This window comes from Scomber scombrus, chromosome 14 (assembly GCF_963691925.1).
Source record: "Scomber scombrus chromosome 14, fScoSco1.1, whole genome shotgun sequence".
Classification (NCBI taxonomy): domain Eukaryota; kingdom Metazoa; phylum Chordata; class Actinopteri; order Scombriformes; family Scombridae; genus Scomber; species Scomber scombrus.
In genome coordinates this window covers 7,686,058-7,830,236 of record NC_084983.1, presented here as the reverse complement: position 1 = coordinate 7,830,236, position 144,179 = coordinate 7,686,058, and the positions used below count along the sequence as shown (strand labels likewise).

The 144,179-nt window shown below is 39.3% G+C and overlaps 9 protein-coding genes across 14 annotated transcripts; 1 reads left to right on the top strand and 8 right to left on the bottom strand.

Moving 5' to 3' along the window:
* Positions 1–10,636: 10,636 nt before the first annotated feature.
* Positions 10,637–14,469, bottom strand: si:dkey-175m17.7 (dual specificity protein phosphatase 10). The gene is made up of 3 exons (XM_062433132.1): positions 12,375–14,469; positions 11,562–11,864; positions 10,637–10,902 (listed from the first exon to the last, which is right to left on the bottom strand). Exons 1-3 carry the CDS (start codon positions 14,467–14,469, stop codon positions 10,637–10,639), a joined length of 2,664 nt encoding a protein of 887 aa, XP_062289116.1.
* Positions 14,470–33,810: 19,341 nt separating this feature from the next.
* slc8a4a (solute carrier family 8 member 4a) lies at positions 33,811–51,300 on the bottom strand. 4 transcript variants are annotated; one of them, XM_062432823.1, is made up of 7 exons: positions 49,957–51,300; positions 49,286–49,794; positions 41,801–41,907; positions 40,948–41,066; positions 37,360–37,459; positions 36,195–36,467; positions 33,811–34,241 (listed from the first exon to the last, which is right to left on the bottom strand). In XM_062432823.1, the coding sequence occupies exons 1-7, from the start codon at positions 51,298–51,300 to the stop codon at positions 33,862–33,864; spliced, it is 2,832 nt and encodes a 943-aa protein (XP_062288807.1). In that variant the 3' UTR covers positions 33,811–33,861. The 4 variants fall into 4 exon arrangements, with proteins under 4 accessions (XP_062288807.1, XP_062288809.1, XP_062288810.1 ...); XM_062432825.1 differs by having other exon boundaries at positions 40,948–41,084; positions 49,957–51,152; XM_062432826.1 differs by having other exon boundaries at positions 40,948–41,063; positions 49,957–51,152.
* A 13,805-nt stretch (positions 51,301–65,105) lies between these two features.
* Positions 65,106–74,719, top strand: cnih2 (cornichon family AMPA receptor auxiliary protein 2). Its single transcript, XM_062432904.1, has 6 exons — positions 65,106–65,186; positions 67,408–67,476; positions 72,499–72,546; positions 74,237–74,349; positions 74,439–74,582; positions 74,692–74,719. The coding sequence occupies exons 1-6, from the start codon at positions 65,106–65,108 to the stop codon at positions 74,717–74,719; spliced, it is 483 nt and encodes a 160-aa protein (XP_062288888.1).
* An 8,985-nt stretch (positions 74,720–83,704) lies between these two features.
* On the bottom strand, positions 83,705–93,691 carry tm7sf2 (transmembrane 7 superfamily member 2). Of its 2 annotated transcripts, XM_062432903.1 has the most exons (11): positions 93,649–93,691; positions 92,124–92,206; positions 90,983–91,179; positions 90,715–90,769; positions 90,091–90,285; positions 88,968–89,071; positions 86,986–87,105; positions 86,663–86,831; positions 86,498–86,578; positions 86,107–86,229; positions 83,705–84,791 (listed from the first exon to the last, which is right to left on the bottom strand). In XM_062432903.1, the coding sequence occupies exons 2-11, from the start codon at positions 92,194–92,196 to the stop codon at positions 84,631–84,633; spliced, it is 1,278 nt and encodes a 425-aa protein (XP_062288887.1). In that variant the 5' UTR covers positions 92,197–92,206; positions 93,649–93,691; the 3' UTR covers positions 83,705–84,630. The 2 variants fall into 2 exon arrangements, with proteins under 2 accessions (XP_062288887.1, XP_062288886.1); XM_062432902.1 differs by lacking the exon at positions 93,649–93,691 and having other exon boundaries at positions 92,124–92,232.
* Positions 93,692–94,071: 380 nt separating this feature from the next.
* On the bottom strand, positions 94,072–100,099 carry vps51 (VPS51 subunit of GARP complex). Its single transcript, XM_062432901.1, has 11 exons — positions 99,701–100,099; positions 98,941–99,070; positions 98,696–98,842; positions 98,384–98,603; positions 97,009–97,924; positions 96,508–96,723; positions 96,327–96,410; positions 96,076–96,210; positions 95,852–95,973; positions 95,293–95,380; positions 94,072–95,196 (listed from the first exon to the last, which is right to left on the bottom strand). The coding sequence occupies exons 1-11, from the start codon at positions 99,866–99,868 to the stop codon at positions 94,936–94,938; spliced, it is 2,487 nt and encodes an 828-aa protein (XP_062288885.1). The 5' UTR covers positions 99,869–100,099; the 3' UTR covers positions 94,072–94,935.
* Positions 100,100–100,461: 362 nt separating this feature from the next.
* Positions 100,462–111,461, bottom strand: frmd8 (FERM domain containing 8). Its single transcript, XM_062433730.1, has 11 exons — positions 111,319–111,461; positions 109,948–110,045; positions 109,640–109,807; positions 109,425–109,526; positions 107,442–107,500; positions 107,168–107,334; positions 105,621–105,836; positions 105,368–105,491; positions 104,780–104,929; positions 103,879–104,107; positions 100,462–103,782 (listed from the first exon to the last, which is right to left on the bottom strand). The coding sequence occupies exons 2-11, from the start codon at positions 110,036–110,038 to the stop codon at positions 103,670–103,672; spliced, it is 1,419 nt and encodes a 472-aa protein (XP_062289714.1). The 5' UTR covers positions 110,039–110,045; positions 111,319–111,461; the 3' UTR covers positions 100,462–103,669.
* Positions 111,462–114,427: 2,966 nt separating this feature from the next.
* rom1a (retinal outer segment membrane protein 1a) lies at positions 114,428–117,853 on the bottom strand. The gene is made up of 4 exons (XM_062433503.1): positions 117,704–117,853; positions 115,313–115,743; positions 114,975–115,221; positions 114,428–114,628 (listed from the first exon to the last, which is right to left on the bottom strand). The coding sequence occupies exons 1-4, from the start codon at positions 117,851–117,853 to the stop codon at positions 114,428–114,430; spliced, it is 1,029 nt and encodes a 342-aa protein (XP_062289487.1).
* A 2,237-nt stretch (positions 117,854–120,090) lies between these two features.
* Positions 120,091–127,191, bottom strand: si:dkey-273o13.3 (LIM domain-containing protein A). The gene is made up of 8 exons (XM_062433599.1): positions 127,061–127,191; positions 125,477–125,720; positions 122,496–125,244; positions 122,152–122,180; positions 121,755–121,916; positions 121,525–121,591; positions 121,200–121,304; positions 120,091–120,993 (listed from the first exon to the last, which is right to left on the bottom strand). The coding sequence occupies exons 2-8, from the start codon at positions 125,677–125,679 to the stop codon at positions 120,157–120,159; spliced, it is 4,152 nt and encodes a 1,383-aa protein (XP_062289583.1). The 5' UTR covers positions 125,680–125,720; positions 127,061–127,191; the 3' UTR covers positions 120,091–120,156.
* A 2,352-nt stretch (positions 127,192–129,543) lies between these two features.
* Positions 129,544–135,294, bottom strand: zfpl1 (zinc finger protein-like 1). Of its 2 annotated transcripts, none has more exons than XM_062433733.1 (8): positions 135,143–135,294; positions 132,554–132,661; positions 132,346–132,457; positions 131,876–132,069; positions 131,621–131,699; positions 131,269–131,460; positions 130,997–131,120; positions 129,544–130,879 (listed from the first exon to the last, which is right to left on the bottom strand). In XM_062433733.1, the coding sequence occupies exons 2-8, from the start codon at positions 132,653–132,655 to the stop codon at positions 130,693–130,695; spliced, it is 990 nt and encodes a 329-aa protein (XP_062289717.1). In that variant the 5' UTR covers positions 132,656–132,661; positions 135,143–135,294; the 3' UTR covers positions 129,544–130,692. The 2 variants fall into 2 exon arrangements, with proteins under 2 accessions (XP_062289717.1, XP_062289718.1); XM_062433734.1 differs by having other exon boundaries at positions 135,156–135,294.
* Between the last annotated feature and the right edge of the window lie 8,885 nt (positions 135,295–144,179).

Genomic DNA, 144,179 nt, shown 5'->3' with positions numbered 1-144,179 from the left:
GAGGAGGAGGCTTCATGTCCATCAAAGAGAGACCTGCTGGCTAAGTAGTCAGTTTAATTGAGAAATGTTTAACTGCCAAAGCAAAATATTGTCTATTAGGGGGAGAAATGTAACATAATTGTAGTGATTTGGTCCCTCTGACTGATATATTATTATATATGACATCATTAGATTATTAATACTGAAGCATCAGTGTTAGAGCAGCATGTTACTATTATAGCTGCTGGAGGTGGAGCTAGTTTCAATTTCTTTATATACAGTTAACTAGTTTAGTCCAGTGGTTCCCAACCTAAGGATCAGGATCCTCCATAGGGTCACCAGATAAATCTGAGGGGTCATGAGATGATTCATGGGAGAGGAAAGGAAAAAAAAACAAAGTTCTGATCCACAAATCTGTTTTCAATGTTTGGACTTTTTTTCTAATATTTGATTTCTGGTGAAATATTGGATAATTTGAACATTTATTGAAATGAAACCATGGGAGAAGTTTAGAGGGGGAAAAAAATCACCATTTGGTGGAGCTGTTAACAACTCATAGACATCTGAAATGTGAGCCTAACTACACACTGCTTTTTTGTTAAATGTAGAAAGAAAGTTACCACTGGTTTCATCTTTAATAATGTGTTATATTCCAGCAAATGGTAATACTCAAATAAAATACAAGTAACTCAAAATTGTACTTACGTTCAGTATTTTATAAATGTACTTAGTTACTTTCCACCACTGATGACTCCACTGAACAAAGGTAACTATAAATATTGTCCTCCCATTGTTTTTCTTTAGGTAATTCATTTATTAATGTATTTTTCACAATTCTGCCATAGGCTACTGAATCAACTGACCGTTTATCAGTTCTAATTAATATCAAGTAATTACTGATTTCTGCCTGGAAATTGTTACTCGTGAAATTCTTTAAAAATGTTATCCGTAACATTTGTGCGTATTAGAAGTGCAGATGAAAGTGCTGTTATATAGGAAACTGGTGAATATATTTCAGCTAATGTAGGGTGGTTATGAAAATGTACTCCACTGTGCTGTGAACATCAAAGAGAAAAGAGTTGCACACACTGTATCTATATTCTTTATTTGAACTCAGTGTTTCGTTTTTTATTACATAGAAATAGTCAGTGTGCCTGTGCCAGTGTTGACAGCCCCGTCAATGCCTGCAGATAAACATTGTGAGTGGACAGCATTGGATTTGAATTGCTGACTGCAGTTTAAGGACTCCATCTGCTGGATGATGAGGAGACATGTGAACCCCAGCTTCTTCTTCTGAGGTAAATGCTAATGAGACTCTGGTAGGAACATGTTTTACAGAAACAGTAGCAAGTAGACAGCACAGTTTACTGAGATGTAAGAAAGGAAATCAAGGATAAAACCCATGTTAATTAAATGCGTCTAAACTTTTATTGGAACAAATCTCAACACACATTCAGAGTTGGAATATCTCACTCAATGTCTTGACAGTGAAATGTCAATAAGGGGTTTTAGCAGGAAGCAAGCTTTCCAGAAATAATGAATAAGAGTCGAATGTAGTTTGGTACCCTTCATAATAACAGGCCTTTTATCCTAGCAGACATTTTGACCTTTCAGAGTAGGAACAACATCGTGTCACATTAACATTTACAACAGCATCACTTCATTTAAGTGTTCCAAACCATATGCATGTCCATGTTGAGGCAGAACATTGTGGATTGAGGAGAATGTTCCAACTGAACTGCATCTTTTTGGGTCCTGGTTCATAACTTAAAATCTCACAATGTATTAGCAGCTGTAAGAGTCTATTGACTTTTATAGCAATGAGTCAAATAAATAAATATAATCATCAATTTTATATAATATATAATTTATATGTCTTTTTCACAGCATGGAGAACAGGTGTAATCAATAACATTAATAACAACTGCATTTCATTATTCAGGTCCAGGTTCTTGCTATCGTGCATGCTGCTTCACTGGTGCACTTAATGAAACAGAGCCATCGTTAATGTTATTTATTGGCTTTATCTGTGCTTTACCTTCTACAATAAAAAATGTCTGCTGTAAAAACGGTCCACTGTGCCCCAAATAATGTGTCCCAGTGAACTGCCTGGAACTGCACAAGAGCAATCAATGGCATTATTAATTGCCTTCTATTTAGGAGTGTAGCCAATAATAATGTTATTAATCACACCTGTGCTTTTAATGCTATGACAAGTCAAATGTTTGCTGTTGCTATTTCTAGAGCCAACTTTGCTTCAATGCAGCCTTTTTATATGGAGTAGTCTTAGCTTTTACATGTGTGCTGTTGTTGTATTGTGCAGATTTTGAGATGACCAGCGGAACCCAAAGACATGGCAGCACCACCAAGACCTCACAGCACCTCAGTCAACCTTGTACATTAACTCTGGTAAGACTGAGGATTTGACACTTTGTTGTTAAACCCTCTTTTTGGGTCACTTTAAAACAGCTGATGTGTTGATAAAATCAAAAATATTTCTGATGCAGTGCCTCTATGTTCCACCACACAATATTTCATATGACACATGGGTTAGTGTGTTAGTATCTCTGCAAAACACACTTAAGTGTTTGTTTCACTTTGTAAAAATAGTCTAATACAATCAGAAAAAGATTAAAATTACATCACGAAACCACACTAACATTAATAATATTACATAAGATATTTACGCTTATGTAGATGTTACTTGCAAAAGGTAAATGCTCTCCAATCTGTACACATATGATGTACAATATGTACCCCTGAATCTGAGTTTTTACATGACAGATGTGAGTGTACATGGAAAATAATTTGAAACTCATGACAAACAACCACGTAATAATTTCAATTTTCTGGTCGGTTTTAAGCCACATTTCATCATGCCTTTTTCAGGCTGATCTGCTGCAATCATTTCTAAACTGTTAGATATGTTTCAGGCAACATATCAAAAGTTTAAATCCACATTTTTAATCAGCCTGGACTTGGCACCATTGCTTGTAATTTGAGGACCAGTTTTAATCCTCATTAACCATTTTTTTTTTGTCCTGGCACAAACTCTGAAAAACAGTGACAGCAGCTACAAACCAGTGCATGACCGCGAGTGCCGTGTCTAAAACACTCACCAGATGGTCCGTGTTCCTGTTTCATCTCTGCAGGTTATGCTTCGTTGTAATTAGTGTGGGTGCAAGACATCCAATAAACTCCTTTAATTATATGATGCCATAATAATATCAAAGTTAAAAATGTAAATAGTGATAAAAGGGTTGCAGATTAAAATGATTTAGTATAAGAAAAGTAAACTTTAAATGTCCTTTCAGAATGTTTTTCAGGAAAGAGCGCAATTTAGAAGATTAAATCTTTTGTATGTAAAATTATCCCTAATGCCACAAATGTTACAATTAATTAACTCATATTTAGCCTACTTAATTACAAATGCTTAATTAAGTAGATCTTAATTACTTCAGTGACACACTGGGGCCTTCAAGACTGGAGACCTCAGAGCTTAGAGACAGCCTGACTCATGTCATTACTCACTGTTTTAGTGTATTAGCCTGTGATGCATATGTCTCATAAAATCAATGGAAGCCAGGATAAGACCCAAAATCCGTTTTGTTATCTGCCTGTATGTAATGCCCTGAGATTATCCTCTCAGACGATCTGCTGTTTCACATAAAACTTGCGTGACCCGGGTGGTCAAAGCATTGTTGACATTTTGCTTTGAATCCATGCAGCAGATACTGCATTTGTCTGCCTCGAGGTTGATGTCAATAAAGATTGAAACAATAATACTAAGAGATTTTCATTTCAACCCATTTGGGCCATTGATTCTCTGATGGCTGGTAGAAACTGAAATGCTGGATGTGTTTCAAGCTCAGCAGCGACAGTGGCTTTATATCGAAGAAGTTAATGCACAATGAATGGAGGCTTTTTAACAGGGCTGCTGCATCTAAATATTCTCATGGGATTCATGCAGTTATTTAACCACAGTGAAACTTCTACTTAAAATGAGCAATGGGTGATAAGCTACAGGCAATCATGCAGCAGTGGCTAACGAGATCTTGTGTGGAGTGCCTGCGCTTTGATTGTCCAGCTGACTGATGATGACAGTTTGTAATTCTTATTCATAAATGCAGTGTAGTCCATACATATTTCACACCAGTGCACCAGACACTATGTTGGAGGTGACAACAGATTTGTTAACAGTTGAGATGCATGTATGTGCCAACAAAGGAAACTATGGAAACACTCAGTATGATGAGTAATATATTAGTAATTGTGATGTCAGTTTTGCTTGTATTCCATAAACACCACCTGTGCTGTTATGCAGCATTATCCTCTTTATAAACTGTATATAAATTTATTTTTAGGTTTGGATGTTACAACATAAGCTAAGAATCCACAGCTAAGCTAGTAGCTCTGTGAAGCTGGACTAGCACTGGACACTAAGTACAGCTGAGGTTTAATGTTTTATTTATGTTTAATTAGTTTTCAGGTATTTGTCCTATAAATTATGGGACAAACAGAACATTTGATATGATAATGGTGCTAGAGAAATGGTCAGGAGATCCCCCAAGTTATTAAAATGTACCCAGAGGGGGACATTAAAATCTGTGCCAAATTTCATGGCAATCCATTTAATAGTTGTAGGTTTTGGACAAATTTGAATCTCATGCTGGCACTAGAGGAAAAGTCAGTTGATCGCCAAAGTCAGTAAGATTCATCCTCTGGGCACCCTGAATATCTACACCACAGTTCATGGAAACCCGCCAGTAGATGAAATATTGCAGTCTGGACCAAATTGGTGGACTGACCCATGTTGCCATGCATATAAAAATGAAACAGGGAAATGTAAGATTACCACTTGTAGGACTGAGATATCAATATGAGATACAAACCTGGTGGTCACAGTTGAATACTGTCAGGGTCGCTCTGCTCAGACCTTTTATTAGCAAGAGTTATTGCCAGGGTGATATTGAGTTTGTTTTAGCCTCTCTCGCTGATTGATCCGCCCCTGGGTGCTCAATCGCACGGCTATGAATCCCAAACCAGCTCTTACGCAATGATGAACAAAGCAGATGTGGTTGATCATCTGAACCATCAATTGCAATTGGCTGTTTGTATCGACGGTAATGTAACCGGTCGATACTTTCCAAATAGACACTCTTGACTTACAGTGAGTTGTTGGTGATCAGTGAGTAGAGCGAGCTTCAGCCTATCACGGTGCGTGGTTTTATTGGATGTTTGACGTTCGCCAAAGCTTTCGATGCACTCGAATCTCAGCAAATTCTGTTCACTGGCGTCTTTCATCATCGATCAAAGGAAGGGTAACAAAAAAAATCACTACAAATGATCATTTCTCAGTTTTTTTTTATTAAAAGAGCCAGTTCAAGTGTCTTTACTAGAAATTAACATGGAGAACAACTTCACAATCCAGCCATCAGGTTTTGTACTGCACTTTAGGATGCTATTATGGTAACATTATCATATTCAGTTATAACCAACAAAAGAGAGGACAAGACCGCAATTAAATCACTTGATGGGAAATCTTTAGTCATGTCACCAACACAGGTACCAGATTAATCAGGTCTGCTGCTAATCAAACATTTAAGAAACGGAAGAGAAAGTACATGTGTTGTCACTCACGTAGAGCAGCCACTGTCCAGAAAGCACTCCTACAAAATGTGATTCATCTTTCCGCACAGCAAAGCCTTGTTTCCCAAACCTCTCAATGCATCCGGTGTGCCTACAGTATGTATTGCACAACTGTTCTGCCTGGACGGGAGTTTGACGTCATGCCAACAAAGTATAGTCACATCCAAACCGATGATCAATGTCCACTCACAACACTTTTCCCGTTATCTGCATCATTGTAACTCCACAGTGTAGAAACAAACAAATCACAGCAGCTGCCAATAGCAGAGTAATGCTTAAACGCAGCTCGACCAAACCACCAATCAACAAGCCTTTGTTCCTCTTTAGGAAAGGCCTGCGTATATTTGAGATAATAATCTTGACACTGGCTGATTTGCAAGCTACAGATGCTCTGCAGGGTATTTCAGTATAACTCCACTGTATTTTTTTGCATATTATTTTGTGCTACAGGATGATTTATAGATGCTTTTTTTATTTTTTATTTTACATCTGAAATCTACTCAAGTATATATTTTGTTGTATAAGAAGGCAAATTAAACATATTGTAAATGCTGTTTTTCACAAAGTTTAACTTCAGGCAGTTTATCTCATAAGCAAACATGAAATGCAAAGAGCCCCTAATGAATGATCTAACTTATGAATGTGAAGGTATAACTGTGCCTGTATTCTTGACACTGTTAGGTATTATTGTCATTCTGTGTTCATTTTATCAGCCAATTCAATTTTAAATGTATTTGACATCACATCATGACATGAAATCAATTACATATAAATAGATATAATTAAATTTAACTAAATTTGATTCTAATTACCAATTAAAACTTCTGCATTTGCAGATTTTAATATAATTGTCATGACAACACTTTGTTACATGTTGCAAAATGTGATACAAAAATGCATCTTGTCAATATTTCAGCTCCAGGATTTAGATATTTTGGCTTTTTAAAATCACCTGTTTCTTATATTTTCAGGAGTGTCAAATATCCCTATTTGGATATTTTTTATTATATAACTAAATGACTAAACAACAAAATTTCTGCTGAAATCAACACTGCTGCAGAAAAAGCATCATCACAGTTTTATATAACCACAGTGAGTAATGAAATGGGCTTTTTAAAAAACACTTTACCCACTTTACCGCTACGTTTTACTCTTTCTTTTTCTCTCTATCATGCTCGTAAAGGAAGACCAGCAGGAACAGCTACACATCCTACAGTTGTGCACACAGTCGCTCTGAGGTTAATACACTGCACCAAGGCAGCACAATGAAGCTCGGATTAAATTGGAACAATGTAAGCAGGGGGGCTTCCAGTTTCAAGCCCACTTTGTATCCGTCACCTTTAGCGATAAATGTGACGTACATATAAAAGTCTTTGTGATATAGCAGCATTGTATTAGTCACAGTGCACCTCAAAGAATTATGAAGAGTATAGTCGGTACATGAAGGTAAAAACATCGTCTAAATACAAGGACCAGTTATTACAATATGAAAATATTACATTTGTTTAAGAGAAACAATCCATTATGAAAAGGAAGAGGGCGTCAGAAGAGCATCACAGGTGAGATAACGTGGGTAGGGGTGAAACAGCACAGCATTACTATGATCATCATACCTGAAGAGTTCTTACCACCATTAGGAAGGAAGGAGGTGATCTGCTTTTTTTTTTTTCTTAAATCATCTCATCATCATTCCTATGAAGTAGTACCATTAATTCAGTATTTGGTAGAGGAAATAACACACTGTTTAAAAATGAGCAATAAAATACAAACAGGAATAGTTCAGTTCCCACAAATAAGCAATGCACGGATATACAATGTTGTCAAAAAGTTATCATACATACAGTAACAACTTTCAAAGGTTTCCTCTTTTCAAGTGCAAAACACAAACAGAAGTTTTTTTTTTTTTTTTACACACACTGACACTTACAGAGACACTGGCCCTTCAGTTCATATGAATTAAGAGAAAATGTTCAGTTTTCTTTCGATGTGTCTCTCAAGTACAAATGTCTGAGGTCAGCATTGACGCAACCGCACAGTAAGTCCATACAGCATGGAGTTAACGAATCTGCTTCAACAGCCATTTTGCATATAAAGTCAGTATAAAAAAAAAAATCAAGGAGTGATAACATCAGGCCCTCTTCAAAGGTTAACACGACACCTACTGTGAGCTGAGCCGGAGAGCCCGGAGGTGTGAACAGCATGTTTGGTTGAAGTCTCTCCGGTCGAAATAAAGGCGAGAGGTAAAAACAGGAGTACGGTATGCTGACCCACGTTTACTGAGGTCTGATAACAGTGAGAGTGTACTACTGCAACGCGAAGCATGGCTGGAGGTCCATATTGTCACTGCAGAGTTGGAAGATGTCATTCTGTTCAAACAGCCTTTCATACAAAACAAAGATTCATGTAAAAAACTGTAAATACACAGATTCATGTGTATACCCAACGTGATGAAGAAATCTGACTGTAGAAAAATATATAGCCTATATCAAAGTCACTTAGCCAGAAAATAAATCCAACAAGCAAAATTCAGAAACTATCATTTTACAAAGTCATATTTATAATGACACTGGAGGACCAAATTACATAAGCTGAAGGCATTTTGGTTTTAGGAACATGATGCAGGGCATTTTTAATCAAACGTTAAAATCTGGAAAAGGGGCAACTGGAATTTGGATAATTTTTATTTAAAAAACAATTTCCAATAGGGCTTTGTTGCGCTTGGATCATGTGAACTCTGAATTCACTTATAAAAGTTTAGAATCATACACACTAGCTTGTACCTTCCCTCCCTGTCTCAACCTGATCAGTTGCCAAATGATCTATAATCAATAAGAGATGTGTGTCAAATCGTTGGACTTTCAGAGTGTCTGCCAGACTGCACAAACATTTTATTTCCTCTGCTTTCAAAGGACTAAGAGAAGGGGGCACGTTTAAAATAATAATAGGAGCAAAAATGACCCCTCTGCCATCAGCCTCGCATTAAGAAACTGAATCTTTCTTTACAGATTTGTCATACCTGACACCATTTTACAATTGATGCTAGCAAAAAATACTATTTTCTCAAATGTTTCAATCTTAAAGTACTGAATACATTAACAGCGTTTTATCAAAAACAGTGTATGGCATCAGTTTAGAAAATGTGCAAAATAATTCTCAATCTTAGTGAACAGATTAGAAAACATCAGTTCTCCACTAATCACTAATTCTTCCCATAAAACCAATGAACTGATATTATATGGAGTGTTAACAGGAAGCTTTCAGAATTTTGCCAATCAAAACTGAATGAACTGCTATTTGTATAACACTTTTACAGTTTTTGTAGCCCCAATTTTAAGAGATTGTGAAAGTACTGCACAACACAGAAGGCCATCTGCACTGATTTATGAGCCACAGCTGCAGTGTTTTGTAACATGAAGATACTTTTCCAATTGTTTCATATCTTCCTTCATATCTATGTGTCCAGTGTGTGCAGATTGGCTGTAAAGGGGCTCTAACTGTAATTCAGGAAGAGTTCACAGTGAGTCACGTAACCACCTCTAATTAAACCAAAGCTTTCTTAATAAAATAATGCATAGTCATGAGGGGCACAGTCAAGAAGTTCAGTAAGGACAGTAAGGCAAAAGAACATAGTAAGGGAGTAACAAAGGGCATCAGCTCAGACGTTACCATCTCTGGCAAAACATTTTTTGACTCCATCACAAAAGTAGTAAGATAACAAAATATAAAGTAGATTTGGCTTAAATAGAATTCAAGATGGTGTAATGTGAGAAACACCACATTTTCCCTTTCAATCAAGATCATAAATCAAAAGCATTTCCAGTTTCTCACAGTGTCTTCACCGTAACACATAACCATGACACACAATGAATATTTTTACTCTACTGTCTGACAAATGATCTCAACCAGAGAGGTTAAGCAGGATGTTAAATGTTGCCTTGTTACTGTTACTGTGTCGTCTCCAATAAATCTTCCATGTGCTCTTTGAATTTTAAGAAATATCAGTCCGTTCATCATAAAAGGACTGTTTCATGCTTAACACCAAACAAGATTTTCTTTACATCATAAAAAATAAATTAAAAAAAATGTATTTCCGTTATGAACTAACCAGAAAATAAATGGTGCACAGTTGGAGAAGGTCTGTTGTTTAAAGCACATTATAACAGCAGCGCAATACCTGCCAAATCACACATCCGCTTAAATTTACTGTAAATCATGCTGTGCATAAAAAATATATCAGAAAGTTCTGTTGTTGTTTCAGCTTGAAAATAAAGCCATCCTAAATCACTTTTATGAGCTGTTTGAGTTAACTTTCCCGGGTTTATGCTACTCGCTTCTGTACTAGGTCTGTGCCGCTCTGTTGCACAGATCCCAAATACGAAGTAACCCACAGACATGATAATAGAAACCAAAAACATGGATTGTGTGACAAATTCTTAACCTTGTGACAGATCAGTGGGTGATAATAGAATACATTTTAGAAATGCATGGCAAGTAAAGTGCATTGCGATAACCTGTGTGTTGCTACATGTGGTGAAAACAGAGTGGTTGTTGTGGATGAAGTACGACATGAACGGTGAATCCTTTCCATGTTCGTGTTGACGTTCCGCATGCGTGTATGATTAATGGCATTAATGACAAAGTCACTGTATTTCTGTGTCTGAGGTTATGAATGTAAACGTTGGGAACAGAAAGGAAGAGGCATCAGAAAAGGAAGAAGTTAGATATCTGAGAGTGATGTTAAATCTATACAAAATATTGGCACATTATCTTATAAACACTTTACTGAATGATGGTCAACTGTTAAAGAGTTACTACTTAAACAAATGAGCCATCCAGTCATTTGTCTCATATTTCACAGTATTAAAAGTGCACTAATTGCCAAACACATCACCGTTTTCCAATTGTAACATTTCTTTTTAAATGTGCTGCTCTCTTTCTTTCACGCTCAATAAAGCCACTTTAATCTCATGTTTTTTAACTTTACACACTCCTGACCACCAGACCTTTCTCACACCTGCGTTTCCACACCGTTTAGTTTAGGCATCAGAATACGAGGAGTCACCCCAGAGTTGAGGTCCCTCTCAAACTCCAAAAGCTGGCCCATGAAGTTTAGATTCGGGGACACCACGGGACGGCGGCTTCGCACATATTTGTAGGCATCTGTCATTGTCATGAGGGTGTGCTTCATAAGATAGGCGATGACAATGGTTGCGGAACGGGACACGCCCGCCTGGCAGTGCACCAACACTCCCTGTCCACTCTGATATGCCTCCTCTGTGGATAAGAACAACAAAACAGATGATGAAGTAAAAACTGGCTTGATGCTGCTTGCTGGCCAGCTGTTAGACTATTATGCTCATCATAGTTGTCATGGTTACTACTATTGTAATTAACAAGTGCCTAGCTCGGCCTGTGAAAGATACACAGAATTATGCTCTTTTACAATGTTCTTAATATTATTCAACATTCCACGAAACTTCAGGGGGTTTCTTTTAAAGTATAAATATACATTAACCAATAATCCTTTTCAACATTTCATTCTACTTACTAACTTTTCGATAAACACAAAACACTAAAAAACTTAAATCTCATCTACCACAGTTTGGGTGGCATTAAGCAGGGACGGGAACTCACTTCATGATGACAGTCACAATAGTCAATGCTGCAGCTTTGAAAGGAAATAAACTAGCTAATGATCACATTGCAAGTCAATGCATTCATTCTCTTTTTTGAGTAAGAATAATCACTAAGAAAAAAATCTAGTTATCAGATACAGTTCATTGACTTCACCCATTGTTAAAGTCTGTCTATTGACACTAATCATCAGTGTTGGGCAAGTTAGTGTATTAATACAAGTTACTAAATATTAAGTTACTGCATATTCTTTATATACACTCGCAAACACAATATAATGTCAGAGATGGGAGTCTCACCAATGAACTCAAAAACCTCCTCAAAGTATTGTCGAAGGTTTTGCTTGCTGTTATCAGTGGCTGGCAGCCTTTTGTAGCGCAGTCCAGAGTTGACATGGTAGAGGGGCAGGTGTGTGGTCACGTTGACCACGTAACCGATGTTGAGGTGTAGCAGCAGGTCCAGGTCCTCGGCGTCTCTCTCGTTCCCCAGAAAAAGGAAGGGCAGGATGGGACTGACCACAGCGTTCTCTGCATCGGGAGTCATCACAGTCTCATCGGATAGAGAGGCCGGCAATGATGAGGAGAGCGGCAGTGAAAGGTGCACTGGGAGAAGACAAGACAGACAAAAAGTGTTGAGAGATGTTTTGTGTACGATGTGAATACTGTTATGCTTTAAACTGTGTTGACAGAGCAAGAAAAAAACACATACATGGTGAAGAAATAACTAAGTAACTGAATCACCAGTGAAAATACTAATTCACAAGTGGATCACATTGGTCTGAAAGCTAGTTAGCAGTATTTTTCATCTATAAATGAAGTCCAGCAATGGCCACTAATCTAAATGGAACTCCAAAGAAGCTATATGTTCTGAAATGTGGATGCATCTGACAAAATACTGAGTTTAGAATCAACAGTGGTCACAAGTTGAAACTAAAGAGGGATTTGATGAATAACTGCAGAACATACTGCAAAAGGGCATTCAGCCTAATATAACTTAGCTTTATGTGACTGATTGCATTGCATATTGAGATAATGTCCTTGAACGTGCTGTGCTCACTATATTTTACCTATACGGTTTATCATTTGCAAAGGTGAAGTGTCAGAAATTCTTACTTCTGCTATTCTCCTCATCTTGCTCTCTGTTCAGCGAGTTCAGGGCCAGGTGAAGCGACTGAGCCGACGGCAGAGAATGCCCTCCCTCTCTGTCTCTCTGCCAGGGTTTGGGTTTGATGAGTGTGGTAGGGGCGGACGGTGGAGGCGAAAAGGACACAGGTGATGGTGGAGAGATGGAACGGGGAGATGGGGAACGAGGATATGCTGTATCTCTTTCATGCTCAGGAGAGTCCCCCATTCCTGCATCTTCGGCTTTATTCAGAAGCCTTTTCAGGGAGTTTCTGCCATCATCATACCCAGATCCTGACCTGTAGCCCATAAAATCGAGCGCAGCCATTTTACCCTGCTGCAGCCGTCTTCGACCAGCGTGGTCCGTTAGCTGAGATTGTGCATAGTCCTGGAGGTTTTGACAGTCCAGGAGGACAAGGCCTGTTCCGTTGCTGCCATTTTGGACCTGGCTTGCACCAGTCTTCCCGACCCCTATGCCCATCCCGGCACAGTGATTCTTTTGGGCTTTAGAATGGGTCATCTTCTTTGCCAATTCTTCAGGCCAGATAGTACGCACGCTGTAGTCATCATCATCGGGTGGGAACATACCCATTGAATGAGGTGCTCCCATGCCCCTTCCTGGAGGTTTGCCTCGGCGAGGGTTGAATGTCACCACGATGGGGTCGCTGCTGCAGTAGCTGCAGGTGGAACTGCCTGTCTGAGAGGCTTTTGGGTTGCAGCCTGTGACACAGCTTTGTATTGCCCGGAGAGGGGCCGAAGAGCACAGAGGGTTACAGGGCAGGCATCCTCCAACCAGTTTCTTACGAAGGATAGCAGGACTCTCAAAGTTTCCAGCCTCACCAGAGCAGGAGGCACAGCGGAGGGGTTTGAACAGGGTTGCTCGGCAATCAGAAGCAGTGCTGTTGGAGGAGGAGGTGTTGGAGGTGGAGGCGGTGGAGAGACACCCACCCATGTCTCTCATACCCATTTCTTTGCCTCCTGTCTTCATAGCGCCGACATTGTGAACACAGGAAAATGAGGTGGAAGAGCTTCCACCACCTCCTTGGCAGCCAGCTGAGTGCCCCTTATACCCTCTGCATCTTACCAGCCTCCAACAGCCACAACTGAGTGGGTGGGTGCAGTCGATGGTGCAGGTATGGTCAGGGCTGGGGAAACCTCCGGCATGAGAGGAGCAGGGGGAAAGGGGTAGACCATGGAGAATGTGAGGACGGTGATCCCTGCTACGGGACGGGCGGGGCTGGTTGAGTTGCTGAAATGAGATTGGGACATGGGTGGGTTGGGGGGGAGGGGATGAGGGATAGTTGGAGTTTAGGATGGCGGCATGGGGTACAGGGACAGAGTTGTGGTGGTAGGACAGATTGTGACTATTATGGCTTTGATGGACAGTTCCCAGTTTGGAATTCTTCTTGTGACCCAAAGAGGGGAATTCCTGGTCGTGTCTGTTAAGAAAACTAGTGTTTTCCTTCTCCTTTTCTCCCCTGAACTTATGCTGCTGCGCCTGGGCGGGGACAAATTGTAGAATGCCTCCAGGGGAAGTCGACAGCTGACTATGGCGACTTCGCTGTGACTTCTGTTCGGCTCCACCTGGCCTCCCTGCAGTTCCAGTTTTTCTCTCACATTGTCCTTGATCAAGCTGTAACGAAGTGCATTTCCCTCTGCCACCTTTTACACTTCCGTTACGTCCTAATGAGTTGCTGTATGCTCCCCGTCCTCCTTTGTCCACACTCACCCTGATATCAATAGTATGTGTGTGGGACGGTAGCCGTGGGCCGAGAGTTACTGTGCCATTGCTGTGGCAGTGGCTAGGGATGTGTCTGACGCCCGCTGGGATAATAGGCTGGTCACCCTTGAATTTCAGTACGCGGGAGGATCTGCGCTTGCATTCCAGAGTCAGAGGTTTACAGGAGGGTGAATAGAAATGGGACTGAGAATGGTGGATATGAGGAGGGTGGGCGACTTGTCCATTGGAGGAGGTTGATATTTGAGAGGAATGCTGTGGGATGGTTTGTGGGGAAGCCTCACACAGGGATATGTTTTTAGGGCGCTGAATGACCACTATGCGCTCGTCAAGAGGGAGGGGAGGCATCTGGGTTTATGCAAAGCTGTCCAATGAAGAGGGAGAGAAAAACAGGAAGAGAGTAGTTAGCAAATTATCGTAATTTCACAAACTGAAAATGTGGGGCCCACTTTACATTCCATCAGTTCAGACACAAACTATTCATGTTGATGCAAAACTAGTCAAACTAGGAACATTGCCTTGCATCTATAAAATATTTAAATAGTACAATAAATACACATAATTGGGAGCACAAAAGTTTGTTCTTTTGATGTGTCATAAATTAATTCATGAAGGAGTATGGTCAATTGTCTGTGAAATGTAAAGTAAAACCCCAAATCTACCACCACAACAACAATAATAGATTGTTATGTTTTGCATATTTTTGTAAGTCACCTCTACGGTGTCTTTTGCATAACAAAACATAGCGAGAACAAAATACAAAACCAAAAATATTACATCTCAGTTTTGCCCATTAACTTGTCACACATAATTCCTTTCATATTTGCTGCAATTGAAAGGAGAATATAAAGGATAATATACCAACTGAGGTGCATGTTTGATTTGAATGGATAACATCGTAGCCAAGAACCAGTCAGTGATTACCTTTACCGAATCCATTTAAATATGCACGTCACACTCTGCTACCTGCTTATACCAGCGCCACGTGCCAGAAAATTAAATGCTCATTTATATTTAGGAGTTTGACATTCAAATATTTCCCCCGTAATACAAATTACCATCAGGGTATAAAATTCAGTACATAAAGGTGTAAGAGTATGTACCTGTTTGCTGTTAGTAGCATATAATCTCAGTTAATCCTGATGTCAGTGACGCTTCTTAAAAGCTCAGTCACAAATGCTGCATCCAATGAACTGCAACAACCTTCATCCCTCTGAGGACTCATCATTCTTAACAAGACACATTCACTGATGTGAAATAATAAACCAAGTCAAGTCATGACTGATGATAAGAACAACAAAATATATAACATAGCTGGATGTGCTCTTCTCTTTAAGAGGTGCACTATATAATGATGCCAAAGTGTTCATTGCTGTCCTTGCACTGCTTTGTCACAGAAAAACAACCCTCCGACTCTCAAAGTTAGCTAATGGCTCAGTGGAGTCTTGGAGCACAGTCACATTAAACTGTTTAATACTGGGGAGCCATGTGATTATCTGAAATGAAACACTTCTTGCCACAAGCCATTTGGCCTGTTCATCCTACCTCTGGTGAAAACAAAATTAACTGAATCCTTTGGGCCACTTATAAATGAGCATTTGTCTGGGCCATGGTATAAACAAGAGGTCACCACATACACAACAATACAACTCAGCTGGAGAGAAAGCTTTCTCACCGTGACACAGCAAAAAGAGATTAATGGACCGTGCCTTATAAATATGAACTTTGTAATAAAATACACATAGAAGAAAGTTTTTGTATCATTAAATCCCCTTTATGATTAATGCTACTATTAACATATTGGTTCAGTTTCTCGTACAGTAAATTCATTATAAAGCTGTTCTCAAACATTCAGATTACATTTTTTCATTGTTAAGGTGAAAATCCACCATCTAATACACACACTGTTAAGTACGATTAATCTGTGCTGTTAATTGCACCCAGAAGTTGTTTAGTTGATGAAGTGCTTTAATTTAGCTTCTTTTTTTAGCCACACCAGTGGCGCATTTATGCAGTTCAGGTGGGAGCATTTTAATATGCTAATAATAGCACTGAGCTCAAACAACAGCTGAGGTTAACAAAGTGCAGACTTCTGTTTGAGGGAGAGCAAGAAAAGTAAAACTCTTTACTGCAGACTTAACAAGTATGAAGTCTGCTTGGTATTCTGGTTTATTGAAGCTTTTTGTATCTCGGCCTTGTGTATGATGGATTCTCCGCTCATGTTTATAAGTTGGTGTTCTCTAGTGTGTCTAGACAGAAGCCTGTGCTTATTGTTTACAGTGGGCTGAAAATCTTATATTTGAAGGGTCAGTTCACATTTCAAAAAGGCATAATCTTTCATGTGCTCCTACTGACCACGCAGGTATTTTCGGTTTCATTTTGAGTGACGCGTCTCTGAGATTTCTGTCAAAACCCTAGATGGAGATGAATGGAATTTTGATTATGGTGCTCATAAATACAAGCTCAACATCTCTACTCAGAAAAAATGGCCTAGTTACTCTGGATAATATAAAGACCCCAATGTCAACAATTTCTATAGGAATTAATTTCTACTGAAGAAATAGTCCCTGGCCGTGTATTCTCCATTGTCTTTTTTAACCTCTTTTTTATTGAGTTGGAGGCAGAATTCTCAGAGGCAGACATCCCAAAACCTGGACAAGTAAAACCCAAACTATCTGCATGGGCACTAGAGCTAAATGGGGTCATATGTTTTTTTGTAACATAGGCAAAGAAACCCTTTAAACTCCTCAAGATGCACCACCAAAAACACATAATTAAACCGTTTTTTCTATGGTGGATTTTCATCTTAAGCCTTTTGAGCCATATTTATAAAGAATCTCTCAGGGAGCGGAAGAGCAAAAAAGTTGAATGGGGGACCAGGAGGAGTAGATACTGTGGACAACACTGGCTGACAGACACAGAGTGGGTACAGAGAAAATACAGGGAGACAGATTTTAACATGACACTGTAAACCACAGACTACAAGGGAAGGAAGCAACATGTCAAAAATAATCTGGGGATGCCTGGAGTCCCAACACAACACAGATACCGACCCACAGAGAACCACGCTCCAGTGTCCCCATGTTTATATCCAGGCACAGAGTCTGGTGATGGTATCCTCATCTTTTTTTTTTTCCTTTTTCAGCCTTGCCTGTGGTGGAGGGGGTGGGGGTTACATTGACCCAGTTTTATCATGGTGGAAGTCACTATCACTCTGATCACTTTTCTCTCACACACTGTAAACTGCAGCTTGGCTAGTGGCCTTTTCACTCACTCATAGTCATAGCTTCAGCAGACAGTAAGAGCCAGAGAGAGAGACATTGAAAATACTCAGACATAGTAATGCAATGATACCTCTTGAATTGTCACTGGTACACAGTTATATGATTTTTAACAGCACGGATAAAATATAATGCACTATTGACTATGGTGAAGCATTATTCTTGAAGCATTAACTCATCTGACAATAAAAATGTCTGCGTTGGAAATTTCACATCACTACATAGTCAAGTATATAAAAGGAAATAATAAAACAAGCATTGAAGTTGTCTGCTTTGTCATTTTATGTGAGATTATTTGATGAGGTTTCAGTCAAATGTTCCGCCAAATCTCCATAATGAATCTAGTGTGGTGGAAAATTTAGTGTGTCAAGGCAATATACAAGGCTCACAAAGTACATGAATACAACAAATGAATGCAAATAGTACAAAGTGGTTGACTTTCTTCTTCAATATTTTCCCTGTTAAAAGGGTTTTCCTTATTAAAAATGAAGGTATAAGGACAGAGGCTGCTGTATTGCTGCAAAGGCTGTTTCCCCCCCCTGAGGCAATTTTGTGATTTGTGATATCGGGTTATACAAATAAAGGTTGACTTGACTTAAATAGGAAGTAGAGCAGAGGCTGCAAAATAATGTCAGATGTGACAGGTCTGTGGGCGCATGAAAGAGCAGTCAGGTATCTGTCAGTGTAGCTGTTTTTTTTTTTTTTTTACTTTGCATTTTCTCTCATATTCATATTTTTAATCGTTACAGACTGAGCATGTCTAATACGTGTGTTTTCCTGTGCAGAGCCTTCTCATCTGCACAGCAGGTTACTGCAATAAGCTAAACTGTAATATCAAGGCACATTTAGAAGAAAAGGAATAATTACTGTGTGTTTGCATCCTGATTCTTTGTGGTCGTGTCAGTCAGAGTGTTCTGGTTTTGCGGGGGACAATTTGGACACTTTGGGACAATTATCCTCAATATCCTGTTATCTTTTTCTTTGGACCTGAGGCAAGACTGCTGCCAGAGGTGGTTAGTGACAGTATTCACCAACAAGAATGATAATGTGAAAGGGTGTGTACATTGTTGATAAGGAGTTTAATTGAATTGTGTTTAATTAACTGTTATTAATTAACTTTTATGAAATGACTCCGATTGGTTAGTCCTAATTAATCTGCCTTTGTAGCACATTAATGGAATCTGATAAGAGGCTGTAAGCTACCTACTGTGCCACCGTACGCTACATGCTTATGCTGCGGTTGTGTGTCCTTTTCAAAATTGAGCCGCCTCCATCTGCTTCCCTTGGAAGTTCCAACCATACAGTACAAAGCTCCTATTGGCATGTTCGATGCTCATCAAATGAGGAAACTGTTGCTCGCACAATAAAAGAAAACAGACTTGTTCTGTCAGTCTGGGATTTGACAGTTTTTCTTTATTGCTTCCTTGTTAATAGCTTCAATTGCCAGATACCAGACGGCCTCTGAGGTGGCAGCCAATCTGACAGCTTGTAAAAAGAACAACAGAGTGCTACTGTAGGGGTAGCAGAGCAGAGAGACAAACGTTAAGTGGCTAATTGCTGACTGAGAAATAGTTTAAAAAAGGAACTCTTCCATCAATTTGAAGGCCAAAATCAATGTTTTATTGGCCTGATGCCATCAGATAATCTGTACTGTTCAACTGTGTGAATGTGTGTAGACTCCTTAACCGATGCGAGGTAGCTCATCCCTTTGCAAGAATCATAGCTTATTACTGAGTGCATAACTGCAGCATATTATATATCAGACAAGTCACATTAGTGTGCAAGATTGCATAATATATCTGCTAGGCATTTATGACTGCTGAGGTTGACAGTAATGTGAATAAGTAAGAGCAACCTACAGAGGAACCAAGGCATAACGGTCTATATAACATTTTTGACAGAGTGAGCTACTTATATTGGACTAAATCAACAAATGACACAGGTTTTATCAACGAACAGAAAGGCAGATGCAAATGTATGCACATGATTATGTGTGTATTAATATTAAAGGAAAAAAGCTCAGGTGTGCTAAGCTTTGTAATCACGTTAGCTGCACATGAAAGTGTAGAGGGATAAAATGCAAACTCACACAGATGAAAAGAAATATATATATAGAAAAAAAAGAAAAAAGAAGAAGAGTGGCACTCAGTTCCAGTTAGCAAGAGCCAGGCCTACAGGGGAGATCATGATGCCCTCCCTAAGCTCACTGCTGCAGCTCCCCACCAGCAGAATGAATATAACAGCTTTACAGTCACGAGCGTGAGCCACAGACACGAGAACGGTACACATTCTAATGTCTTTCCAGATGATTTCACTCTTTCTCACACCTGATCGAAACCTGCAATATCTTACATCGTTTTAATTTAGTTAAATGCGTCCAATCATTCCTTTTCCTCCTCGTAATACCTCTGAATGATGTAATATAATAACTGTTTGAGTCGAGTTGGGAAATCTTTAAGTGGCAAGAAAAGAAAGAGAAACGAGAACGAGAACAAGAACATAACATAACGTGTACTGACGTGTATGAAATGATGAGGCCTCACATACAGAGCAGGAGGACAGTACGAGCTTGTAGTAGAGAGTACACTATCAAGAATAATATATCACTGTGCATCATTTAGGCAGCATGATGTTCTGTACATCTCCGGCTGCAGATGCAGTGCAGTGAATGTTTTTGGGGAGAAACAGTTAAGGGAACTGGTGTTTTTGGAAACAGATGGCTGTCTGACTGTGCAAGATTGATGGCAATCTTTTCATTCCTTCCCTCGGCTCCGGCTTTAGAGTATGCAGCTCCTCCATCAAAAGCACCTGACAGCCAAACACCCACGCAGCCCAGTGGACAATGCAATGAGGTTTGAAATAGGACGAGCCAGAGGGAAAAAAACAAGCAGTAATAAGAGGATGCGCTCATTTGCTGGCTTGTAAAATTGCTCGAGTTAGAGAATCGCTTTTTCTGCTGCATGAAAAAGATCTTCACAGATCACAGTGGCAGCTTCTCAGAATGGTGGATGGCAGGAAATTAGTCATGTGAGTCACTCTTTTTCCAGAGGCTGATGGTCAGGCTGTTTCTGTCCGAGGACAATCCATGTTTCCATATTTTTGCTCATGTTTAGCTTTGGGTTGGCATGAAATGACAGGAGGTGGTCCACTTTCTCTCTTTTTATGGTCATCCACAAACATAACCAAACTGACAGATGGATAGCAAGAGCTGTGGGCACTGGTCACAAAAGAAAAAGATGTTCACAATCATACACATAACCGCATGTGGAGATCAAACAGTCAGATGCTACAGTCCTACATCAAACACAGACTGGGGAGGTTTGCTGCAGAGCTGCTGATGTGACTGAAAATCAATGAACAGGTTCCTGCAGTGAAGAGAGCAGTGTCAATGTGCTTTAACTGTAAGAAAATGTGTTGACTAACTTACACTGTCAGCAAACTGACAGAGGTTAATGACTGATGTGTGTGACAGCTGAATGCTGTTAACTGTGTCTAATGATAAATTAGTAAATTAATACCTCAACTTGTAAATTCTTACAGTTGCACAATGTCATAAATAATCCAGTTCTTCTAAAGTCAACACATGATGCCACACAAAAAAGGAGTAGTTGTGATATTAAAGGAATATTTTGACATTTTCGGACACACTTTATCTGCTTTCTTGCAGAGTGATGATGTGATGAGAGCATCATTACCAGTCTCGGTTTTACAGGCAGTTAAGTGTGTGGCTATTTCTTGGCCTGGAGGAGCAGGCTGCTGGTTACCTGGCAACCTCAGCTTGACGACAAGAGATAGTCCAGCACATAACCTCCTGTAAAACCACAACTGGTTGTTTTTACACTTCAATTTTTAAATAAACGAGAGATGGTCTCTGCTTTATCTCTGTTCATTGTGTGACAGCGCTGCTCAACTGCAAAGCAGCTGGCCAGATGGTAAACAGCCTGTGTGAGCTGCCTTGAGTCAATTTTCTACTCAATAGCAACCTGAACACTTGATTGACAAAGAGGAACTAATAGGAAAATAAATTGAAGTTGCTCCCCTGTGTAATTTCATATGATTTCAGCTTTTTTAATCTTCAGAAACATCAGGAGTTGCATGTGTGCACGGATTGTATCAGACTTCTGACTTTAATGCTGAGACATTAGGACAAATTTAATGATTTACTATACATGCTATCTTAGGAGGAGCAAAAGAGTCTTCTGCTATAAGCAAATGTTGGCCTTATGAATTTATAAGAAAGCCTTTCCTTTCCCTGCACCGATATTGATATCAGAGAACGAGCTAATGCACACATCAGACTTATCAGGCTTATCAAAAATTAAACACTCAAGCTTGATTTGATCAATTTTTAACAAGCCAAACAGCAGATTGGATCACTAAACACTGACAATACCTTTCGGCTGACAACCAAAGCTTTGTAGGTAGTAACATTCCATTCAGACACCAAGTACCAAATTGACAAATCTAGTTCAAGTCCAGTTCTAAGAAATACACAGTATTGTATTGTGATAAAGGTTAACCTTGACACTGGTGTCACAGCAGCATATAGAGTCTCCCATTTAACATCCACCACGGTGAAGTGTTTATTGTGTCTGCAGCAGAATGGGCTGTAGATGGGGGAAGGCAGCAGAGAGTGATGTGCCTCCTGCCCATTGCAAATATAGTATAAATGATAATGAATACTAAAGCACCCTGCACAAATGGCAGACAAGGTGAAAAGCACCTTTAAATGAGTTATTTAACCCCCCACATCTTTAACTTGAGATTTTTATTTACTAACAGCAAGATGCAGTAAGTGGGACAGGTGTGTAAATGTCAAGTATTGAATAATTAATCTGTTATATCCACAGTACCCACAACTGCTCTAAACATATTACAAATTATGCAATATTTTACAATACAAGTCAGGTGTTTGTGTGAAATCACGAAATAACTGAAGAACATTTCATACAACGGAAAACATAGGACCACATGTAGTTACAGATTGAAAATAGAATAAATGTGAGTTGTAATAGAGAATTGCCAGCTTCATAAATGCACAGCGGTGTGGGCATAAGTCATTATGACTCAGACTGTAATCAGGCTTAAGTCACACATCTAATGATGTAAGATTTAGTCAGGACAAAGGAAAATGACTTGCAACTTGAGCTGCATGAGATGACGTGCTTGTGATTCAGATGCCTAAATCAGAGTATTATGTCAACAATGCCATGATAATGTTACAATACTGACACATGAGGATGAGCCTCGTACAGTAGCGTTCATTTGACTAGTCTAAAATCCTGCCCCTCCTGACATTTCATTAACCCTAAATTACTTGGAAAAGACAAATGTGTCTTCGTGTTTACGGCCATTCTGTGTTTTGTGTTTCTTTTTTGTTTCTCTGTCTCATCAGGGCTCACACCACTACAGGCTACTAAGGGGAAGTCAAAATAATTACATCACCTAATCTCCACAGTCAGCGGACAGAAAGTGATGGAAGCAACAGCACAAACTGGCCAATCAGTGGGTGGCGTGATAGGAAACATTCAGCCACTCCTTCTCCCCTCCACTACTGTCCAGACAGGACTGATTTATCACTGAGACAAACACCTGACTCTCTGTAATCCTGAGTGTGTGTTGACCTTGAGCACATCATTTTTATAACACAGCACCATCACATCACAAAGGTAAAATTTCAGTAGGATTATTATGTGAAAAATGTGGTGTGCAGTATTTCCTGGTTATTTTTTTTTTTAGATATACTGCAAAATAACATTTTATTCACAGAGCAAATCAATGCTAATCAGTTGCAGGTAGCACCTTTATCAGCACAATACTTTCTATTAAACCCTATAAAGAAAGTTTTGCCTGCAGCTGTAATGTTATAATAATGAGACAGGAGGAGCTGAACCTCAGTGCAGTTTAATAAAAAAAAAAGCCCCCCCAAAAAAAGAACACTATCCTAAAATAGGATACCAAAAATAGAAACAGACAAAAGCAGCTTGGAGAAATGTTTTGGTTGTTAGGATTTGAGCCCTCTGTCAGATAAAGATAAGAAAAATATGCTTTGAGTATATTTTAAAATCTTTAAAGAGTGATGTCAGTAGGAGTGTTTGGAAAAAAGCACAGTCATGGTTAGTGATTGCATAGCTGACCACTGATCACCATCAAAATGTACTTGGAAGACATGTACCTCCACTGATTATCAGCCCAAACTGTAACTTTCTGATAGACTGGATCTTGTTGTTGAAAAAGACAGACAGCCTTGAAACACGATCCTTCAAAATTCATTGTTGGAGGCAACAACTGAACAAACATGGCGTAATATTACCACCTGACACGGACTGTGTGAGTGTGTTCTGCTGCAGTATCCGATCGATTTTGTTTTCTGTATTTTGATCTGAAGCGGTGCAGGTGTTGCTGCTCGGCCTCACGGGATACACAGGAACCTGCAGGGACTTGTTGAATGAAGCGAGCACAGGTTCATAGATCCACTGGTGTATCCCCCCCCCCCCCCCCAAACCATTGAATCTCCTGCAGGGTTTTAATTGTTTCACTGCAGAAAAGTAAAAACCAAAAAAACATCTCTGACGCTATTCTTTTTGACAACGGCTTGCTCAACCTGAACAAAAAAAAAACGACAAAAAAAACAACAAACAAAAATTCAACAACATCTCCCAGCTGCAGTGTGGTAACAACAGTCTGTTTCTATTTCCCCTCTGGAGTTTTATGTAAGATCATCTTAATATTCTGGAAGAAAGCCTGAAAGTATGAACATGCATGAAAACAACAACGCAGGATCACAGAATCTCCCTCGGCGTCACGGCCGGCCTGCAGCATCAACATTTTGGAGGAACAGAAACTTAATAATATAATTATTATTAATGATGGGAGAAGTGTGAGGTTATGTTTGGAGTATTCAATCTTTCCTGTAGACAAGCTCTGCCATATGGCGACAATAAACCTTCATCACATATTTTTTTAAATATCTTATTTCATATTTTAATGTATTTTAACCTGTAACTGCTCATCTTAAGTAGCATTTTGACCTGGGTTAAGCCTATTTATCTTTTGAATAGATAGTGACAGCCAACAACTTTCATTTTCATATAAAATCTTTTGGCTGATACAATCATGAGATGTGATGAAGTGATATTAAACTAGTTTTAAAATAAAAAATAAAGCCCTTATGAAGAATGCAGATGACACACGGATATTATTAAACAGATGACAAATAGCTTTCTAGTAGTAAATAAAGTTAAACGGATAAATAGAATAGAATTGAATCTGTGCTGTATCCTCAATCACCTTTGCAGTGCTCCTGTTCTTTTAGGAGTAATCAATCATCGGTCAAATCGAATCATGTAGAACTTAAGATCTGATGATACACAGTATCTTTCCCGAAATAACCCAAGTCAATTCAGTTATTGTTGGATTGAAACATTAGACCGATAGGAGGAATGACCACAGATGGTTTTATATGAGGAGGTTTATGAAAGCAACAAGAGCAACTCAATCTACATTCAGGTCAGGAAACTAAAACTATGATCTAAACCCTAAAAAGCAGCTTCAACCCAACTGAGCTGAGTCGTTCTTCTCAGTGGTTTGGGGTGGTTTCTATGACTGATCCTGAAATATTACAGAGCCATACTGATATCAAATCTATTCTTTAATGCAGGTTTAGATTTTAAATCGGTTTGTCCCTGCAATTGCTTGAAAAGCAGCATATTCCTGGAAATACACTGCAGTGACTCTACTGTCCTTGTTTGTCTTCATTTGAACAACACAGGATATCTGAGCTCTCTATACTTAACTTTTGCAGCATTTCTGCCTTTTAAGAAAATGAATCAGTAAGCTTTAACCATGTGTATGTTTGATTTCTATATGGCTCTAGATGTGTAAAAACCTTTTAGGTCTTATTAGTAAGTTACAGATGTGTGTTTCTGGAGGATCTGCATCTAGGGCAGGAAGACTTGACTAACATCACCTTACAGTACATTTCAGCTGGATTTTTACACAACTCACAATGTGACTGACCAGAAATTTGACATTCAATTCAATAAATCATTGTTGCTCCTTCAAATCTGTGCTGTATGTTCATATTTGTCCCTCTCAGCAGCTCTTTATTGCGGCACAGCAAGCAGAAACACAGCAGCTATTAATATTTACATTCCTCTGCATTGTTGTTCATGGGGCTATTCTGCAGGCTGGCAGTGGAAAATCTATTAGTTCCTGTTTACACTGTCGCTAGATGGCGCGCTGCCTAATTTCACTGTATTTTTAATCGCGTCTTCGCTTTGAACCTTTATCATGATGAGAGAATAAAGCTGATGTGGGCGACAGGGCCCGAGCCAGCAGGCCTGCACTCACTGACTGTGTGCGGATAATATCATTAAGGTTAATTTATTACTATAATATTACTACTGTAGTCCTTGGCACTTTCACATAGCTGCAACTATGGGTCTAAATGAATAATGCACGCATGCAGCTTATTATAACAAACACTCATAATTACTGGCATCCTCTGGGCAGCTGTAAATAACACGAGGATGCATTGCTTGCTTTTAAAATGTGGTGTCAATTTGACTGTTGAATGCAAATACACGAGAAGCTTCAATAGATCCAGAAAGCGATCATTCTGTGCTGTAAGCTAAACCTGACCAACACGTAGTGCTGTGACAGCCGCGACACTGAGCAGCAGCACAGGCTGCAGGCCGGCTGGACAAACCGTTATCATAAGTCTACTAAAAAAGAAACATCACTTACATCAGCAGTGGTAGTCCCGTAGTGTATTCATCATTTATGCGCAGCGTAATGATGAATCCTCATGTCTGTGTTGGCCCGAGTAGCACGACCCAATGTGTTGGTATGATCCAGATGTGTAACACCTTCCCTGCCTGCTCGCTTGTTCATGTACTTCAAAAACAAGACAGAAAAAAAAGCAGACGTGATCTAAGTGGAGGAGGCACAGCTCTGCTGGATCTCTAATGCACAGATAAATAAATAAATGTCATCAGAAGTGCTTTGGCCAACTCAGCTGGCGTCACGTCTGAGCGTGTGTCACTCTGGGCTGCGATGCGTGTGTGAGCGGACAGTGACGGGGAGGTGGGCTCTATTGTCTCCACTGTGGATGACATCATCCCAGACCAATGGAGAAACACACGAGATGAAGAGCTCAGGGGCGAGCACGCAGCACGTGCGGGCTGGTGGAGGAGGAGGAGGAGGAGGAAGAGGAAGGGAAAGATGATGCTGGTGATGGTGGTGATGATGATGATGATGATGATGATGATGAAGCTTGCCAGATAATAACTTAGTTTGCGTGTGATGTCATTGAATACAAATGTCTTAAAGTGTGTTAAAGATCAGCTCACTATGAAGCACCAGTAGCACTTAAATTTGATGTAGCTATTTGAGTATTTAAGATTCATACATTTTGTCAATACTGTACTTTTTACTCCACTATACTTCAGAGAGAAATATAGTACTTTTTTTTGTTTTTGTTACTGCACTGCATTTATTCGACAGCTTTAGTTAGTGACGTTTCTTTACAGATTAAGATTTATAAACATTGATATTATACATAATATATCACATGTATGATAACCTCATGTGATACACAGTTATCTATTAAACTACACAATAATATGAAATAATTAATATTGGTACCACCACGACAAACTACTACAGCAAAATGCTACTAACACCATGATTAATATAATACCTAGACAGATAGATAGATTCTCGATGTTATTGTAAATGAGGCTCACCCTCAATGATCTCTCGAGCATAAATATAGGTTTACTACTAGATAGATATATATACTACTTCTTCCTTCACTGTTAAACACTATAGTAAAACATATGTATAACACACTATAGGCCTATAAAAGGAATATGTTCTTTTCATAGTAAATGAAATGTAGTGAAATACATGTGTAAAAGAGAAAGTAAAGTACAAGTATCTGACAACTGTATTTAGGTTTAGTTAAAGATGATGTTATTATAATATTTTCATGATAAAGATTCAATTCCTACATTACTTTTCAAAAATAGCATTACATTTTTTGCCTAATGGTCAGTTTTGTCACACTTGTCTTTAGTTTGAAAGTATTTTTAAATATACAAACATACTAACACCAGTAGCTGTATCTGTGTGTTATTTCTGGCTAAGCTGTCTTGTAAAGAAAAATCCACATTTCTTTCTTCACAAGTAGAGGAGATGATTGACGCGGATGTCATGCTGATCAGGAAATGATCCTCTCATCATGTGAAATCATGAAGTAGAATTGAGCCTCCAGTTCCAGACTAATTTTAGCTGTTAGAGCCATTTTAACTGTCACGGATGCTGTGAAAGGAAGCAAGCAGACACATTCAGCTGTCCCTGGGACTTACACATCCGGATATAATGGAATAAATCGAGCTGAAGGACTGAGATCTGTTTCGTACGTGCTCTGCACTCTAACAGGAGGCACTATTGCTTCACACCTTAGCACCTGGGGACAGATGAAGAGACTCACCGCCCGGTCAGGTGAAATGGGCTCCCTTTTTCACACAGTTCCCCTTTGAGACTCCTCTATAGCTACAGTGAGAATGTTGCCACTCTCTTGTTTCATGACCGACTGATGACCTGCAGGATCTACTCCACACACCCATGGGCCCTCTCTGGATGACCTGCTCCTCCTGTTTTGCTGCAGGAACCGCTGGAGGCAGCCTCCTGTCCTGCTTTTCTGGTGCTTCCCGGCAGAAGCAAGAGTGGCCCCAGCATCTCCACACTGACTAGGCCAAGGTTCAGTTTACACATCACATCAGGGTTTTGCATCATCAGCTGCACTGTACTGTATCAGGCTTACAGACCTGACACAAGCCTTTTTGGATCTAAGACAGAGGGGCATTAACTGTGTAGTCAGCAACAGCCCCTGGAAGGTGGTCTTTCATTGTCAGCTCATTTGCACCCAATCAGGAATCAGTGTTTTACATGTTTCGGTCAAGCTTAGATTGCATATATCTCTTCTGTCCTTCATAAACACCTTTAGTTGCTTTTTTCAGCTTCTTTTTGAGCCACAACTGTGAAACTTTCTTGCCTGTAATCTGCTTTCTGTGCCAGTTTCAATTTACCAAATAACATTTTCATCCTTATTTCAAAGCTCCGTGAAAGATTCACATAGAATCTAACTTGACAAAGACATCATCAACTGTAGCCAAACAGCAATTTGGCACAAACTGAATGCTAATCAGCTGGCACTATGACCACCTGTGCCCACTTGCAACCTTGGAGAAAAGCCCTGGTTGTGGATATCTCAGGCTGGCCGACCCCCACACAAACCTACTTACCTGCTCACCAAATCCTGCTGGTGATTAGAGGAATTACAACTGACCGGTGATAAAACGACAACCTGTCTCACAGCTTCCACACAGAGAAAAAATCACACCTCACCCTTCTTGCATTACTTCAATACATAACATAATACATACTTCAATACCCCCCCCCCCTGCCAACACTGGAGACACTTCACCTGCCATGTCACAGTTCAGGCTCCTTTCCACCTGTGACTGTAATGTGTGACAGTTCAATGAATAAGTTATGGAGATGTCTGCACCTCCTGCACTTGTGTGTAAATGTGATAATGTGAATAATTAACATAGCACATTTGACAGCTGCAGTGTAAATGTGTGTGAGAAGATAGTGAGGCAAATTTTACACCCTGGATTTACTTAATTTGCTTGCTGAAAACATCTGTAAACCTCTTAATGTGTCAAAAAAATTCAACATTGTAGTGACGACTGTAAGCCAAATCCTCGTACCCTTACTATTCATATGTAAAATATCTTTCCAACCAATTATCTATTTGCTGCAGTGACCTTTCATCACCTCAAAAGTTTTATCTCTCGCCGCTCGGTCTTGAACGACAGAGATAATACATGTTCATTGTGAGTGGTTCCCACTTGCATTGTTCTCTTTTCATTTCAGAGCAGCGGGAACAGAAGGACAGTGTTGAATATCAATATGCTTCTCTTAGCTTTCTAAATCTGTTTATGTAGGAAGTTAACTCATAATCTGCAGTTCAAGTAGGAGTCAGTTGCTTCTCCTGTAAGCCTGTTGAAGCAGCAACATTTGCTCTCTATTTAGAACTGAGCCAAATATCTATCAGATATGTGAAAGACAATGTGGGTGAAAACATAGGAAATATGTGCTGCAGGGTCTGTGAGTTGAGATTAGTAAGACTGAAGGAAAACAATGAAGCTTATAGACACAAATAAAAGCCCTGCAGAGCTGAGGGGAGCTGATTCTGTGTGGGTTCATATATATATTCATTCATACACATGGTGATTTGATCCTTTGTTAAAATAAATATATTGATCAGTGCAGCTTTAACCAAACTTTAATCATAAAGGTGGCAGATCAGAAATGAATCTTATTTAACACAGATCGCTGACTGAAAAACAACTGAGATGATCAGTAAATCATCACATTTTTTTTTATCAGCCATTCTCTTCACCTGCTGATTCCTGCCAGAGCATATCCCAGCATGCTTTGTATCCAGCCTCAGCATGTACGCATATTAAGTCCATGTCTCATTTCCCACTCAATACAGCAAAATGTTAGTGCTGGGAAACATGGATGACAAATAATAATCTAATGTGCTAAAAGCCTTGATGAAATGGTTTTTAGAGAATGAATTTTATAAACAGAACAATAATTTAGACTAGCTTTCCAATGCCAATGCCATTAGATTTGAACAAACCATTACACATATGTATTTCATGGAAGAGTATGAGGCATTTTTTGTAGATAATTTATAATGAAATGTCATTCCTGGTTCTGGTTAAATGGCTGTGTGGTGCTGCAGTGCACACTTATGAACTTGTTTTCATGTTGAAATTATTTTGTCAAACATATCAGACCAGTAGCTTCTCAAGACTGATGCCAAAGAAAAAAGAACTGAGGATTCAGGGAACAAGTCGTTCTGCAGAACAAGCTGCTCCCTGCATTTTTATTCAGCATCTTTTATTGAATTCCTCAGACCTTCATGATGTACAGGAGTGACCTTTAATACAAACCCTGCCATAGAGAGTTGCCAGTGAGTGGAACTCATATTTTAGTTTAGAATTCATAACATGACAAATTACTGTTTTGAGTTACTTGAGCAAAACACATGGTCCAAAAAACTCCCGGAAACTCTTGTGCCTACAAGAAATAATGATAATCTTTTACGACAGGCAGGATTCATTTTCCAGCTAATGACTTTGCAATTAGTACATCTTTATACTTGCAATAAAAAAGTCCAATTATCAAGACACTGTAGGGTATAGAGGAAACACCAAAAACATTTTTCTTTTTGACACCTCTTTGAAATTGTCTCTGTAATTTGTTGCTGCTGCTGAGCATCAGGATAAACAATCATCAACATAATGTAGCTGTATCCTCACAAGTTTTCTTTTTGGGGGTCTTTTTTTGGCCTTTACTTGTACAACTTAGATAGTTAGTTGCACAGAGGCTGACAGGAAACAAGGGAGAGAGAGAGAGAGAGAGAGAGAGAGAGAGAGAGAGAGAGAGAGAGAGAGAGAGAGAGAGAGAGAGAGAGAGAGAGAGAGAGATGGGTACGACGTGCAACAAAGGTCTCTTACCAGAGTTAAATCAGGGACATTGTGGGTATATGGCATCAGCTGTAACCACTCGGCTGCGGGGCGCTCCGTCCTCACACTTATAGAATGAAATAAGTAGAACTCAGAGGTCCTTCTCATGAAAGACACACCTCATCAGTTGACTTCCATTTTCACTTTTCTTTAATTTGTTGTGATAGTAATCTCACATGGCAGAGAAAATCATAAACATACTCAGTGTCAGTCACATCTGTCCTGAATTAAGAAAAGACAGATTGAAGTGGAATGGTATTATGTATATTATTGAGTGAGAGTTGGAGCCCAGCTGCCTCAAATTCACAGATGTGACAATCATGCATGCCGACAATTATCATTAGTCATACTAAGTGGCTAATTTCCGTGGTTAAAGCTATCGTTGTTGTTACTGTGCCTCTCTGTGTCTCCCTCTTTCCTCTGTCCTCCCCCTCTTACCCCTCTCTCCTCCCTTCTTTCTCTCTCAACCCAACCGGTCCAGGCAGGAACAGAGAGTTTTTCCTTGTCGCTGTTGCCAGGTGCTGCTCATGGGGTAATGTTGAGTCTCTTTAACCCTCACATACTGTTCATATTCTGATTCATAATAAGTCTACACACCAATTCACATTCATAAATTCCCCATCAGTCATTAATACATTTTATCAATCCTTATTTTATAGTCCAGACCATTTTTTATAGAATATGATGAATACAACATGTATGAATGGTGATTTTTGAGTTTTATTTTGTTTAAAAAATAATAAAAGCAGGTCAAACTTGTTCATTTGCATATATAAAAAAGTGTATCAGTTGCACAAAACTTTAAAAAATGATGTATTTTGTAAACTGTGGGTCACATTAGTAAAAGTCTGGCTAAAATGAATGTGTATATGGTGTTTTTACAGCTCTCAAATGTAAAAATAGGTCAAATTTGACCCTGAATAGCATGTAAGGGTTAAATTAAATTAAAGAGTACAGTCTAGAACTGCTTTATGTGAAAAATGCCTTAAAAGAACATTTGCTGTGATTTGGCATGATATAAATAAAACTGATTTAAATTGAATGTCTGTCTATGAATTTGTTTCTTGCTTCCTTAATCACATTTATACTTTATATTTACATGAGGTGGACAAACATGATTATGATTATAATGCAATCCAATGTAACTGATCTGCAACACTACTGAAGCTTAAAAACATTACATTTAATATTTATTTGGTTTCTATTAAAAACAACATCAGTGTCTTATTTTGACTGAATATGGTGATTTCAAGGCTGGACTTTGTGCAGTCTTTGCACTGGGTTGCAAAAAGTTGTCAGACAGGCTTACAGCTGACATTGTAATTCCTTTGATGTTATTTGAAGAGATAATATTCTGCATCATTTAACCATGTGCTTTGGTGTTTGTATAGAACATCATTCTAAAAAATACCCTTCAATTGTTTCCCATGAAATGCATAATTAAGACAACAAGGCGTCTTACAACATCATAAATCAGCAACATTTATTTCCACTTTTTATACATTAAACGTGCATATCAATAAAACTAAAATTGATCATATAAATACCTCTACTGTAATACTGTTACAATAAATATGGCTCTACATATTCTAGGTTAAATAAAAAACAAACTTCAATATCAACTGCTGTGCGACACAAGGAGACACTGTAATTCTGTACATGTCTTCTCTTTTAGCTCGTGTTTCATCTCAAATGATGGACCCATTTAATGATTGTGCTATGATAAGGACATAACTCTTCTACCAGGCATCTGTAAAGTGGCCCTTCGCTCTAGTCTGTGCTTTTTTCTAAAAGTGAGGTTGTTGAAAAATATTCACAGTGTCAGCGTGACAGATAAGAAAACCAGTATTCCTCTTGTGTCTGAAATCAGACCTTCTGTTTGGGGTTTTATTATTATTTTTGTGTGTGTGTGTGTCATGAGCACCCGTACCATTTGTCGAGAAAAAGAATAAATGACTAGATAGTGCCATGCTTTTCGTCAATTTGTGCTGGAGAGCAGAGGAGTGCGCACACACGCACGCAAAAAACAGAAATGTGCTCAAAAAATGTGTGTTTCACAATTTAAAGCGGGCACTCTTCTCCAGGATGACTTATGGCTCAGTAATGTCAAACATGATACTGATCGAGAAGAAGGGTCCCAGGCAGTGAGAGATTATGATACAGCTGTGATTCACATGTACAGGAACACATCAACACGTCAACAGCCATCTCAAAAATATTACGTACAGTACTTTAAAATAGATTACCAAGAAACTCTTAATCGGATACGTGCAAAAAAAATAAACACACCTACTCTTTCACAAAACTCCCACGCACAATGTTCATCTTTTACATGATATACAATGAATAATTAATGTATAGATTGAGTAATAAATATCCACACACAAATATGTTTTACAACTCACTTTTTGCCTCAGTAATGTCTTTCCTCTCCTTTCGTGTAAGAGTATGATGTCAACCCATGCGCCATCGGTCATTTTCCCTTCTTTAACACCTTTTAAATTCTTAAAAATGTAAAAATGCAAATAGTTGTCCACACAGAGGGAGGACATGAAGCAAAAAGTTGAACGTGTCTGATGCGATTTATGCTAAAAACAATGAAGGAAGGAAGAAAAGAGGTTGAATTTCAGTGGCTAAAGCTATCCTTCACAGCATAGTGTCTGGTAGCAAAGTTCCAAAGTCCAACGATTCAGAGTCAGATCAGATATTGTGCCGTATCAATAATAACTAATGATACAAATAGTTATAAACCTTTGTGAAAATAGACAAAAACTGAGAGAAAACACGTTTCAGTAGACTGTAAAAACAAGGAGAGGAGCTGTGTCTGTGTGTTTCCCTCTGTCTCAGAAGCCAGGTATGTGGCAGTAGGTCTCCAAGGAGGACAACAGGATGTAGAGGAACCAGATGGAGATGAAGAGGAACAAGGTGAGGAGCTTGGCTGTCCGTGGGCCCCCGAGCTCTCCACCCGCCACGCTCGGACGCCGGCGGTAGAGCAGCAACAGCACGCACACCACCGCCATGACGGTGAAGACGGTGACGGAGAAGGCCAGGGAGCCCGGGTTCACCATGAACGGCTTATTCTTGCTCTTCCAGTAAACAGCTGCGATGGTCCACGCCACCCCAATTCCCAGGAACACGTTCACCGCGTTGCTGCCCGTCACGTTTCCGATGGAGGCGTCAGCGTATTGGTCCTGGATGGCGGCCACTTTGCTCGCAAATGTGTCTGTAAGAAAAGAAACAGAAATATGAATCAAGGACACAGTAGACTTTGTCTGAATAAGCTTCTGATGGTGGTCTGATGTCTTTCTAAAGACCCTCAACTCTACCAGTGACTTTGGCACCAAGAACAGATCATTAGTTACATGTTGTATGAACATTACACAACTGTAAAATGTAACTCTTGGGACACACTGGTGCCACTCATTTAAAATAATTTATGTGATATGGTCTAAAAGTTGCTGATGATGATCATTTTCATTTTCACACTTATACAACATTTTTTAACATCTGCAGTTAACTGTAAAAAAGGATTTGGGGTTTAAGTCAGATGGACAAATGCTATCATGCCTAGTGAACTCATTGGCTCTTACAACAAAGTAAAACAAGTTACAACAACTTTACTTGAAAATTCATGAAAATCCATTCAACAAACTCAAGAAAATAAGTCAGTGTTGGACTGTTTTCCCACAATGCATCTGTGTAGATTAGCGCTATTATAGAGTTACACATGGTGACACCATGGCTGAGTTTAGGTATAATGATGTTCATGAGTTTTCTCGACTATTATCACCTCTGGTCAATGGTGGAAGTGCATCCTTATGCATAACAAAAAACTACCAGAAAGGAATATAACATTCCAACTCGTGCGTCCTGTTAAGACTGATGCATCTGAATGTACCAAACTTTGGCACCTTCTTATTTGACGTGAATCAATATTGCAGACATAGGTCGGCCGGTAACACTAAAAGTACCAACCTCAGTACCCAACCCTACTGTCAACTTCTGTAAACTTTGGTGACTTGATAATATAACATTTCATGTTGAGTTAACTTTATTCGAATTTGTAAGAACTTGATAATATAAGTTCAACTAACGTTATTTTTTGTTCTAATTAATCTTCTGAAGTTTAAACTATTTGACACATTAAGTTCAGTTAACAGAAAATATGTTATATCAACACATTTCTTTGAGTATAATAAACTTTACACCTTTTGTTGACACAACTTAACTCAGTCAAAGCAACAACATGACTTGACTGAGTTAAGTTGAGTCTTTATTTTAATTTTTTACAGTGTTGCACTTCCCAACGCATGTAAACTCTGATGTTTAAAATCAGTGCAGTTCCCCAACAAATGCAGAAAGTAAAGCTGAAACAAAAAAAATAGTAGGAAAATATTTTGATAATGAACTGTTTCACTTTCAAAGCAACATCATGAAACATTTGCTGCTTCCAGCTTCTTACATGTGAGTATGTTCTGCTTTCCTCTGCTTTAGATCATTATAAATGAGTATTTTGGGATTTGGGGCTGCTGATCAGGCAAAACAAACAATGTGAACACATTCATTTGGGCTTTGGGAAATTGTGAAGGGCGTTATCTGGGGAGTTTTGACTTTTTGACAATTAATGAATAGAGGAAACAGTTGGCAGATTAATTTATAATGAAAAAATAATTAGTTGCAGCCCTTGTAAAAAGAAAGCAGTGTCTTAGAATGTCCCTACCCAATAAAATGAAGTGATAGCCTCAGCTAATACTGCCACTACATGATAAGGATACTGTCATTTCCTGATAATTGCCTGCTGGCTAATTTATGCAGGGCAATTTCCAGCATAACTACACTGCCCACTTAAAGTAGACTGTGTGGTGGCTTACTTTAGTCAAACCTGTCAAAACCTAATTTTCATACTCTTTGTAAAGTCTCATTTGTGCTTCTGTGTGGCACTGATTCAGACATAGTAAGATGGGAATACAATTATGCAGCACAATTAGGCAGAGAATAACAACTGAAACCCTGTTTTTCTTTTGTTTACAGCTTGTTAATACTCGAGACAAGGACTCTGGAGGGCTCAGACAGAACAGAGGCAGAGGTTACACAAGTCTCCCCAAGCAGCTGCTCGCAAACCTCAGAGGAAACCCCTGGACAAGTCCACTGTTCAGAGCTGATACCAGACACCCACCTGGAACAGAGGTGCCGAGGGCCACGAACACCACGGCGGTGACCGAGTCTTTGAGTCCGATGGTGCAGCCGAAATGAGAGGCCAGGTCTCCGGTCACGGCTGTCAGAACGCCGATCAGGGAAATGGACACAAAGAAGCAGGCCCAGCCGTTCCAGTACTCAGTGGGTGGGACAAAAGCGAAAAGGACTTTCCAGAAAACCGTTAGGAAGTGCATGATGTAATCAAAGCAGGACGGCAAGCGTTCTTCGCCACTCTCTTCCTCATCATCATCACCTGGCAAAGACAGAGAAGAGTTGCATGAAGGCCTGATTTAATCCTTCGTTTGGGTGAGTTAGATATTAAATATTTTTTTCAAGTGCTGGTTCGAAAAGCTGGTGAAACAGTAAGTTCCAGTTTCATGCTTTAATAGAACTTGGAGAACATTTCTGACAGCAAAATGGAGCCAAGACTAGACTCCAAAATACCCCTCACCACCTTTAAGCCATTTGACGAATGTGTGGGAGCTAAGCTTTTCAAATCATTATCTTAAACCTATAAATAAAGCTATGACTCAGTGATTATATATATATATATAGCCAGTAAGTGTACTTTCTATTTTTAAACACACTCAGCATACAAACTTATGTGACCTCAACCACAGAGAAAGAGAGAAAATGAGAGAAGAGAGCACATTAACAAAATGACACATCTCTGGAGTGCAAGCTAGCTTTTAGCACAAATGTTTTGAGCATGTGTGCAGATCTAAAAGGTTCAGAAAGCCCAATGAATTGCTTTTTTTGAAAGGGCAAAAATAAAAAGGGTTCACCATACCACATACATCAACATGAATTCTTCAGAGCCTTTAATTGTTCAGGCAGAATGGGACGGTTTAGTTTTTACAGTGGGCCACAGGAGGAATTCACTGTCATGCATTTTTAATAAACTGTCAGGATTAAAATGATGCCGCAAATAAGCATAGAATTGCAAAAATGTTTAAAGTCTTCCATTCATTATCTGTTCAATTGGGCTTTTATAATCCCACAATGACATGATTTTGTTCTAAAAAAGCTGCACTGAGGCTGGTGGAAAGCAGCTGGTGGGCCGGATCCAGCCTGCGGGCTCAGTCTTCCCCAGGTCCGATCTCAGAGGGATGAACAGATGAGACATCTCGGGACGCCCTACTCACCTGCGCTGACAGTGACGGCACTGACAAACTGCTCTCTCCAGCTGCTGCTCCCCACCACCAGAGCCAAGTTTGTCTTTTTGATCAGCTTGTCCACGGTGCTCTGCGGACGGCCACAAACACAAAGAAAACAAAAGTTAAATGACAAGAAGTTTCTGGACATACTTCTGTTCACAGATACAAGATATACAGCATCAATACAATCGAAACAGTCATTCAGGCGAGGGACACTGATGAATTAAGGTGCTATTAAGTGTGACTCTCCTCCCACTGTGGTGCACAGTGAGTCACCAAAACAGATGCAGGGGTGCAGAAAGCCATACTGTCCCTCAGGGCCCTCAAAAAAGGCATTTTGCCAGCATTAATCAGCTTTACACTAGAGCAGAAAATACAGCTCTTTTGTATCAGCACATGAAACTGGAGCCTTAAGTGTCAGTGTCATATCATGATATGGCTTAAAATCCAAAATCCTGGGAAAACAAATCTGATGATGTCACAGTGATGTCAGGATACAGTGTTTTTAGAGTTTAGATTCAGTGTATTAAGTACTGTAAGTAAATTAAGTATTTCATTTTTAATTATTCTTAAGTCTGTCTCAAGTCTTCCAACTTTATGAGAGTGAAATAATAAATGAATTGAATATCCTTTAAAGGCAACATTAAGGTTAAACGACACAATTTTCTAAACTTATTTCAATGTTCCAGCTGAGTGAAATGATGAGTAAATGCCTATATCAGCAGGGCCATTAGTTTCATGCTCATCAGTAATAATTTATTAGCTATGTGTGCTTAGATTAAACATTAATCTGCTGCCATTACATCCAAAATATTGTGACATAACTGATGTAAAGATGGGTGAAAAAAAAATCAATGTTTTATTTTGTCACTTTCACCAAGCTCTAATTTAATTGCAGTCATGCAATTTGGGGTTGCTGATATTTACAGGTTTTAAATTCACTCCCATTTTACAGTCATTTTACGACATCTGGTTTTATGGTAAATTCTTAAGATCCAGTGATAATTTTAATAATCTACACACACCGCCCAGTCCAAACAATGTTTTTATCCAACGGTTTGCTGAGTTATTATCTTATTTTATATCAAATTATGAAAATATTCTTCTTTTAGGTGAATTTAACATGTCCTTCTCAGATTTTTCTCACTGATTTTAATGAATACTTACTGGAATTGTTTAACATCACTCAGGCAATAAGGGAACCCACACCTTTAATTATGCAGGGAGGTCTCGGCCCAATAAGGGAACCCACACCTTTAATTATGCAGGGAGGTCTCGGCCCTGACAATGTTGAGACTAATGATATCTGTGTCTGATCACAAAGCAGCTTTATTAAGTGTGGTTTTATCCCAACTACATATTAATCGCAGCGCAGTACACCTATCAGATAGAATGTTTTTTATTCTGTGTCTGCTGGTTTTCTGAGCTTTTTACTGCTGCTTCTTCCTCTTCATTCAATCCACCTTTTAACACAAAGGAACTGGTCTCTCTTTGTAATCACACTTGTAAGACTGTTCTGGATCTCGTTGGCCCCAACAAACAGAGAGAGTCAGACAGAACATGGCAGTCCTACATCCACTAAGGAGTTAAGGAGAGACTGTAGGAGAAAGGAATAAAAATGGGAAAAAACATGTGGAAAGAAGAAGAATCATCAAAAAGGCAGATAAAGAAGCAAGAGCACCCTTATCCTCTAATTTAATTTGAGCACATTACTCTTACCTCAGAATTTTATTCAAGGTAACTCAAGGTTTATTCATCATCACCCCCCCCCCACCCCATTTTGAACCTGTATCATTGTCCTTTTTTATCTGAAATCATATCCTATATGAAATTAACAAGTGCAGCTGTGATATTATTCCCACTAAATGTCTAAAAGATGTTACTGACAATGGGGTCCTGTATTTTATTGACTAGTAGTAGCACCCAAGCAAAATTATTGTTATATCTACTTTTAAACATATTGTGGTCCACCTTCTTTTACAAAAACCTAACCTTAATCCCTCTGTTCTTAATCATTTTAGGCCAATTTCTAAACTTCCATTTTCATCAAACGTTTTAGAAAAGGGCTTTTAACCAATCTGTTAACTTTTATGTGTCATAACATCTTTGAGAAGTTTCATTCACGCTTTACAAAGCACATAAATTGACCTCATTTTAGCAGCACAGTTTTAATTCTTAGACCAAAGCTGTTGACTCTGTAGATCAATGACATCAGGGCATCAAGGACACTACACTCTTTTAGAAAGAATCTACTCAGTCATCCTAGGTGATTATTTGTCTTCTACGACTTACATTACCTGTGTTGTACCACAAGGTTCAATTCAAGTCTATTGTCTTTTTTTGGTTTAGTTTTGCCTTCATTGGATAGTGGACAGTGAAGAGACAGACAGGAAACAAGGGGAGAGGGAGATGGCTACGAAACACAACAATGGTCCTTCACTAGAATCAAACCAGGGACGTTGCACTTCTGTTGCCTCTGCATTAACCATTCCGCCACAAGGGTGCTCCGCAGTTAAATTTTCTATCTCCATACTTCCATTTGGCCAAATCATTCAATGTTGCCATGTCTCTTTTCATGGCTACGCAGACGACACACAGATGTACCTTCCTCTGAGACCCGGTGACCCAATAAGCCTAGCTGCTGTAGTAGATTGTCTCAGTGATGTAATCTGTTGGATGCAACAAAATTTTCTTCAACTCATTAACTCAAAATCAGAAATGGCCTTTATTCTTTGTCTGCTAATGTAAAGTCTGCTGCCAGAAATGTGGGCGTATTATATGATTCAGATTTATTCTTTGAACCACAGATCAAAACAAGTTGTTCAGTCTTGCTTCCTTATCTTCAGAATTTAACCAGTGCTTTCACACAGTGACCAGGGAATAGTTATTCACGCCCTAATCTTCTCAAGACTAGACTCCTGCAACTCTTTCCTTTCTTGCATAAACCAAAAGTCCCTCTCTCACCTTCAGCTAGCTCAGAAAGCAGCATCTCGGCTTCCTCCTGGTTTTAACAGACGACCTCACCCCAATCCTGGTTTCTCTCCACTGGCTCCCTGTTCAATTTAGAATCACTTTTAACGGATCACTTTTAAAGCATGTCTGGATTTGGTCCCAAGCTAGAAATGTTAACCCCATATGAGCCAGTAAAGCCTCAGCTCAGGACCCCTCGATTTTGGAATGACCTGCGTGGTCTGCAGAATCAGTGATTGTCTTTTCTCTATTGTGTTTTTGCTTCTTTTGTCATAGTTTTTTGCCTTTTTGTGAGTATCTTGCTTTCACTATCTGTCAAAGCACTTTGTAAACTCTATTTTTAAAGGTGCTATTTAAATAAATGTATTATATTATTATTTTTATTATTATTTATTGAACAAACAATTTAATGAAAGGAAAGCTACTTCAGGATGTAGAAAGGACTACTGTGATGTTTATTCAGTAGGAAGACAGCAGGTAAATCATGTGAGAACAAACAAAATTCTGGTGTTAATCAGCTCTCTTAAACTTGTGAGAAGTTCCAAAACATCACCAGTGTGATGACTGAGGTGGTCCTAATTTAAAAAGCAGCTTATTGCGAATTACCTTGAACTCATAGGACTCCTCGATGACCACCTCCAGCTTGGTATGCTCTCCCAGACAGGGACAGCCCATCTTTGACACGTCTTCAGGTCCCACCGCTGTCTTGTTATCATTGGTGTCTCCTGCGGCAAACGGAAAAGCTTGTAAACTGTCAGCCAGCGTTCCCTACATGAGCTTAGGTAGGCTTGTTACGGAATAAGATACAGTATAAAAGATTAATGAAGCCCAGTTTTCCTTGTCTACTGCTGGCACAAGATATAAGCACATTCGCCAGTGACATTGGAAGTTGTGTTGGAACATTTGCTGATAACACGACACATGAATTATACTTCCAAGCACTGTCTGATTCATCCACAACGTTTTTCATGAAACTGTCAGTGCTGTGACAATGTTGGCTTAATTATTTGAAAGATTATGTGATTAAATGTAATTTTAAAAACCTGGCAAACTAAATTAACAACTGTTCATGACATAAATACAATGAATGCCAATTTCAAAATGAATTAACTTACTGCTTTTGTGCAACTGTTTAAGTTATGTGTAGAAATGTGGAAATTATGATTAACTTTTTAAGTCCTTATCCCTTTTAGCTCCAACCCTGACCTAAGTTCTGTAGCACAAATTACTTTAAAGGTTAAGAATTAAACTTTTAGCCCTCCAGCATAAAGCCTGGCCATGAAGTGCACCACGGGGAAATAAAGACATCACACCAAAGAATTCAGAGTAATTTGTGCCAGTCGAAATGAACTGTTGTCACCTAAGAAATGTAATCAAATATGAAGTGAAATGTATTAGATTTGAAATAATGAAGAAAACCTTTCTCCAGCTGAATATGACTGCTGTAGCTGTAACTCACCGTGTCTCTGTCCCACCTCCAGCAGAACTGGCTCCTCCAGCACAATCGTGAAAATCTTGTTCTTCTCGTACTCTTCGTCATCGATGACCTTCACATTTAACATCTTCCTAAAAGTACAGGGGTCAAGGAGAGATGAGAGGTGGATGAGTTCATTAATTTGCATCATTCAGGAAATAACAACAGCTGGGTTAGGGTTAGCCCTAACTGTTTTTTCCCCTTCATTAACCCCTTCCAACATGAGTTAATCTGCGGTTGTTTTGGCTCAGTGCAGTGTGTACTAGTTGAACAAATCCCATCAAAAAATAGCAACCACTAAAAGCAGTTTATAATGTTAAGCCCAGCTTTTGTACACATTCGAATAAAAACAGTGAAGCCAAGAGATAGACTGCCTACACAGTGAATCATGAAGCAGAGCTGTTAGATAAGAAGATGGCAGCACAAGATTTTAACAAATGAATAAATATATCTTGTAGTGCAGAACATCATGTACAAAATAAAAAATAATAGAAGTCACATTTTAAAAAAACACTTTTTCCCCATCACCCCACAAGAGGGCGGACTCCTTCAACGCCAGTATATTCCATTAGTGCACAAGAGATATAACAGTAATATAGTGAGATAGCGCACACCCCTCCCACACACTAAGTGCATGTAATGGGAAATATAATTGTTATCTTGTTCTCTGTGGAAATTAAATACTGTCTATGTAGGAGTCCGTGCATGTTAAAAAATACTCTTAAGACCTTCTGAAAAACACAGTTTGTACTGTTAAATGTTAGTGCTACGGAAACATGTGAAGCTGTGGTGTCAAACTGTGACCGACATATTTTCCTCAGCCCGCTTCATTCTCCTACACTGTCACAGTGAGTCTTTCTCTCCCTCCATCTCCCTAATGATATGTGGGTGGCTGTCTATTTCTGTCTACACATATACGCTCAGGATTCGACAACACGCAGGAAGAGCTTTTGCTCACAGAAGAAAAGAAGTTTATTTTAAACATGAATGATATGTCATCGGCTGTCTAATGTCAGGGAGAGTCATGCCAGTGGGAGCAGGGGGAGTTATAGTATAGCCTAGAGTCATTGCATTGGAAACGAAAAGGGTTTATTTTTTAAACAAGCGGGTATTTCAAGTGCATTTTGTGTAGGAACAAGGTAGGTTCACTTTGAAGCATCATGGAATGACCTTTTAAAATATGATAGTTCAGCTGATATGGACCATATTCATGCAGCAGCCATTTTGGTGTTACATCACACTTGGTTCATGTTCATTTCGATGCTGTGGCGCATCAAGATTGTAGATCCAATAAAATACAAACTAGAAATGAAAGGCTGTCAAAAAGCAACAGGGAAACAGATTCAGATGCAGCATTAAGCCTGATTAGCTGGCAATTTAAATTTCATCCTAATCCTCATTTGCACTTATTTCAGGCAAAACGTGGGTAATTAACAAAATTACTTGCAATTCCAAATTAGACTGAGGTGTGATTTGTTTTTAGAAATAATCTTACAAAGTAAATTGTTACTTATTACTTTAAATGCTACATTTTGAAGTATTTCAAAAGGTCTCCTTGATTTTTCTACAGGAGCAACCAATGAGTAACTGTACTGAAAATGTAAAAACATATAAAAGTAGGCCTACCTGAATAAATACAGAAATGTATACAGTCCTATAGAGTTTCTAGCATCAATCAATCAAGGATCAATAATCAATTAAATTAGGATTTTGTATAAATTACAATAAAAAAGGCTAAAACAGAAATCTGACCCTACTACAACGTCCACTGAGGCTCATGGATGATGTGCTATAAAGCAACTTAATTAAAACTGAATGAAAAATTAACCAATGATCATGATATACCCCAGTGATGCTCTTTATAAATGTGACTTCCATGTTTATGAGGTGATATTACTTCTTAATACTCCAGCGTCTCTGATTTCACAACTTATTTGTCTCGAGGTCTGACTTTGTAAGACTCTCAAAAACTATTTAGTAGCTATTTAACTCATAAATTAGTTAAATGAATGGTTTGAAATTTGTGGGAAACATGCTTATTATCCTTAAATATGAAGATCGTATGCTAAATATGAATCTATAGCAAGCAGTGATCTAGTTAAGCGTAGCATAAATGCTGGAAGAGGGAGGAAACAGCTTGTCTGACTCTGTCTATAGGTAAGAAATATGCCTAAAGCTCACTAATGAACAAGTTAAAAGTTGTTTGTTTTATTCGTACATTAAAAGATATGTTTAAAAAAGTTGTTGTTTTCACAGTTACATGCTGGAACTATTTCCCAAAATTTTAAACTATTCCTTCAAAAATTGGTGATAAATTCAAGAGGTGTGTGTAGTTATTTTTAACACCTCTCCCTGCATGCAAGTTTGTATCAGACTCACTGAAAGCATCACCAGCTTTTCCGTCTTGAGCTCCGTATCTCTGCAGGTCGGTATAAACTCTTCAGGCGCAGCTGAATCCTATCAAGACTGTAAATCCCTCACTTACTGAATGTCACATCTCACTGTATATCAGCCATCTCTGTTCACCTGTCAGCTCCCATGGATAGTTTCTGAGAAGCCACAGTGGGTAACCTACCCTGTTATTGTATCTGTCACACACAAACATGGAGGACAGCTCTGGTATTGTCCGACCTCTTAAGATTGATATCTGTTCCCCTGAAGCAACCACAGTCTTCACTGTAAGTGTGTAATTCACTACAGACTGCAGTTTTCCTCTTTACAAGTTCCAATAAAACCACCAAAAGAGCTTTATTCTCTTTCATTCTTGACTCTTGTTCTATTTCATGTAAAAGTAAAAAGTGTTGTTTACAGATGTTTCTTCATCTGTAAATGAAATAGCCATATTAACCTGTATTAACCTGTATTAACGTATTCAAATTCAGGCTGAGTAAAAAGAAAGCTGTGGCCCCGAGGTTGGGTGATATGCTGCCTCAGTAGTTGACACTGTCACCTCTAGAAGATTGACCAGGCAGCTGTGATATTTACAGTGCTTTTGGACCTTTTTTATTTTATTTGGAGGTTCCCTCTCCTCCACATTCTGCGTTGTTTTTTGGTAAGGATGCACCAGTTTCTTCCCACAGTCAAAATAAATTTACAGTCAACCCTGAGGACTGGAGACTCCAAACTGCCTACAGGTATGAGTATGAGAGATTTTATGCCTCTACTGCATGTTCACCCAGGGAGTGTCTCTCTGCCCTCAACTCTCTGCATGCTGGGAGAGGCTCCAGCCCCCCTGAGACACTGACAAAAATGAAGTGAGTAGAGAAAATGAGTGAATGCTTAAATATATGAAAGTATGTCAAATGCCTGCGAATGAGCTAGGCACTAACATTCGGTTTAAGAGCCATATAGATAAAACCAGTTTGTGTATCTGCCATGCTGAAGGGTTCTTGAGCAAGATACTGAATCAAGATAGTGGATTTCTCCCAGTTCCAGAGACGTCACTGTAGCAGAGTACAGGCAGGGTGCAGCAGCACAGTGAAGAAATGTCTTGTCTCCACTCTAATGGGGATTATGCACAGGATATTTATGTGGAAACAATGGCTTTTTGACAGTAATAGTGATATATGACCCTACTGCTGATAACTTATACTGGCAAATATTGCATGGCAAAATAACAGAGAGGGCTACCCTAATGACAACTGAGCTAATTAGCACAGGAGGAAGCCAGAGCGATAATGAGAAATTCACCATATAACACACAACAACACTAAGAATCTACAGCCACATTAGCGGCTCTGTGCATGGCTGCTCAATCGCTGGGAGGTGCCTGCATGACAAAATTCCATTACATCCATTAAATTTTAGTTTACATTGAACAGATTTCAGTCACTTTCAAGTTAGATATACTGGAGCTGGAGAAAAATCCCAGTTTTCCAGTTTTATTCATGACTTGGAGGTTTCCGTGAATGCTATTTACAAGTCAGAAAAATTGTAATTACGGTAATGTAGCCACAGCACTGTTTGGAGCTAAATGCTAACATCAGCATGCTAACATGGTTCCAGTGTCAATGCCAGTTTGCAACTATCATGTTCACCATGTTCACCATCTTAGTTTAGTATGTTAGCATGCTAAAATTAGCTAGTTAGCACTAACAGAACATATGTATGGCTGATAGGAATGTTTTTTAGTTTTAATGGTCATAAACAAAGGAATGAGACAATTTTGATCTGATGATAGCACTAGAACAAAAAATTTAAAGTGAATGTCTGTACATTTCATGGTGATCTACCCCAACTTTTAATTTAGATCATCAAAGTCAGGAGGATGCGTCGTCTCAGAACTATGAAGGTCTGTACCACATTTTGTGTCAATCTAGTTGATGTTGAGATTATTCACAGGATAGGAAAAGACTTTGATCTGCTGATGGCGCTAAAGGGAAATGTGAGGGGATCATTAAAGTGAGTAGGCTTCATCCTCTGGGGACAATGAATGTCTGTACAAAATGGAAATCACCCAATTGTTGAGACATTTCACTACGGTGGTGGACTGACGTTGCTATCCCTAGTGCTATGCTGCTATCAATATCAGGGGCAACAATTAGATTTTATAAATTTCTGTGAGCACAGACGACATTTGAGAATGAATATTGTTATATTAGTACTATTAAAATGGAGCACCTTCACTTCTACTTTGATGAGTCTTCAGTGGAGGCGTGCGTTTCAGAAAAGGTTTTAACCGTTCTGAATGCGTTAACGTTACCCGACCCTGATTCTGATGCTCTTCTTTTATTCATGTTTGTCAAGTTCAACACGTTATTGATCCTGATTACATTAAAAGTGAGAAATAAAAAAAATACCAGGGTATTGATTTCCCTTTTCAGAAGTGAACCCTTACATCGCTTTCATCTTAGCTTATATAACTGCCCCCGTTATCCACTTGAGCCTCAACTAGTGTATAGTGCCACACATTTTGAGGCGCCAACAAAAACAGATACAAGAGAAAGCTACACACAAGCATCAAAGGGGCTGTGCAGATCTTCCTCTAATCCATACCCATAATGTAAAATGGTTTCTCTATGTCAGCCTGTTTATTTTGGCTCAGAGGTTTGTGTCTGTACATCATCATCTATTTACTGCAGTGCAGAATTTAGATGGTAAATTATTATTTAACTGCACGTCTTGATGTTAAACCGTTCCTTCTGGAGCCATGTCAAAAGCTTGAAAACTTGGCTTCCTGCTCTTTTGCTCCTCTGCATGCTGAAACACCGAACTCGACAGACAGATGTACACAGACACAAAGACACATAAAACCAGAGACACTATAAGAAACACACACACACACACACAGACAAAGAGCTGCCTGGGGGCCGCCTGCCTGGTGTCAGCTCTTTGTCCTCAACGCCCAGGGAAACACTTGGGTAAGAGAAGCCAGTCCTGTTTGAAGGATGAACTTTGGCAGCCAGCTCAGCAGTCAGGAGCCGCATATACATTTAAAACAGAGCATGCGAAAGCTCGTCTGCTCGGAGACAAAAATAAACGCACACATGCATTCGCACACACAAATAAACAAGCAGAAATGCTTTAAGATGACAACGCAAACACACAGTAATGAGGTATCTATTGACCGAACTCTCCAAATTAAACAACCTCATAAAATTTTCAGTCTTGTAGAAAGTCTGTGGCCCTTAAAAATCTGTTCAGCTGTAGAACTTTGATTAATACATTTCATCTTACAAAGCAGTGTGGCAAATATAGAGGAGTGCTCCTTTCCTGCAATAGAACGTCTTTCTCTAACACTCAGAAAACTAAGCTACTGTGACTCAACCCAACCGGACTTTGCAATTCTGACTCAAGAACAGAGTCAAACCTTTTTTTCCTCTGTTCAGAGTACTCCCACATTCCCCTTTTATCCCTTGCTTGCTATTCCAAGGAACATAGGTGCAGTTGAGCACAGCTTTGTCATTTCCCGTTGTGTTTGGGTTTTCCTTTTCATTGTGTTTTTTTTTTTTCTGGTAACAAACCGCCCTGCTCTGCTGGAGTCCCTCCTCTCCTGCTGCACGGAGACTGTCGAGGAAGGCATGACTCCAGATAATATAAAGTGTGCAGATGCTTGTGTCTCTGTCAGCTTGCTACAATCTGATGAACAGAGTCTTGGCACAGTGGGTGAGGTTTTTTATCTAATGTTCAGTCTCCATTTCAATGCAGATACTAGCTGCCTGCCTCCCATCTCACACAGTGTTACACACTATTGTCTCATTAACTGCAGCTTCTGTTGCTGTCTGCGATGTGTTGAGAACTTTTGGGACTCTTTTAACCCTTCTTAAATCTCTCTCTAATTGCTTTGGATGCTCAAAAAGCTTTTTTTTTTAGTTCCCCTTTGGAGCAACATTTTGTTTGAAGTGGATTGAGCACACAGACACACACACAAATTTACACCCTTAAAGAATACACACAGACAAATGTGCAAAAAAAAAAGCAAAGCAAACACGCAGATATGTGCACAAGAAAACTGACAAATATATTCAAATCTCACCTGCACTGCGAGGCACAAAAAAGACGGAATAGGAAGATCTGTGTTCTCTTTGACACCATGTATTCACCTGCCTCTCCTCCCACTCAGCCGACCTACACAGTACACCTACACGCAGGCCCTGAAATCCTCCTCTCACAGACATTTTCATTTGACACATTTTATTCCACACCTTTGTTTTAATTGTGTTGCTCTTGTTGCTTTGGCGTGCTGTAAATCATTTTTTGATGAGTCTGAAGCAGATGAGGGCATTTTCTTTGTCAATCAAAAAAAAAACATAAAAACCACTACTGTGGATAATTGCCAGGTTCTTTGCTCACATCACATCATAAAACAAAGACAAGAAAATGTTCAGCGCTATCAAAGTATACTACTCGCTCAGCTAAAACCTTCTACACAAGCGTGGAAGGGAAACGCTGGAAAAACATCCTACTCTCACCCTTTCTCCCTGCTTCTTTTTATGTGCCTCTCTACTGGTGCATCCATGAATCCTTTTCTTAAATTTATCACACATGCTAATCACATACACCTGTTTCACTTTCTTGATGCTGTGTAAAGTCACCTGTCTGATTTTATTTTATTTTTTCTTTCTTTTCTGCAGTGGCTTTTTCATTCCTCTGCATTACAATGAGCTCCTGTATAACCTCCACAGAAATCCCAAAAGGGCTGCATGTACATTCTGCATTCATTCATAGAAAGATTGCCTCTTCTCCTTCTCCTTCTCTTACTCCTCCTTCTTTACATCAACCACAGTGTTTCATTATCTTCCTCACAATTATATCCCTTTCTCCTCCCACGTCATCCCTTTGAAAGATCTAAACTTCTCAGATTGAACGTATCTATGACTCATAAAAATAGTCCTTTTATCCTTTACCAGAATAGGAAGCCTACAGTAATCTAGCAGGACTGTTTAACATACCAGTGCGTGGGCTGTAATGTTTCTTCAAGTCATGAGAAGAAACAACAAGATGTCACATCAAAGCTGATTTTTCACTCACATGGTCTCATCGTTCTGAAACTCCAGCTTTCCTGACACTTCCTCGTAGTCCTCTCCGGCCTTTGCGGTACCCTCGACGGTGTGGTAAGGCACCGCCACCTTCCCCCTCGCCCCGGACGTCCGATGAACCTTCACCTGCATGTTTCCGACGCTCTCGCTGACCCTCATGGAGTTATTCTCAAACGTGAAAATGCCAGCGTGGTCGTCGTCGTAGATGGTAACCGTGGCGGTGTGAGCGCTACCCAGGGCTGCCTTTGGGGAGATGTGGCCCACCGTGCTGTTGCTGGAGGTGATAGAGCTTGGTTCCAGGATGGAGACCTCAGCTCGGTGCACTATACGTGGGTTATTGAGGCGCACATAGAAGTGCTCGTCCTCTTCAAAAATGTCATCATCAATAACGCCAACAGTGAATTCTTTTGTGGTCTCACCAGGTTTGAAGACCAACGTGCCCTCAGCAAACTCATAGTCTGAGCCAGCATTGGCAGTTCCATCTTCTGTACGGTAGTCTACCTGTGTGGCACAGAGAAAGAAAGAAGCTTTATTAAATATTTAGTTACTTGAGTTATAATAAAATGTTCAATTATTGATACTTTTTATGCCCCAAGCTGTTAAAGTTGATTTTAAATCAACCTTGATCATTTACAATATTTCTATCATTACTTAGCTTCTTACCTTCACAGTGCAGCCACTTTCTCCTCCATGCCGGCTCACCGAGAGCTTTAAGGAGCCACAGTTCTCGAAACACTGGTAGTGAGAGGTTTCAAACTGCAGGTAGATGGTGTTGGGATCCTCCTCTTGTCCACTGGCCTCATGACAGCTCACCACCTTCCTAGCTTGGTCAGCGGCGTGCTTTTTCAGAATGTTACCAGCTCCGATCATCATGCGTGTGGCTTGAATGCGATAGAAGGCCCGGCTCTTCTGTTGCTGGACCAGCACTTGGTAGTTGGCCATTTCAATCAGCTGCTCCATGTCCTTATCTGGGTGCCTCTGTTTTAAATCTTTCAGAGTGCGAGCCATATCCCGACGGGCCTCTTCCTCTTGGTCTTGCTCGGCACTCATCCCTCCACCTTCCTCCACCCCTTCCAGCATTCCGTCCAGTGCCTCTTTGGGATGAGTGTGGGAGTTTACACCCTGGCCGTCCATCTCCAAGTCCATCTTGGTAAACATTGCATCTCCCTCTGACTCAATGATAATGCCTCGGGTCTTGTCAGCTCGATAACGCTTATGGACGTACTTGTAGAAGAGCAGGCGTCGGTCTGCAATCCAGGCTTGCAGCACACAGAGAGGAAAGAAGAGAAAGGTGAGGACTGCCTCCCAAAGTTCCACCTCTCCAGGGGAGAACACAGACAGGATGAGATACAGCCAGATGTAGGCAAAAATGCTCCAGGCTGCAGTGACAAAAAACACCCGCAGGTGCTTTATCTTGCGGGTTTCATTCTCCGGCACCACATAGACACAGATAGCGATGATAATGAACATGTTGAACGCAGCGCTGCCCACAATGGTGCTGGGTCCCAGAGATCCAGCCTCGAAATTATGGCCGATCACTTCGATGACAGACAGTAGGATCTCTGGTGCTGATGATCCAAGCGCCATCAGGGTCAGATTGGACACCGTTTCGTTCCAGATGCGCACAGTAGTCGTGGTGGTCTCACCGTTGGGCTTCTTAATGGTGATCTCCTTTTCCTGAGAGGTGATGACCTCAATGGAAGACATGAAGCGGTCTGCGATGATGGACATGCCCAGGAACATGTATATCAGAGCTGCAAAGTAAACAATGGCGCGTGCCACCTTGTCACCCACCGCAGGGTTTTGGGGATTCCACATGGGCAGCACCACGCCATCAGAGCAGTTATCTTCACTGGAGCAGTTGCCTGGTGTGCTGTCAGCATCTTCATGGCTGGCACTGCCCAGGGAGAGATGAGTGACTCCTGGTAGCAGAACCAGCAGGATAGAGATGAACATACAAGGGGTAAAAGATGGAGTGCAGTTCAGTATGCGCTTGTGCAGTAACATGGCGGCACTGCTTCTTCTTCTTCTCTGATGTTCAATCCACGTTGCATGTGGAGGTTTATACAAACCTTTGGGAGAAAAGAAGAAAAATAAATTGCACTTGCACTGTGTGGAGGATGAGATATTCACTCTCACTGCATCAGTCAGATGTTCATCATTTAGAGTGCTATTCCTGAAATAACCTCTATAAGGAAAGGCTTGACATCACAAAAGTGCTCACAGTCATGCTCTTTTCTATGCAAATGACGTGGGATCCAACAGTTTGGTTGGTCCGACTTTCGAAAACCAGAAATATTGGCACCTACTAATGGTTGAGTCATTGGTATTGAACTACCCTGTCAAACTCCCACACATGTAATGTGGTCATTTTGAGCTAAGCAGCTGTAAAAGAAAAAAAAAAAAGAAAAAAAGTAGCCCTTTGCACCTGTAGTATTGAGGGAAAAACTGACTCAGTCCACCATGTACTGTCAAGTTAGATGGGATTCCAAAAATAATTTTCTCTAACATGAGTCTGACAAGAAGGGAGCAGTTTTTCTTTAACAGCCGCAGGCCCTGTTTCCCCAAAGCATTTTAAAGCTGAGATTATTGTAGTCCCACTGTAAGTCTATGAACTAAATCATCTTAGCCTTCAGGTGCTTTTGGGAAATGGGATGCAGAACTATAGATTTAAGATTATCTACAGGAGAAAAAAAACAATCCTTGTCTTTCATGGAGGTGCCTCTCAACACTATGATACATACATAGCCCCTTTTCATTTTGAGTAAGCCATTTAAACTAAGTCAGGGAACAGCCCAGAACAATTTCACAGAGGTTTTCTTGGCAGCAGCATGGCCATCTCTACAGCTTGGGTGAACAATTCAGAGTACAAGACCAATGCTATCCATAAGATTAACATCTGCATCAATGTGAACAGAGAGAGAGAGAGAGAGAGAGCAGAAAGAAACATCAAGGTATGTGTCATCTGATGCTTCTTAATTAAAATTTTAAGACCCATCTCAAAAAATAGGTTGCCTACCTACAGCAGAGGAGATTTGACAATGCTTTAAGTACGGCGCATGCTCTCATTGACATGCAGCAGAGAAAACCTGCCATCTCCACTCTGACCTGCATAGCAGGAGTGCATGTTTTCCATCAGAGCTACATTTCAGGGTGAAGCAGTGAAGCATAAATGCAGGAATTAAGCTGTTACCTCACAAACAAATGAGTAAATGATTGGACTTATTCACCAGCAACAGATTTATACAACAATGCATCGCAGCCAGCTCATCAGGTTCAGTGAAACGTCAGCAAGATCAGCACCATGGACAGTGACTCCAGTACCAAGCAGACAGGACCAGTGATGAAGGAAACATGTGATCCTCTTCCCAGTTTTCAAAGAACGTTTCATCCATGTTCTCCACTCTCAGAAATTCCTGTTACTGAGAGGTTGGAGATTTAGCTTTGAGATGAATCATCATCCCATAACATAGTAGCCAAGAGTAAAAAACTGTGTACTTCATATGATGTTGGGAATTAAATACCTACTCCACAGCACTAACATGTTGTGTCATTGATTTGTTAATATAATATAATATAATATAATATGATATCATATGATATAATATAATATAATATAATATAATATAATATAATATAATATAATATAATATAATATAATATAATATAATATATAGTTAGTTTATAGTCTTCTGGCAAACAGTCCTGCACAAATTTTGAGTGGGTGACGTTTCTATGGTAAAAGCGAGCCCACCAACTGGTGGGAAAGCAGGAATAAAGCATGTTCTTTTGACAATACTACAGAGACAAAAGGCATCTACATCTTTTTCTTGTGGTGTCATAAATTGTTCAGTGACAAGCATTCCTCACTAAAAACACAAGATAGTAACAAGCTCACAGGGTTCAGTAACTTACTATTAGAGACGCTCCCTTGTTTTCCCTGAAGATTACACGTTTTTTCAGTCAATAGGCTGAAAGGTTTTCACCTAACTTTGATCATTTGCAAATCTCGCCAAAGATATTGGAATTGCTCCAAGGATGCAAACTGAAACCCCCCAGTACAGCCTGTAAATACAGTCCTCTACTATCAAAACTGCTGAGATTGATCTATTTCTGATATGATAACTTCAGCAACACTTATTCATCAACTATTTACAACCCAACTAGATGCCACTTTTACATATTACCTTCAGTTATTCCAAAGTTATCCAAACCTATTAAAAAAAAATTAACACTTTTAACCCAAATAAAACTGTGATGATTTAATCATTAAACATGCTCCTGTTTTGTAAGCAGAGGTCTCAGGTTGGCAAGTAAACACTTTCACATCATGAGTCACACTTTGATGCCAGCGCTCGCTTTGTGAAAGAGGCGTTTTTTTCCCCAAATGGTAGCTGTCTCAATTTGTAAGGAGCCTCCTCATAAGTGATATTTCTACTATCATGGGAATGAGAAGTCATAAAATTAAGAAACAGAAGGAAAACAAAGCGGGAAAAATTAGTTAACAAAAAGGGGAAAAGACTGTGAGCAGAAAACATGCATTCTTTTGAGACCTCAACAGACTGAAAACCTTAACAAAGATGACAAGTAATATTGGTTTGCTTACAGTTTGATTTCCTATTTTTAATATTCTAATAAACTGTATTACTCACCTGGTTCAGATGTCAGTGAGTCAGCTCAGTGTGGAACTTGTGGCCTCAGGAGATAAACTTATCTTTCATATCACTCTGTAGAGGGAAAGGTCATCTTCAATTAACAAACTGTAAAGAAAGCTTCATAATCACCATGAAAACCAGCACACATTAGAGAGTTTAAAAAAGCGTATTAAAAGCCAGAGATATGTGGGCCAGTATAGCAACTGAAGTAAAAATAAACATAAAAGATCACTCTTCCAGGCTAAAAACAATTAAAAATGTTAAGTTATAAATGGGTTCTGAAACAACTAGATTATTGCACATCACAGATGCAGAGAAAAAAAAGCCGATTATCTCCTCAGTAGACTGTGCATGAGGGACACATAGACTGGTCCATTTGGTGCGCACAGCAGTCCCACAGATACTCACAGAAAGCCCTGAATCTCAGCTGGACCCTGGTCTCAGCGTGCCCACCCTGCCATTCACCCAGCAGGCTGGTGTAATGCTGTTGTCTTGTTGCGCTGGTGTCTTGGAAATGACGCGTAGCTTTCCACGGTGCTTCTTCGCTATTTTTCTCCCCCCCCCTGACAGGTACCCTACCTCAGCAAACTTAACACATTAGTTCCTCTCATTAAAAAATCCCCTTGTTCCACCGCGGCCTCACCTTCTGCAAACCTAAATAATGTTGTTAAAAAAGCGTAGTGCGTTTCCAGCTTTATCCTCTCCAGGCTACGTGCGATTGTTGATGCGTAAAATAATAAATTAAATTACTGACTCTGTCCTCCTTCGTCCGGCTTGTATCAGTCAGAAATTCTTCAAAACTGTCAATTTATAAAAGGCTTTAAGGGTGTTTTTATCCGAAAAATACACTGAGTGAAAAAAACAACAATCCCTTTCTTTTTTCTGTCTGCGTTGGATAACGCAAAGAAACCAAACAGGACTGCACATGAGAGTAGGCGTGAATGAATGGTGAAGGATTAAGAGGACGCAAACCACACATTACACGGATCAGGACAAGATGGATATCAAGCAGAGGGATGGTGGCAGACAAGAAAGAGGAGTGTGGTGTTATGCAAATGGAAGTCTGGTCTTACTCTTGCGGTGGGCAGCATTGGCACAAGAAACGATGAGCGAGAAGCAAAAGCAGTAACACTGCAGAAACAGGGGAGGAGACGTTCAGAAACAGCGCTACACGCACGGCTGGTCCTCCTGACTGCGCATCAGGAGTCCAGGATGAATGACCATTTCACTCCACAATAATTCCCCCCTCCTCATAATTTGCTCATTATCACTCATTATATGAGATAACCAGCCGTAGGACAAAGGCGTAAGAAGACCTGAGATTTGCTTTGAGATTCAGTAATCCCAGATGTTGTTGCCTGGTCTGCTGTGGGTTGGTGGTTTGATTTTTGTTCTAGTCTGGATCGTTAAAGGCAGAGATGAAGTAGAGAAAACACAGCTTAAATAGAGTTTACCCTGAAATAAATCTGCTATGTAAAGCTATGGTACTATAAAACTGGTAGAAGTTAGGCAGACTAGCTATTATTGGAGAGAAAAACATAAACTAAACTTAAGCAAGAAAAAGAGGAAGAGAAAAAGAAACTAAAAGTCTATGGAGTAGTCATAGTGGCCTCATCCATGTTACTCATTACACACCAACAAATAATATCAAGACTGGTGAGAAATCGAGGAAAAACTTTACCACTAGTGGGGTAAAATGAGATGTAGTTTGGCCTTAGGGTGGTGCCAGAGTAAAAAAACACAGAATTCACACATAGCAATTAGTCAAGTCGTCATGGTGGGTAATACCCAGCTTGTGAAAACACTTACATGATGTCTTCTGTGCCACTAGAGGAGGGGAATATCCTGATAATGACATCAGGGTTGTCTTGAGTCTGGTCTGTCATATGTTTGACAGAAAATTGATGTTTAAAAAAACTGGGAGTTTGAAAGATGTTGGTATTTAACAGGCAGGTATGGTGTAATGAAATATGCACTTGAGCTGCATGATGAGAATTATATGATCCAGTTTTTTTTTTTAGTTTGGTTGCTAGTTGTAAAATTTCAAATCTATCTCTTGTGAGTTCTTCAACTTTATGGAACAACAATTCTAACTTGCTGGAGTTTTGTGTGTATTTAATCCATATCGATCAATATATCAATATTAATCTAAAGCTAAATCTCCATCAACTGTATGTAGAGTAATGCTAACATACAGGTAGTGTGTTTACATCTGCATATTCATACTCTGTTTACAGTCATCTCAAACAACAGCTGAAGGGGAAGAGGGTTTTGGTTTCAGAGGTATACAGTCATTAATTGAAGTGTTGGACAAGTGGAAATTTTTACTCGCCAGTTGAAGACCAATATAATTGCAGTCCATCCTCTGAGGCCCATGAGTGTTTATATCCAAAAGCATCCGGTAGTTGTTGACTCTTGAAGTGTTGAATCATTGGCTGACAGAAGAACATCTCCACATCTCCCCTAGAGCCCTACTGCTAGCAAAGCTTGAAAATAAAGCTTTCATTTGAAAAAAAAAAAAATCATTTTGTTTTTATTGGTGGATGATTGCCTGTAATAATCTTGAATTCGAGGCTGCAGACTCCACATGGAGTGTTGATAACAAAAAATCTTGGGGAGAAATAAAAGAGATTAGACTGAGATCTGGAGAGCAGAGAGCACCGCATCGGGAGAAACACCACAAACACCATGAGCAGGAGCACATAGAAGCTCCTGTTCCTGTAGAGAAGACTCAGTTAAAAACATGCTGAAACCTATGGAAAGGATTGCACCATTACCTGTGGGGAGTTGTTCATTCCAGCAGTCCTGTGCTCTGCAGCCTCTGGTTTATAAAATAATAAGGTCACTGTTGACTTTCTTAAAGAAATCCTAACCTCCCATATGTGATGTAAAAAGGTTAAAAGACTACAGATATGTCATACATTGAAATAAACTTAGAGAGGCACATATTCAAACACAGATTAAAATTATTATATTATTAAATACATGTATGAATATGAATACATCAATATGATCTTTTAATTGATCTACTGCAATCCACTTACCCTTTCTGTTATCATCTTAGTAGGATGTAGTTGTGAAATACTAAATAACACCACTGTAGCTGGTTTATTAATTCACTGTAAAGGAGAGTCAGATGGTGATATATCTTCCTATCTTGTGTAAGAGAAGAGGAAGTGCTGCTCAGTCAAACCCGTGATACTGATGCAAAGGTTTCTTTGTCGAGTCCTTCCACACATGCTCATATCCACATTATCACATCCTCCAATGTGCTCAAATTAGCAGAAGTGTCTGTCACAGGCCAGTCAGCTCGAATAATATCACCATCCATCCTACATATTTCAAACAGTGTCATTCAGCACCATGGACAGCACTTCAGACCTTGTTTAACCCTGGATAAAGGCAGGCAAAATACAAAGAATGATTTATAAATGATAATAAACAGAATCATTAATGGAAACCACATTTATAATATACATTATTTAAAGAGCCTATAAATATCGGCTATTTGTGTATGGTTGGTAGTGTGTTGTGCATGTGTTTGACTGTTATCACATGACCAATTAGCCTGTCACTAAAAAATTCCTGATGGCATTATTAGTGAGAATAATTTTTTTTCGAGTTGGATCATGTGGGAGATTTTCTATGTTTTAGTGACAGTATGAGTGTGGGAAAATGTGGATGTCAATTTTTATGATATAATATCTGAGAAAGTCATGTTGTTGCAATTTCTAGTTGCAACAACATTGCAAACACATTTGGACTCCTGCAAAATTGATGTAAGATGTTAAGATGTTAATGGAAAAATCCCTCAAGAAATTTGTCTCGACAACCTCTCTCTTTTTGGGGTATCTGTCAGTTTTTCATTTTTAATAAGTATCTCTTCTTAAGTCCTAATACTAGTTAATGTCACTATCTTTGGAATGCCAGATTTTGTGTGATTGTGTCTTTACATGCATGTGTTTCTGTCTTTCAGCTACTTTACCTGGATTCAAAGCCCTCCATCAGCAGTTGTCCTGCTTTTACCTGCTTGGCCTTTATGGAAGAAGACAATGCATAAAGAATGTTAGAGAAAGAAGCCAGAAATCTAAGTGTGCATATTAGGATGGCAACAGGTGTTTGAAAAACCAGGACTGAAGGACATGTTCTTCTACAAATTTCTAAAGGGTGTAAATGTGCTGTTCTTAACCCTGAGAGAGGAAGAAAATTGTCAAAATTCTTCATATAACTTAAAAAAAAAAAAAAAAGTGAATATGGATTTTCTCTATCTCTTTCTGTTGACATCAGAAACAGTTTCAGCTATTCATCTCTTGATTATTACATTTTTTACTTGGTCCTTTCATGGTGTGACAGAAGGTAAAGTACTGACAAGAGATTGTGCTTTAAATCATGTTCACAGTGTTGGTCTATCTCAGATAGGTGCTAAATGTATTCATTAAAACACACACATTGTTATAATATTCATGATATCTCAAGTGGTGCAGTGTTTAAAAGTCTGCTGTGTGCTCATGTTTCCTGATTGCTTATAGGTTTTTGTTCCAGCTGAGTTAATACACACAGTTTTGTTTTAAAAAGTTGGCCAATGAATTCAATCTGAATCCTCAAGTCATATTTGTTTACATTTATTTAAATCAGCAAAGAGTGATACCGTGTGCAGAAGGACAAACAGCTCACTTTTATAAAAACATGGAAACTATGTCGAGGGCTATTTGAACTGCACTTAAAGGCCACAAGCCATTTTATTTCTGGTTTGAGGCTGAAAAGCAACCTTAGTAAATTTGTTTTTGTTGCTACGGCAACTATTCTGCAGTGTATCTGTGGATGCTAAGGACATTTTTATGGTTGTGGTCCTGCTGAGCCATTTTTTGGCAGACATATAACTTTATTTTGGCTTGTGTTAAATTAGTTTTTTAAAAAAAGGTGTCATGTTCAGTGAACTATTGCTGTTTTGTGGGATTTGATTTACCCTTTATGTGTTCTGTCCTGTCATTGTAGCATCATTCAGTCACAGCTGCCTGTTAACTATCAACATCATGGTCAATAAAAGCTGCTGTGGTGATAAACACTCCACTAATTGTGGCATTCTTGCTACTTCTTTGACACAATAAAGCAAAAGGGCGTCATCTGCATACCTGATAAGTAAGCTGTTTATTTCATCAGGCGTTCATACAGAATGAACAGCGGTTAGAGAATGCATCATAATCCTGTTGTATCACATTACATGGCTGTCAGGATGTAATGTATTCTGTTGGACTAGAAGCTCCAGGAGATTATCCAACAGCTTCTTAACAACAACAATATAAAGCTGTTTGGTATTGTAAACTTGTCAGTGAGGTGCTATAAACAGAAATTTACACATTAGGCGTTAATGCCTCCATGCTACACTGCTTCTTGTGGGTGCTCTTGTTGGATTTCTAAAAAATGTCATTGTTAAAATAATCAATAAACTTTTGAGGAATACATGTTATTTAGGTCCAAAGGCCAACAGGTCAGGAAACATCAAATTGATCACAATTTGTTTCTCACCCTTCTGCACCCTTGTGATGGTCTTAATAATTAGTCATTGCTGTAACATGCCTCTAAAAGCTGTTCACTGCACTGGCTCAGCTGTGACCAGGCTGTGCTTTAATTCCCACTGAGGCAATATGACTGCAGTTAATGAGTTATCAATTCAGCTTGCAACCATCACACAACTGCTGTGGATCTTGAAAACTAGGCGCAGATTGAAAGGCTTGAACAGTAGATTTCTCACTATTTATCCACTGAATTAACACTGAATATGTTTTCTCTCCATGAGTTATCACGGATGCCTCGAAGGCCCACATGAACATCAAATAAAACCGCAGGAGGAATCTCAAATTCTGCTTTAGAAATGAGTCATTTGCAAATCGATACTGCTGTTAGACACCTATTATGTGACCATCTGTTGCTGCCCCTGCCTTCAGTATGTTGCCATCTTGTGGACAATTTAAAATCTGCCAGTCTTCATTTGCACTATCACACTAATTATGAAAATGCTTTGAAATTTGAACCACAACTAAATGAATTGCAGTGTCAGTCTTCATTGCGTTAGTCCACATCCAGGAGACTGATGTAATTATTGTCCTTGAAGATATGAAAGGTTTAGTAAAAAAAAAATATTTTAATATTACTTGCAGCACTTTCTGCAGTAAAATATGACTGTGCATATGAGCTTTTTGATATGTTTTTGTCTCACTAGAATGTTTTCAGTGATGCACTCTAGACTAATTTATCATGACTTAGAGATCGGAGCAGCATAATTGGCTGAAAGCCTGTGAAGCTGTGAAACTGTGGCCAGTGGTGTTTACTAGCGTCATGTCACACTACATCATTGCATTTCCATTAATCAGTTACATTTTCTGTCGCCTGTAGTTACCAGCTGCTTTAAATAGAATAAAAACACAAAATAAGTCATAGTAATGGTTCATTTTTAAAGTAATCACAGTAATTACTACCACTGAAATATGAACACAGAGTGTATACTTCTACTGATTGATTGAACTATAAACATGCAAACTGGTAATATACTGACATCAGCCCACATTGCAACATCTGCAGTACCTACCTAAAGTGTTTCAGATTTTAATGCATGAATTTTCATGTCATGTCTGTGTAATGTGTTGAAATACATCAGGAACTGTAGTGACTTATTATCACCACTAGTGGGAAGCCTAAAGCAGGCAATAAGACAACGGCAAGCCTGCACAGACTGTGGTGATATATCATCTCCCCAGATTTCAACAAGAGGTTTGATTATTGTTGTTGTTGTTTTTTTTTGCTTGTTCATTTATCATTATGATGATACATGAATACAACCTGCTGAAATTCAAATAACAAAACAAGTGGGGCTACATATTTTTTTACAGGCACGTAAATAATTCAGTGGAAAAGCTTTTTTCATCCAAAGCATGTCTCACAGTGATCAAAGCAGTCATCATAAGACCACAGATTGTGGACGATCCTTTGCTCTCCCAGTAACAGTGGCTCAGTCAAAGATTGTCAAAGCCAAGGTCAAATTTGACAATAACTTGCTGAATTCTCATACAGTAAGCTGTAAAATGAAATGCTATAGTTTTACAGTAATTGTGTAAGTATATATAACATATAACATGGCAGAAGATTAAGTGACAGTTTTAATGTGTTCATGTTGAGCACCAGAAGATTAACCTTAATGAGCTTCTCCTGGTGGTTTTGGTTCAGACACCATCGTGTGGTGTTTATGATTTCTGAACAACTGGCTCAAGATGGCGTCAAAACCTCTCAGCCAAGATCTGACAGCCCTCTGCACCTGGGGAATACAACTAGAATACACATGAAGAGTGAGGACCCTCTCCTTAGGATCCACCACCGAAACACAGAAGAGATTGATTACGCTCAGTAAACCAAGTAACTGATTGGCACATCATGCTTCATGTATCCCTGTAGATTACTCCAACCTAATGATGTGTTTCTTGTGAACTGTTGTTGGTTTTCTGGTTTAAAAACCCAAATCACTTTAAGAATAATACAAGTAATTAACATTAAAAAATAACATCTGCAGGGAATCCCCCAAACACTGACAACACACTAAAATAGAGTAGCAAGCTAAACCATTAGATGGCTAACACACTAACCCACATTACTGAAAACCACTCATTTACTTCTCTGAGCTATAACCCAGATTTTGGCATTCTTCACCCCATATTTACATGAGAAGCCCTCAGACATGTACCGTTATGTACAAACCTGATAATCAGACTGAAATGCCATTTCATGTCAGTGATTCAGTCCCTATGGAAATATGTAACTGGAGATAAGCAATTCTGTTGAGTTCAGACTGATGCATGTCATTTTAGGGGGAAACATGCAGCATAAAAATCTTATTTTAATGTATTTAAATCAGTTTGTAGAGATTTTGTTTTTGCTCTGAATTTTTCCTTAATCTTATAGGAAACGTCTGAAGTCATAATTACCTCAAGTCAGACATGATGAGTCTATTAAAAACAGCCAAGACAAATGGTTAGATGACAGGCTAGATTGAGCAGATGCCTAATTAGACAAAAGTCTAAGGAAGTTGATATAACCTCATTTCTTAGTTCTTAGTCAAATGACTAATCTGACTAATCATTCGATGCAGGAGCAGCTGATACCCTGTCAAATTCCCATAGGACAACGTCAGGAAAAAAAGGGGGGAAAACAATAAAAACCTTACCAAATTATTTATTAAAACAATAATCAATTATTTTTTTCAACAATTGATCACATGACCATTGTTCTGCTTTTACAGCTTTGAGGAGTTGTATAATCTTTCAGCTCATAGTTTGGATTTTCTGGTTAACATTGTTGTTTTGATAATAATAAGTTCTCATAATAGTATATTTGACTCTGTTAAACTGACTGCTTCCTACTCAGCAGCACCAAACCGCAGAAGTTAATGCTGGTGAACATAATGGCTCAGACTTATTATTTGTGAATTATTGCATGCATATTATTATATACAGTAAAATGAAGCTCTTACAGATACATTTTGCTCCATTGTCAACAGCTAGTTGTCTAACAAATTGTTCTATTGTTCCAGAGGAGGCTGAGCTATGCAGGGGCTGACAAGATGTAGAGGTGGTCTGTTTCCAGTCTCCCACAATGCACTGATCAATGCTTCTCCCCATCTGGATCCATTACATCATCACATCGCCCCCAGTCCTGACACAGTACAGACCTACAGTACAGTGCCATTTAACAGAGCAGCAGAGTAGCTAAAAATCGCTTTCATAAATACTGTTTGTATTTTTGTGAAGCAGTCGATCCAGAAAGATTTTGACATTTATTGAAAAGAAACAAAAAACTTAAGGAATCAGTTGGAAGCATCAAAAGAGATAAACAGAGAATCAACTGGATGCTTTTAATAAAAGATCAGCTCTGTTCATTAGATGGCAGCAGTGATTTCTAAAAAAAATTTAAAAAAGTGATATACTGATGTTAGAGGGGGAAAAAGAACAAAATGAGATGTTGAGTGAAAAGTGAATAGAGCAGGGAATTAAAAGAAATGACAGGGGATTAAGAGCAACAGCCTCTAAGAAACAGACTTAATTTCATGAGATGAGGGCAGACTGAAGGCTTTAGTGAAAGGGAATGATAGAAAGAGAGATAGAGATAGAGAGAGAGAGAGAGAGAGAGAGAGAGAGAGAGAGAGAGAGAGAGAGAGAGAGAGAGAGAGAGAGAGAGAGAGAGAGAGAGAGAGAGAGAGAGAGAGAGAGAAAGAGCGAGAGAGAGAGAGAGAGAAAGAGAGAGAGAGAAAGTGAGAGAGAAAGAGAAAGAGAGAGAGAGAGAAAGAGAAAGAGAGAGAGATGGAGACAAAAGGAAACACATTTGCAGCCTGCCCTGCCCCCCCATCAATCTCTGGGGAACAAGGGATTATGGAAATGTATAAATGCAAGAGAGGGGGAGACTGACAGATAGAGAGAGAGTGAGAGAGGGAGAGAGGGAGAGAGCAAATAAGAGAGGGAGGGAGACAGAGCGACGCTATTGGCTGACCGTTATAACATCAAGCGTGATAGAAATATTTCTCTCGCAGTCTAAGAAATAGAGGAAGACACAGACAGAGACAGTAGACTCAGGAAATACATTAAGGTCTGTTTTCAACCTCTCTGGAAGACATCAGAAAGAAAAGGAGACTTTAGAAAGAAAGATAAAAGGGAAATGACGGAATAGTGAGACAATAGAAAGGTGGACTAATTAACTTATGACTCCTGAGGGATGTGGAGATTTTTGCTGAGGAACAAGAGTGATTTCAAAATCAGAATAAATGCGTGTCAACATGTAGATGTTCTGCAGGTTTCTGGTTCAGATTTCCTCAGCGCTCCTTTTTTCCCCCCAGAGTTGAGTCATTTAACCTGCACGTCAAGCTTAAGACAAATCTAAATGTTTATTTTTGTTGTTTTTGTTGTTGTATTTTGAGAAATCTGAGGGATGCGTCTCAGAGAAAGATGCAGAGCAGAGAATTCTGACATGGTGCCGACCCAAATTGACAAAGACGAGGAAAGAGTGGACTGTTCAGTGGCAGACACGTCTCCAACCAGACACAGGTATTCTCTACTCGATATTAAGATCAGTAAATATGTTGATCCATGCTAACTGAAACTGTCATCAATATTGTACTATCTCCTCTCTCTGTAAGTCTACTTGGATGCGTGATATTGCGTTGTAATGTTAAATAGTGATTTAATTTGCAGCCTTACTCCAATATTTGCTGATTTATACTTGTCTTATTTCATTGCTAAATTAACAGTGGCATCCAGTAATTTGCATAGTCAGAACATAACTGTCTAATGTTCAGAGCAATACCGTGCCAATGATCAGATTTATGTGGCTCTAGTAATAAAATAAAGTAATACACCAAGAGACTGCCTGTGTAAACAATAACTCACAGCTAATCTGCCAACTGTGGTTGTTTACAGATGGGTTAAATATGATTTAGAAATATGCGTCATGAAAGGTGTTCTTGATTTAGAGCAACAGATGAAGTGAAAGCCATACGACAAACTCCTAAACTATCAAAAGCCATAACCATCTCTGACAATAATCCTCACTGTTATTAAAAAGACAGTTTTAAAGCTGTGCTTAGTATCGACAGGAATCCTGTGCTTGTGCTGTCAGCGTGTCAGTCAGACACTTTGTCGGTTTGCGTTGCTGTGAGGGAGAAAAAAAAATGTGTAGGCTCGTTCTAAAGTACAGGGAGGAGGAAGAGGAGACAGACATTTTGCCTGTCAGAGACTGAAAAGAAGAGCATTAGGCCAACTGTGGCTGTGAACAGACTTACAGAATAAGTGCTTCCTAAATCAGAAAGAAGGAGGGCTCATCAGGTAGTCTTGCTGTCAGACACACAAAAAGAGACAAAAACGAGCATGAGTGGAAGCATAGCTCAAGCTGATAATTGATTGTTAGTAAAACTGAGTGCTTTACCTGCCTGGACGATACAGACTCAGCTGGCATCGGGAGAGGAGGAGGGGGGGCGTGGGGGGGCGTGGGGGGGCCCTGAGAGAACAGACAAAAATCTCCACGAAAGAGGGAGAAGGAGCAATAGCCAGAGAGAGATAGAGAAAGGGGAATTTCCCTTTCTCTCTCTCGACCCATCTCGACTTCAGGCTGGCTGGAACAGCCATGGCATTCACCTTTGCGGCCTTCTGCTACATGCTGACATTGGTGCTGTGCGCCGCTCTCATCTTCTTCGTCATATGGCAGGTGAGTGGCACTGTACACACTGCAGCCGTGGCACACACTGAAACTAAAATGGGCACACATAGAGCCTGCAAACATCCCACACAGGCAGACAAACACATCCACCTACACACAGTTGTACAACACTGACAGGAACACAGCACACACACCTGGCTCAGGTCCTCTAGAGGCATTCACACATATAAATGTGTCATCTGGATCTCACTGTATATATTAACTAAAGAACATATATGTGACTGTCTGACACTTCAAATAGCCTCTTTAAAGCCACCAGATGACACTTTTTATTTATTACTTTGATTAAAACAGCTAGCTGTGAAGACATAATTAGTCAAATAAGATTGAGGAGATGCATACGCCTGAACACACAGGGTGGTCAGGTATGTGTGTGTGTGTGTGTGTGTGTGTTTTTTCATCTATGTCCACACAGTGACTTTAATTGACCTGGTGCTTTATTGCTGGTATAATTCACTGAAGCTTGTCTGACCGCACACTCGACAAAAAGGCAGCTGTCTCCATCCGTCCACATGAACGAATGCTGACAATAAACAATTCCACAACCGAGGTGTTCAGACCTCAGCAAACTACATGTAATGAGTACAGGGAGGTGGGAAAACACAGTGATCATAAATCTCACCAGCAGACTGTTGTGAATCTGTCCGCCTGCAGCATTTTGGGTGGAATTTGCACAGATATCGCTGGAGACCGGTACGCTCGGTTTTCTGCTTACACAAGTGGAAACTCAACAAACACTAAAGCTTTTATCTCTCACCTTTAACATTGGATACATGGAGGCAGGAATAATGTGGAATACACAGCACATCATTATGAATATAAGACTTGAAATGACTAACGTACCAATTGACTAAGTGGGTGAGACTGCATATGAGTCAGTCAGCGTGTCTGTGTGTGAAAGAGACGGGGAGAAGCGGGTGTCTGGCTCAGCACTCCAACATGTGATGGAAACGCTTATCAATCTATGATTTTGCTCACCCCTTCCCCCAGCCTGCCTACCCACGGGTAGAGCACCCCGATTCTATGCAGCTCTCCACCAATCAGATCGTTTGTTCACTGCTTTAGTAACCATGGAGCCCGCTGAGGGGCTCACCATGTCGCCATGGAAACTGCATCTGTTTACAACAGAGCTAAGTGTGAAAGAAGACGAGGCGAGCCGTATAGACTCGTGTGGGGAAATTACCATCAGGACTGTTTCTATTTCAAACGTACTCTGTTTTCATGTGATCAGTCAGATGCTGATGCTCACTTATCTGCAAATAACGTCTGCTTTTTATTGATTTCCAATGAGCATTCACGATGAGGCTTTTCTATTTAAAAGCTGAACTGATGATAAGCACAGCAGGTGGCCTTTACACCACAAATGATTAGTAACCTTATAGAGCTATCAATTAGCAAGATGGTGAGAGAAAATGATCACTCACACTCAGTCACAGTGCCATCAGTGTGTCCTAACAGACCAATGACATTTGTTTTCCACATGATTTCCTAAAAAAGTCAAAAGAAGCTCAATTATAAGATTTTATACAGATTAATGGATTAGAACAGTCTTTGTTTGTATCCCCAGTATATCCTCTCAAGCTCAACCAATTTATCAAACGTGCATATGACAAACATTTTTTTAGACTTTGAATGTGCACTGATTATTTATGCTGTCTGAAAAATATTCGAATTGCTAAAAAATGTGTACCTTTGATAGTTCTTTATATTTTCTCTGTCTCTCTTGTTTCTGAATTTTATTATCAGGCTTAACAATTTCAGAAGAGATGAAATTTGATGATAATGAAATGAAATCAGAATTCTTTAGCATACATTTTAGCTTCTCAAATAGCGAGAAACCACATTATGTCACATGGCACAAACACAACAAGAACTCACATAGGTTATAAAGGGAACAATCCATGTTGCAAGTAATTATACATGTTCACATTCACCATTCACAGTAATCACCATGTGTGTTCAGGCAAAGTGAACAATGAGGCTGCAGCTGGACAGGATGTAGCAGGTGTCCAGTAAACTGTTTTAAGTTGCCACCCCATGAAATAAATGACAGCATGAGTAAGCACTATAAGCTCAGACTTGTGACAATATGTACACACATATATATAGATACATACAATAAATACATTACATGCCGTATACAATATGTGCATTCATTGCTACTCTCAAGCTACCTTAAAAACAAACTTACATGTGTGTTATTTTTCAGATCATCGCATTTGATGAGCTTCGCACAGACTTCAAAAACCCCATTGATCAGAGCAATCCCACCAGAGCGGTAAGATCCCTGCTGATTCACTTCTTTCAAGAATGATCAAAACCTCGTGCGCACACAGAGAAACCCCCTCTTTTCAGCTTCACCATTTAACCATCTACAAAGAGAAAGACCGAAAAAATTGAAGGTTACTCTTCATAACAGCTGCATATGACCCTAAGTGTATCAATCAATATTACACATTGCCAATATAGTGTTTATAAAATTCTCATGAACAGTCTTAAAATGAAAATGAATCACAATAAATGATGCATGTAATCATTCATAAGGCAAACATCATTTTATGGAAATATTTTTGAAGTGTAACCTTTTAAATATTTCTATTAGCTACATTTAGTCAATCCATTCATTTATAAACATCAAATATTTATATTTCTTTGAAAGAAATTCCTACTAATCCAGGCTTGCAGGTGATTGCAACAGTAGCGCCCGGTGCAGTGTTTGCCTTGAACACTCATTTGCATGCAGAATGAAGCAATCAACCTTCTACAAAGACGTCATTGGCTCATAAAATTAAACAGATTGATGCAAATGAAGCTGCTGTTTATACAATAAGACACTGAACTGTCGCCTCAGAAAAAACTTCACATGCAAGATTTTGCCTCGAGAAGGATAAACTTGTTCATTTAAGTCAACACTAAAAGAGGAAATAGTAATTGAGTAATTAAGTGCACATTTTTTTCCTTTCACTCCTGCACTGGTGTGTATATACGTATATTTTCTCTTAGTCTTTTAAAGAAATATAATAACATGAGTCGATGAGTGTGCCGTTCCTCAATTGGCATATTAACAGCAGCTGTCACAAGTAAGCTAATGTTCCAGAGATTATGTGGATCTGCATCTTAACTGTAAAGTGGGAGAGATGAGGAGTGGGAGAGGAAACTGTGAAAATAGAGTGTGGGAGTGTGTGGAGGTGCGCCAGCTTCACACAATAAAAGCAACACCTGTAAAATATAATTAATTTGAATACAGTAGTTCTGGGATAAATACTACTGTGAATGTTCAGTGTTCAAGTGTTATTTCTTTCCTGTCCAACAAGGATGGAGAGTTGGTTTAACATTTATCTGACAGTATAACAGATATTGAACATGACAAGCTTCACGGCAGCAGTATTTGTATCAAGGCTATTGGATTGGACTGCGTTACATTGTGCAGGTGTTTTTCTACTATAAATGACAGCCAACAATATGTTCATCAACCTTACTCTGAAATGATGTCAAGCATGTCAGATGTGCTCAGAGATAGCATGTTCTGCCCGGATGTGAAGCTGCCAGCTTCACACAAAATCAATAAACTGCACAAACACAAAAAAGATCTAACATGGCAACAGCCTCAGAAAATAAACAACAATTATTTCTACTGTTAGCAGAGAGCAATGTGTGTGCACTCAACTGCCATCATCTACAAAAAAAAAGACAAAGGCAGTAAATATTTGTCAATGAGAGAGTAATTACAGAAGGACAAAATGGAAGAGACTAAACATGTGTTTCCAAATCAAGTTTGTGCATACAGAGATTAATCACAGGTAAGTCCCTAAGGGAGACACGCGACACTGCATGAAACACTGTGATTGATTGGAGGTGACTGAAATGTAAAAGCATTTCTTCTTCAAAGCTCCTTAAAAGATGAATCACCCCATAGAGAAATATCTCAAGTGGCAGCTGTAGTATCACTCTCCCTGTGAAATAACAAATGATAAAAATCATACTTTTGACATTCCTTTCACTTCAAGCCTTCTTTAATGTCAGTGGCTTTAAAAATGATAAGGCTGTTTGCCAGTAAAGCCAACTGCTTTATTCTTTCCTGCTACTTCATTTGAAAATGATTGATTAGATCTCTTGTTTCCATTTTTTATTAAGCTACATGCTTGACAACTGTTCCCTGCATTTGTTTCTATTCTCTATCTGTGTTATATATTGTGAAATGTCTCTGCTGCCTTAATGTCTTCAGTCACATTTCCCTTGTTAGAGGCATTAAAAATTCAGAGTGAATTGAATGACCTGACTCATATTAAGGCACCTCTGGGTGGCTGAAGATGATTAAATCCAAGCAGAATTACAGCAGGGAAAAGTGCTTTTACAAACCATATAATGTAGCTCAGCAGGCAGGTCCAGAGCTGTTTACATTTTAAAGCAGAATGTGGTGTGCAAAGCAAGCAAAAAGGAGACAACGACATAGACCAAACTAACAACTGCAAATAAACAGTGAGGTTTGAGAGCCAGTGTCTTGTTTTGGAGGCTGGATGCTGTATATTCAGGGCAAAGTCCATTTTCAGGTCACCAGGGGAGTTAGAATCTGTTCTCAGATTCACAAATGCTCAAAGGTGCAGCCTGTGGCTTCAGCTAAAGGGAACAGAGATTACAGGGGCCTCAACACTGGGCTATCTTGTCCTGACAGATTGCTCAGTATATAATAAAATAAGTAGTAAAATAAGTAAGTCCACTGGACTTTATGGGTAATACTCTCCTCCCATCACACACATTCATTATCTCCCACTGAAATTTAAATGCACGTAGTCACCCAATCAGGGCGTGCTTACTGATTATGTGTCTCACACAGTATAAGGCAGTGTTTCGCTGACGTTCTCATCTTGAAACCACTTCAACAGACAGTGTGGGAGCAGCAGGGTCCATGGGTAGAGGGCTCCGGCTGTGCCTATAGAACTAGGGTTACAATATGGTAACTTTTGTTCTATCTCACACAGGCTCCACTCTCTGCTGGACTCTAGGGGTACAGTAGGCCTCACTGAGCCCAGCCAGCTATCGGTTAGTCGCAGCGGAGCAGTAGTTAGCCCAACCCAGCCCAGTAACATCAACATGAAAATGGACGATGTCGGGCTTATGTCCTCAACACTCACAAGACTGAATAAACCTGTTGGCCCTGCTACACCACAGTGAGAAGGTCCTTATCTGCCTCCCTGTAGGCTTAGGAGATGCACTCAAAAAGCTAGCTAGGCCCTTCTTGGATGGGGTTTTACAAGCCACTTCTTCTCCATGGCAAATGAACAGCTGTTCAGTGCACCAAATATGGGCAATGCGTTCAACCCTATGGGTGGGGGACAAAATTCCTCTGACAGAATAGTTTTTTAACCTAAATTAACTCCTTATATTTTTGGGAACAGGGGTTTGGTCTGAGAGTAGTACCACTGTGGTCAACACAAAGCAGCAGGCAGCTGGAGTGAACTGACAGGGCAAACAGCTCACTCACTCTCTAGCTGAAGTCAGCACAAGTAGCAAAGATGTCTTGACTGACAACGCCTGCAGAGGGAAGTGCAGCAGAGGCTCATAGGTATCACTCACTAGGGCCTTGGGCATCAATGGTAGTTTGCACTGTTAGGCAGAGACACACATCACCGTGGTAACATAACCTTCTATAAGAAATGTTTCACAAGGTGATTTGGTTTGTAGCAATCATGATGGATCCTGCTCTCACCACCCGGATGGTCTGCACCTCCTGTGGGGACGGTCCAGCCTTAATCAACCTGTCCCTCTCAGGAGCCAAGTCTGGAGAGGTTAGATAGATAGATAGATAGATAGATAGATAGATATACTTTATTGATCCCAAGCTGGGAAATTACTATTAAGAGATGGACTGACATACTAGACGTTGAACACACTTCCCAGGTACTCCGCCTGTTGGTGTGGATGGGGAGCTCTCTTTTTCCAGTTGATTGCAAAACCTAACTAGTTTAGACTGTTTGGAAAATGGCCCATTCTCTGGCCCATTGAGGTCATCTAAGTAGACAAAGACTCTCCAGTTCAGCAGTGTTGCAGACACAGACGAGAACTGCTAGGACAGTCCCAGTTAAGGCATCCGGCAGCAGTGGCAGTAGCGCACTGGATGGTGCAGGGGATTAATCATCGATGTGGAGATCAACCTCAAGCTCCTGGTTATCATTGTCGCAGCAGAGCGTGACATGACACAGCTGTAAATGATCCCACCATTGCCGGTGTTGAAACAGTAGAAGTTCTCAGCAGTAAATGTAGGGTGGTGGCTGTATCATACCACTCTCTGCGTGGTCCCGACCAAGGCAAGGCAGAACAGATTTCTGTCTGCAACGGCAATGAAGCCAGGCAGGAACGAGCTTGCTGGAGCAGTGACTACATCCATGAGGAAGTAAGATCAGAGAGCAGATTCATCGTTCCTGAAGGAAGAAGGATGAGAGCTTTAGGGAAGCGCTGCCTTATAAACTGTGTGAGACACGTAATTGGTAGGCATGTCCCAATTGGCCAGCTACTACATGCACATTTTTGTGAGTGATTTCATGCGTGTGATTGGAGGACAGTATTACCTACAGAGTCCAGTAGCAACTATTTGTGTATTTGCCCTCTTTCTCCAAGTGAGGTGACTGAAAACAATTGATCTCGATGAATGAACTGCAGCAAATCCATAGCATTCGCCTTGCTAGTTAATCAGTGGACATCCAAATAAAGCAGCAGCATAGGAGGCCACTGGTGGTTGAATAGTGGATGCAGAATGGATGGCTTTTATTTCCAGAACAGATAACTGAGCCTTCTCTCATGGCTCACAAGAGACTCAAACTGTTATACAAGACATACCTAACATGAGGTATTTTCTACTTTAAATGTGGCTGCTGCTTTATACTAATGTGCTGTCTCAATCAGGTTATGATTAAATGTGTCCTGCTGGTATTTTTAACAACACAATGTGTGATAAAATAAAAAAAGGTTAGGAAATCTGAATCTAAAACCTGTCAGTCAATCATTCATTCATTACTGTTACTAGGTAAGTCTGTTTTTCTGGGTTAATACTGTATACCAGTTGAGGTGTATGGCATGTAACATAGGAAGAATCAAATATGTTGTAAAAATGTTATCTATAATATGTATTTAAGGAGGAATTTTTCTATCTGAAAGTATGCTTTTTTTCGGACTCCATTAATGTGTGTCAACAAAATCTTTCTTTTGCTTTCAGATTTATTTTTTATTTATAGGCATAGAAAGTAAATAGGATTAAGAAATACAAAGAAATGACAATCAGACTTTTTTTGTGTTCACTTCACAGAGGGAAAGGATTCTCAATATCGAAAGAATCTGCAACCTGCTTCGCAGAGTGAGTAATAATTTTTTTTCACCTGCTGCTGGTGGATGACTAAAGCAGAGGGGCTTCAGACAACCATGACCATTTGTCTCTCTAACCATTGTGAGGACCATGACGCACACTGATTCATTTCACATGTAGCCAATCCCCACAAGCCTCCATCACTGCTCAGCAGACACACAGCGATGGAGTACACTGACCCTGTCAAGTAGGTTTTATGCGTGCTATCATATTTCTTTTTCACATTTCAAGGCTTTCAGCAAAAAAAAAAACCCTCAGTGTTCCTGAAGTCCGACATTCTGTGGAGGACTTCTTGACCACGTACAAAAAAAGTCACTCTAGGTTTACCTGTATATAGCCACTGATTTGCTGATGTTTGCTATTGATTTGTCATTTGATTTATTGATTAGTTATTTTCTACAGTGGTGCACTGTAAGTAACTGAAGTACCACTAATACATACCCTCTCCATCACCATAACACTGAAGAAGAAATCCGATGATACACATTTGTTCAATATCTTTGCCGTAGTGCAAATATTATAGAGACGTGAGTATGCTCACAAACGTGGAGCATGATACAGTTTTCAAATCACTTCTTTTAAATAGAAAGGTGAACAATCTAGCCTCATAATCAGACTGTATTATACTTTTATTTTCACTCCACCAATCATTCAGAGATCGTGTTCATGCCAGCACAAAACCAAAGGGTTATTTTGCCCTGACCAATCAGTGGTGACATACCTGTTAGCCCACACAGAAGCCGTGGTAACGGTTGCTTAGGGCAGTTAAAGGTTGTCATGTCAAACAAAGAAATATGGCAGTTTAAGAGTTGTTATTTCTCTACAGAAGACATACTGTACTGTAGAAAAGGAGATTTCCATTTCTTTTTTTCGATTTTAAAGCAGGTCTAGGTGCTGTATAAATACTGTGAAAGTATCAAAATGCTCAGTCCACAGAGAAATGTACACATCATGTACTGATAAACCTTACCTTTAAAGGAGCCATATGGATGCCTGTGTGTGATATCACAACCATACGCTCAGCGTTTCCTCTACCATTGCCAACCCCCCCCCCCTCCTGTAATTAACAAAATATGTTTATTTATGTTCTTTACCTCATTTATATGCACTTGTTTCATTCCAGCGCAGTGTGAGAGTCTCTATTGTATTTTACTGTGCATTTATGGTCATGCTAGTTTCAAAAGGAGTTTTTGCTATAATTACAGTACTTATAACTACAATCAACTACATTATAGTGTGTTATTAACTGTTTATGAACTGCTAATGAATGCTGCACAAGGAGACTTAAAGTAAAGGGTTACTGAATCCCAAAAAATCTGAGATGTGTGGAGTTATTCAGAGGTCTGAAGGCAAGCTTTCATCAATCAACAACCTTAACAAGCTATTTCATTACTACATCAACTTCTACAACCAATCTCATCAGTTGATATTAAACTATATTTGCACTGTACCAGCAGTGAGCCATGAGTAACATTAACACCTTCTGTGTGGAAGTATTTGCCTTGCTGTACGATTAGTACAGAAAGGTGTTTGTCAGTGTTTGTCACAACATGCAACTCATGAGTGTTTCAGTGTTTTCCGAAGACTTGTAGCATTGTGATTACTTAATAGTTTCAGTTGTTGTGTCCAATAATATGCAGACGTACAATATAACCTGACTCCCTCTGTCTGTTCTGGTTAGTTGGTGGTACCAGAGTACTCTATCCATGGGCTCTTCTGTCTGATGTTCATGTGTGCTGGAGAGTGGGTCACACTTGGCCTAAATATCCCGCTGCTCTTCTACCATCTGTGGAGGTACAGTACGCAGCGTCCCAGGGCAGATGTCTGACAAGCCTATGTTGGTCTGGTGGATGTATGTGAGCTAAACGTCTCTGCTTTTTCAGGTTTTTCCACCGGCCAGCCGACGGGTCAGAGGTCATGTACGATCCTGTCAGTGTGATGAACGCCGACATTCTCAACTATTGTCAGAAGGAGTCCTGGTGTAAGCTGGGCTTTTATCTGCTGTCTTTCTTCTATTATCTCTACAGGTGAGTTTAAATTTACAATACCGTCAGTGTGGTATGAAAAAAAAGGCATCACACTCACTGTTCTGTCTCTATTTTTTCATCTGCGGACACGGTCTATTTCCTGCTGAAGTATGGTCTACGCCTTGGTGAGCTTCTAACAGACAGGGGACCTGGAGAGAGAGAGAAAAAAAGGAAATATATAAAAAGACCCAGAGGATTGAATGGAGACATCAGTTCCTTTCTCTCTCCATGTATCCTTCCCATCACTGGCTTTGGTTTTCAACAGTTTAACATTGGGACAAAACAAGAAGACCAATCTGAGTGATAATGTGAATGTAAAGGTGTTGCCTCCACTCGATTATATCACTTTATCCCAGATACTGCTGTCGGACAGCTGGACAATGTTTTGAAGGATTCAAATGAAACAGAAACGGAGGACGCAGCTGGTGTTTGTGTTGCCTTTGACCCATTACAAGATTTAACAATATTTCTGAAGGGCTGGAGTTATCCCATGCTGCTCTTATTGATCCTGTCCCTCAAGTCACTGTGATTCTCCCAACACTTAGGGACTGGAAAACTAAACAGTACGTCTGTATTCTTTGAGTTTGAAAATGTATTTAAAGTAGGATTGTTTTGGCATTGCGTTTAAGATAATGGACACTTTTAATATCAAACCACTTTTTTGATTGTGTTACAGTACATACAAATGTAAGAAACAGGTCCAGGAGAACTGAAAAACACTGTATGGCAGGGAAATAACAGATTGGTGTGTGCACAGACACTTTTAATAAGGATGGAGATGAAGCGTAAACCAACGTGTCATTTCCTCGATGCCAGCCTCTGCTGAAAGTCAAATTATACTGTAAGAAAAACAAGACATTAATCATTTGACTTCAATGGTCAGTGCTTGTCATGTGTGAGCATTCAAAATAAGTATGTCCATAGCTGTAAGGACGCATTATATGCTACATGCTAGGTTCATGCTCTCCAAAGAGCTTTGTGTTCAGACATATAACGACAAAAGTTAATATCTGAAAAACATTGTGCCAAATCAGAAAGTCAATTAGACGTGAAAACAGAATAATGAGGTTAGAAAGTGCCTGCAGTGTCTTCACCTACATGCTAAGACACTGTCAGGCTGTGTCTTTAGTTTCGGTTTTGATTTTGGCACAATGATTTTTTCCTGAAAAAAAGAAAAAAAAACCTTTGTTCTGCTGTATTTTTTAGTGTGCAGGGAGCACCATATTCCTATTTCCAGTGAAATTTACTCTTACTCATCTGCATCTATACTATAGTCATTTTAGCACAGTAACATTTCTCTGATCCGAGGTAGAATATAGAAATCTTATGTACAAAAAGCAATTAAAAACAAGCAAACTAGCAATGTAATACGATTCATGAGACATATCGATGCAGTGTTATTCGGTGTATGTCATAACAGTGAGTGGGACACAGGTGGCAAATGAGACAATAGCGATTCTATGATGATGTTTCAGTCATTTCAGAAGTGTAAAGACAGTGAAGTCATACCAATACGTCTTCAATCATACAGTATCAGATGGTACAGACACGGGACATTAATGTTGCTACGATGACCAAGACTTGTAATCTGCACAGTATTTGCTCATCTGGTGCTGCCTTTGCTATGTGTTCATCAGTTTGATCTATTTGTAGATATGTGACGGTTCAAATGTGTGATTTAAACATCAGTAGAAAAACAGAAACTTGGGGGCCTGAGAACAAACTGTGGTGTTTGTCTTACACTGGTTTCCACTTGTTGTAAATGGTGGTGATGACATGTCTGTTATAATTACTAAGACAGAGTTGAATACTGCAGCCTACTGAAGCGATTTATAATCATGTTAAATAATTTACAATGAAAATTCACACCTCATTATAAGTCTACATGAAGTTACATTCACAATCTCTCACACTTTGGCCCACACATCATTCTGCAATGGTTTTTTTGTATGTTATAATATGTGAATGTTAGAATTATTATAGCATAATATGAAACTTAGAAAAGTAGAAGTACATACTATAAAACTGATTCTAATTGAAAACCAATACCGGGATAAAAAAAAAAATAAGGCAGGTCACATTCTATAATTTTCTTATTGTCAACGGGTCCAACTTCCTGTCTGTAGCACTCAGCCACAAGCATAGTCACTATTACTGAAAGCATACATATTTGAAAATAGGTCACAAATACATTGTTTCATTTAAAAAGGGGTCAGTTGGTTCATAAAACAGCTTGACAATGTAGTTTTAATCAACGCTTTTCAAACTAGAGTATACTAGAGTAAAGTAGTCTCGGGGACTACTTTCAGCAGTGGATTAATACAAATTACATTAGTGAGTATTTACAGCAGCAGCATGCGGTATGTGGGATTGACTAAAAATAAACTGCAGTGCCCATGTTCATTGTAATGAGGGAACATGTCATCATGTGCAACAGTGTGGCTCACTGACATGTTTTAATAGGTTTTGAACAACAGTGGAGCTCTATCAGGCCTTCACTACACAACATTTGTTAGTAAGATACCTTCATTGTTTTTTTTTGTTTTTTCATGGGATTCGTTGACAAAAAGAAAAATACTGATTATCTACAGATTTATCATTTGAAACAGCTGTTCTTTGGTAATCCAAAACTGAAGATGGAATTATTCTTCTCTCGTCTGTATTGACATGCTACACATTTCAGGAAGCTTTCTTCTTATTGAATTAAAATGTCACATAATAGCATCATTTCAGAACATTTTCAATTCCAAAGGAACATTTTGTCATTAAAACGCAGCCACAACAATAGTGGTTCTGTATCAAAGTATTGAACCACATCCACATGTGACAGAAGGCTCTTGATGGCTGCTTAAATACAATCAAATACTAAAAGCTGTGTGACAGAGCTTCGGTATGCACTCATGAACCCACACACCCACATACACACATAAACACCTCTCGTGCCAATCACAATCTGTTTTATGTCAGTGGCAGCAACACCAACTGCTTGTGTGATTTGAAATTTCAAACGTTTTGCAACATTATCTCAACTAAAGCAACTTTAATAGTCTGTCAGTGTTCTTTAAGTGGGCTCTGATGGCAAGACATAAAGAAGACAGTACATGTTGTGCCAAATGAAAGTAGTACCCCACGGAAGTAATCGCAGGAAACTGAGACCTCAAAACTCTACCAACAATATGAGTGTGTTAAGTCTGGACAATCACTGCTAAAGCACAGGAGCACGAGGAAAAGAGGAGAAATACAGCTCATTTGAATGTCATTATGTAGTTGCTCTGAACGAAGCATTTTAGAAAATTGTATTAAAGTATATCTATTTGTATCTGTCTTTTATACATTTATCATCAATGTACGCTATGGTAAATTTGGTGGATTACTTTATATTTATTAGGTTATACTATGATGTACAGTTCATAAACAGCAGTTCACATGTATTCTAATAAAACAGTAATGCCAAAATGATCCAAGTTTATTATTGTCTTTTGAGGGTCAGTATTTTGTCCATCTGTGCACAGTTTTGCAGACTTGGATACTCAGCCAGCAACAGTGATGCACTACAGGAGGAAAATATAACTTTGAGGATGATGAGAAGACTTTATAAGCGAGGATACTGAGTGGTGCATTAGACGAATAGGAGACAAACTACCACATCGAAAGCTGTTGAAAAACAGCTGCATTTCGAGTGGTTTCAGAGAAATCCACAGAAGCTCTTAAAAGGCATGAAAATAACTGAATTCTATGTAAATGCCTCGCTGATGTTAAAAGAGCTTCTCCTGGAGAGGCGGCACGGCAAGGATGATGGCTTTTCATTAACGTCCGTGCCTCCAGAATACTAATATATCAAATTATAGTGCGCTGGATGCCTATTAGATTGCATAACAAAAGTAAGTTGGAAGAGTTCATCTCCACAGCGAGAGATCACTGATGGAAATATCACTGCAGGTATATTAACATTTGAAATTCAGTGACTATTTTATGGCAGGAACATTTTTACTCGCTTATTTTGACAGGAAAAAAAAAAAGAGCCGAAAATGCTGAGTGTGTCTCAAAGCTGGCTCCGGGACTCATTTGTAGGGTCTGTAAGGTTTGCCAGGTTATCCCTTGGATAAATAATGATTCAGACAGAAATCAGAGCAACAACGATGCTTCAAGCTGGCGTGTTCCCTCTGTTTGAAAAGGACATATTATTCCCTGCTGTCACCATGGAAACACAATTGTATTAGAGATTCCTGTTGACTCACTCTGAGGCTCTCACTCAAAACACAGAAAAATCCAATTCGAGTTGAATCTACAGTTTACATGCCTGGCAGCGCTGCTTTTTCTGCATAATAAATTTTTTATTAAGGCCAGCACATACAGTACTGTCAGTTTCATGTATGTAGTCATGACAATCGCAACCCTGATGCCTCTACACATGACATCTGCTTATCTCAGGATATGGACACACACCCAAATGCTCGCTCAGTCGCAACACATGCATCTGTTTCTCACAGTGTCTCATCCCACGGTTCACACTGCTTCACACTCATCATCCTGGGCTCTTCCCTTTTCAGCACCCTCCACCACGATAATTGTCTCAACTCCTTTCCCCTTTCTCCTACGTCTGTGCTCTCAGAGAGATGTTGCCATGGAAACTGGCTACAACTGATGGGCTTGAAACGTCAAGATTGGCATACACAATTGGCCAGTGAGCACACCAGTATAGGTGCATGCACACGCACACAAGCACGCACACCTACACACACAAACACACACACACACACACACACACATACACACACACACACACACACACACACACACACACACACACACACACACACACACACACACACACACACACACACACACACACACACACACACACACACACACACACAAAGGACACACATTTTGCTAATTCATTATTATGCAAGGCACTCCATGATGTTGAATAATTATTCTGGCTGTGCAGACATGCATAGGGAAACCATAATGATATATATTAAAGCAATGCAGTTGATACATTAACATATAATCAAAGTTTCAAGTTTAATTTCACTGGCAGAAAAGAGACTTGAGTGACTTAGAAGAAAAAGCACAGCAAGAAGTCAAAATTGATTAAAATTAAATTTTTTTAAGGAAAAAGGAGGAAAAGGGAAAACAAACTATAATTGCTTGACCTGTTTGTTCTGCATCTTCATAGCCTGCTGAACAGAGTGAATTGTATTTGATTACTCTATGAATAGACTCTCCATGTCTGTGACAATTTTCATTTTAAGATTGAGAAAGAAAAGAATTAAAATGAACCTTGTTATTTACAAATTAACTCTAGTCATTCAATCAATTTTGTTTCATTGACAGACTGTTCTGCCATTCCTAAATTGAGAATTGAGATATAGTGTTGTGCCTGTTTTCATCCAAAGAATGAAAAAGGAGGAGAAAAAAATGAATTTTTTTCTTAATCGTAGCAATTTATGTCCAAGAATGTGTCAAACTTGTTCACACTTATGCTTTTGTTTGGACTGCAGATCGTCTGTCCAGACAGAGACTTGAGCATGACTCACCCTGACTGTCAGCTGTTGTCTCATTTATAAAAATATCCATCGCTTTCATCTGTAGTTAAATACCGAGTTCATTATCAAATCATGGCCTTATTTATAAAAATAATGACATTTCATATGTCAGTCATGCAGCATGTTCCCACATGGCTGAGAATAAAAGAAAAAAATGTTGACCATGATAATGTGTTTTTGCTCAAAAATAAATCAATATTGTCATCAGTGTTGTTGCTGTTTTTGACTACTGCTGTGTGGCTGATACACAGTCAAATTCCTGAGGCACTTTTAAGCTTCATTTATAGAAGGAATATTATTCAGCTGTAATGGTCCTTTTAGTCAGACAGGTCTGCCTACAATGGATTTTAAAATTAATTTTTTAAGATCAAATCAAAGTATATTCTTTATGAATGAGGCCCCAGAGGCTTTTATATCTGGGGTTTCTGCTCCTTTTGCTCAGAGTAATGATCATGATGGTGTCTAATTTTACTCCTGATGAGAGGCTGCAGTAATACACACATCATAATGCTGGTGAGGCCACTGAACAATCTCCTAACTCTCTCTATGAATATGCATAGCAAAAACAACTTTTCTCTGATTTCTATAGCATCACAATCCTACTGTCAAACAGACACGTTCGACAGATTCTGATTTCAGCACTTTATAGACAATAAAGAGCAGTGTGAGTCTGTGCTGTCAGAAATATTGAGATATTGGTGTTTTTGGCAAAAATTCTCAGAGTTCAGGACTGTATGTTTGGAAATATTGCAGTCATCTGTCATTATTATCATAATTTCTACACATACACTTGTACACACATATCTACAGTATTCTTATATAACTTAATAAGCTTATATATTAATTCGACATAAATCCAGTCACCATGCAGAAACCCATCACTGCAAATCCAAGCATGTATCTAATTAGCACTTTGTGTATGGAAAAACAACACAAAATAGCTTGAATGCTGTGTGGGCGAAGCCAGAGGCCAACTGTAATGTAAATGGGCTTAGAAGGTGAAAACCAAGGAGTGCATCAGCAAAGTGCTCTGTCATCTCTATGTGAGAGAAATATCATCTGCGGTATTTATGCAGGGGGATTCATACTGGAAAATGGAAAATGTGATCATTTTTAGACAAAATTGCAATGCCTTTTAATAAAATAGGGCTCTAAATATGAACCAAGTCACTGGCCATAATAACAGACCACCGGGGAAGATTAACTTCGGACTCAGCAGTTATTCAAAAAAACGTTCCTCAAGTGATCAGTGAATCAGTCAGTCTGCTCTGATGCAAAGCTTCAAGAAGGATCTGCTGCTTTCATGCTGATTGAGGCCATTTGTCAATAGCCTCTGCCTGCGTTTACTTGCACAAGTGGACTCCCGTGTACTTTTTGTTCCTTCAGAGTAATTTGGAGCAGAGTGTATTCAAAGCCGAAGCCTGACAGACGTACAAAAAGCCCAGAGGCTTGGCAAACGTCTGCTATTACGGCCTGTACACTGGCAAGAAAATCCATTTAAACAGGATGATGATAACAGTTTGGAAAAGGTTATAAAGAAGGGAGGCAGATATTAGCTGCCATCTTCACAGGCTTGTGTCGTCTTATAGCTGGTTCTTCAGCTGTCTCAAATGTTCATACAAAAGAACATCTGTACATACATTGCATCCGGAAAGTATTTATGCCCCTTCACTTCCCCCACATTTTGTTATGTTACAGCTTTATTCCAAAATGGATTAAATTCCTTTTTTTTCTCATCAATCTTCACACAATACCCCATAACGACAAAGCGAAAAAGGTTTTTTAGAAATGTTTACAAATGTATTAAAAATAAAAAAAACTGAAATATCGCATGTACATAAGTATTAATACCCTTTGCTATGACACTCAAAATTGAGCTCAGGTGCATCCTGTTTCTACAACTTGATCGGAGTCCACCAGTAGTAAACCCACCCAGCCAAACTGAGCCATCAGGGGAGAAGGGCCTTGGTCAGGGGGGCGGATTCAGTAAGTTATTATACAAAAGCCTTGAAGTGAATACAACTTGATGAAGTGCATAATACTCAGTGTTTAGTCATCTCGGTGGTTATTTTTTTGAGACTGCACTTTGTCACATTTTTTAGGAAATTGCTGTTAGTGTTTCAGTCAGTGTTTGTTCAGTCAGGGTCAACATGAGAACACTGTTCCTCACCACTTTCATCTGTCTGGAACACGTTATATCATCCAGATTTTTCTTCACCACAGTGCAAAACTTCACAGTTTGTGACTGTTGCAGCAGCAATTAAGGCCAGCAACTAATGTTCTTATCAATTACAAAAGCAGCTACATAAGTGAGTCATGTAAAGTTTGAATAGAAATTAGCAGTATGTGTCAACAAAGGTCTGACGGTTTCCATTTTAGACAGCCAGTTTTCAAGGGAATGTAAGGCAGCTCACAGAGGAACAAAGAGACCAGCATTTGCATCAGTTGCAAACATACTATTATCAGGACAGGAAGGAAATCTGAGGGCCTTGGTCAGGGAGGTGACCAAGAACCCGATGGTCACTCTAACAGAGATCCAGCGCTCCTCTGTGGAGATGGGAGAACCTTCAAGAAGAACAACCATCTTTGCAGCACTCCACTAATCAGGCCTTTATGGTAGAGTGGCCAGACGGAAACCTCTACTCAGTAAAAGGCATATGACAGCCCGCTTAGAGTTTGCCAGAAGGCACCTGAAGGACTCTCAGACCATGAGAAACAAGATTCTCTGGTCTGATGAAAAAGATTGAACTCTTTGGCCTGAATGCCAAGCGTCATGTCTGGAGAAAACCAGGCACCTCTCATGACCTGGCTAATACCATCCCTACGGTGAAGCATGGTGGTGGCAGCATCATGCTGTGGGGATGTTTTTCAGCGGCAGGAACTGGGAGACTACTCAGGATCAAGGGAAAAATGAACGGAGCAAGTACAGAGAGATCTTTGATGAAAATCTGCTCCAGAGTCTCAGAATATCAGACTGGGGCGAAGGTTTACCTTCAAACAGGGCAACGACCCTAAGCACACAGCCAGAGCCCAGACTTGAACCTGATTGAACATCTCTGGAAAGACCTGAAAATAGCTGTGCAGTGACGCTCCCCATCTAACCTGACAGAGCTTGAGAGGATTTGTAGAAAAGAATGGGAGAAATACCCCAAATACAGGTGTGCCTAGCTTGTAGCTTCATTCCCAAGAAGACTTGAGGCTGTAATCGCTGCCAAGGCTGCCTCAACATAGTACTGAGTAAAGGGTGTGAATACTTATGTACATGGGATATTTCAGTTTTTTATTGTTAATAAATTTGCAAAAATTTCTAAAAAAAACATTTTTGCTTTGTCATTGTGGGGTATTGTGTGTAGATTGATGAGAAAAAAAAAGGAATTGAATCCATTTTGGAATAAGGCTGTAACATAACAAAATGTGGAGAAAGTGAAGGGGTGTGAATACTTTCCAGATGCACTGTACGTAATGATATTAGAGATCACCCATATTAACATAATATTGGTTTTGTATTCCTAAAAATATTCAGAGGTTCAAAATACTGTCTAATAGGCGTGATTAAGATGCATGATCAAGTGTTGTTCGCTGTTTTGTGTTTTATTTCAGCTGTATTTCATATTTCATACACTTAACAATAAAGAAGACACTGTAAAAAACATGATAAAAATGATGGGACCGAGTTTTTTGATTGAAGGCACTGATTTTTACATGGGATTACATTGTATTTGTTGAACTTATACTTTTTGCATTAAAATGATCTGTTTTTTCCAAGAACTTATCTCATTTTTATGAGAAAAGAATCTCAAAGTTGGCATATTTTTTCTGGTATACAGCTTGGGAGCGTATTGTTGCCACCATGACAAAGAAAACTTTGTTCAATTTCTTGTTATAATAAGAAACTTTTCTCGTTTTAACACAATCCTTTTCATGTTGAAATAAGATAGTTTCATGTTTCTTGTTATTACTGCTAGATACTGAATCATTCCGTTTTAGAAAGATTCTTGTCTTGTAATAACAACATAATTATCTTAATGCAAACCTCATTATTTCACAAGAATGAACATTTTAAAAGAAATTCTTGTTAAAACATGATACGTTGGTAAGTTATAACAAGCTTTGTATAATATGTGTTTAAAAGAAGAAAAAAATCCACTCAGTGCCTAACCATCAGCAATATGCTGCTATACTTTCACCTTTTATGGTGGAATGTTTTAGAAGTAACTTGTATAATGCACACTGACTTATATCATATTCCTGTGAGGTTTCAAGTTCAAAATGCATTGATTTAGCCTAAATCTGAGTAGTGATTCATCAAATATAATTTTGTAACTGAACAGCAGCCTTACGAATTAAGCTGGTTTAAATTGTGAGCTCCCTGCAGATTCCCAGTAGCAGCACTGAGGTTCATATAATATAATAATGGATTTATGGATTTCAAGTTATTGCTACGTTCATGTGAACTCAAAGACACCACAAGGGTTGAATCCACTTTTGTTTCCTTTTCAATATATATAAGGGAAGATCCTGTAGGGCACACGTCGACAGTAGGTGTCCCACGCTAGTCCGTATTTGGCCCTACACTGTTTCTCATCGCGGGCCTCTCGGTGAATCAGCAAGACGGTGAAATATACGACATAGAAATAAGGCAGCAGATGTGAGAATCCTGCAGAGAAGAAAAAGCACAAACAGACTGTAAGGATAAGGTAACAAGGATGCATTATGAAATATAAAACATTCATTGATGTCATGAATTTTAAACTGGATCAAAACAGAGACAAACACCTTTTTCATTTATACTATAGACAATGTTTCTGACGTAAAACACATTTCAAACAAGCTGTAATCAAGTGCAAATATCCCATTTTATTCTCCATCTGTATAGAGCTGGATTCAGTAAGTTGTTAATCAAAAGCCTTGAAGTGAATACCACTTGATGAAGTGCGTAATACTCAGTGTTTAGTCATCTCGGTGGTTATTTTTTTGAGACTGCACTTTGTCACATTTTTGAATAAATGACTTTGTGTTTCAGTCAGTGTTTGTTATGTCAGGGTCAACATGAGAACACTGTTCCTCACCACTTTCATCTGTCTGGAACACGTTATATCATCCAGTTTTTTCTTCACCACAGTGCAAAACTTCACAGTTTGTGACTGTTACAGCAGCAATTAAGGCCAGCAACTAATGTACTTATCAATTACAAAAGCAGCTACATAAGTGAGTCATGTAAAGTTTGAATAGAAATGAGCAGTATGTGTCAGCCCTAACAAAGGTCTGACAGATTCCATTTTAAACAGCCAGTGTTCAAGGGAATGTAAGGCAGCTTACAGAGGAACAAAGAGACCAGCCTTTGCATCAGTTGCAAACATACAATTATCAGGACAGGAAGGAAATCTGATAGAAATCATAATGTCTAATGCTTGGTCTCAAACTCTATTTGGTACAAACCAAAACATCTCCATAGCACAGAGTATCAAAAACTGTCAATTATTAAAAGCATCTTGGTGCCATAACAGCAGACAGCTAAGAGCTAGTTAGCCCGGATAGCTAGCTAGCTTATTTCCAAAACCCTGCCAACTTAAAGCCTTAAAAACTTGCCTATTTCGATGAATCAACACATTTGAAAGTCTCAACCAAAACTGAAAAGGCTTTATTGGTATTTACTGCAGGTCTACAGCACTGTATGATAAATTGTTTCTGTTATATTGTCCACCCACTTTACAGATGGGGAATAGCGACAAAGGAGGATCAACTTCTTGATTTATGTTGGACTGCACGCACAGTAAAGTGATAATACTGTATATTTTAGATCAAAATGGGAAGAATTGCTTGAAATGTGTTTTACAAAATAGAATTAAAAACACCAACGTATCTATTATAATTTATAAATATATTCATCACAGTTTCTAATGAAGACTTTCTGTGATTGTGTTACGTTGGTGTGGCCTGCATGTAAAACTGTGTGTTTTAAGCAGTCTCACCACAGGGCAGGGACCACGCCAGGGCCATGAGGAGGTCACCGAGGTAATTAGGATGACGAACGAGACCCCACCAGCCGGACACCAGCAAACGCTTCCCTGTTGCTGTGGCGATGGTCTCCAGTCCTGTAACGAGTTGTGAAGAACATAGAGTCAAATTTGCATATCACTACAGAAACGAGCTAATTATCATTCAACTCCCTGTCTCCCTCTATTGGGACAGCGGTCTGCGATTCGTGATCTTATTCTACAATCCATCTGAGACCAAAATGAAAAATGAATTTTCTTGGTCTTAACATACTGTAAGTGTTGCTGAGATACGTTATAAGAAATATGATGTGAAAGAAGTGAGTGTATTTGTCTTGATTTTCAGAGGAAAAAATGAATTACTGACGTGCAACACTTGGATGCGTTGGGTCTCGTCTGAACTGGTTCTTCTGTGAGTTGGATTTTCTGAAGATGTAATATCCAATACCTGATGGCAAAGAGAACATCATCATCTTTAAGCACGAAACACGACATACAACAGCGTAATGGAAGAGAGTCGACATGTGATTACCGTTCAGTGTTATTATAGCTGCGGCTCCGAGTGAACTGAGAGCCTGTGGGTGCACGACCAGAAAAGCTGCCTGCAGGCCGTATGTGAAGGGAACCCAGGCCAGGTCTCCAAAGACCAGCATGAAGCCAAAACCATCATGCACGATGTCCATGGTTGTCAGAACAGCCTCCTGTTATTGCAGAACGGTTAATAAAAAGAAGATAAAAATGCACGTTTGTACAATAATAAACTTTATAACTTTCAGCACGTTCAAAACAAATTTACAAAAATGCTCTTAATTAATTATATTCTAATTTGTATATCAGACTCTGTTGAGCCCTCACCTCATTCCACAGAGCGTCTGCCACATACAGCAGCTGGAAACAGTTGACCAGTATCATGGCGAGGGAGGGGGATCCTCGCAGCTCCACCTCTTTCATCATCATGCCGAGGTTTATGACCACCTGAGAGAGAAACAGATGAAGAGAATACTGATGAACTGATTATCACGGGTAAGGCACAGTTTGCCCCCCGCACTGTGCTAACTTATCCTATGGTTGATTTATTTAGAACTACAGGTGTGAGCTGTTTAAATCAACACCAAAACTAACTCCTCAGTGGTTTCATTAGTTCTACAGACAATCCCCTTTAATGTTACCATTAACTTCAACATTTTCTGTTAAAAGTAAACTATATTAGCTTTCACAGGCCAAAATTGTTTTTTTTAAATAAAGATCACTTCCTCATATATTTATAACTTGCAGTGACTTCCCCTATTATCCCTGTCATATTGACCCACTCAGTCATATTCACACACCATGAGGGAAAATGCCTTCATTAATAAAAGAGGGAGAGTTTCATTGTTGGCTCACTGATAGTAAGAAATGCAATAGCAATAAATCTATTGTGTGTTATTATAGCTGCCAGGTGATCGAGTGCACTAATTGAATGTTACAGTCAATGTAAAATAAATACTGAGAAGCACGGAGACTGACAGAGAATAACCTAACACTATATGTATCATGACATGACATCTCAGTGTTGTTGGGCAGCTTGTGACATCCTTGAGTAAAGTTGTTTTTTTTATTACATAATTTCCCCCCCAATTTAGACTTTTTATATAGTCTGCAGACATTATATAAAACACATGCATAACTGTAAATGTATAGAAGATCATTATTTCATATTCTATTGATAATCAGGCCTGTTACTCTAACTGTGCTGTTGAATCCAATGAATTTGATTTATATCCAACAAACCCCATCTGGAGATTTTAATCACAATTTTCAAGCAATCCATTAAATATCACAGGAGCCTTAGTTGTTCAAATGTTAAATATTTGGGACATTAGTACCAACTATAAGATGTTGTCAAATACTTTCAACATTTGACAGGAAAGAAAAATCTCCCACACACTGTCTGAAGCCAGTTAGCAGGAGCTTTTTCTGTCTTCTCCTACGCACCTGGCCTTAAAACATTCAGATGTGCAAAGATTTCACTGTTTATACTGCAAATACAGAAAGCAAAATACGTATACTATATATAATAAAAGGACTCATTACATCAATATTTTCCAGCATGACTCAATCTTTTTACTGGTTTATGTTGTTTATTTGTGAAGTGGACATATAGAGAAGCTTGTTGGAATTTTAGCACTTCTCATTTGTAATTCTCACCGGGATTTCTACATTTTATCTAATTTGGCTTGATGACTCAGACACAGATGAAGATGTGCAGCCTCGTTTTCCAGCAAATCCCTCAATGTGTCAGGTCATCAGCAGGAGAGAAGTTTCTGACGCTGACTGTATCAAACTGAGTTAAACAACATCGCCATCTGTTGGCCTCGTCTGGTTCTCAAACTGAAATCACCATTACTGTTAATGAATGCATTCAGTATGTATCTTAAAAGTAGCAAAGCAGGCTTAAAAATAAAGTGTTTTGGGTTTAAGCAGTCCATGTTTGTGTTTAAATAAACATTTAAACAGAATGGCTGTAAAAGTAATTGCAAATATGGAAAATGGAAATTACATCTTCATTTAATTAAGTCACTCTTTTCTTTGGTCCTTTGAAGATATGCCTTGAATTAAATTCTATTATTTCACTGCATTATTTCCTCTTTGTATGTGAAAATGTCAGATAGGATTCAATATATTTCCCCAAAAGTCAAATATAATTAAGTTGGAGGAAATTTAATGAATCCAAGTCATTTGTATTTACCATTTAATATAAATCTGCTCTAGGCAGTTGATAAATGACATATTCCCAGATTTTAATTTTTGGAAACCTGTGAACAGAAACAATCAGCAGAACCTGCAGGTCAACTCACCCAGCCAATCAGACCCGGTCTGAGCTCACAGAAATATTTCAGGTCAAAGTTTCCGATCCGAGGGTTCAGCTCCCGCCCGATGAAGAAGTCATACAGAGGATTTCCTGAACAAAACAGAGGAATAATATATTTTGTTATATATTTTTTTAAACCTACAGGAGGATTTGACATATAATTCCCTCCTTTCCATGTCAGCGGGTATAATTTATAAATAAAAAGTGAATGAACATCAGATCTTTACAGGTGGTCTGACTTTGTGGTGACTTCATCAACAATTTGTTATAATTAACTAGCAATCTGTTAATTAGCAATTAGCTGAAACCTATTTGTAGCCTAATGCTGTTTACATGTAGTGGCTTAATTAAATCCAGTCTGATACAATCACATTGTTACAACAGACCAGACAGCAGAGATTTTGTCATATCATAAGAGGAAAAGCATGGCTGTAATGAATAACATTAACTGGTGAACACTCTGTCAATGGTTTAGCTTACTGGGATACTTCAATAGAAAGAAGCCAATGCTATCAGTATAAGCTCCAGCTGTGTTTTTCTGGCTATGACAAGTGAAAATATCTGCTGTGAAAAAAAGTCCATATCGATCTGTGAGTTACTGGGTGTTACTGAGGTGAGGTGTTTTCTGTGTTCACATCCCGCTCTTCTCTTTTCTTTTCATTGTTAACAGAATCGATTTTATGTTAACTGAATTGCCAGGATGAGGTTCTTTATTTGGTTTTATAACATGGCACTCCAACAACGTTGCTGTCGCCTTGCTCATTTTTATCAGCCAGCAGGTAGTGAATCATAATGCTGGATGCTCTCAGGTCTCTGCCTCTATAAGCAGCGAAGCACAGCAGAGCTGGTGTAGCAGGGTCAGCTTACTTGAAAGCGAGTGTTCACTCTCTGCCTGATGCCTACAGGCTCCTGTAACGCTTGGCCGTTAGATAATGAAAAAATGTTCCTGCTCTCAAACTCAACTGTAGCTTCTCACCTCAGTTTTTGCGAGCTACTCAAAGGAATACCAAAGTCCTCCACCAAACAACAAAACCGACCCACAAAGGCACAGCACATCACTAGTGGATGTCGGATGGTTTCTTTCTTTATTGATGAAACTCCACGCTCACCTGTGTTGCCCCCCAAAGCGAGAGCGTGATGGGGAGCCCAAAAAGAGCGGACGTAGAGGTAGACGGAGAGAAGGAATGAGACTCCTATTGCACACACCGCCAGAGGCAACAGCAGCTCAAACAGATACCCCAGAGGAGCCCCGAGCATCAGTAACAACAGCAGCAACACACCGCTGATGCACAGGCCATGAAAACCTAAGGGACGGAAACAAACAAAACTAAATGTTGTAGCTGGGGGGGGGCTAGTGGCTAGTGGCTAGTATAAAAAAAAAAGTAAAAGTTGGAAGAGGAGGAAAGTACATTTGATTGTGTAACATAAGTAAACTTTAGCTTGTGAACTTTAGCTAGAGATTAAAATAAAAGATACACAGTGAAACAGGATTTTTGGATCCTTCCTTAAAATAAAATATCACAGCAGGTGAATATTACTGCTGTGAAGAATTAACAATGTGAACATTTGCACTCAAAACTTAAAAACACTTCAAACTAAAACATACTGTAGCTGTGAAATATTGCAGCTTATCCTTACAAATATCCTAATGCTCACAGTATAAACACATGCAGATTAAACTTTAACTCTAATGTTTTTGATGATCAGTACCATAAATGCAAATGCAACAATACCATTAATGGGATACTTGAGACGCTTTCCATCCCTCAGCACTAATCCTTCAGACACCTGCAGGTTAAAACACTTATATTAAATCTGAACAGAACACATCCATCAAGTCCTTGTCCAACTTTTTAAAGCACTACTATGTAACGTTTGAGAGAAAAGAAAATTAAACATTTACTTTAAAACACAGCAGATGATGCTATGGTTTGTAATTAACATCAAGGTTTATTTGATTGGTGCCACCAAAGTTGAGCCAGAATAATAAACGTGTCATACCTTTCCTAATGGCAGCAGGTAGAGGCAGGCGTGCAGACTCATCCAGCCCACCAGGAGCACAGGGGCCAGAGAGTCCCACAACTGGTTAGTGGAGGGGAGAGGAGGGGGAAACTGGAGCAGGCTGGCCTCAGGGGATCGACTCACAGAGATCAGGAAAAGCACCGTTAACGGAAGAAGGATGGGAATGCATATTGCACCTGAGAGACAAATACGGACAAAAGTGAGACGCTGCACTTGAGTACCCAGCTGAACTGGCAGCATAACAGCCCGGTGCACTGAAGATATAAAAAGAAGTGAAGCAGGGGAAAACTTCAAGATGGATCACATTTGAGTGAGACGACCAGTATCTGATGTAACAGGTTAATATTGCAACTATATATTAACTATAAGTAATCAAGCAACTCAAGAAAATGCATGACAGCAAAATAATAGCTTTCACTAGGGGAGCAACAAAACTCATGGTTCATTTCAGTGTTGTCAGATATGCAGTCTGTGGAGAGCTTAACTATCGTCTTCAAAGCATCATTTTACTTTAATAATAACTGGAAAGCTGATTGGATTTGATATTCAGTGCTCTCTCTGACATATTCACACACTTTGTTCTCTCATTTCATTTCATTTCATGTCTATAATGACAAATCTGACTTGCAAGCTTGTGATGATTCTCAATTAGAGCTGTAACGAGCAATCTTCTGCTGCTGAGTTCATACAGTGAAGCTTCCAATCTTCACCGCAGTGAGTTTTTTTATTATCTTATTATGTTTATTGAAGCAGCTGTTTTACAATCAACCAAAGATAACTACCAGATTTGAGCAATTTCATAAAAAAACTAATATCACAAACAGTAAATTTGTTTTAATGTTGATATTTAAAGTGTTGTAAGTTGACTGCAAACTTCATTACATTTCATAAAATCAGCTTTTATTCATATATGCAACTATTCTGCACCTATGAACAAGTGATACGTGGCAAAAGCACATTAATACTCAGCTTCATTAATACATTTATGTGTATGATGTGATTTGTGGTTTTGTAAAGCAGGAAAATGTCTACGATAAAAAGGCAGTGGAAGCGTGGTGATGCTGACAGAAGCAGATAATCGTATGTTGGCACCCGTGCAAGATGCTCTGCTGTGACTCACCCAGGGATCCTCCGAATTCCCTCTCTGTGTCATGTGAGGATCTGTGTTTGAGTGCTTGACTGTTTGGCCCCATTATTGGTCTCCTGTAAAAACATGAACATAGATACATTTCAGTTAGACAACGGAAGAACAGATAAAAAGCAATAATCAGATTGTAATGTCAATTAGTATCTTATGATAAGAGTAATACAGTAAGAGAGAGGAAGCCTTCTGATGATGATGGACCTATAGACCCTAAAAAAATGACACAGCTGTTTTTCTGAAGATGCTACAATAATGTTCAGTATATTCCACAGTTAAGTTAAAGTCAATTAACCTCTGAATGTTGTATACTGACACACAGTGTTCCTCTTTAAACTGGTCATACATGATGTGAGTATAACATTGACTTCGGCTCAGTGCATAGTGGCAGTGGTGGTACTGTACATATAATAAGTACAACTCTAATGTAGTTGTATTTGAGTCGCAATGTATGCTACTTTGCACTTCTACTAAGAGGGACTTTTTGCTCCACTACATTTATTCTATAGATACCAGTCACTTCAATTTCACATACAAAACATGCGATTAATATGATGCTTTATTATTGATTAGAGGCCATTAATATCCACACAAATGTTTTCAATTACTGTGCCTGATTAGACTGCAGTTGTGCTAAGTTATACAGGGATTTGCGTGAGGTTTCTAAACTCAATGTAATGATAAGAATGATAAAGGTTTATCTTGCACACAACAAAGCTAAGAGGAGCAGTCAAGCCCAGTGAGTACATTCACAGCACATGTAGGGCTGGACTATGGGTGTGCAGTGCAGCATCTGACCACTACACAGGATGTTACATTGTTTAAGACAGCTTCACTACAATGCTGCCAAACTTTTAATCAGCAATAATAATAATCAACTACTGTCAAACATTTAACTCTGGCAGGAATCTTTTTTTATTATTATTATTATTTTTTTTTTTTAAACTTTTGATACTTTAAATACATTTGCTGGTTATATGTATACTATTTTACTTCAGTACACTTTTGACAGGTGATGTTTACTTGTAACAGTATTTAAAATGATGGCATTTCTGCTTTTTCTCAAATAGAGGATCTGAGCATATCTTCAATGGCCATCTCTCTCACAGCCTTCTGTCTATTTATAATATTATGTGTGAAGGTAAATTTCAGACTGTAAGCATCATTAAAGGCAGATTAGGAGACCATAATGAAGATGCTTTCAAAATAACAAGGAAACCAATAATACTCTGTGGTAAATACAGTTGATTTCAAAAGAATGTTAATGAATTACACAATTAACTAGACAGTTGTGTTTACTATTGTTGTATAATTGCAATTGCTGTTACAAAACATGAAGAGACAGTGCAGTCCCTGTAGAGACAAAGACCGTTCAGTATTACAGTCATTTCACCTGATGATGCTAAAACTACCTGAACGCCAGACTAACCCAGATCTGTGCAGAAAGTACAGTGCATGTTAAAGCTAAAAAAAAACAGTTAGTATTACAGAAAGTGTGTCTTACCGCTGTGGAGCATGGAGGTGAAGACAGGACTGTGAACCTGCGCGTCCATTCAACAGCCTGCAAATAGAAACGCCCCCGAACCACGTTTTTCAGCACCTCAGCCAATCAGAGTCCTCTGCAGTCATCAGAAGAGGGTGGAGAGAAGAGGCTTCAGCCAATCAGATGAGCTTGTCAGGTGGCGACAGTCAGCTGTACACTACAATGGGGGAACGTCCGGCAGATGTTGTGAAATACGCCTTGAATTACCTTGTTACGGTTAGTTTATCGGAGTTAAAATCCTTCCAAAAACCTGTCAACATCGAAGCTGCGAGTGCACAAAAGAGTGAAATTACATCGTTGTTACTTATTTATTATTTATTTTCCCAACATGAGACTCTTGGTTTTTTGTAAAAGAAAGGACACACCCCTTTTGATTCACGCATTCATACTTTTATTGTAGACATACACATTTAAATCATTCCTACACATACTTTTCATCTGTTCAACATATGCGCAGAAAACAGAGAATCAATTAAGATTAAAGGCAAGATATACTGTAAGTCTCCTGTAGTGTTAGAAATAGATTACATAATCACATGACATTCAGATAGCAGTTTATTTAGCAAATTGATTCATTAATAAATGAGATTTTCAGGACACTCACCAATAATTCTTCTTTCAATTATATCTAGTATTCACTTTAAACACATTTCCTTTTAGGGGAAATGTACTAAAAAGAGTTTAGTACATGTATCTTTGTAGATAGATGAGTTTCTTCTTGCTTTTGACACATTTTATTGTCTTCTGAAGGGTCTGTGATACAATCCACAAGGAGTTCAGAGGATAAACAATGATTTCAGAGGATGAGCTATAATATTAAACCTAGTAGTAGAGGCTCATGTGCAGTTTGTATGGAGAGTACCTGGAATGTAATGCAGATCTGCCTCTAATTCACTCAGTCTGAACAAAACAGTCGAGCTTTTCTATTGTTTTTAGTGTCAGAGGAGTTTAGTTTTTACAGTAGTAAAAGTGCTATCACACTGCCTCACATTGTAATGATTGGGGTGTAGCTGACAGGATTATTGAGATCTCGAACAATGTTTTTACAGTATAATTTTAGACCATGTAGATAGATTCTCAAGCACAATCATTTAAAGAATTTGAATCAATAAATATAATGAATAATAGTAATTGAGTAACAGAACGATTCCAGTGTTTGATCAACTGTTATACAGTATGCTGTAATTCTGTCTTCTTTGTGACAAGGTGTTTTGAGCGGACTATCTGGCTGAGCTGCACTTTGAACCTTTAACCTCGTTCACAGATGACTTCGATCACACTCTGTTCCATCGGGGCGGGATCCAGGCAGCGGTGGGCGGAGCTCCCCACTATCTCATCCAGCAAGAAGTGCACAAGGTTCTCATCTGAGACGAACCGCCACAGGTACATCTGCAGGTAGTGGCAGTCAACCTGGATCTGCTGCAGCCCGTAACGGCCGAAGGTGCGCAGTCGCACACACTCCAGGAACGTCTTTAAGCTGATTTTGATGATTCCTGTCATAACGGAGACCTGGGACAGTAGAGCGGTGTGTGTGTGAGAGTTAGAGAGATGTTTTTTCACTGAAGACTGTGCAGAGTTAACAGCATAATGAAGATTTACACTCACCTTGTTGAACTCCACTGAGCTGAAGATGTCAATCCGCTCAGAAAACAGCTTGTGTATGTTGCTCAGTAGATTAGTATCCATGGGAGCACTGCAGGCAGACAGGGGAGAGATCACTCAGCTACATGTGCAATTATAACAATGACCTCATTCTTTTGATTAAAGACAGCTCAGTAACAACCCCCCCCCCCCCCCCTGCAATGAAAGTGAAGGGGTGAATACATATGAGCAGTGATTAAAGTGTAGGTCATTGCTTTACTCTGGCATTTTCAAAATAACTGAATAATGACATAAAAAGGAGTGAAACTGGTGGGTGTGTTGAGTGTAGTGATGGATGTTTGCTTTACATTTGGGATTTACTTCTTGAGACATGGTTTAGATTGACATATTTTCCATCTTAAATTATGCATCTTACACATCAGAGAAATGACAGTCTTACTAAATTGAGTCAGAGTCAGACACATGCAAACATCTGATATTTTGCGAATACATTTCAATATGGTCAATAAACTAAACTAAAGCTGCAAGAGGACTGCACTGTGTCTATTAGCAGTTACAGTACCTTGGCGTGTAGCTTGCAGCGTAGCGGGTCTGCTGCCTCGAGCTGCTGTAGACAGAGAACGTCCTTTTACTGGAGTCGCTGCTGTGTGCTTTCCTCACACCTTCTTCATACAAAAGACCCACCTACAGCAGAGCAGAGGGTTAATCAGATGATTAACGATTAATGATGGCAAGCGGAATGACTTCTGATGCTGATGACAATATTGTGATTTTATAAAGTATCACCTGCACATCAATGGAGGTGGTGTCCTCTACTACTCTCTTCATCACAGCACGGACGTTTCGTGGCTCAATGGTGTTGACCCAGTCTCGTGTTTCCACGCTTTTTCTCAGCATCTGGGAGATAATCAGGCCCTGAACCTGCAAATTAAACAATAAAATAAAGTGATTAGTGTGAAAAGGTTAGCTGTAGAGGTGTTTTTACTACAGTGATGGTGCTGCGACTCCCCAGGAGGAGTCGTTACTGTGAAATCTACCTTGACGTAATGGTTCAGTAGTTTCTGTGCTGCCTCCCTGGCTTCTGCACATAAAGTTGTGACCGGTGTTACGGGGCTGTGGTGCTAAGAGAGTACAAAAAGAAGGAGTCAGTGAAGCAGGCTACATTATGGGATAAAGTGTGTTCACTTTAAAAGGTGTCTAGGGGGACAAGCAATTCACCTGCACGAGGAACTGTTCATCTGTGAGAGTGAGAATGTAGGAGATAGTAGAGGTTTCGTAGTCCAAGCAGAGGCGAGACAGCAGCAACAGCAGGGCCGGAGGAGTGGAACCTCCCCTGTCTCCGGCGCTCTCACAAAACTGGCGAGAAGACTGGCAGATAAACTTTATAAAGCTCACCACCAGGCTCTCACGTACACCCTGGCTGCAGAATTCACCCTATGAGGAGGAGACAGAGACAGCTTGTCACTCCCACTGTGCAGACACACAACAGAAGGTTGTAATTACTGTTAGGATGTCTCAAATTAACGGAATATTTCATCCCAATTAAAAGAAACTCTGGACTGCCAAACACACACACACACATATAGCTCCACCACATTCTTCTTTCAAATGTTAGAAAAACACTACATCACATCACCATCTAATTTCTCCAAACACACTGCAACAGCATGGAGCAGAGTAGAAAATGACATTAAACAGGGCAAATATACAGCTATTCACCTTGAAGTAAGGCTTGTTGGAGAATGTAATGTCCTTAGCTGTGAAGAGATGCACTGATGCCAACACTGACTTAATCTGATTGAGAATAGAGGCAGACAGGGAGGAGAGCAGCTCTGGGAGGCTGTTCGGAGCATCTCTGGCGGACGTCGACCCCCCTAAATGAGCCCCGCCTCCTGCCATGGAAGCGCCAGCCACGGAGAGCCGTGGCGTCGCCAGGGCCTGCCTCACGTCTGTCAAGCTGTCCATGTAGAAGCTCTGCAGAGCAGAGAGATACTGCTTGACTCGCTCTGTCGCTGCACGCACCACAATCTCAGTCCCTTGGTTTGGCACAGCAGAGCCCGGCATCAGTTTGGCCACGGCTTGGAGCCTGCGGTGGAAGCGGTCCAGAGCGCGGACCAAGAGGGAGTTATCTCCAACCCCTTTCTCCTCTTGTATCCTCCGCTCCACAAGCGAGAAATACCGTGCAGCCAAATCTTCCACGAAAACGTTCAGCTTTCCATTCGCCATCTGGGGAATATTTTTGGATGCTAGCTCGCCTGTCTGAGCATGGTTGATAAAAAGTTCTTGGTAAGATGCGATTACTAAACATAAGCTGCTGACAAATTCGTTGCAGCCTCTGTCAATGAATTCCAGGATGTCAGTGTTTGAGGTGGGAGACGACAGAGTGCTTGTTTTAGGGGAGCTATCAGTCGGAGATCCAGCAGCTGCAGTAGGTGACGGCTTGTATGCGGCAGCGTCCTTCACGGCTGGAGCACACGGGTACGGTCTTATCTCAGCTTCCAGGCCCTTCAGGTCCAACTCAAGTCGAGATCGTGCATGGCTCAGGAATTTATCACAGAGCTCTTCTGCCGGCTCATCCAGCTGTAGCAGCAGCTCCACACACTCTGATAAATCTTTGGCGCTGGACCCGCCATCCCTACGAGCACAAGAAAACAGGAGGGAATAGTTGATTTTCAGGACATAAAGCTCTCTATTTAAAATTTAAATTGTAAAATTTAAATTGTAAAATTTAAATTGTAAAATTCAAACTGTAAAAATGTTTTTGTGCAGGACAATATCCAATGATGACTGAACCAATGCAAATGATTTCTCAATCAACTTTCTAGCTTAGCTGAGCATGATGAACCCAAAAGTGAGTCAAAACATCAGCTCATCTTTATTATGACATAATAATGAATTTAGGGTAAAATAATGGCAAGAGCCTGAAAAAACAAAATGTTCTTGTTAGCTATCAGTTTGTAATTATTTAAATTAATCTTTATGGCTGTGGTTCTGGGTGCACTCCTGTCAATCGCATTTCTTTATACAGTCAATGTGACTCTTCTGTCACTCACAGCAGCATCTCTAGTCTGAGTCTAGGTTGAGGTATTCCCACCTGAACTTCTGTCGAAGCTCCTGCGCCAGCTTATCCATGATGGCGTGACAGTCATCCTGGATCCCCTTGAAGGAGGGCAGGTGACTGTACTGCTGTAGCACACAGCGGGCACGGCGGTGAGAGCTCACTGCCTGAGCATAGGCCTGCATCTCTAGACACTTATTCAATCTTGCAGGCAGCTCAAACAGAAACTGCAGCTTCCTTAACAGCGTGTGAACCCCTGGAGTGAAACATGACAAAAGGTGAAGATAAGAATCATTATTTGCTCCACAACTGGCTTAACAAAGTAAATGGACATGTTTAAAGTCTCACCTGAGAGTTTTGTAATCTGTGTGTGCTGGTCTTGAAGAGTACCACTGATACTAGCACTGAACTCAGTGATTGCCGCCATGTTAGCAGACAGACAATCCATTTCATCCTCCATCTTTTTGAAATCATTCTTCATCTTTCTTATGGTGTCTGGAAAAAGATGAAAGGATGGTGTAACTATACAAGTATGCACAATTCAACAAAAGCTGAGATTTCAACAGTTATTTGACAGTGAGTCGTTCCCTCACCTGTAGCGGATATGAACTTGTTGTAGTTTTCATACACCAGCGTCTGCATGTCACTGTCCAAAGACCGGATCTGCTTGACCATGCACGTCTCCTGGTCCATCAACTCTGCAAGAGAGCACTCTCTTCTAAGCTGCATTTGGACACAAACACACAGTGGTCAGAGGCACACTTAAATCAGGGGATGTAAACTGTAAAATATTCCTTATTCATAAACATGCTGTTCCCTCAAGTGTGGAAACCATGAGTAAGCATAGTTATTTTACTGAATTCCAATTATAGCACATGTCTGAAAACAACAGAAACTACTTCAGCCAAACCAGTGTTAAATAAACCACTTATGATTGACTATCATTATCACATTGTCAATACCAGTAAATGTGTGTTTTCTGTGTGCAATATGTGTTTGACATTTTTAGTTACTGTGTGTTCAGGTGATTTGCTGTATAATGTGGTGAATTGCTTTGTCACTGAATTATTTGCCATTTCTTTGCCATTAAATATCAGATGAAGTAGCACTGGTTCAGTTGTGCATTACTTTGAAATGAAAACTGAATTATTCCCCCACTTATTTTAGGGTGGATTCAGTTTGTCATCACTATCAACTACCTGGTGGCGACTGACATATGACAACACTTGCCTTTCATTCATTGCGTACCACATTTAAACAGCCAGCAGCTTTATTAACACTGAAAGCAGACCCCATTATGATAAAGTGAGGTGTATGACAGTGTAAACATGACATGACAGCAGGGGTCGTCACCTTATTGAGATAGTGCTCCGGCTCAAAATGCGGGCCGTTGATGTCGCAGGGATCCAGGGACTCCGGCTGCTCCGGGGTTTTTCCTTCTTCGTTCAGCCCATAGTAGAGCTTCAACATGCCGTGCACCCTACGTCTCCTATCGGGACCGCCGTCCGTCTCGCTGTCCATACTGAACTGCGGCAAGCTGGGAAGTGTACAAACAAAATGACGCTAAACAAAACGATGACGGGTGTGCCAACTCACAACCACCACCTGAAAACCTGAATGTTAACTTCTAGCTGCAGTGTAACAGCTCAGTGTCCACATAGCTTAGCTGTCTGCTCTAAATAACAAAGGTTTTTAGAGAAATTCATTTGAAAATGTCATTTTTCCGCAAACACAAGCAGTTAGCTTGAAGACGTTGCAGTTTCCGGGTTTGTAGCCTATCCGTTGTTACGTCGTCAACGAAGTGTAGTCCAGAGAAACCGACGCTCGCTTCTGGGTGTTGTAGTTCTAGTCATAATTCCCGAAAGTGCACTACTGCGCATGTCACAGTATTTATTAAACAGAATTTGTAGTGTGACATTAAAATGATAAAATAAAAATAAAAAACACAAATAAAATCTGTTACTTTCCAAATTCTGTGCTTTATAAAAACAAGACCAATATCATATGCTAGAGAGGAACCAAGAAAAGGATATGCATGAAGAACAAAAAAAAAGACAAATCACAGAAAGAAAAACTAAAGGGAAACAGACTTCATCTTCAGAGAGAGAGGAAAATCATTTTATTGGTCTAAGATTCAAAATCTGACAAAGTCAACATATTGCATCATGGACAATAGTGTAACACTGGAATTTGAAAATGATTAGTAATTATGTAAAGAGAATAAAATGCCAATTCCAGTAGAGTTTGGTACAGCCAGTATAGCCACTTGGTTGGAGTTTTTAGGGGCATGTAAAACAATTTCACATGAGGAATTAAAAAGAAAGTGTGTAAATAAACATCAACAGTGTTACCCTGCACAGCATACATAACATTTTAAAAATGACACAGGAGGTGTAGCCAGTGAGTTGTTGCTTTTATTGTAAAATCAAACTACAGTTGTCAGTATCAGTTATTTGCAGACTGGGAATATTACTGTCGTGATGAAAAGCATGTTTATCTGTTATTTGAAATAGGTGAATTTATGAATAGTAATTTTCTTTTTGTGAATATTAATCAGAAATCTCAGCCTCCTTTAAGTATTTTTGATTAATGAAGGAAAGTCTGTTTTTAAGAAAATGTATGTAAATTAACAAAAAGATAAAACTTTTCTTAGTACATAATCAGAGCCAGACTTTCTCTACATAAATGGGTTACTGCATCTCACTAAACAACAGGTCAAAATGTATATATATAAAAAAAGTATTGTGTCAATAAAATCACACACGTGTTAGTTAAAAATGAGCATGGCTTCAGTACACTTAGGCTGTATGAAGTGCAGTTGTATTAAAAAAACACTTATTAAGAGATATTCTCTGAGAAACAAGCGCACATTTTATGTTTATTTACAAAAAAAAAAAAAGCATGTCAGATATATTTAATGAAGGCAGATCTGGCTGATCACTGCACTGAGATAACACACTGTTCAACAGCAGCCAAGTGTCATTATTCAGTATATCAATATACTCACATCGGCTAAGAAAAGGTGAAATGCACTGCCTAGTTGAAAATATGGGAAAAACATTACAAAACACAACTTTTTAAATCATAGCAATACCACAAATTGCCCGTTCCTTGTTTCCAAGCACCAAACCAACTGTTCAGATGCCAACTTAGTACAAACAAAAAGGCACTTTATGCTTCTGCAAAGTGACTGCTTGAGAAGAAAACGCATTAAATGACCTATTACTTCATTCTTGTGTACAAACACTCACACAAGTATATGAAAATGGAAATAAAAATATTCTCTCATAAAAGCTAACAATACAAAAAAATCTGCAGATGTAAAGGATTTATAAACAGTATTAGTATTAATAGTGCAATATCACATGATGTGTCGGAATGCCTATTCTACAATGTGACATGCATAGTGTAAGTTACGTACGGTCGCTGACACACATACACACAAGTCAGAGCGTAGAAAAGTAAAAGCATTCTGCAGGTTGCATGCTCAGGAGGATCTGGAAGAGTGCTCGATGCCTCCACATATTAATGAGGACTCACGTTCAAGTGGAAGGCAGTGTTATTAAGATGTATTCCTTCTCTGATGGCCTTTAGTGAGGTGAGCTTGTTTGTTAAATGTATAATCTGCCTGTATCAGCGTGAGGCTGTGGTTCAGAGAGACACCTGCAGGGCTCTGCCATGTTGGCGGAGAACTAAAAATCTGTCATTCAGGTAGCATACTGTGTTGCAGCATGTTATAGGCTTGCTTTGGTGTGCAGACAGGGACTTCGACAGCAAAGTCAAAAGTTGGTCGGTTTGTCTGAGCCGCAGGCACAGAAAATATTTTTATACAAAGATTGTGTTCCCCCGGTCTGCTATCAGTTAATGTGATTGTGTTTGCAAGGAAAACAACTTGTCGTTACCATTAGACGTGCAGGTTGCAGTTTTTAAAAGCTGTCATGACTCAACAGGTTTAAGTAGAGCTGATAATGGAAACAGGAAGTTTTTCTTTTTAGCATTTCACATATCACAAGTTGCACAAAGACATTGTTGTATTAGTTTTTGTTAACCAGGCCTGACTGAGCAAGTGATAGTCAAGTCAAGACCTGTGCTTGAATGTCACAGGTACTTATAGCACCGATCTGAGGTTAACTTGTGCACAACTGGTTGGGCAACAACTGTATAAAAATACAGTGACAGGAATAACAGCCCACTACTGTACTTTCAGTTGTTTAGGACAAGATAATATATTAGATAGATTATTATTATTATTTTTTTTTTTTAACTTATTATATGCTTTAGGTCATGTTTGCCTCCAATTTTATACTTTTATTGGAGACGATTCCTTTTTTTGCACCCCGGTGAGGATATGATATTGTGAATAAGTCATTTTCTAGTGGATGCTGTATGTTTGTTTTATCCAGTTATTTTACATATTTAGACTATTTTCTGTTCTGCTTTTACAAATAAAATTCATTGCAAAAGTTCTTCCCAGAACCAACTGCAAATGCCAACAAATATTAAATACATGTACTTACAAAAAACTTCCACAACACAGCCGGTGTGCTCCCATACGGACTCTTCCTGATCGCTGACACCAGACCAGTAAACGTTTCTACCAGTACTTGTCTAAAGTGGCTTCAGTGACCCTGTTGACTGTCATGAGTACAAGGCACTGGCAGTTTGACAAAAAGCAGAATAGTGGGAACCCACTTTTAGATCGTCCCCTGAAAGTGTTTGTCATGCTGACTGTCTGTGGAGGAGGAGTTGTTATAGTTAGTACACTTTTTATACTGTACCAGGTTGTATTGCAACGTTCTTGATGTTCCTCCCCCACTCAGAGTTATGTATAAAGTAAAAAGAGGTAATGCAGTGGTTACACTCAGATGAGGTTGAACTTTTTTGAGTGATAATGGCATTAAACGCTGCTCGAGAGGGCCGCAGAAAGGTCAGAAAAGGTCATGAGCTATACAGTCGTCGATTGAAGTCAAAGTCTGAGTATTTCTCTAAGGCTTGTCTCAGACAGATTCAGGCTTCTGTAAACATTTGCCTGCAGAGGTTCATCATATGATGCTTCAGAGAATGCTTTTTTTTTTTTTTTTTTACTTCAGTTTAACCTTGGAAGCATAGATCACTTTGTTTTTCACATTGCTCTAAATATACACAACTTCAAAAAGATAAATATTGTCACTCACACTTAGATCCCTCGCTTGGTCCTTTTGCATGTTCATATATTGTCAGTTAAAATGTCTCAAGCTCGTGTAAAGTCTTTTTTTTTAAATCTCAGTGTAAAATGTTCAGGTTTGGTCTGTGAGAAGTACTGGGCAGAGCTGATCAGTGAGTTTAACCCTGCTCTAGACTCTCTGTCACCTGCACGGCAGAGTACGAGGGTGCTGTTGCCTGTCGGTTGAAGAAGGACGCGGCTCTTTTCGGCTTCAAGCGTTTGATTTCTTTTCCTGAAAGACAAAAAAAATGGATGCAATTTATAGATGTAGCTCATTTTTCTATCTACTACACAAATTATAAGAGGGCCTGATCACCATTAGACTCACCGTTGTCCACATAGCTGATAGTGTTGAGTGAATGGACCCGACTGCACACGACGCTGCTTTGCCTGCGCAGCATCCCGCGTCGTCCTCCGCGTCCGTTTTTGTTGCTGCCATCTTGGCCGCCGGGCTGTTGCGATAGACCGGCCTCTCTGTCCGATTCAGCTGAAGCTCCTCCCTCGGACGCAGACTTCAGCTCCACGCAGAACTCAATGAAGCCGCTCATCAGCTCGGCCTGACCGACAAAAAAATATGACAGAGTCTAACAATCTGAGGGAAAGTATGATTCTGATTCTTGGAAGCATACATAATAAACAGCAGTCATTTACTTTTCGCTGGCGTATACCGCAGGCATATAAAGGTCACATTGCCAGCCTTGGATTAAGGCCTTGTGTGATTATGTGTTACTACGCTTATGTAACATCTCTTCACCATCTGGTGGCTGAGACAGTCTTTTTTTAATCCAACAAACATTCAGCAAGGATGATGGGTGCTTTAAACTATCTGAAATCTTTGCAGTTTGAGCACTCTTTCAAATGTTATGCTCCACTGGCTAGAAATGGGCACAGCAAAGCAAAACACCAGGTGCAGTGAGTGAGAGAAATAGCTGCATATCCTCTCTACTTGTTGAAAACATTTGAACAGAAATACACATAAGACGAGACGACTACATCTGTCGCCATCTCCGGTGGCTAGACATACATAAATAGATGTTCAAATGGTGCAGTTGTCAACTAAGAAAAGGAGCAACAACAAAAAAAGCATTTCTGTATTTTCCTAAAGTCCAACACACGAAACGAAAAAAAAAACATCACACATGACATCTTAAAATATAGTTCTTAAAATTGCTTGGCTTCATATTAGATGTTCTGTTAATGTAATTGAATTTGAACAAACATTTCCTCACTTGTTTTGAGTAGATTTTTAGCAACTTGTTGACAGGAGTGCCGTCCTCCTCTCCATCAAACTCCAGCCACAGAATGTGAGAGTCGCCCTCCTCCTCGGGGTAGCTGTGGTCCCAGGAAAGCTCGCTGAAACGCAGGCCCAGCAGCACGTGCTACAAAGAGAAAGAGTTGGAGAAAGGAAATCAGGAATCTTCATGAAGAGAGACGAAAACTGACAACTAGGTTCTAGAGCAGCAACTACCCCGAGGCTGTTCATGCACTAAATTCTTAAATCATTGATGTACTGCCTGCTTTTTCCTGCCTGTGGCACAATATAAGGAAATGTATACAATGGTAAGCACTATAGCTGATTGTGGTACTGATAGCTTTCCCATGGGATTTTTGTTTTAATTATTTATTATCATTACTATTACTTAAATTGCTTTTACTAAGGAGATCACTGTATGTGAGCGAGATTCCTGTTCTGTGTGAGCTCACCAGATAAAATTTATATCAACTACTTGATAGGAACCTTACTGCATTAAAGGGAGAAACATATTGCTGTGTTGGTGTTTCACAAAGCTGTCAACCAAACAGGATCCAGTGCTCACCTTCTCTTTGACATCCATCACATAAACTCCCTCTAGACAGATGCCAACACTGACAGCTTTACGTTTTACCCGCTGGAGGAGTCCTTGCACTGGTTTGTCGATCTCTCCAAAGAAGAAACCACACCTGTTTGTACAGTTAACGTAGAGTGGAAACATTAATAAATGGGATTTCAGGTATATTATTTGTCATTGCCTTTTTCTTAAATCAAACTTTTGTGGCTGAGTATGAATGGTTATTTAAACAAAACCTTACCCGTAATAAGGCAGAGTGTGACATGTGTTGAGGTACTGGTGTAGGAGCTGTGTGGTCTCGGGAGGCTCTCCGGCAGATGTGCTGATCTTTCTGTACTCCTCCAGGAGGTTCTGCTCCAGTCCTGCCTGACGGCTCGACTTTCCTCTCAGGGTGGAGAACAAACCTCCGCTCCCCATGGCAACATGTGCAGGCAGAAAAGAAGACAGCTTCTTCTCTCTGTGGAAAAGCAGAAGTTTGTACTCAAATTAAAATACTATGAAATAATAGCACAGCATGTCACAACAACTGAGAAGTTACAGATGAATTCATTGCATCTTATCTATGCAAACCTGGGTGAGATCATATTCAATTCATTTGTTAAAAGTTGAATATATATTTTCCCTTTCCCCGGTTGCTTCTTCTATTAACAGGATGCTATAGTGACATATTACATTAAAGCTACATGTTTTTTTTGTTCTACTATGTGGTTTGGAAAATGTTAGTCCACTGCATTAATACACAGTGTGTCCGAACTTATGACTGGTGCTTTACATATCCTAACTTTTTTCCCCCCTGACTTTAATCACTCACATCATCAAATTAAAAAAATCTGGGACAGCTTCTGTTTTTCAGCATCCTAAGACTTGAACTGCCTCCGAGTCTCAAATATAATCTGTAGCCAGTAATAATATTGACGCAAAGAACTTTCCCATCAATGGATATCAAGATTATCAAGCTTTCAGCCCAATCACCTCATATCTTGAGTAACAGGATTTGATTTGGCTGTATTTAGGTTAAAGTAAACATCATGCAATTCATGTGTAAAGGATAAACTAAGTATGCTCTCATCTCCTGTCCTCTGGAACATAATGTTCATGTGGAAAAATAAAGAAATCAAGAGGTGATTTCTGAACTTATAGGATGGATTCATAGTCTTTGTTTTGAAACTGTGCAGATCTTTAAACGTCTACTTCAGTTTAATAATGATCAAACACCCATTAAAAGAAGCTGCATATTTCTATTAACTTTAACTCTAGTTAACAGTAACAGTATTTACACTCCTTTATTGTTTCAGTATATCATGTTCTTATCTTTAACCACAATCAAGTCTAAAAGCCTTTACAGATAAAAAAAGAAAAACGCTCCAATCAGCATTCTTTCACTCGCCACTTACAAATCAACACATTGAGAAACACAGCTGTTGAACAATACGAGCATTAAAAACAATCAAAGCCTCCTCAAACACAAGAAGCGCTGTTGACCTTTTTTCATAATGCCTGTGGATTTTCATCAAATTGAACGTTGTTGTCGCTGATTGTGCCGAAGCACTTGAAGCCTCTTAATCTACCATCTGCCCTTTAGCGTGTGTGGGTTGAGGGACGAGAGCTTGGTAGCACATTAAACTGCAGCGAGGCGTCCTCTCGCCATTTGACAAAATTATCATCAGCAGTGCCGTGACATTTTCTAAAAACGCCAGACTTTAACAGAGTCAACTGTGAGCGCCACAAACTATTAATTTAAGGCAGAAAGAACAGAGTGGAGTCTTTTAACAAACCTGTCTAACTTACTTTATAATAGCGGTTAATTTTTCATTGTCGAGACCGGTACCCTCGTCAAGAGCAAGACATAAGGCTCCGAGACTTGTCCAGTGTTCGGGATCGCAAGGGTATCGACCTGTCAGGATGTTGTTCCGGGCCTCCTCGTACAGAAGTCTCAGCACTCCGTCATCTTCTATCTGCTCAGGGGTGAGACAGCAACATGAATTATCCAATCCAAAATCTTCATGATTCACTCACATCAATGGTTAATTCATGTTTTTGCAGAGAATAAAGGTCAAAGTACCTGCAGCTCTTTAGATTTAGGGTAAAACACATTCCGACGGTACTGGAGACATGGTTCATCTGAGGGGAAAGACAATAAGTGCATTTACATTAGGTGTCTGTATTTTAAGTGGAGAAGTGAGGGTAGATGTGGCATCTACCTCCCAAGCCTCCCTCCAACCCACTCTGCTGCAGCTCATAGTCAGACGACCTTCTGACTCCAGAAAAAACACATAACAGCATGTAACCCATTATGCAATAACATTTGTCAAATTTTTTCATTTTTATAAGTGTTAAGCTGTCACTGCTCTGTTTTTTTTTTTTTCAGTGCACTTTGTGACACTGTCACCGGTTCTTTGACATCACTGAACTTAAAAGCACCCATCACAGCACTAACAAACAAGCGTAAACACCAGAATTCGAGACCTGAGACTTAATTTACAATTTATTAAAACTGTGTTACACTTCAGCAGAAGATCATTATAGGAGCCAATTCTGACAAGGCGATAACCAAAAGGTTGAACTTTTGTGTCATCTCAGTTCTTTGTTCTCCCTGTTTGTGAGACCCATTAAAACACTTGCACATTGTGTCAGAGTTGCTGTAAGCTTTGATTGCGATGGCAAAAGAATAGTAAATATGATTATAGTAAATAATAACCATCCATTTCTCATAATAACAAAATGTGATCAAAGTTGTAATGCTGAGGCTGTTATATAACAGGCTGTTAAATATGTTATAAATGCTAATGTTGGTAATGGTTCATATGCCTACTAATACATAACGCATGACATGTTAGGCTTATATATCTTAACACATTATAGAAACAAGACTCATGTAAAGTGCTACACTCTTAATCTCAGATGAACTAATAACTTTACATTTTAGAAAAAATCCTGATGATTTAATAAGATCACATCTGTATGATAGGCCAGTACTTCCTTTTAAACATACAACACAGCCATTGTACATAATGTTTGATAACATTCGGGTCTTTACATTTAATCAGCATTTTCAACATATAGTTGTGATCATTGTTACACATTGATTACTGGGGTTCTCCAATTATCTCTCACTCTAGAAGTGCTTCAAGATAATACTTGTATAATGTGAAAGATTTAAGGGTAAAAATAAACTAATGTCAGCAACTTCCAGTAACTGCAGTGCAACTGTAATCTCTTCTCCGTTCTCTTTCTGAGTTCTTTCTCGTAATGCAGTTTGATTTTCTACAAGTTAAGCCTTTTATTTGTCTGTTAAGCCACAGTTGTTTATTGCTAACATTATACAAACTACCTCAATCTGCTTTTATTTATTCCAAACAAACCTGGCAGTGTCATTATGTTTTGTTTACGGCAGCTAAGCGACTAAACCCCAATAATTTATGAGTAAACCACAAATCAGGAGGGAATAGCTGGAGAAGAACAAACAGGATGTGCTCATCATACAAAGACACTCACTGTGTTTGGACATGAGAAACCGAGAGAAAAACGACTTAAGGCAGGAAATCAGAGAACAGATTTACATGCACTGAAATAACCTTGTGATAAAACTCATATTTACATGCAGCTAGTCAGTCGTCACATTTTATCACTCCCCAGCAAACTACCTTAAGTTGTAGTTACAAAAGCTGGTATATCTTAATTTATTAGTGGATATGTGATTTTTGTGATTGAATGTTGTCTTTTTAAACAGGCACTGCAGAGCCTAATTTGAAGTTTTTGTAAGCAATTTTTACAAGTTATCCACTCTTCCGCTGCTTCACTTCACTTTCACTTCATCATTTCAGTTTCACTCCTACTCTGCCTTTGGACTTACGGAAAATCACCACAAGGAATGATCTTTCTTTTCATCTCTTTGCAATGCAATGGCAGCCACCATTTCCCTGTCTCTAGAATTTATGGTTAAAGAAACCAGGCCTCATTCATTAAGTCAGGATACTATGACAAGCTGACGATAATGCAGTTACGTATGTACAGTAAACAAACCGTCATACAGACAAAAACTCACCTTGTGAAATGTCTTCCTCTGAGGCCAAAGTAAAGCGATATAGCAAGTCCTGCCACTGCCGGCACAGTTTGTATGGTTGATGCTTTGCTTTTAACTGCAGCTCTGAGGAATAAGCAGGAGGCAAATGTCATACAGTGAGATGTATCTGTAGAATTGAACCAAATGAAGAGTCAGAGCATTGATGAGTGAAACTGAGGGGGATTAAAGGTTTTTACCGAGCAGTGGAGAAGTCAACCAGAAGGCAAAAACATCCTGTGCAGACTCGGGAATATGGATAGTCTCACGAACAATGCGGCCCAACTCCTGCACAGGGACACTGCCAAGACCTTCTACAGTCAAGTGTACTGCGGTTTCACCAAACAGGTATATGAGCACATCTTGAGCTGTATGTTAAACAAATATAAAAAAAATTACAAAGACAAATAAGCCGCAGTGAAACATCTCACAGAAATTCAAACACAGCACAAACAAGGAATTTTAATTATATCCTCCACAAGTTGTATCAGTATTTCCTGCATCGTACCACGTGAGAGGGTTGCAGAGGAGGCAACACTTCCTCTTTGTGAGAGATCATCTGACGAATCTGGAGGAAAACTGCACTCATCTCCTTCCATCTCTAATCTGAAACAGAATGACCAAAACAGTCCAGTCATATCAGTCAAAATCGAAGCTCATAGATTGTAGACGTCACACAGACGAAAATTCACAAATTTAGATTTATCCGGTGTGCAGCTTAAAGCGGGAGATCCACAAATGCATGCTAACATGGCCAGCACGTCTGCAGCTCCCTCCTCTGTAGCCATGCAGCATGCATTACCAATGCCTGCTAACCTTCATAGGCTGATGTGAGACACAGAGCCTGGACAGATTCCTTTAATCTACAGGCGTGGTTAGAAACATACAGGAATGTGATCCCAGAACCTTCCCAATTCTTCATAATCTAAGTTATCCATGTATTCAACAGGGTGATAAAGTGAACAGTGTGTGCTCATACTAATAGTTATACTCGCATTGGTCTCATTAACTTTCAAATAAAGACCGTGTTACTGCTTCAAGGATAGCTAGACTGATAATAGCAATGTCTTCTTCTTTTAGTAAGCAGGTCATGTTTTAATAAACAAGTCCGCTATACACTCAGATCATAATTTCATATCTCTCCTTTTCATTAGTTATGACCATGTAGAGCTTCTCTTTTTTTAAACTTAAAAACAAATACAAGTATAAAATGTATTTTCACTTTTTTTTTGACATACAATCACAAAATATCTTTATGGAACACATTTTAACTCACTACTCTGTCATGATTGATTTCTCACCTTTCCTCACATTGACCAGACATGTCAGTGAACTCACCCTTTATTCTATAATCACTGTAAACAAATCAGAAGTGCTGTGGACCTCACCCTGCTGAACTGGAAATGATCGTTTCGGTCTCAGCATGTCACTGTTATTCAGCCCCATGTATGTGGAGTGTAAAAAGGGCTTCGAGCATGAATAGAAATAGCGTAACTACAGATGAATAGTGTTAGTAAATAAAGAGGTATGACGGCAGCATCCGAGGCCCTGGGACGAGGGGCTAGCTAGCTCCCTAAGAGTAATTAGACTGTCCTGAACATACCCAAACAAACCCAAACAACGGAACGGTGAAATATCCCTCTAAAGTACTAAACACTATTTATTTACAGTAGCTAAAAGGCAAGGGACGCTCTAAGCTAGTCATAGCCACAGCAAATGTTACTAAATGATACTTTTAAGGTTATCTGTCAGACTTTCTACATTTCATCATCAGTTGCGGTCACTTAGCGGTAACTGGTTAGCTTAGGAGAGTTTTGTTGTCCCAACAGTTTTATAAGACTGCAAACGAAGGAACAAAATGTCTGTGTTGTCCACCTACCGCTCACTTCTGATGAATGTCCCTCCAGACGCTACTTATAGTCTGTCTGGATGGAAACCTGCAGTTTTTTGTAACTATAGCTAATCTAATGTTGGCCGTTATGTTCCAGCTGGCTAGCCAGGTGTCTAAAACTAGCTTTCCGGGCAGCTGCAACAGTTTCAGACTGTGAGTGATTGGCGGACGATTAGCTCATTCTGAACCGCTCTTTACTGGGCGTGACAGCCACTCTGGGAGGTCTGAAAAACACGTAACTGAAGTGTTTATGAATTAGCTATATATACGAAGAAGTCGGTAAAACAGCAAAGAGCTAATTAACCGGTGTCAGTTGGGAGATAATTTGAAATGACAGGCTATATACAATTTGAACGGGTTTTACACGGTACGCGTTCAAAAAGGCTCGATCTCGAGAATGAGTCGAAAAAATGGTTCCGATGTTAGAGAGCGCGCTGTCACCTCCCCACGTGATCTATACGTCACTGCAGCTGTACAGACGCAGCCGGTAGATTAAATTGTTGTTTATTTGTTGTTAGATGCAGCTCAAATAGCACCATAAGTACACCCTCTGTCTCTGTCCACATTTGTCGGAGATATTTGTTGGGAAGCAGTTTTCTATTGACACATAATTATATATATAATATCCTGCTCCAAAGTACTGTTTTGGTCAATTTGGCATATAATGCGCTTACTTGATCATGCAGTGCTAAACTCTGCAAAACAAACAAAAAAAGTATATGCAAAGGTTCAATTATAACAAGGATTATTGGATTAATGACGTTCACTTACATGTCCCTTTACTGATATAATGTTGACACAAAGTCTCCTAAGTAACTAGAACCCCCCCCCCCCCCCACACACACACACACACACAGTGGAACTAACCTGGCTAGAGTGACAGCAGAGTACCCATATGTTCTCATACTGTAACAATAAAAGAATGGCTGGGGCATTTTGTGCTGGTTTCAAATTCATAACAATTAATATTCAAATTAGTTTAAAATAAATCATTTTAACCTATGTGATACTGTGAACCCAGATTTTGGGTTGTATTTCAACAACAAAAAAGAAAATAAATATAAACACAACCCAAAATCTGGGTTAAATTACTTATTCTAACCTAATTTGAACTTTGTTATATTTATATGAAGCACATTAAAGTTAAACAGTGTTTTATTTTTAGAATTTGAATATAAAATTGTAAATAAACAGCGTCCTCTTTCCACAATGTAGGCTATAGGCTGCTTAGCATTAATCCTTATTACACTATAAACTTAACTCCATTGAGTCATGCACACATTCTACATGTGGTGTTCAAAGCCAGTGGACTAAATGTGGTTTGGTCCTCCAGGTGGACAGAAATACCACCAACTAAACACACTAAACTTCATAAAAGTAACATTTATTGCATGGGTGATGTACCAGATGTAATTACAATTGATTGGGGTTGATGCCGTTGCTTCTTTTGTGATAAAACTTTGTTTTACACACAGTATCTTTCACGTTAATCATTTTGTGTTATTATACTATTCCATACAGTGTTTGACAGGACTGTTTGTAATCTGCCATAAATATTACATATTGGCCCTGTTTGAAACATCCTTTAAAAGAAAAACAGCTTTGATTGACTTGTCAATATGATCATATGACATGATGGAAATATTGGACATCTACTGGTGAGAAAAAACATTACACCTTCATAATAAGGCAACATACACACTAGAGAAGCACAATTATTCAGATCTACAGCCTGGAGCATTTGTAATAACAATACACAAATCGCCTCTAACATCCTTATTAATGATTCTACATCTAAATATCGAATTAAATATTTGTCAGAGGAGGTCTTCCCCTGAAAATCACTCAAGACACAGTTATGTTTTAAAATCTTTTTAATAAAGCTATACATATGGGTTGATATTACAAATGGGTTCAAAGGATGAATTATTTGAGGAAATTTAAAGGGAAAATGCAATAATTTTCCCTCTTATTTTTTTGTTTTTTTTGTTTAAGTTAAACAGAACATTAAAGGCCCAATGAGCCTCCAGAACACAGACTGTGCACCGCATGTCTCTATTTGAAAAGTTGTATCTCAATTTGATCAATTACATTCTTTTCCCAGTATCATATTTTTCTTATAAGCAGAACAAGCCTTTGCATAGTTCATACTGGATCTCATATTCACCTGACACAGGTGTCTAAATGCAAGGGCAGCAGGTTGAGTATTAACAAATGGGATTAGCAGCTTTAGCAAAGGTGACACAACAGAGGACGCACTTGATGGCTTTCACTGCATTACTGACATCGATTAATCAGTCTTCTTAATCCTGTTCCTTTCACTGACAGGGGAGAGAAGAGGCAGGGTTTCAAAGTAGCAACTTGGAGCAGTTATGTTATGGAGTGTGACCTATGATGTGTTATGTATAATATCTGCATTTGCTTTGATTATATTAGAAAACGAAGCAATAAGTGACACCACTCCATAAGGCAATTACTTACTTCAATCTTTAATAATTCATCTTTTAAATTCTGTCATAGTCCTGTTGTACAGCAGAGCATTGTGCCTCATGTCTCTCTACAGTCAGCTTTACATCCTTTGTATAAGATCAAAAAAAAAAAAAAAAAAAAGTACATTGCCTCACAAATTTTTTACTCAGTGATTGGTGATTGTTTTATTGATTGTGACACAGACAAGAATCATGAAAATGCAATTAGCAGTGTACATCACATTCAAAAGCAATGATTTTTTTTGTGTTTGTGGGACTGTAATCAAATATGACAATAAAGGGTTTATCATTCATTTACAATGAAATTGAAATGAAGAAAAACATAAAAAATAAACGTGTTCAGTTACTTCAAGGAACGACAAGACAGCAGAAATAATCATTTTCAATAACATCTGTGGGTATATTTGGAGGCGGTTTAGGGTGTCAGTTGAGCATTTGGAATTTGAATGATATACATTTACTTTATGGTCTTTGGACGATAAAAAATACTATCCCTAAATCCATGAAACTCTTAGAAAATTGTGATTTATCTTCTGTTTTTAGTTTTACATGATTGTTCATTAGTTGCCTTCTCTGTGTTATTTACAGGTGTGCACATCATTGCTGTTTTAGGCTGGGGTTGTTTCACCACCCTCTTCCACCTGGTTCGTCAGCAGGAGGAACTTCAGCACAGGGTCTAAGTACTCCATGATGGTCTCTTTAATTCCTTTCTCCAGCAAGTACCCCTCTGTCTCGATCTCCGTATTTTCGTTGCCTTCCACAGCCTCCATGGAGGTCTGCAGTAACCGCAAGCTCACCAGCACAGAGCTCTGTGAAGAAGGAGGTAGAGGAAGTAGGTGTTAGATGTAGAGCAGCTTTAATCACAGAGCATCATGAAGGACTACAAAAGGAAGTGGTTATTGATGGATATTGCTCAAATTCTGTACATCAGATGCTCCAAAGAAGGGGAGATCAGACAATATTCCCTCTTTGTTTAGTCAGGATTCTCATTCTCAACTGCAAGAATGCATTTTTACCTTTGCATTTAACTTTGCGTGACTTCCCAAAAAAGCTGATGTCTTGCTTTTACCAGCTTCCAAATTTTAAAGCTCACCTTTGCACCATCAACTCTGCCTGAAATCATAATAGAAGCACTGTAAATCTTTCATAGTATACCTGTAGGAGGAAGACTGACAGTACTCCAGCCCCAATGGTGTTCATCAGGCCCATGTAGTAGTTGACAAGGGCCTCTCTGCAGCCTCGGAGGTGGATGTTGAGCTCCTCGGTCTGGTATTGGTAGTTGTAGTGAGCTGAGTTGTTGGTGAGCTGATACTGGATGCATGGTCGTGGAGAACTGGGGTTGCAGCAACTGAATGGGACTCCATCTAGCAAGTAACGGCCATCCACGTTGCTCTTGATGCGGCTAAAGAAACAAATGAAAGATTGTTTTTTCATAAATATTCACAGATGTCAAACCCACTCTACTACATCCTGTTACATTGCCCACAACTTACTCTTTCACTTCCTTAGAGCTGAAATCAAGGTAGCGGTTGCTGATCCACTGGACCTCAAACCAGTCCCTGTGGTCGTTGTTTCCACAGCACTGAAACTCCATTTGCAGACGATCGATATTCTGCTTCTGGAAGCAACGGCCAGGGGTGTCTGTGTCCTTGTAGTAGCGGATGCCATTCTTCAGCCCACCCTTCAGAGATCTCTCCAGACTGCCCTTCATTGCAAAGCTCATGATGACGGATAGCAGCATGAGGACAGTGAAGAAACAAGAGCAAGCAAAGTAGGGCTTCAAGAAGGACTTCCAGCAAGGAAATTTCGCAGCATCCAGGGCATCCTGACTGATCCTTGACGCAAAGTAGTTGATACCCAAGGAGGCCAGACCAACAAGCATGAGGGTATTGGGCACAATATGTATGTCAGAGTTTTCCATTACCTGCAAGTCACACAGTAATGCATCATCAATCTTCATCAATCTTTATTTGTATAGCGCCAAATCACAACAAAGTCATCTCAAGGCACTTTACACATAGAGCAGATAAAAAATGCATATATATATTTTTAAATGATGCATAATCGTTCAACTAATGTATAAAATACACTTACTAAGGTAATATATCTGAAATTACCTGATTTTTTAAAATTCATATATTAAACATCAGTTCTACCAGGTTTTTTTAACTTAAATTTTTACCCACTGATGGTGAGTCATTTTAGATGCACAGCTGTTAATTATAATATGTATTGTGTGCCATTTCATATACAACCCAAAATGATTCAGTCTGACTTTATAATCTTGAATTTTAAATTAAAACTCTGTGGGTTGGAATGATGCCTGGCCACACAACATGTGTAGTGATGAACCCTGGTCAAACTTTTAATACAGGGAAGATGTCCTGCATGTATGTATAATAACGTTCTACATTAGCATGACATTCAGAAACAACCATGAATAATTATGCCTGCGTCAGTTCAATCAGCATTGAGCAGCTCAGCGGAAGCAGCTCAGCCTCAGCTTGGTCAAGGACACCTACTGTGACTGCAGTTTTATGTTATTCACTCACTATGTCCAAATTACCCCAGCAGTATTTATTCCCATCTTTCAGTTCTTAAATCTAAACTGCCAAATGTGATAATGTTGAATCAGGATGCATCCCTGTGAATGTATTAAGTATGTATTATGTATTGACATGTATTGGTTTCTTGGTTTCAATAATTGCACTTGTTAAAACTATAACATGAATTGATGGAAATATGTTCAGCAGAGTAGGAGACCTCCACACAAAGTGAAACCTGAAGTTCTTTAGGAATATGTTGATGTTGACCTTCAAACAATGCAGAGGAACTAAGGAGCTTTTTATTGCCTTTTGTTAAGGGTGTAAATGTATACACATACTTTCACATAATGTGACAATCATTACATGAAATTACATTGAAACATTCCAGTTTTTAAATTATTGGATTAAAATCAGTGGTGGAAACTACAATGCAGAATAGATAATAGTATGACACGGTAGCATTTATATGTTTCTGTAATTAATTAATTTATTGTTATATATAATTTTCTCTTCTTTTTTTTTTACCTGTTTATAATGCTTTTATTAAAACTATTTACACTTTTTTGCAGCCACTAAGTAGTCCTCCAGCTGTCACAAGATAAAATATTTATATTAAGAGGATCACATGACCACAAATGAATAATTTTTTAAAAAAATACTAGAAATACTGAAAAATGCAGCGATAGTTTCACAAAGATGATGTTTTTGAGTTTGCAAATGATTATATGTGCACACTATGTAATTGTGGGAATTAAATACATCCACATTAGTTACAGTCTGTGTAATAGGTTTGTTAATAATGCAAAGGTGTGATGACAACCTTTAAATATGGGGATTAAGGTGATTAAGTCTGCAGATAGAGCGCGGTTTATCGAATGATGAGTCAGGACCCAAAGTGGGTCGCAGGTGTGTTTAGCTGTCTGTCTTCACATAACAAGGACATTTGTTTGACAATAGGAAATTGAATTTCTCTTTGCAAGACACATTTCTGTTTTCACATTTTCTTGTTTTCATCCAAAATGACCAAGTGCCAAAGAAAGTACAATTGGCGCAAATTACGTTTGTCAAGTGTTCATTGTGATATTAGTGTAAATCAGTACAGCAATGTGTAATCAACTCATTCACAGCCATAGTACAACTCCCAAATATCCTGTCTACAGTTGGGTATACTCATATATAGCTTCAGTTACACAGAGAAGTACCATTACATCTCACTCATTTTTGAAAATTAAAACTATATGTAATTACAATATTCAATCAGTAAAAAAGTAAGAAACAGCAACGTTTTGGAAGTGTACTCAGCTTCAAAGTTGTAGCATATAAGACTTAAGACAGTACCTCTTGCCTCTTGCGGAGCTCTGTCTTGAGGATGCACCCCAGGGTGAAGGTGGTAGCCCCAGCGACTGCGGCGGTCCAGGAGAGGAGCCACAGTCCCTGGGCTAACTTCACCCTTTTTTCGAAGGGAAACTTCATCTTCATCAACACCATGGTTGCAGCGTGGGGATCCGAGTCTTACCGGGGGAATAGGGGAAGGAGAGCGATGTGGCAACGAGGGACGATGCTGTTCTTTGTCTGAGAGAAAGGAGGAGAGTTAAGAGGCAGTACTCTAAAGGCACAGAGATGAAGATGACAAAACTGTAATTCAACACTGCGTCTGAAAAATGAACTGTTAGCAACAGAACATGCAAAATAAAAAGTAACAATAGCAATGTAAGAACAAACTTTTATCCAAAAATGAAAAGGTTAAGAGGTTAGTGCAAAATCGTCTGAGAAGAAAGTTTTAAAGTTTCACATCTCAACTGGTGCGTCTTCAATTCAACAGATGTAAGTGCATCAAAATTCACCTTATTTGTCTCTCCAAAAAGTGGTAAAAAAAGGTCCAGATATCTCCTGCGACCACTGTGTACCGTCCAGGGTGCCACACAGTGGATTTGGCACAGTGGATTTGGCAAACCTGGATGCTGGGAGCGTCTTACCTCTAATGCTTACCTATCCTATTAAACTGCTCTGTGAATCCAGGCCATTGTCTGCTCAGCACCCATCACACATACAGAGGGACGTGGATGACAAACTAAATTGAACCTGACAGGGAGAAGTCATTAACTGGGTAACACAGATCCTTATGACACAACTTCAAGCATGCCACATAGACTTGAATACATTTGAGATGAAAAGAAAATGACACTTGAGACTAAAAAAACACTTTATTTATTTTCTATTTCAGCCAAAGAAAACATTGAGGTCTGAGGTAATTGAAATAAATTCACATTGATGGAATGTTTCATTTAAGCCGAAGGAGAAAGGACTATGTAGCTCCAGAGTATGTGTTGATTATATTAAATACCCATGAGGAATTCAGAGGGATAGATAAAACTCTCTCTTTGGAGCCCATGTGCTGATCATAAGGTTGGAACTTTGCAAAAGTTGAGGTAGTTAGGCAAAATCAAGATAGCAGCCAGAGGAGGGTACTAGCTCATCTTTTTATAAACGCCCAACCAGTATATCCAGGCCAGCGTCACAGTGGTAACAAGGCAGCTTCTTCTGTTCCTCAAGGGCATGTCCTGGATCTGACCCAGGGTCACTGGCCCTCACTGTGAAGGAGCTCCAGCCTTACAGCATGGACTGTCACAATAGATAGACAATAGAATTATCATCTTCATGACAATGTCAAATGTATAAAAACTGAAAATGTATAAACTTCATAAATGTAGAGTTTATAGCAGAGCTGTTTTTCAGATTGCAAGGGTATACCTAATAAAGAGGCCAGTAAGTGTACATACACCTAGATAGATAGGTGGAGTTTAACAAGAGAAGGTTATCAGAAATACATCAGAAAGTATTGTAGTATCTTTGTTTTATTAGATCTTATTACATGTTAGATGGACAGAGTTACATGGATGACATTTACACTAGCTTGTGAAATGTATATATTTGCAAGCATGTCTTTTGACAGGTTCATAATTGTAAACAGAGGAAACAGTTTTGCACACAGGCAGGAAAATACCTTTGGATAAACACATATTTAGAGCTATTACAGAACTGTATCTGTGAGTAAACATTATTATACCTAAATCTATGTTTTACAGCAGGAAAACTGATCTACTTAACATTTGCAGTATATAGCTTTAAATAGTCAACAATGCATAACTGTGGCTAACCACACAAAAGAATATACAACTTATATGAATACATAATGTTTCATGCAATGAAATAAAATAAATAAGCCAATAAATAAGTAGATTTGTTCCTATTCAGTGAGATAGAGCAGGGAAAGAAATGCCTATGTGTGTATCTATACAACTGAAATAAACATTTACATTTTATCATGTTATGACTAAATCTAAGCTGCATGTTTCAAGGTACAGAAAAATACAGTGTAAGATTAAATACATAATACCTCTACATAATATATGATCTATTTTTTTTTATTTTTTTTATTTTTTTACAGATTTAGCTAAAACTGCAAGTGTGTGTGTGTGTGTGTGTGTGTGTGTGTGTGTGTGTGTGTGTGTGTGTGTGTGTGTGTGTGTGTGTGTGTGTGTGTGTGTGTGTGTGTGTGTGTGTCTGTGTGTGTGTGTCTGTGTGTGTGTGTTGAATAAATATAAATTAAGTATATTTGAGTGTATATCTTTATTGAACTAATGGGGGAGCACAATATGGTGTCTGACTATCAAAGCAAATCCAGTAAGTCTCACTCTTTAAATTCAAAGGTTCATTGAACTTTCCCTCATAAATTACAACAAAAGTGGATCACGCATTCAAACACAGTGAGCAGTGCACTCTTGTTACTGTCACAGCTTTGTCCGTTCACCCTTCAACACCTCATCTGGAATCCCTCCGGTCCAGCCATGCACCTCAGCCCTGCCCTGCCCCTTTCCCTCACTGGGCTGCGTCTCACGTATGAAATGGTTAAGCATCCGCTCAGCTGACTGCAGGCTTGCCAGACTGCTATCTGCATCTGAGAGACTCATAATAACTGCATCCCTGTCGTTGCTTGTTCTCCAGTGATGAATGATCTCATTATCTGAATCTTCGATAGCTTCAACACCTGGGTGGTGGAGGTCCATCATGGCCTCTGTGCCTCTTAGCTCCTTCTGCCTGTGATGGCATGCCAGAGGGATTTCCTCCAGGCTAGCTGACCGGATCAGCATGGCAGAACCAAGGTTTGGACTTGTTGTGATCCTGTATGCACCCTCACCTGTCATGTGATCAGGCAGATTCTTGAAGCCAGAAGGAAAAGCACTGGACTGGGCAACTGGCAAAATCTCTTTGTGGATGGTGAACTGAAGATGAGGTATCTGCATCGGGCATGGGGAAGGGCGTCTGACAATTTCCTCGCCCCCTGACTCACTGTCTTTGTCCAAGTCTCCTTCCTGGTGTCTCCATGCTTGACCTCTGTTTGATCCTGTCAGTATAAATCGTGGGGTATCTTCTCCCATCTCTGACCAGTCAGATTCCTCCTCCTCTGGCACTGACCCCAGAGATTGCTCCTGCCCGGCAGCTTTGACCTTTCCATAGTTAAGGCTGTCCATGAACTGAGCCGGAGGGGGAGCGATGGGGAGAATCATCTGATTAATGGCATCATCTGAGTGAAAATGGTGGTCTGTTTTGTGCAGCACTGATGTTACCTACAGTAAGTAGAAGTTAAGTGTGCAAATTGGTCAATTTGTTGATTAAATATTTCAAAGTCAAAGAATTAAGAGGATGTTTTGTATGAAAGAACATATTAATGCTATATGTGCACTAACCATTTCACACAGGCTTATCAATATCTCAATTCTCAAGAATATTGTGTAGTCACTGCCTGTCTCTCAGATGAGTATAAAAATCTTACATTGTATGTTTCCACACTGTTGGCAAATTTTGCATCAGTGAGCTGCTCCGTCAGTGCTGAAATACGAAAGTTCAACCTCTCACGCTCTCCTTCCAAACTCTGAGTCTGACACAGAAAGTACAGGAAGCACAGATAAACCTTTAGTAAGTGAGGGACTTAAGTCATGTTCAATCAAATTTTATAATTATGTCGAATTAATAAGTAGAAAAAGGCTTCAACATGTGTTAAAACCTGTTTTTTATGTAACAATACTTGACTAATAATTTAATAATTTATATTTTTGTAGCTTGTGCACAAGAAAAAAAACAAATACTTGCAATCTCACCACTGAGTGAAGCTTTTGCTCAAGAAGATTATTGGTTTGTTGTGCGGAGGAGCAGTTGTCATGCAGTCTAAAATAAGACAGTGAAGAAATTATTGACTTTAACAATAGTCATACTGTAAAAGTCATACTGTATTTGCAATAGTATGAGATGAAGTAATATTTGCTATATTTGAAACTTTGCAGATCATCACATGCCACTATCATCTTCAGTCTAAAATGTCATTCTTCACCTTTTAAACCTCTCTGTAAGGGTACTGAGCTCCACACGTGTCCTCTGAAGCTCTGCCTCCAAAACCTTTTGGCTGCTCATGAATTCCTCTCCTAAACACTCCATCCTAACTGCTGTCTTCAGCAAACTTTGGTGCAGACCTTCATTCTGCCCCTGGAAAACCCTAAACAAGACAAAAGAAAAATAAACTGATTGAGAAAATATATATGAGCTTTTGATGCATATTTATTGAATGAGACATTTTATATTACTCTCATTCTTATGTGTGTAAAATTATGCATTTTTGTGTTTCCTATGATATTCCTGTGTAACCAGTTAATCTACGCATCGTTGTTATGCTTGTCACTTGGACTGCAACTTTTACTAGTTAAAAAAAATAATAATAACATTATACTTACATCATTCTACCCAGCTCATGCGTCTTTTCCTGTATTGAAGAAAAGAAAATTACTTTGACAAGAAAAATTACATTCAGTAATACCACTACAAACAACATGTCAATTTGATTACTATTTGGGTGTGATAACTAATCTACTGCTCTGTAATAGCTAAGCTAGTGTCCACAGTGACATGCACACTGGGGCCGAAATCAATAGGAAAGCAAATGAGTGGAACATTATTGCATAACCTGTAAATAAGCATGTACAACACACTATTGACTTGCCAATAATTTGTTAATTAACAGATTGTTATAGGGGATTTTAATGAGTATGGGTGTAGTGTTAACCCCATAATGCCATACTTTATGTAATGATGAGTCAGTGAAGCTTGTGTGTTCCTTGTCTTGACTGGAGGAGCTGCTTGTATTCCTGGGTGAATCTGGGTTGCTAGGAAGAGACTCTAGATTCCTGCATAGAGGCAGACTGTCAGCAGAGTCCCTCCTTAAATGAGTGTGGTGGTCATCATCATCAAGGTCATTTTTTTTAGAGTGAATTGTACTATAGTGATCTCCATGGTGATGCTGATGGTCTGGACTAGGATGGTCTCCGTGGTGATGCTGATGGCCTGAACTGTGGTGGTCTCCATGGTGGTGATGATGGCCTTGACTGTGGTGGTCTCCATGGTGGTGATGATGGCCTGGACTGTGATGGTCTCCATGGTGATGCTGATGGCCTGGACTGTGGTGGTCTCCATGATGATGCTTATGGCCTGGACTGTGGTGTTCTCCATGGTGATGCTGATGAGCTTCGCTATGGTGGTCTCCGTGGTTATGGTGATGGCCTGAACTGTGGTGGTCTCCATGATGATGCTGATGGCCTTGACTGTGGTGGTCTCCATGGTGATGCTGATGAGCCTCACTATGGTGGTCTCCATGGTGATGGTGATGAGCCTCACTATGGTGGTCTACATGGTGAGCCTCATTATGGTGGTCTCCATGGTGATGCTGGTGGCCTGGACTGTGGTGTTCTTCCTGCTGATGCTGATGAGCATCACTATGGTGGCCTTCATGGTGATGCTGATGGCCTGGACTGTGGTGTTCTTCATGGTGATGCTGATGAGCATCACTATGGTGGCCTTCATGGTGATGCTGATGGCCTGGTCTGTTGTGGTCTCCATGGTGATGTTGATGAGCCTCACTATGGTGGTCTCCATGGTCATGCTGGTGGGCCTCACTATGGTGGTCTCCATGGTGATGCTGGTGGCCTGGACTGTGGTGGTCTCCATGGTGATGCTGGTGAGCCTCACTATGTTGGTCATCATGGTGATGCTGGTGACCTGGACTGTGGTGGTCTCCATGGGGATGCTGATGGCCAGAGTTGTGATGTTGAGCATGGCCATGGTGGTCTCCATGGTGATGGTGATTTGTTGGGTTGTGGTGATCTTCGTCGTCATTGCTTGGATTGTGGTGTCCATGGTGACGTGGTGTAGTAGGGCGTTCAGTGTTTGGGTGTTTGCTATGGTGGTGGTGTCTTGAACTATGATGGTCTCCATGGTGATGTGTTGGACTGTGGTGACCTTCATGATCATGATGAGCTGGGTTGTGGGGATCTCTATGCTGAGGAACATGGCCATGGTGGTCTCCATGGTGGTGATGATGATGAGCATGGCCATGGTGGTCATCATGGTGGTGGTGATGAACAGGGCCATGATGGTCTCGATGGTGATGATGATGAGTTGTACTATTGTGTTCTCCATGGTCATGAGTTGGGCTTTCTCCATGATGATGGTCTCCATAGTGATGGTGACGGGATGTATTGTGGTGGTCTTTGTGGGGATGAGAAGTGTTGTGGTGCTCACCATGGTCATAAGTGGGGCTATGGTCATCTTTATGATGAAAGACAGGACTGTGGTGGTGTCTGTGGTGATGGTGACGACTTGTGTTGTGGTGGTCTTTGTGGTGATGGTGATAACTTGGGCTGTTGCGGTCATCATGGTGATGATGTTGACTGTGAGTATGATGGTCTCCTTGGTGACGATGGTGGTGCTTATAAGAGGGAGAACGGGAATGTTGCTGAGGACTTTGAGACCGTGAGTTACGTCCTTTTAAACAACTAATATCAGTGCAGCTTTTTGGCCTGGGAGACATGTCATGGGTTGAGTCTGCTGAATGGTGACTACGATGGTGTTGGAAAGATTTAGAATGAGAAATTTGAGAAGAGTGGGACTGCTTGCTTATGTGGGAGTACTGGCTGGAGCTAACTGAGTCTGCACTGGCAAGCCGACTCCTCTGCTGTCTGGATTTCTCGGTACTGCCGTCAACCCTGTTGGATCCAACAGCGGCCTGTCTTGGGCTGCTCGGTCTTTGAGTGTCTGTAACCCCAAGGGTGTTGAGTCTCATTGGGCTGAGCACCTGCCGAGTGATCTCATTAAGGAAGGCAGAAAACTTCATTTTTTCCTTCATTAAGTTCTTCTTGGCTTCATTTTTTCTCATCTCCTGTTCTTGCTCATCCTCAGTTCCATGTCCATCTCTTTCTATGGGCCTGCTGAGGGCCTCCATGGATTTGGCTTTGCGGAAGCTTCCATTATGTCTAGAGGCTCTTGAAATCCTCTGTGTACCCTGGTTAGGGCCACCATGAGAGGACCTGCCTTTCTCTCGTTTCTGTTTGACAGGGAGCCTGTGTTGCTGACCTCCATTATCTATCAAAGGGGCTTCATCATCTCCGTCTTCAAAGTACTTGTGCTTCCTGGAAATGTCAGTACAGGACTGTGAAAGCTTAGGTTTATTTGTATCTGAACATTCACTGCTGGTCTCAGATGAAAGGCTAGAGGAAGATGTTGAAGTGGAGGAAGAGAAGGAAGAGGAGGAGGAAGAGGAGGAGGAGGAGGAGGAAGAAGGGGAGGAGGATGTTGATGAAGAGGAAGAAGAAGAGGAGGATGAAGAGGAACCAGTTGAGGAACTCAAAGATGTTCCTGACAGAGAAACATGGCGGTGGTTTTGCTTGCGATGGTTATGGTGAGAATGAGAGTCACGAGTCTTGTCATTATCACGCTGATGTCGATGGTCGGGGTGATGGTTGTTGAAAATGCTGTCCTCTGCTGTTGAATGGGTGCTATTTCAAAAAGAAAACATGCACATTTAAAGTCAGGATACCAAGACAAGACGTGACAATGTTGTCAACAGTTGTTTATGAATCAAAATCACATGAATGGACTCAGACAGAGATATTCTGCTAAGTGAATCCCACTAATGTAAAAATAAAGTCAAAATGAATTTAAAATGGTCTATTTTGGTCTATTTTAAATTAGTAACATATTCCATAATACAATCATTTCTTGACTTACTCAGGACCGTCATTGTCAGACTGATGCAACTTGCGCTGGTGATGACGGTGGACTTGATTTTGGTGGTGGTGCTTCATTTGTTGAGATTTTGCGGTTTTTCCGTGCTTGTGGTCTTTCTCCTGATGGTCAGACATGTCAGACTTCTGCCCTTTGACGCCTCTGTTGTCCTGATCAGGATTTAAAGGTCTGAAATATTTCACCATCAGCTGAGTGACGTCCTCAGAAACTGGCAAGGTATTGATCCCTGAGGAAATAATTTTCCTTCTTTAAAATCATGTTACATAATTCAATCTCATGCTGGTGTACTATTTTTTTAATCCACATTTCAATTCATACAATAATTGCAATAAATTAGGAAAAACATGATGAAGATGTCATTACATATTAATCTACTCATTAAATTATACATTTTCGCTGCATTTTACAATTTATATTAATCATATTTTTTTATCTCTAATTGCCATAAATATTTATACACACTTTTTTTTAACATTCTACAAGCTGCACTTAATGATCTTAAAACTTTCATATTTCTACTGTACCAGGATTCATTATTGGAAGAGTTACAGGATATAAATACATTGGTATTAGGATAGATTCAGATAGATCATCTACACAATAATGTCAATAAATTATGATAAATAATTGTTTTTATATAGTAATAGAACTAACGTGTATGAACTAACATATGCTTTGTAGGAAAACGATTTCTTAAGCTGTTTTCCCCTGTAATGGATTATGGTGATGTGATTAATCGGCATGCCTCTGCCTCTACTCTTAAGCTCTTGGATGCTCTTTATCATTCTGCTCTTAGGTTTATTACTGGTGATGTTCATAGCACTCATCATTGTATTCTGTACAAAAGAGTTGGATGATCTTCTCTGCCTGAAAGACGTGATAGGCATATGTATTTGTTTATCTTCAAGGTTTATTGGGAAGCTGCCATCTGTTATCACATCTATGTGGCTGTATGACTAGCTGCTTTCAGAAACCTAAAAATTAATACTTTAGTAAGGCTTGGTCGATTCAAATCTATGATACAAACCTTTGAGGTTCTGTTTCTACCTGTTTTAATTCATTTGTTTTTCATATCTTGTATATTTATCTATTTTGTATCTTTTAAAGTCATTGTTACTTGACATAATTGTAAATGAGGGCCAGCCTTCAATTATTTTTTAAGTTTAAAGAAAGGCAATGGTAATAATAATAATAATAATAATAATAATAATAATAATAATAATAATAATAATAATAATAATAATAGTGATAATAATAATAATAATTATACTGGTTTAACAATAACATAATTACTGATCAGTTTAATGCGTCACATCATTTCTGAACTGTACTAATAAAGTTTAGTTATTTGTGCATATTGTGAAAAGGCAGCTGTAAATAGTCCCATGCAGTCGTCTTTGTCCAAATGCAACTTTGTTAAGTTGCAAGTAACATTATTAAACATTTAATTATAAAACAAGTTCTAGGGTTCTAATGCACATTTATTCTAGTTAATAGAGCAGCTACAGAGAAATTAACTCAGATATTAACTAAAACATCTACCACAGAGAAAACATCTGTACTTACGATCTCACAGGAGCCACAGGAATGACAAAGGCAGAGGTGTTCATTGATGCTTTGTACCAGAAACGCAATGACTCTCTCTGTGATGCGCAGTCTAAATGAGCAGGGAAGCACGTGTGAAAAAACATGCACACACACCACACACACACACACACACACACACACACACACACACACACATACACATATACACATCAATATTGGCTCCTGTGCCATCCAATGACAGAAAGGCCATTTGTTGCATGTAGATACTTTGACCTGTATTAAACTGTCCTGTATACTGTGTATGATGGCTTATGCTTGTATTTCAATAATACTTAATGAGTAATACATTGTGCTGTACATATACATACTTTACACTTGCTATAAAGTATACTCTATACATCAAATGATGTCATTTATTTATTTATGTATAATTATATTTATATTTTATATTTTCTTGAATTTCTTGAATTACTTTCACTGTAAATGATTTAAAAAACAAAACATTTTGCTTTCTTTTCAGAGAACGGTGGCAAGATTAAAGAAATCAAAATAATAAAAAAGTAAGTTAAAAAAAAAAGAAATCAAAATAGTTATGCCAAATATTTCATCAAATCCAATCAATGAGAATCTCAGCATATTTCAATGATATTTTCTTTGGAAAAAAACCCTGTATAAATACTTATGATATATTGATGTCTTCATATCTACTGTAGGATCCATATCACTGCAGCAGCCAAAAGACACTGGCCTCCATCACTCATTCTTCAACTTGTCAGGGTCCCTTCGGTGTGGCACATCAAAGAGGTGCACAAATTAAATAAATTAAACAAAACAAATCACTGCAAATTTCAGCAGCTCATCACGAAGATGTTTTTTTTGGATTGTCATCACGCGTATTGAACAGAGGTGCAGGCAAACTGTGCTGCTTACAGTATGCACATTAACTGCAAAGTGAGAAGTTATTGATTAGGATGTCCCTATTATGTCAGTGCAATGGGACATCTAATAACTCAAAGTTACTGAAAAACACATTGAATTCCAATAGTGTGACAAAAGCAATTACAACATAAAACATAATGCTGTTATATTAAACCACTCATAACTTGAACTATTTTCACACATCGAGAGAAATACAAGACAATACAAATTACAGCTCTTGTGTTTCTGTGTGGGTGCCAGATCTGTCATCCCTGTTGTCATTTTGCAGCGTGCATAATAATCACCACCGCAGGCAGCTTTCCCTACATCAGTGGAACATGGCTCAGATCCACTGACAATCAATGGCAGACCTCCACTGCTGTGGCTCTTTGGCAAACGCAATGGAAAGTTAGAGATTGCGACTGACACGCAAACACTCACTCACATGCAAACACGTGATATATTGGTGAATATTTATAACACTGGGGTCTACACTTGGAGGGGTTTATTACAAAGACATGTGACAAAGTTACAACATGCAATGCAGCTTGTCATTTATCTGTCACAGTCAAAAGCACAGTAATGAATGCAGTGTTCGACAGTCACTTGCAGAAGTATTTAGGAATGTTGTTGTGGTGATATGGTGAAAGTTTTGGATCAATATGTGCCTACCTCCTGCTGAAGTCCATCACACGTGCAGTACACAGCACAGACCCATACAGCACTAAGCATACTGAGGAACTTCCATACTGGTAAAATAAATATGAATATAAAATAGGTTGACTTACACTATGTAGTTACATAAAATGAGTCTAAGGTAGGATAATGCTTTGAATTCTTTGATCAGTGGGGTTTATAGTTTCAGATGCCCATGTGCCACAAAACATTATACTATGTTTTATACTATAAAATGATGAAAGAAAGAAAAGAAAAAATGAATAGCAATGAGGTAAACTTTGAACTATGAATGCAAACAGTATGAAAATCTAAACCATATCTGCAAGAAAGACGGTTTTCTGGGGATCTAATTCGAATTCATGTGAGTATTATGCCAACAAGACAATATTTCAATTTCCATGAACATTACCAAATAAGATGAATGTCAATGAATGAATAATAAAATGCCATAATTATGATTTTTTAGTTTTATAATCAGTCTGACTCTGGTCTCTGTCCTAACACTGACCTCACTGAGTACATGAAGACATTACTGAAGAGGTCCTGAGCGCTGGATGCACCACCAGGGGGAGTATTGTGCAACATATTTGTGAAGTGGTTTCATAGTTGGGCACCACAGAGAGCTCATTCATCAGGTTTTTATCTATGAGGTAGGTCTGACTCCTTATGTTCACAGTGAGTGAAAGTACATGATGTTCAGTACAAGGTGGGAGTATCTAATATCCAACTATATATCCATCAACAGACATTAGGCACAAAATAGATGTAGATAAAGTAGTTCTTTGGATTTGATGCATCCTGCTGAAACATTCATTTGTATCTGATACATGTTGAAATAAGTTACAGACACCATTGTCTTTGAATGTAAACGTTTATTATGAAGACAGACATGTAGTGTCGGATGCTGTAAATAGAAAGTGATGTAATTTTAGTGCAAATTTTGCTCCTTCTATTGTGTGAGATTTAATTCAATTTTATGTAACACTTTAACAATGTGTTTATTATGAAGATGAGCAGGTCTGTGACAGCTGCTTTGGGCCAGCGGCTGAGAACTGGGCAATGGAAAACAAATTATTTGAGTTTCTGCACTCAAATGTGCAATACAAATACATATTTTTATCATGTTTTATAACAATATTATTTCGAAACAGCTGACACAACTGACATTCCATAAATTCTTCACTCAAGATTTTGGTTTTGCACAGCAGCAGATAAATGGATCATGGGCTTTAAAAAAACATTAAAATGCTGAAATTCTGTAGTATTCCCATTTAATGTACAGTCAAAAAACAGCAGGAAAATATACATACAGTATGTATGGCAAATCTAAAAGCAATACACTCAATTTTAGAAGTAATGCAAACACCCATAAATAGTTGTGTATTAATTATGTGTGGGGTATTTTTGACTCCAGTTCTGACAGCCACCTCTTCTCTAAAGTGGAAATGCACAAGGCCACTCCACAACTGACTGAGAGCAGCTACTGCTCCTTAATGGAATCAGTTCATAACTTCGCAAACGTTACTGAACGTTAGACTTCTGATTACATACATGTCAGCAAAAGATGTTCTTTCAACATCAACAGTGTTTATTTAGTTTCTATTGAGCTTTTGAGAGAAAAAAAAATCAACCTACAAAGATCACTGACAAATGTTAGCCAGAACTGTAAATATAAATACTGCCCCTCTTCATCAATAGCTATTCAAAGCAATAAGTGGATTTTTCATCTATATGCACCAGGTCTTGTACACCTTTGGAGTTTGGAGGTTGCTTTGCTGGAATCGCAGCTCCTGAATGTTGTGAGATTTTTTTTTTTTTTAAATCATCTTAAGTCCCCAGGCATGTTCCTACTGCCTGATGGAAATGAAGGGAACCAGGGATTACCTCCACTCTAACACCGAAGCAGTGTCTTGTTGTCTTTTCCATTCAACTTGGGTAAACGGCTCCCTCTGTTGGGCTAACGATGTATTAGAAAGTCCCGTTCCAGCTTGTTCTACACAGGCTTATCTTGTGTAACACGAAAAGGAAAAGAAGGAATGAATCAATTCTTGTTTTCAGTTCTTCCCCACACGGATGTTGGGGTTAAGGAGAGGATCTAGGTTTGGGTCTGAGCCAGCTGAGGCACGTCCGAGTTTAGCCATGATGATTATCAGTGTGAAGAATCCCAGAACTCCGATAAGAAGGAGCACAAAGACTCGCTGCTTCCAGGACAGAGATGTCCGCTTTCCACCTGTGCGGTTCCTGAAATTAATAAATGAATGAATGAATGAATAAGAGATCACAATAACATTCCCATAATGATGGATTACTAATGACAAAGCAACCAAAGAGAGCTCTAATTCCACAGAGAATACTAACTTGAGAATTTGAGCGAACCAACTTAATGTTGGTCGTCGCCGATACTTGTCATCGTCAAAGTCGATCTGTGTGACAGAGCTGTGACCAGTGTCCCGTGTGTCGTAGATCTTTCTCGGTGATGATGCTGCAGAATAACAATCAAACATTACAGTTACTCGTCCAACAAAGGAAGGTAACACAGTATATGAGTGCACAAAACTGACCCTAAATTGTTCTAAATGTTCTAAACTGACTGAGAGAGAGTAGTTCAGAGGGCTTTTCTATTACTTCACCTGTGTTTATTGTAATTGTGTCACGGGTAGTGGCAGTAGTAAAGTTGACCACAGAGTGCTCCGGTATACTTGGTTCCCCGTTTTTACGAGGAGCTGCGAGCTCTTCCTCTGCTGGGGGTGACACAGTATTTGGTGGTGGGCCAAGGCTGGTGTTGTAAGAGTGGCTGGGGAAAATATTACTTTGCTCTTGTGCTGTAAAATGGAAAGAGAAAAAGAGAGTTTGATCCGATCATGAGGAATAATATGTTGATTTTAGCTATAAAGTAAACCACTTAAATAACACTGTTTATCATGGCCGAAAATTATCTCTAATAATTATGCACATACTATAATTTACTGAAAACTGGCTTACCCTCAAATGTAGACCAGTCAGTGTAATCCGTGACATCATTAGCTGTTGTTTCCTCAAGAACTCCGATTGGTTCTTCAATCTGGAAATCCCATTTTATAAATATCTTAGCACGCAACATCTGTGCATTTCGTGTTTTTAAAAAAAATACAACTGGGAGAAGTGCATTTTCTTCCCACTTGATTTGCTTTCAGGAAAACTTTTGAATGGTTGTGATATCAACAAACAAAGCATTCAGTAATAGTAACAGGGACTTACCAGTGGCAGTCCTAAACCAGCTCTAGCCCAGTTAACAGATGACAGCTGTTCTCTCAGGACATCAGCAATTGGGCTGGCCAGGTTGGAAGAGGGGAACAGTGGACCCTGACAGCTGGGACACTGGTATCCTGCTGGAGCCGTATGGAGCGGCAGCCGAGATGCCAAGTTATTAAGACAGGACCAGTGAAAGACATCTGTAGGAAGAAGGAAGAAAACATTTTTCAGCACAGTAACAGGGTCGGGATGCAAATAGTATAGTATAATGTAATTATAATGTATTTGAGTTACTGTCATTTTTCAATGCTGTGAGCACAACAAGCAAAAATCCATTTATCTCTATTGTATTGGCAGAAGTCTTAGCACAGAGCAAATACAACCAAACAATATCCATCTCTAGACATGACTACAAGTAAGTGATTTTTTCCTTACTTGGTTAAATGGATCCAAGTTCCTAATGAATAAAAACTTACCATAGCAGACCAGTCTGACAGTGTCTTGAGCACTCAGTGGACTTTTACACAGGGTGCAGTTTGGGTTGTAATCGCTGTCCTGAAGCCATTGCAGATATGACTGCACAATACACTAAAGGGCGGCAAGTGGAAATAGAAAATTAATATGCGATTAAAACATGTCATTGATTTGTCATAAAAATGAGTCATGTGATACTTGTTCACTGACCTTGTTGTGGTTGGAGACTAGGCAATGCTCGCACACATTTACGCGATGTTCAAAGCAGAATAGATTGGTCACCTTTCTCTTCGGGCACTTGCAGAGACCCATGGCCACCTTTGATGTGTTGAGGACAAGCAAACAAATGCAGGTTTGTTATGGATGTACACACACAAAGAATTCTTGTGATTTCTCATCCTTCTGTGACCAACTGTTTAAAGCGAGTTGAAGACTTTACAACAAAAGTATAAATCCCAGTTTATTTTGTATTTGTCCTGAGGCTAATGTTTCTTTAATACAGACTTAAGGCATTATCATTTTTTGCACACACATTAGAGGCAAAGATAAACACAATTTGGTCTCTTTGCTTCTTCTTGACAGCCTGAAATTTACCCTGATGCACTGGCTGTTGGTACATTGTTGATTTAGAGTGGAGCAAGCTTCCTCACTTTCCTTTTGAATAAAAAGTCATGAGAAGGGTTTAAACTTCAGAGTGTTGTTCATTGTGCTCAATTTTTATGTCACAGTAATGTTAAAGATAATCATAAGTATTGACCATGTGGATGGGGTAATAATTAGAAGAGCAATTACTGCCACAATGTAAACATGTATCATGCAGTCACCGGCCACTTCATTAGGTACACATGAACAACCTAATTCAATCCAATCCAATAAATTCTACTTTTATGTTTATTACTGAGGTCGTACTAAGTGGTGGTGGCGTACTGGGGTGAATTATATTGACTCGTGTTCCTAACATTTTGCCACCCTCATGTATGTTCATGGAGTGGACAAAATATAGGAATACGATTCAATTTAATGCACCCTTATACACCACCATCACCCACTATGATAATAATAAATAATAATAAACATAAAGTAGAATTATCACCTTTCTGAAAATGCAAATAAAAATCTGAAAATGTACAAACTTCATTAATGTAGAATTTAAAGCAGAGCTGTTGTATCGGATTGCATTAGATTGCACAGGTGTACCTCATAAAAAGGCCAGTGAGTTTACATGTCAGTACAGGTATATGATTTGTCAACACATGCTATGTAATGATAAAAGCTTAAGAGATTTTGCAATACCATTTACACCCATCAACCGCCTACAGGTATCTGTCATTCATGTCTGTAGTTGTATTTTCACATTGTGAGTAATGCTGCAAATCAATGAAAAGGACTGTTTTAGGGCAATATTCTATTTGTTTGTATAATTTTGCCTCCGTGAGACAAAGATTTCTTCAGGTACTTAATTTGTGTTTTCTTTTTTGCAAAATACAGCATAAAATCTTGATTTACTAGGGGTGTAAAGATACATTGATTCAATGATCAACGAGCCAATAAGGAGAACATTGATCATCATCTTTAAGACACATATTTATTCTGAAATTCCCCTGGCACATCGGTCTCCGCCCGGGCGCACACACCTCCAAACACAATGCAAGCAACACCATGGTGAGCGGACAGTCACCACAATCACATTTCAGCAGCCTGCAACACATTCGCAGCCGGATTAGGAGGTAAATTTATCATCAAATGCTTCAGACAGACTATAAACAGCCTGAAATGTGCTACTGCTGCTCATCTTTTGGGCAAAGTGAGGCGGTTCGTCTCGTTTTTGAAAGAAATTTTGAAAGAAAAGCAAAAATCCTGCTTTAATAACTTTATGTTATTTCAGTTTTCTTTGATAGGATGTGAAATTTTTAAAGCTCAATATATCAAAATGTGGCACTAAAAAAGAACAGACTATGATGTTTTTCATTTAAATGACATTGTTGAGCTGAGAAATGTTTGAGCTTTTGGTGATTTAATATGAATGGAAGTGATTGTGATAAATCAGCATGTGATATCATCTCATAGCGATTGCTGGCTCCTGAATCCAATCAAATCAAAATCACATCATGGTAGACTTTGTGATACCGGCAAACATCCAATCATTGTCCATTGAATTGATATACTATCTATTGTAAAGGGACATGTGATTTACACCTCTAAACATTACATATAGACCAGATATTTGAGGATCATGATTTTAAATACTATAGTTTTTCTTTCTTCCTGGGTGTAAAGGCTTGTTGTACTTTTCATGTATGTTCAGCATATCTACTTTACTAATGTCATGTCTCAAGGAGTGGATGGCACAGTCCTTAATGGACAGTGATAGTATAGTATATACTATCAATGTATATACTATATACAATATATTGTAATATCATCCTAATAAAAATCATCGTCACATTATCAATGTCGACAGGTTATTGAGTTAAATGCCCTGTATCTAAGTTAATCATGGGTCATCGATGATACAGAGTTCTAGTTTCTTCTCCTTTGGTCTGTTGACGTGGTTTCTACCTGCTGACCCAGAAATGACTGAGCCTCTAATGTTGGGCTTTTTCCTATCCTGACATGAGTTATCATATACATTTAGGGAGGTCATGGGTCAGTTTTCTGCTCTCGCGTCATTCTTTTTGTCGGCGTTGACACCTTCTGATAGCAACATTAGCTGCTAGTTTAGCTGGAAGTTCTCAGTAACGCTAACAGGCTAACTCAGCTAACAGCTTCCTACACAAATGATAAATAAATAGACGTCACCTGTCACACAGACTTTAATCAAGTCCCGGTCGCTTCAGGGATTGTTGAACGGCTGTCATTTAAGCCTGCTGGTCAAATTGACATGAAAGGTGGGTCCAGGGGCTGTCATCAGTAAACTTGCAGGTAGCTGCTTCCTTCCTCTCTCTGTTTATGTGCCACGTCTCTTCCGCTTCTGTCTTCTTCTTCTCCTGTAGCTTTTGCAGCAGTTGGCATCGATGATGCTGCATTACTGCCACCCTCAGGCTTCATTCTCCCTCAGTGGCCATTCCTTTTAAAGTCTTTCCAGCCCAATAAATAAACACATAAATAAATAGATGTTGCTCACATTCTAGTCACTAATTACAGTTTTTCGTAATTGTGTTATCATTTCTTGTCTTTCATGTAGTTTCTTCTTCTTCTTCTTCTTCTTCTTCTTCTTCTTCTTCTTCTTCTTCTTCTCCTTCTTCTTCCTTACCTTTCTTTAAAGATTTTTTTTAGAATATTTTAGGTAACTCACAGTAGTCTATATGTATATGATAAAATAAGTATTGTCTTTATTGATCCCCCTTTAGAGATGGGGGGGGGGGGGTGCACTAAGAATAGAATCAACAATAAATAAGACAAAAATAGGATAAAATAAATCAAATACTATATACAGTAAACTAGCTATCTGTGTAAATAAATCTGCAATAAATAAATGTGCAATATGCAGAAGGTCCTTAGATTATGTGTAATCTGCCTGGGATTTACATTAAAGTAAATACACACATGCATAGTGTTGTACATGTGCAGCATTAGTCTTTTTTTTTTTACTATTAGTGAGTGGTGTATGGTTTGAGTCTTAATCTTAGTCCTAGTCAGTGTAGTGGGAGGTACTGGGAGCTGTGCACTCTTTGAGGAAGTGTTTCAAAGCTACATAAACAATCAAATGTGCATGATATGGTTTAGTTATACAATGTGGAGAGGTAGATGTTTGGTTTTACAGGTCTCCAGATCAGTGTGAAAAAGTTATCCACACTGTGCTGGAGGAGACTTATATTTTACATGTCCATATTAATGTCTGCACATGCCACTGATAAATAAACTGAAATGAAATGTCACCCTCTCATGTATTTTGTGGTTCAATTTTTTAGTCAGAGTCAGGTGTTTATGACATTTTACACCCACAGAGGGATTTATGAGTCATAGTCGTCTGTTAAATGGACATCCTCATTATCCACGTGTCTCTCTTATCAGATTCTGACCTCATGATTCAATAGATGCATGTGTTCCCTTTCATGATTCTCACACATTACATTTTTCAAATTGTATTGTTTTAAAAAAACATCCTGTCCTTCTGTCCTTTAAAGCCAATTCAAAGCCTACAGATAAACATAATTAAACTGTAATCCAGCATAGAGATGAACTGGTTAGACATTTGATTTGGTTTTAATTTGACTCTATAATTCATTTGCATACTAGACATACCTGTCCTGTTTTTCAAGCAAAGCTGTCATTAATAATGTCATCCTAAAGACCCTCTTATTTTAAAGACAGGTAACAGCTTTTGAAAACACTTGATCGGATGACCCTGAGACAAGATAAGATGAAATTAATTCTTCCCACAGCGCCAAAAAGAAATAAGACCAGATGTACAATATAGCTAAAGCAACCTGAGACTTTCTGAGCATCTATTCAATATGCAGTGTGAACAGAATGCAGATTCATGTGTGTTTATCTTTGATAGCAAATTGCACCTGTGTGCAGTCATGATGAATCATCAGGGACAGCCATCAATTAATGAAACTGTCATGCTTTTTTAGTTTTTCATTAAGTGCACCTTAACATTTTTCCTTGCAAGACAGCAGCCAAAAAAAAGCTGCTTGTTTTGCTCAGCACCTGCCTTTTGTATTGGCTCATTTGTATCAGATTGCAGTTAGTGTATTTAGACAGCAGATGGCGCACAAACTGACTGCCAGTACAAAATTGGTGATTACCAAATGTACAACTGCCTGGTTCAGAATCTCACCACCCTCAGCACAGATAATGAGATCAATCTTTCATCAGCATAACAGTTCCCAGCATGTAGCCTTTGCAGATGCAGAGGATTGATTTTCCATGTTTATATGTGTGTCTTTGTAATAGATGATCAATGATTGCAGAGGTCTGCATGATCATACAGTAGGCCTGTGAATTACCACTGTGACTTCATTAAAAGTAAACGGCAGAGATGAACAGATGTCTTCAAGAAGTGCTCTTGCACTTATGATAGGCAGATCACTGAATTGGTTTGATTGCTGCTAAATGTGTATTTTCATTTGATCTGATATTGTCCTAATAAGCTACAATTAAATTCAGTCTAGAGATGACGTTAAATGAAGGAAATGACTGTCATAAAAACCTTAGCCATCTCTGATAGGCACCAACGGTGTTACAATAATTCAGAATTGCTGCTTTAAAAAGCTGGGACTTCACAGCTTGCACATTGGCAGCCATGCATCCTAATAACTATGAATAACAGATATATTTATTGTTATGTGTAGATTCACAGTACATGATGACTAAACAGCAAGAACCAAAACTTGTTCTCCAGAGACTGTATATAAAGCACTGACAAGCAGATTTTTAACGCATGGTAATGCCATCGATGGTGCTGTCTGTTCATGCATAATAATGATTTTTTTTTTGTCTTTACAGTATGCGTGTGTACTTGTGTGTGTAAATGGCCATTTATGTATTAGAGAGTGAGGGTGCAAATTCTTTCCTTCACAGCTCACTGCACATGTGAAACGCCTGTAGAGAAAGCAAAATGAGAAAATGAAAAATCAAAAAGAAGAAATATCTACAGTCCAAGAAGTGCAAAGGATGGATGTGCTGTACATCAACAATGTCTAAAGCACTGAATCAAATTATAATGCATGCTTGCTCTCTTGAAAATAAAACTCTTTAAATGTTGCAATGCAGGTGAAAATATGCTTGTCTAGCTAAATTATTTCACTCACATACAAATGAATGAACTTGTTGTCATTCTTTGAAGATGCAGATTATCTTAATAGTGCAATTCATCCACTCTTGTTATATGACTGTTTATAGGAAATTTGTAAAAGAGCATCTGTGTACACATGGGATCATTTCCCCCCCAGTGGCAAATTGCTTCAATTCTATGAAGAAAAAAAAAAGAATATGAGACTAAATGATCTGTGCAAATGAGCGTGAATATGTGATGTCCTGCGTGATGATCAGGGACACATATAAATCACTGACAGAGGGTAAGGACATGTGGAAAGGGCATGTGAAGAGCGCTGCAGCTATCAGATGGAGGGTAAATCTAAAGACAAATGACAGAAGCACCGGAGGACAAATCAGCCCTGCAGCTGAGGCAGTTGGGCCTGAAACAGCGACAGGAGAGGTTGTTGGGGGGGGGGGGGCGGGGGACAGTGATTGATTGAGTCTGGCAACTATTGATTAGCTATCGGCTCTATCTGTGAGGGAAAGCGTTAAGATTCAGACATGGCTTGTTTAATGAATCGGTTCCCTAATGTTACAGTAAAGTGACTGGCCTTATATCATAGGGTTGCTGAACATCCAGATAGTCTGGTGATGTATAATACTCTGTTATTTTAAAGATGTTGCCGTTGCTAAACCAAAGAGACAACATTGAGAACTCTAAACGCTATTCAAAATCACACAAACCATAGTTTAGTTTAGTTAGTTTTCAGAGAGTGCATGAATCATTCTGGTCTGTCACACGGGAGAGAAGATTCACTCCACCACACTTGAGTGCTATCTGGCTCTGTCACAGTTTGTAAGACTTGAGAGAACAATTTTCCACATATCATGTCATGTCATGTCTGCAAATCTAATCTTAATTACAAGTCTTGCACCTTCACTGATGATATTCACACTACTTTTGTTTTTTTCATATAGTATGCATCTTGCATACAAATGGACAAAATCTAGATTTGCTTTCTAATTGGTCCTAAACATGTCAGATTAAGAGGATCAAGTAGATTAACAAAGAACATCTTTATTTTAAATTGGAAATAACATATCAGCAATCGGTGGCAAAGGATTTGTTGTTTACTCTAACAACTTCATGTTTCCCAACATACCCACCAGTTAATTTCATGTAAATCATTAACACTTTCTTACTGTTCATGTTTATGCTTATGCTAATGGTAAACATTTACTTAATGTAATCTGAAAAAGAGAATGTAAAAACATGAATGAGTATAAAACATTTTTTGAGTCAAAGCAAAAAGAAATCATCATTCATTGTTGGGTCCAGATAGAGTCTGTCCTGTGCTTGCAAACTGACAAGAAAAATGTGTGGGGGGGAATTAGAATGGACAGTGTATTTATTTTAGAAAGTACTTGAAAGACTAACAGTGTCTCCCAGATGAGAATTACTGCTCTAGGGAGCTGTTTACACAATTTCCCAGGGAGTTTGAAGTGTTTGAATGCCTGCATGCATGTGTATTTCTTTTCTGCTTTTTTCTCCCCTTTTGTACCTTTGTGTGTGATAACTGAAAAAGAAGCTAAATCAAGTCCATGGTCATAACCACATCATCTAATTTGGAATGCAATTACACTGTGGATGCTTTATCAGGACATGTGGCTCAGAAGCAAATCCATCAGGCTTTGCTCTGGATGAAATTGGATTGACTGATTGATTTATGTATGTCAAGTGAAGGACAACGAGACAGACAAAAAGAAACCACAGAGTGTTGGAGAGGGTCAGGGGAGGGGAGCCACAGATATATGGATGAAGCACGGCCCCCTGATGGGGGAAGGAGTGTATTGAATCAGACAGAGACAAATGGAGTGTGAGAGACAGAGAGAAAGAAATTCAGACATATGCCTGCTGACCTCAACCCTTTTTCCCAACTAATCAATACAGGGAAATGCATATGTGTGTGTGTGTGTGTGTGTGTGTGTGTGTGTGTGTGTGTGTGTGTGTGTGTGTGTGTGTGTGTGTGTGTGTGTGTGTGTGTGTCTGTGTTGCTCCCAATAAAGATCAGAAACACAGTGACATTACCTCTCTCCTGTCTGACTCCTCCCTGGCCTCCAAACCTTTTCACATGCCTCTATTTAATTTTGTACCCTATAATTCTATAAAAGACTGAGAGGTCTGGAGCACTTAGACTGTCCTCGTCACTGAGCTTGGTAAAGAAAGTGAGAGATAAAACATCACTGCTGCACAAATGACTGCTTCCTCAGGTACTGCACGTGTCTACAAAGTGTGCCTTATTTAGTTTAATGAATAAACAGACACATTTTTTTCATGCAAAATAATTAATAACAATATAATAAAACTGACTGATTGGTTTTTAGGTGCTTTTGTTGTGCTTGCCAGAATCTCTCTCCCACTTACTTATAAACACCCTGACACACGTTTGCTGACAGATAAAAGAGCAGCAGCATTTTCTAAGGAAATAATTTCTTTGACGGATGTGTGCTGTATACTGTATATTGCTCTGAGCAGCACATTTTACCAGCAGAGAATTCTACAAAGCTTCTATTAATCAGCTAAAATGTGTTATATTCCACCTAGGATTCATCCCCTATCAGCTTTATTATTAGTTCCTACTGCCATGCAAGACTGAAAGAATTTCCATACACATCTTCAGCCAATTATGAAGAAGCACCGGCATGATATTATTCCAATCCATAGTGCATAACGACCAGATCGACCTGCCGTTCAGTTATCCAGATTTCTTGAAATGGCGGACAGAAAGAGAAGATTTCAGCTTTGCAGGTGAATAAAAGTCAAACCTGCCTCTGTCCTCTCTGAAATCGAGACAGGAGACACCACAATAGCAGCCAAGATGAGAAGAAGCGGTGTCTGGTGTTTACTGTGGAGCTTCACCCGTGAAGACAGAGAGCATGCAGGGAAGGATTAAGTGCTTTGGCTGGAAGGGAGTGAAGGTATGCAGAGGATGAAGGCACCCTCCCCATCCTAGCTCTCAGCTGTTATTGGCTCCCTGGATAAGTTGTAATCACCGTTAAAGTCTCAAGGGCCCCTCCGCTTTACGAGACAGTAAATTAAATAGACACTACCCAACTTGAGATCCTGCTTGAGAGCGAGGAAATGCACCCATGAAAATCTCATGATAGACGAAGACATGCCAGAAACCTTGGGCATTGTGTTGCAGAGTGCAACCCATCCCGACTGTGATTGATTGCTAGGAAAATGGAGCATAAATAAAATATGCAGAAGCACAATAAGAACTGTTAGATCAGGTTCAAGGATGATAAGGCTTATCATACACACTGATGCAGGAATGGCACCATTTCGGTCACATACAATCAATCTTCAATTATTGCTTGATTAATTATTTAATAAAGAAAACACAGCCTCAAGAATTTGCCAATGTTACACAGCAGTATCTGAGCCTTAGATGTAGTGTTTCATTTTTTATGTTCCTCTTTGTGTCACAATTATCTATTATCAATAACCATCTATTTTATGCCCTCATATTTTGTATCTTCAGGTGACAAATTAAAGGAAAAATCAACATAAAGTGTCAGATCAGCTTCAGTGCACTTTGGCATTGATTCAACAGTGAACTCTACTAGCGGGGTGAACAAAATTCTTCCATAAAATATTCCCTCATTTGGTGTTATGATGATGGTGGTTGAGACCGCTGTTTAACACCTCAGTCCAAAATCTCCCATAGGTGTTCAACTGGTGACTGCTAAGGCCATAGCATATGATTCACATCATTTTCATACTCATCAAACCATTCAGTGATCCCTCGTGCCTTTTAAACGGGGGCACTGTCATCCTGGATAACACCACACCCATCAGCATAGAAATGTAAGATAAAGGTGATCACTCAGAACAACTTTGTGTTGATTTGTAGTGACCCTTCCCTCTAAAGCTAGGCTCACACAACAGGAGTTTTAAAATTGGGTTGCATCACATTCATAAGGAGAAATTTCACAGATGTTCTTCTCTTCTAATCTCAAAAATGCACACTACACCACACTGCACTACAAAATTTGAATATAATACGCTCATGACACACCACAGGATATTATTAGGATTATTGCCAGAGGGAGCAATGCACCACCTCACATGATGTCATGTGATCTTATGAGGAAGCAGATGTAAAGAAAATTAAGCCTGACATGGTGCAACAGCTTGCTTAGCTCTTCTCTTGGTGCGTACAGTTATGATATGTCTTGGAAGACATGTTACATAAGCAGTTCTGTTTTTTACACATATCAACAAGCCTTCAATCCATCTCAGTCCAACACATCTGTACAACAGCTTGTTGTTTCTTTGCGGTCACTATTTTAAGTTCTCTCATTCACCTATGTCCCCTTGTGGCCTTGTCCCTGTCATTGGTTATTGTGGTCCTTGCTCGGAAAGTAGTGTAGTAATCATCCAGGTTTTAAATCCTAAATATCAAACAGGTTTTAAATTATCAGGGTGACCCTGTGAGTTTGCAACAAGCTCCTGATATTTGTGATTGGATCTGTAAACTCCTCAAATTACCATCTGAGCAAGACTTCGGCACCGACCAAGGTCCCAGACCAGATTTCGTCTCCAATTGTCAGGGATAATTTATTGGGGATAAATCATCCAAAACTCCTGTAGTCTGAGCCCGGCTTAAGTGGACAAGTGGAACCCAACCAGGCCAGCAAAATGCCCCCTACAGCATAGCAGAGCCACTGGATCCCCTCGCTTTAGGGGTCAAGCACTCATGTCATCACACATTTGTCCAGAGTAAGGTGAGGATGACTCATCTGTCTTTTTTCCACCTCTCTATAGACCAGTGTCTATGATTTGTGCACCACTGAACTCTCAAATGTGCATTCATCTTTGTAATGAGGGGTTTATGCACTGCAAACTTATTATAATATCCCTCTCTATGTGACGACGGACTGTTCTTGCTGACACAGTGTGATCACGTTCTGCATTGACATTGCTCCTCTGTTTTGCCTTTCATATCGCACTAATGCACAGGCATCACCATCATCCAATGTGTGCTGTCAACTATGATTTCCGCACCTATTTACAGATATCATTCTCATATATCTAAACGCAGCCGTCTCTGTGACTGGAGCTCCTACTGTGCCCCAACAATGAATATTCTTACAAAGTCTCTCAAATCTTTTCCTCTTGCCATCTTGATACAAAACCAAAACCAACTGGGCCTGCTCAGCATTTATACAGGCCACAGAGCATGACTGGTTAATTGCTTAATTGTACAATGCAGTGCACCTGTGTGGAAGCATCTGCATTTGCTGTGTTTGTTCACACATTTATTCAGGTTATTCCTTCTATTTGTCACCTGTTTGTAGCTGCTAAGCACTGAACTAGAAAGGGGTTTGTTGTCCTGCATGCACTCTGGTATAAATGCTAATCTTCAACTTCCAAGGATACACAATGAATACCATGTTTGCCTGTTTCATTAAATAAGCTAAATGTTTTTTTTTATTATGCTGTTCGTGTTAAAGGTGTGGACTGAATCACTCTTTGACACCTATTCGCTTGAATCAGATCCTGACCAGCTCTTAGCGTCCTTAGCCCACTCTTACCTCAGGTCTCATGTACCACTGAAACACTGCTGACTCACTGTTAAAACCCAGTTTACCAAATATTTCTCTAAAATTGCTGCATTATGAGAGAAAGTGAACAACTATCAAGAGATCCTACAGTTAATACACTGATAACTTTGTTGTGTGCCTTTGTGTTATGGGTCAAGATGCAGGGCTTTTGCTGGCTGCATCCACTCAGCTCCCCGGTTGGATATAATGTCCAGCAGCTGTCTAAGAGTTATGCTGAACCATCTGTGACTCACCTCCCCAGTGGATCTAAAAGGCCCGGTTCACCTGAACTAAAATCGCACTTGACCACTCAGTGTCAAAACACAGTTAACAAACACCAAAGCCAGCTGTCATCTTACATCCCCTGTTCATTTGTTTTGCTGCTGCCGTTTTGTCCGTCACACCTTCTGCTCCTTCATGAGAGCATTGAGGGATAAAACGCTGGGAGCCAAACCCCAAGAGGACACAGTTGTTTTTAGCGCAGGTGATGAATGTGATTTGATCAGTGTAATGGATATGG

Excerpts from the sequence above, each read along its gene's own strand:
- si:dkey-175m17.7 (XM_062433132.1), bottom strand. The coding sequence starts at position 14,469 with ATGCCTCCCCTCCCTCTTGACGAGCGCATAGTGGTCATTCAGCGCCCT. Across the intron at positions 11,865-12,374 it reads AGATGAGGAGAATAGCAGAA|TGCACCTTTCACTGCCGCTC; the intron begins GTAAGAATTTCT and ends GTCTTCTCCCAG. Across the intron at positions 10,903-11,561 it reads GGAGGTTTTTGAGTTCATTG|AGGAGGCATATCAGAGTGGA; the intron begins GTGAGACTCCCA and ends TCTTATCCACAG.
- slc8a4a (XM_062432823.1), bottom strand. The coding sequence starts at position 51,300 with ATGTTACTGCACAAGCGCATACTGAACTGCACTCCATCTTTTACCCCT. Across the intron at positions 49,795-49,956 it reads AAAGTGGCTGCACTGTGAAG|GTAGACTACCGTACAGAAGA; the intron begins GTAAGAAGCTAA and ends TGTGCCACACAG. Across the intron at positions 37,460-40,947 it reads AGGAGTCCTATGAGTTCAAG|AGCACCGTGGACAAGCTGAT; the intron begins GTAATTCGCAAT and ends GGCCGTCCGCAG.
- cnih2 (XM_062432904.1), top strand. The coding sequence starts at position 65,106 with ATGGCATTCACCTTTGCGGCCTTCTGCTACATGCTGACATTGGTGCTG. Across the intron at positions 65,187-67,407 it reads TCTTCTTCGTCATATGGCAG|ATCATCGCATTTGATGAGCT; the intron begins GTGAGTGGCACT and ends GTTATTTTTCAG. Across the intron at positions 67,477-72,498 it reads AGAGCAATCCCACCAGAGCG|AGGGAAAGGATTCTCAATAT; the intron begins GTAAGATCCCTG and ends TTCACTTCACAG.
- tm7sf2 (XM_062432902.1), bottom strand. The coding sequence starts at position 92,232 with ATGTATCTATGTTCATGTTTTTACAGGAGACCAATAATGGGGCCAAAC. Across the intron at positions 91,180-92,123 it reads GGAATTCGGAGGATCCCTGG|GTGCAATATGCATTCCCATC; the intron begins GTGAGTCACAGC and ends TTTGTCTCTCAG. Across the intron at positions 84,792-86,106 it reads GGCGTGGTCCCTGCCCTGTG|GATTCTCACATCTGCTGCCT; the intron begins GTGAGACTGCTT and ends TCTTCTCTGCAG.
- vps51 (XM_062432901.1), bottom strand. The coding sequence starts at position 99,868 with ATGGACAGCGAGACGGACGGCGGTCCCGATAGGAGACGTAGGGTGCAC. Across the intron at positions 96,724-97,008 it reads CCAACAAGCCTTACTTCAAG|GGTGAATTCTGCAGCCAGGG; the intron begins GTGAATAGCTGT and ends TCCTCCTCATAG. Across the intron at positions 95,974-96,075 it reads CCACCTCCATTGATGTGCAG|GTGGGTCTTTTGTATGAAGA; the intron begins GTGATACTTTAT and ends GCTCTGCTGTAG.
- frmd8 (XM_062433730.1), bottom strand. The coding sequence starts at position 110,038 with ATGGAAGGAGATGAGTGCAGTTTTCCTCCAGATTCGTCAGATGATCTC. Across the intron at positions 107,335-107,441 it reads CTAAATCTAAAGAGCTGCAG|ATAGAAGATGACGGAGTGCT; the intron begins GTACTTTGACCT and ends ACCCCTGAGCAG. Across the intron at positions 103,783-103,878 it reads TATCAGCTATGTGGACAACG|GAAAAGAAATCAAACGCTTG; the intron begins GTGAGTCTAATG and ends TTTGTCTTTCAG.
- rom1a (XM_062433503.1), bottom strand. The coding sequence starts at position 117,853 with ATGGTGTTGATGAAGATGAAGTTTCCCTTCGAAAAAAGGGTGAAGTTA. Across the intron at positions 115,744-117,703 it reads AGCTCCGCAAGAGGCAAGAG|GTAATGGAAAACTCTGACAT; the intron begins GTACTGTCTTAA and ends TGTGACTTGCAG. Across the intron at positions 115,222-115,312 it reads AGCTCTAAGGAAGTGAAAGA|CCGCATCAAGAGCAACGTGG; the intron begins GTAAGTTGTGGG and ends TTGTTTCTTTAG.
- si:dkey-273o13.3 (XM_062433599.1), bottom strand. The coding sequence starts at position 125,679 with ATGGTGAAATATTTCAGACCTTTAAATCCTGATCAGGACAACAGAGGC. Across the intron at positions 125,245-125,476 it reads TCTGACAATGACGGTCCTGA|CACCCATTCAACAGCAGAGG; the intron begins GTAAGTCAAGAA and ends TTTTTGAAATAG. Across the intron at positions 122,181-122,495 it reads CTGACTCATCATTACATAAA|GAAAAGACGCATGAGCTGGG; the intron begins GTATGGCATTAT and ends TCTTCAATACAG.
- zfpl1 (XM_062433733.1), bottom strand. The coding sequence starts at position 132,655 with ATGGGTCTCTGCAAGTGCCCGAAGAGAAAGGTGACCAATCTATTCTGC. Across the intron at positions 132,070-132,345 it reads TGTCAGACTGGTCTGCTATG|ATGTCTTTCACTGGTCCTGT; the intron begins GTAAGTTTTTAT and ends TTCTTCCTACAG. Across the intron at positions 131,700-131,875 it reads CTGGTTTAGGACTGCCACTG|ATTGAAGAACCAATCGGAGT; the intron begins GTAAGTCCCTGT and ends TGGGATTTCCAG.